The 116637-nt window shown below is 50.4% G+C and overlaps 7 protein-coding genes across 21 annotated transcripts; 3 read left to right on the top strand and 4 right to left on the bottom strand.

Annotated features, from left to right (window-relative positions):
* Positions 1 to 4522: 4522 nt before the first annotated feature.
* Positions 4523 to 18377, bottom strand: Slc29a1 (solute carrier family 29 member 1 (Augustine blood group)). Of its 7 annotated transcripts, none has more exons than XM_038341460.1 (15): positions 18266 to 18376; positions 12954 to 13042; positions 12464 to 12579; positions 11348 to 11430; positions 9425 to 9506; positions 9093 to 9295; positions 8768 to 8907; positions 8491 to 8625; positions 8298 to 8395; positions 8093 to 8171; positions 7377 to 7474; positions 6890 to 6998; positions 6647 to 6732; positions 5402 to 5601; positions 4523 to 5114 (listed from the first exon to the last, which is right to left on the bottom strand). In XM_038341460.1, exons 4-15 carry the CDS (start codon positions 11374 to 11376, stop codon positions 5003 to 5005), a joined length of 1371 nt encoding a protein of 456 aa, XP_038197388.1. In that variant the 5' UTR covers positions 11377 to 11430; positions 12464 to 12579; positions 12954 to 13042; positions 18266 to 18376; the 3' UTR covers positions 4523 to 5002. The 7 variants fall into 7 exon arrangements, with proteins under 7 accessions (XP_038197388.1, XP_038197389.1, XP_038197393.1 ...); XM_038341461.1 differs by lacking the exon at positions 18266 to 18376 and adding an exon at positions 16168 to 16292; XM_038341465.1 differs by lacking the exon at positions 18266 to 18376 and adding an exon at positions 14613 to 14720 and having other exon boundaries at positions 8099 to 8171.
* Positions 16471 to 22044, top strand: LOC119822338. 4 transcript variants are annotated; one of them, XR_005286777.1, is made up of 3 exons: positions 16471 to 16672; positions 17957 to 18129; positions 18485 to 19190. XR_005286777.1 is itself a non-coding variant. In XM_038341466.1 (2 exons), exons 1-2 carry the CDS (start codon positions 16621 to 16623, stop codon positions 18821 to 18823), a joined length of 828 nt encoding a protein of 275 aa, XP_038197394.1. In that variant the 5' UTR covers positions 16471 to 16620; the 3' UTR covers positions 18824 to 19190. The 4 variants fall into 4 exon arrangements, 1 of the variants encoding a protein (XP_038197394.1); XR_005286778.1 differs by lacking the exons at positions 17957 to 18129; positions 18485 to 19190 and adding an exon at positions 19846 to 22044; XR_005286776.1 differs by having other exon boundaries at positions 17957 to 19190.
* Positions 19653 to 20813, bottom strand: Mymx (myomixer, myoblast fusion factor). The gene is made up of 2 exons (XM_038341467.1): positions 20753 to 20813; positions 19653 to 20355 (listed from the first exon to the last, which is right to left on the bottom strand). Exon 2 carries the CDS (start codon positions 20339 to 20341, stop codon positions 20087 to 20089), a length of 255 nt encoding a protein of 84 aa, XP_038197395.1. The 5' UTR covers positions 20342 to 20355; positions 20753 to 20813; the 3' UTR covers positions 19653 to 20086.
* A 24868-nt stretch (positions 22045 to 46912) lies between the features above and the next one.
* On the top strand, positions 46913 to 49965 carry LOC119823727 (60S ribosomal protein L3-like). Its single transcript, XM_042055756.1, is given in 3 exon segments — positions 46913 to 47031; positions 49328 to 49568; positions 49570 to 49965. Coding segments are annotated over 3 exon segments (756 nt in total).
* On the bottom strand, positions 49098 to 66433 carry Capn11 (calpain 11). Its single transcript, XM_038343798.1, has 21 exons — positions 66206 to 66433; positions 65890 to 65959; positions 62651 to 62769; positions 61021 to 61154; positions 60674 to 60842; positions 58767 to 58850; positions 58591 to 58676; positions 58335 to 58409; positions 58033 to 58196; positions 57683 to 57861; positions 54255 to 54266; positions 53734 to 53945; positions 53389 to 53428; positions 53238 to 53303; positions 53097 to 53154; positions 52925 to 52989; positions 52595 to 52663; positions 52065 to 52143; positions 51855 to 51971; positions 50820 to 50878; positions 49098 to 50727 (listed from the first exon to the last, which is right to left on the bottom strand). The coding sequence occupies exons 1-21, from the start codon at positions 66431 to 66433 to the stop codon at positions 50701 to 50703; spliced, it is 2112 nt and encodes a 703-aa protein (XP_038199726.1). The 3' UTR covers positions 49098 to 50700.
* Positions 66434 to 75107: 8674 nt separating this feature from the next.
* Tmem63b (transmembrane protein 63B) lies at positions 75108 to 101786 on the bottom strand. Of its 2 annotated transcripts, none has more exons than XM_038341149.2 (24): positions 101660 to 101786; positions 95441 to 95723; positions 95154 to 95233; positions 94922 to 94960; positions 93896 to 93986; positions 91629 to 91666; positions 90524 to 90666; positions 90375 to 90426; positions 90132 to 90240; positions 89516 to 89586; positions 85809 to 85889; positions 83054 to 83177; positions 81679 to 81812; positions 81401 to 81538; positions 81127 to 81280; positions 80131 to 80237; positions 79847 to 79933; positions 79662 to 79727; positions 78419 to 78581; positions 77791 to 77896; positions 76730 to 76897; positions 76406 to 76521; positions 76164 to 76244; positions 75108 to 75886 (listed from the first exon to the last, which is right to left on the bottom strand). In XM_038341149.2, the coding sequence occupies exons 2-24, from the start codon at positions 95597 to 95599 to the stop codon at positions 75701 to 75703; spliced, it is 2493 nt and encodes an 830-aa protein (XP_038197077.1). In that variant the 5' UTR covers positions 95600 to 95723; positions 101660 to 101786; the 3' UTR covers positions 75108 to 75700. The 2 variants fall into 2 exon arrangements, with proteins under 2 accessions (XP_038197077.1, XP_038197079.1); XM_038341151.2 differs by lacking the exon at positions 101660 to 101786 and adding an exon at positions 97712 to 97786.
* Mrpl14 (mitochondrial ribosomal protein L14) lies at positions 101226 to 113576 on the top strand. 5 transcript variants are annotated; one of them, XM_038341154.1, is made up of 4 exons: positions 101885 to 101968; positions 103044 to 103216; positions 110646 to 110736; positions 113122 to 113576. In XM_038341154.1, exons 3-4 carry the CDS (start codon positions 110666 to 110668, stop codon positions 113486 to 113488), a joined length of 438 nt encoding a protein of 145 aa, XP_038197082.1. In that variant the 5' UTR covers positions 101885 to 101968; positions 103044 to 103216; positions 110646 to 110665; the 3' UTR covers positions 113489 to 113576. The 5 variants fall into 5 exon arrangements, with proteins under 5 accessions (XP_038197084.1, XP_038197081.1, XP_038197082.1 ...); XM_038341156.1 differs by lacking the exons at positions 101885 to 101968; positions 103044 to 103216 and adding an exon at positions 101226 to 101335; XM_038341153.1 differs by lacking the exon at positions 103044 to 103216 and having other exon boundaries at positions 101862 to 101968.
* Positions 113577 to 116637: the final 3061 nt, after the last annotated feature.

Below are 116637 nucleotides of genomic sequence, written 5' to 3'. Positions count from 1 at the left end.
GAGAGTTCAGTGTGCCAGGCCTCAGGTCCCTGGGCGTGTGGATGGACAGTCTAGTGTCCAGAGGGTGGAAGATCAGCAATGCCTTGTCTTTTTGTCCCTTTTCCTGATAACTTTCCTGCCTGTGTGTGGGGATGAGTAGGAGATTAAAGGATTTAGTACCTTGCAGTTTAAGGAATCTTTTTTTTCACCTTTTGACCTTTCTGATATCATTTTCTAGAATAAAACAGGCATAACAGGAAATAGTCCCAATCTGTAGCTATTGGGGGGTTGTGAGACAGTGTAGCTAAGTGCTGGGCAGAGGGACAAAGCCTTGCTTTCGTCCCGAGTTATCAGTGGCTTTCCAGATGTTACCCTCCCTGCTTTACACAGGCTCTAAGATGTTAAGTACCTGGTTCAAGGTGACCTGGACACAAGGCACAGTGGGGCAGGTCTCACAGTCGTGACTTCCCACATGCCTGAGTTCACAAGAAGTGGGGAAAATGCTCCCACCATGGGACCTGTGATATCATCTACCCTTCTCAGCTCTGGCAGTCCCTCCCCAACCCTAGCATGCATCCTGCCCCCCACAGTCTTGATTCCTAGGGGCTGCAGCAAGGAGTAATAAAACGCTGGTGTAGTTAATAAATCCTGGGATTAACTAGGCCAGTAATGATTGGTTCTCAGGCTTCCAGAGCCTAGAGGTGCAGGGGAGGGGAGCAAGTAAGTAGATCACTCCAGGATACGCAGACTCATCCTGGTTACTAAGGCTCTTATCTTACCCTGTACCATCTCTGGACAGCTGGCTGTAATTCCCTTAGCAAGTCCTTACTGATATTGCCATGCCCTGGTGAGGAGCCAGAGCCACAGAATGAAAAGCTCGTCCAGGTTTGAACAGCTGGGGCCCAGGACAGATACTCTATGGATCTGAATTCATGCCAAGTGGCCCACCCTCAGAAAAAGCCAAGGAAGAGGTGGCCGCTGTCTTGGGCAGAGGCCTTCAAGGGCCCTGCCGACCCACACTTAATACTACCCCATAGCTTGGAGCCAGAATGCATCTGGGTATTTGGAGACTTTTCAGGACCGCCTGAGAAACTGCAGAGGGATGAATGGTCACACTGTGGATACACGCAGGGAGCCCTAACGGACTGTTATGTTCTTAGATCTGGCTAGGACAGAGCTAATGATGGGTTAAGGGGACCAGACTCTGCCCACACCCACCCTAGGAACCAGATTGTCCCCAGGGCAGACTCTGCCAGCCTGACCTTGGCACCAGATCTTCTGGCCAGCCTCCTGAAGTCACCCTTCCTGTGTTCCTACCGGCCAACGGCCCAGCTCCCTAGTGACTCTGCACTGCTGGGCTAACACCCATTCTGGGCGGCTATCAGCTGAATTCTTAGAATAATTCAGTTTTTGTGAGACCCATCACTCCACCTCTCCTTTATCCCTGTTTCAATTTCCTTTCTGAACCTAAGCCAGTTTTGTGTTATTTTGGAGGCAGGGTTTCTCTGTGTAACTCTGGCTGTCTGCAAACTCTGTAGACCAGGCTGGCCTCAAACCTGGAGATGGCCTGCCTCTGCCTCCCAAGTGTTGGGATTAAAAGCATGCATCACCATCACCAGCTAAATTACTTTTTTCTTTCTTTCTTTTTTTTTTTTTTTTTCAGGTAGAATTTAGTAGACTTCTCATCTGATAAACAGCAAAAACCAAACGGATCCTTGCAGCCGCCTGCTTGCTCCACTGCAGTAGACTATGACCACAAGGGGGCGCACTGAAGTCAGCACCACTTTGGCCTGCACAGGGAAAATCACTTGGCAGCCACCCAGAAGACAGAAGCTGAACAGACTGCTTTGAACAGAAATGTCAGGAAGTGATGTCTAGCACTAGGGCAGGAAGGATACCTGGCAATCCCTTGCTTAACTCTTCCCTCCCTCATAGGAAGCAGAAGTGACCAGCGGTCTTAACCCCCCCTTCCTCCCTCTCCAGCCTGCATGTGATCAGAAGACTTTGGGGGAAAAGATTATATATATTCCAGCTATTTTCTTCCACGTTGATTCAGGTACAGGAAGCAATAAAGTGACTGAATCGTAAATGTCTCCCCGGACCCCTTCAGGTTAGTGTAGGGGGCAAGAACATGGGCAATGAATGCCATATCTCGGGGGTGGGGCATGAGATGGTGCAAAGGGGCAGGTGTCACATGGTCGTGAGCTAATGAAGTGGCACAGCACTCTCAGCTCAAAAAGCCAAAACCCGAGTGAAATGCAAACCCTAGCCTCGGCACCAGGACAGCCCATGGCTGGTAAGGGCCTGAAAGGAGATAAGTCACACTGCAAACATCCTAGGATATGAAAGGGGAAGAAAATTACATAAGTGGACGGTGGCTGGTCAAACACCAGGAAACTTTGGGGAAGCGGGTGTATATTCCAGGGAGAAGCCCATTGTAACTGCTGCACAGAAGTCTCCTTGTGATGATGCCATGCCTACAACCCTAGCCCTCGGAAGGCTAGAGCAGGATTGCCAAGAGTTTGAGGCTAGCCACGGAAACAAACCAGGCCAGCTGGGAATGCGTAGCAGGAACCATCTTGGTGAATCCCAAACACTCTTCAGGTCCTGAGTTCAATTCCTAGCAACCACATGGTGGCTCAAAACCATCATTTGGTGCCCTTGTCTGAAATGCAGGTAGAAGAACACTGTATACATAATAAATAAATAAATCTTAAAGAAAGAAAGAAGAAAGACAGAAAGAAAACAAACAAGGTGCTAGAGAGATGGCTCAGCAGTTAAGAGTAGTGGCTGCTCTTTCAGTTTAATTCCCAGCAACCACAGGGTGGCTCCCAATACTCTCAAGTTAAGATCTGATGCCCTCTTCTGACATTAAGGTACACATGCAGGTAGTCATACATAAATAAACAAGTCTTAAAAAAAATTGAAAACAAAGCCTGGTGTGGTGGTGCACGCCTTTAATCCCAGCACTTGGGAGGCAGAGGCAAGTGGATCTCAATGAGTTCAAGGTCTACCGAGTGAGTTCCAAGACAGCCAGGGCTGCTACACAGGGAAACCCTGTGTGTGTGTGTGTGTGTATGGGGAGGTGGGGCAGGGGACTGAAAACAAGCCAAGCCTAAATGGTGGTGGCACATGCCTTCAATACCAGCAGAGGCCTGTGGGCATCTATACTCGAGGTCCACCTGGTCTAAAAAGTTCCAGGAGAGTCAGTTATACAAAAAAGCCCTGTCAAAAAAAAAAAAAAAAAAAAAAAAGAGAAGAAAAAAAATGCCACTACTACTCATGAAATGAAAGCCTGAAACCTTTGTTCAAAGCCATGGTTTCCAACCTGTGGGTTATGACTCCTTTAGAGATCAAATAACCCTTTCAGAGGGGTTACTTAAGACCATTGGAAATCACAAATATTTATGTTATGATTCATATCAGTAACAAAATTATAGTTATGAAGTAGCAACAAAAATAAATTTAAGGTTGGGGGGGTCAGCACAACATGAGGAACAGTATCAAAGGGTCAAAGCATTAGGAAGGTTGAGAACCACTAGTTTAAATGAAATTTCCGTATAAAAAGGGAAGTCCTAAAAGTAGGGTCAGCTCTGTAGTCATCAGTCAGGGACCAGCAAGTAAACAGCCTGGGCCAGGAGGCAAAAGCTCATGCATTTCTGGGAAAAGCCAAAGACACCTCTCAGGGCTGGGGCTGAGGTGTGCTTATGGCCAGAGGTCGGTTGTCTCTTGGCTCCACTCACAGAGTCCTGGGGGGAGTAGATCTCACACCCCATCCCAACCCATCCTTCCTTAGACCACGATGTGGTTAGAGAGAGGGAAGGTCCAGCTCCAGCATGAGGACACATAGGTCCCTTGTTCTCCAGGAAGCCTGGCAGCCTGGGCTTCGGTGTCAGGCCTGGAGCCAAGGGTAAGGGAGAACTCGGGCCTCAGCCTTTTCCTGCCCAGGGATGTGGGAGGATGGCCAGGAGCTGGGGGTGGTGCTGGCCAGTTTGGCAGAGTTCATTTCAGGCCCCAGGAAAGCATCTGTGGGGGAGGGGCGGATAACACTGAGGACAGGAAAGACATAGAGCTGCCTCCGTTTCCAGTCCTTTGGAATAAGAAAATGGGGCTGGGGTGTAGTTCAGTTAGCAGAGTGCTTGCCTAGCATGCGCAAAGTCCTTGATTCAGTCCCTAGATCCAGGACGTAGTGCTATACGCCAGCACTTAAGAAGTGAAGGCAGGAAGAATGGTTCAAGGTCATCCTCCGGGACATACAGAATTTGAGGTCAGCTTGAGCTGTATCTTGTCTCAAATAAAAAGTGAGCAGAAAAGAAAACCTTAGTCTTTCTAGATCTGGGCCACAGGCTGGGTATCTTGGCTCCAGGCCTGTCCCTTGTCTGTGGCCCAGCAGGGGGCACTGCAGCTTCTAAGGCTAAAGGGCTCCTACCCTCTTATACCCAGGCCCTATCTTGGGTCACACTCAAGCCCTAGACTCAGGCTGCCAGCCTTCCTCTCCAAGGGGTTAAACCTTGGGAAGACACAGGGAGCTGTGGAGAAGAAAAAAGAACCCAAAAAAACAAAGTTTATTTAATCAGAGAGCCTCTGAAGGCTCCTGGTTTCTGTCAGTATAAAAAGCAGTAAAATGACAGGGAACGGGGAGGAGAACAGCACAAGAAAGGAGGGAGAAGGAACAGCAACAAATCACATGACACACCAGTCAGCCTTCCACCTCCACCCCTCTCTTGTGACAGGCAGGCAGAAGACCTCTCTCAGCCCAGGAGCCTCGAGTGCTTGGTTTAAGCAGAGACAGGCAGAGTTCTCCGTAAGAGATTGTGCTCCCTTGTCATTCTGAGTCCTCAATCCCAAATCCATCTGAGAAGACTCCCTCCCGGGGGCCTGAGCATCTGGGCCCAACACAGGCCAGAAGAAAGCCAAGGTCAGCCAGAACAGCAAACCCCTGGACCCCTGCTCATCCCAGGCAGGGAAGAAACTGAGCAGGAAGCAGGCAGGCAGTGTAGTCCATCTGTCCCCGTATGGTTGGTCACACAAGTGCCTTTAACAAAAAGGACAATACAGCTCCCAGAGCCAGGCCCAGACAAAGGAAGAAGGACATGATGCTTCCTGCCGTCTCCGCTTCAGCTGGTTTGACTTTCCTGAAAGGAAGGCAGGGTGATTTTAGGAGAGCTAAACCAGCCCTGCCCAATCCCCCTCGCATACCACCCGAAATTCCCAATCCCAGACTCCTTGGGGCCGTCCTCCACCCTCTCCCACAGCTCAGCATGAGCACACTTGGAAGCCCTTGCCTCCACTGTCCCCCACAACCCCCAAGCTGGGCATTTTGTCACAACCAGCTCCTCGCAGCTTTGAGATGAAGGACTCTCTCTCCTATTGCCATCCCCCTCCTGCCTGATGTCACCAAGTTCTCTCCTGCACCACTCACTTGGGCCCGAAGCACATGCAGAGGCTGGCAAGGTAGCCATTGGAGAAGGCAAAGGCAGCCATGAAGATGATGAACCAGGCATCGTGCTTAAAGATGGAAGGCAGATAGTAGCGCTGTTTCACATTGCAGAGCAACAGCAGGGGAATAAACACGATCCTGGCGACCACCAAACCCGGCAACCAGTAGCTGTCCTTATCAGGCTGCAGGAACAGGGAATGCTTCAGTCTGTGTCAGCGCTCACTGTGAACTCAGGGGACCTGGGGGCTTGGGTAAAACCTCTAGGCCTGGTTACCTTTGGGGGATGCTGACTGCCAGAGGAACAGTGGAGTGCATGGGATTCTGATGTTTCCCCCTCTCTTTTTTTAAAGACAAGTTCTCACTTATCCCAGCTCACTGCATACAGTCAAGAATATCCTCGAACTTCTGATCCTCATGTGTCCAGCTCCCAAGTGTTAGGGTTTCAGGTATGCACCTACCATACTTGACTTATGAGGTATTCTAGGTCAAACTCGGGGCTAACTCATGAAGAGACTTATCAACTTATCAAGGCAAGCAGTTATCAACTGAGCAATACCCCCAGTCCTAAACACTGGAATGTAGATACGTGTGTAAGCACATACACGACCCTGCCAGGTTCCATACCTAAGAACCGTAATGCGGGCTGGAGAGACGGCTCAGCAGTTAAGAACAGGTTCAGTTCCCAGCACCCACACCAAGTAGCTCACAACCTCTGTAACTTCAGCTCCAGGGGCTCTGACACCCTCTTCTGGCCTCTGTGGGCACTTGCACTCACATGCATACACCCCCGCATACACTCTTAGCTGGACTGTGTGTGGTGGTACGTGCACTCGGAGGCAGAGGCAGATGGAAATTTGTGGCCAACCTGAACTACAATAGCAAATTCAAGGACAACCAGGGCTACCTGGCGAGACCCTGTCTCAAATAGATAGATAGATAGAAAGATAGATAGATAGAGTAATTTAAAAATCTAAAAATAGAAAGGAATTATGTACAAAGTTACACATAAGTTACATGTAGACTTGAAAGACAGTTCCCTTCCCATTGTATTTTTTTCCCACTCTTACAGGGGTTACAGACAGAAGCCCCAGGGGTCATGCACGGTAGGCAAGCCCTCTAGTACACAGCCACACTCCTAGCCCCACCAATTTACTTTCTTGGGGCCTCTCTCTTAGCCTCAGTTGGACACTTTGATCCTACAGGTCCCAGGGCCCATATTCTACTTACCCACATGCAAACAGCTGTGAGGCTCCGGCCTAACCAGTCAAAGACATTGAAGTTCAAGAAACAAGCCACAGAGATGAAATAATTTTCTGGAAGAGAAAAGAAAGACTTAGAGACAACACCTGGCTCTCTCCGAGGCTTGTTTCCAGCCGATGGCAGGGTGAACAGGCCCTGGAGATCCAGCTGGGCAGATGGGTCCCACTCTAGCCTCCTGCTGCATCTGTCCCAGGAAGCCAGAGCCCTTACTCCAGGCACTGGTGCCCGCAATGCTGGATTCGACCTCGGCAGTAACAGCAGGGAACAAGCCAATGGTGACCGTGAAGATGAAGCAGACAGACAGAGCCAGGACCGAGATCTGGAGAGAGAAAAGAGAGTCGTTATGGTTCCTGGTTGACTTGCTGGCTGTGTACCAATGATCAAAGAGACGAGTGGTGGCCTTTAATCCCAGCACCTGGGAGGAAGAGCTCTGAGTTTGAGGCCAGCCTCGTCTACAGAGCACCAAGTTCTAGGACAGCCAGGGCTACGGCAGCAAAACCCTATCTCAACCCCATCTCAAAGAACTCCCAACACACACACACACACACACACACACACACACAAACACACACACTCACAGGAAGGAAGACAGGAAAAGCTCATCTTAGGTCAGTAGGAGGAGTGGTGTAAGGACGGACACAGCAAAAGGAGAGAAGGGGGTGAGGAAGGAAGGGCAGGACACCCCAGCCCCACATACATTCTTAAGTATGGCCTTGATAGAGTGGTTTTTGCTGGTGGGCAGAGAGCTGGGAGCTGGAACCCCAGACTCCTCTCTTCCTCCTCTTGGTTCCTCTCCTGTTGGGTGAGAGGTTAGAGAAGGATCATTATATTTGGGGAGGACAGAGCAATTGGAAGATTGAGCTGGAGGTGGACACCTCCTTAACTGCTTGGTTCCTAACAGCTAATACCCTAACACCCATAGACCTAAATGCCCTGACTCAAGTCCCTGCGGGCTCCCCTTCCCCCAGAAGTTCATGCTTCTCTGTTCCCTCTGAAACTGCCACCTCAGTACAATAGCCTGAGACATTCAGGGTAATCCAAGTTCTTCTATTTTCCTTATTGAGACAAGGTTTTGTGTAGCTCTGACTGGCCTTGAACTCACTAGATAGCCAAGGATGACCTTGAATTTCTGATCCTCCGGCCTCTACTTCCCAAATGTCCTGTGGGATTACCAGCACTTTGCCCAGTGCAGGAATCAATTCAGGGCTTTGTGCAAACAGTCTACCAACTCAGCAAAGCTCCAAGTCCCCTAAGGTCACCATGTTATCTTCCCCAACTTAGTCCCACATTAGCCTCAGCTTACTGCTCATGGTCACTTTGCCTCCTTTTGGCTCATCTGCCAGTTGACACCACATACCAACACCTGACCCTGCCTCCTGCCACCCCATCAAGACTTCCTTTAGTAATTAAGACCTTTACTGATAAGATCCAATTTGGTCTCCTGCTCAGAGGGCCCCTCGAGGTTGAGCTGCACGTAATAGCGGTAGAATTCCTGTTAAGCAAGGGAGATGGGGAAGTAGGGTCAGAGGCAGCTCCAGAACCCCAACTTGCCATGTTTCAATCTCAGGACACCCCTTGCTTCAAAACCCTGGGCTGCCCCCACTCCCCATGTGCTCACCAGCCGAGGCAGAGCCAGGTAACAGACGATGGCCAAAAGAACAACTACGCAGGCTGTGATGAAATAGCCAAAGGCACTTTCTGACCGTTCGGAGCCACCTGTGGCAGCCAGTGGACAGGATCAGACACACCCCATCACTCCACGTCAACCTCCCCTGCCTCCCCACACCCGCACGTGGGGTAGCAGGACTTACTGGCAATGGCACAGATCATGGCCACTGAGGCGAAGAAGCCAGCCAGGCCTTGGCCACTCATGATGGGGGCTGTGTAGTTGGCTGGCAGGACGCCAGCCAGACCAAAAAGGCTGGCTTGCAAAACGGCACCAAATGCTGAGGAACAGTGTAGACAGCGTGTCAGCAAGGATAAGGGGCTGGCAGTTGGGACTCCCAGGGAGCCTTAACCCGGACTCCTTATCTCTGCCCCAACTCCCAACCCAGGCCTAGAACTGCCCACACTCTGTCCCTTGATTACAATTAATGAGCACGATCTTGATCATGGTGATGACGAAGAAAGGCAATGGTTCCATCTCCACCTTCACCAAGATGGCAGTAATCAGGAACACCATCAGGATAGCCACCAGGCCACCCAGGATCCGAACAGACTGAGAGATCCTAGAGAAGAGGCGGGGTGGGGTGGGTGTTAGGAAGGGACTGAAGGGAGTGCAGCCTGGGTACCCAGGATGCAGAGGTTGGGACACCTGGGATGGGGGGGAGCTGGGGCACCTGGGATGGGGAGGAAGGGCAGACTAGGGCACCCGGGATGAGGAGGCTGGGGCACCTGGGATGGGGAGGCTCACCTCTGGTGCAGAAAGGAGTTGAGGCAGGCAAAGAGCAGCAGGGGCAACATGGCACACAAGGTCATGACATTGTTGAAGATGGTACTGAGAGAGCTCCGCTCTGGTGCGGACACTGTGGGAGCAGACAAGGTCTCTGTGTCCTGGCTTGATTTGTCAGTGACTGTGGACGTATTCTGGGACAGGTCCAGACGCTTTGTGAAATACTGTGGAATTTTCAAAGGTTGAGCGCTGGGACCTCTGTTTCGCTCTGTGCCCAGAAGCACAGAAACAGGCCTTAAAAGCCTGGGAGACACATCCTCTGGAACCCAGTGCCTCCCTGCCCCCAGCCTCACCTGAGTTGCTGTCATGAAAAAATTCCAGGGGAGCAAGGTCCCCAGGCCCAGCACGAAGAAGATAAGCCATACCGCCTTATACCTGAATAGAAAGAAGGTAAAGTAGCCCACCAGCCCTCCTGTCCTCCCTCCCCGTCTTCCCAGCTATGTGAGTCCATGTGCACGTGTCCTTCCATGGACGTGCGCGACTGGGGATAGGTGGGTCCTCAGGTAGTACAGAGCTGGGGTAGATGGGCAAGGGAGAAGGGCCATTAGCACAGTGCTAAGTGACACGGGTGACGGAACCTCTCTGTTCTCAAGGACCGGAAGGCCTTCAGGCTGGGAAGCAGAGTGACCCACACATCCAGCAATGGCTCTGGAACTTTGCTAAAGGACTGGATGGGTAGACAGAAGAGTGAACACGTCTTCCCCATATCCCACCACACAGGCTAGAAGTAATTCGGCTGTCTAAGTGGGAACTCAGTAGTTTCCTGAAGGACTCTGAGGTCAAGAAACACCCAGACCATTCTGGACCCAGTGGCACAGATGGGCTGGGTGCCTGAGGGAGCTGGGAAGTAGGAAGCTATAGATCTTTTCTTCCCTTAACCAGACAGAACCAGTTTTGTAGGTCCAACTAACTACCTAGGGCAGTGCAGGTAGACTAAGGTCTATGGATGTCACTTGGTCCTGAGCATGAGGACAGAACCAGACTCTGGATAGTCCTTCCCCTTGGCCAGCTTCAGAGATAGTGGTGAGGAGGCCCAACACGGACCGGTCTGGCCAGGGCAACAGGAGCTTAGCTCTTTGCAAGCCTTAAATGGGACTGCCAGAGTGAGTAACCGAAGTGGGCAGGTCTGACCCATGACCACTGCAGCCCTTAAACTTTCCCCTTGAGGTCAAGATGCTCAAGGCATGGTTCAGAGGAAGGCAAAATCCCAAGGGAGAGTTCTACAGGACAGGAGAAACAACGGAGCCAGGCAGCAATGCAATAGAGTGGGTAGAATGTTAAGGGACTGGGCTGGGGCACCCGGCAGCTTGGGAAAGAAAGGAGGCAGAAACTGGGACCTACACCTACAATCCCTACCTGCAGCCAGGCAGTGGTGGCGCATGCCTTTAATTCCAGCACTGGGAAGGCAGAAGCAGGTGGATTTCTGTGAGTTGGAGGCTAGCCTGGTCTACAAGAGCTAGGACTGTTACACAAAGAAATCCCCACCTGCCCCTTGGAAAACAGTCACAGAAGGCTGACACCCTCACCAGATTTTGCAGGTGAGAAAAAGGTCCCAGAAAAGATGAAGCTAACCTTCCAGTCAGAATGGGCCTAGTTACAGTTACATGGTGAGCAGAGGAGCTGGGAGGGGTTCAGAGACGCCAGGGACAAAGCGGGCATCTGGAAGGAGGCTTCCTCGACTCTCACAAGCCTCCTCTGGAGAACTTGGCTCAAGTGCCTCTTTCTTCTATCCTAACACACATTCCCGACCTTCACTAACTTAAGGAAGTTCACAGACTCCAGAGACAGCAAGCTAGAAGGGTCAGGCCAAAGGGCAGGGTGGGCTGAGGTCATACAAGGCAGAGGCCCCAGGGCAACCCCCAGGAACAGGGCAGTCCTGCCAGATGCGTTCTGGAATGAGGGAGGCAGCCAAGAGTCTCCCCACAGTGGTGGTGGGAGGGGCCAGAACTGCCATTTGGCTGCAGAGCGACAGTGGAAATCCTGAAACAATCCAGTAGGGGACTGCTGCCCACCTAGCCCCGCAGGCACACCACACGCCAGCTCCCACACCAGCCAGCTTCCAGCCGGCAGAGGGAGGTATGCAAGCTCCCTACCCCACCCCCATGGAGACTTGACGCAACTCAGACCACCCATTTGGGAGCAGTCAGATAACCTCAAGTACTGCACCTACTCCAACCCCTACCCGTGAGACCCACTTCCGTGTCCCGCCCCAGTACCTGTCCTGAGGCTGGTGACTGGTTGTCATGGTTCCAGGGCTATCGGCTGGGCCTGCTTGGCAGCTCCCTTTCTCTGGCTCTTGCTGGGGATAAAGCAATATTGAGGCCCTGTTTCGGTCTGCTTCCACACTGCCCTGGGGCCTTCTCAGACTCTTGGGGGTAGGGCTGGGCGCATGGAGCAGGCAAGGGAAGGCCCCTTAGGAGCCACTGTAGGCTCAGGACCACTCAACCCGGCCCCATCTGGCCTTTGGCCCCAGTAAGCCAGTGCTGTCGTCTCTCTGCCTGATTGGGCTGCACCTGGCTGCCGGCCTGGCCGCTGCCACCGCTATTTTTATCCAGCAGCAGAAGCAGTTTTTAAGCTTGGAAACCGAAGGGTGGAGTTCAGGAGAGGAGGATGCATGGTTGAGAGACAGGGAAAGACAGTTCAAGAAGACAGAGACGAGATGACAGAGGTCAGGGACAGTGATGGAGGACAGAGGAGGCAAAGGGGAGGATGCAGAGCAGAGGGGAAAGGGTGAAAGCACAGACAAAATTCCCAGATTTGCAGGGCCTCGGGTCTCCCAGGGCCTGCTGTAAGTCCGCCTCCTCACCGTACAGCCCCACCCCCATCAAGGCTGTGGTGGGGAGGCCTTCCCACTCCGTCTCCTAGAGTAACCAGGATGCCAAACTCTCTGGTAGGGTAGCATCTGAGCTTTCTTTCCAACTACTGCCCAGGGGCTTCCTGAGTTCTCAACCAGTTTTCCAAGAATCTATTTCATAATGAAGGGAGGCCATATAGCCTTTTCCACAGCCTAGCATGTTCCTTTTTTGACCCTAAGTCTTAGCCCCAGGGTCATCCCATCAGTCCCTTTCTCAGTCCCAGGCCACTATCTTTTCTGACAGTGGCCTTGACAGGAAAATTGGAAAAGTGGCACACAGGCCTTAACAGGATGCTCCCAAGCTCCTAGCCACCCACCCACTCAGCATCCCTCTCTGGCCCTGCTCACATAGGGAAGACACCCAGCATCAGAGGGCTAAACAGGCCTTCTGCTGCAAGGAAACGGGACCAGAATATACCGCGCATAGACCCAGCTCAGATTGCTAGTTCTCGGCGGTCTCATCACTCACCGGATTCACCGGATTGATAGACTCGACGTTGATGTCGAGGACGCTGGCAGGAGAGGTGGAGCCAAAGGAACCTGGGTAGTCGCCAGGAGGGGGTCCTGGCTCAGGCTCAGGCAGAAGGCTGGGTCCTGGGTGAGGGTCCAGAGTGAAAAGGTGTAAAGGCTTATCAGAAGAGAATCCCTTGGGCCTCAGGGGGCCCCGTTTGTGGACTCCCACAAGCTAAGTAGCTGCAGAAGCTGGAAGCACCAGCGAGCTGGGAGAGATAGATAAAGGGCCACCCTGTAGCTGGGAGATAAAAGAGCAGAAGCCGAAGACTCAGCAGGGGAGTTAAGCGTGTGGCGGCCAGGGCAGCTCTCAGGTGCAGCCAGAACTCCATGCCCCACCCACTCAGACAAAGAGTCACAGCTGGTCACACTGTGGCCCTGCAATAGTTCTATCCTTCAGTTGGTAAACCCCAGATTGTCCAAAGGTCTTCCCAGTCCTGGGCAGCAAACCCACATACCTCCTGATGGTGGCAGAAGGCTCCTTACAATGGTTTCGAGAAGTATTTCCTGAGGGTCTTTGTGTGTCGGCCAGGCACCTTCCTAGGCACTGGGGACAGAGTGATGAACAGTAGTATTGGAATTTGTTTTCTAGGCCCAGAGGGCTCTGCTGGGGCTGGAGAGAGCCTAAGGACTCTATTAGATAGTAAGGAGCAGACCCCCATCACATACAGCCGTCCTCAGCACAGCCCTCCACGGCCTCCATCCGCCAGCAGAGTGAGTGTGTAGCCCCAAGCCGGACAGGGGAGGGGCAGGCAATGCTCTTCCTTCAGAAAACCAGCCTAGGCTTGAAGAGTATTTATTTCTGCTGCGCACATGCACACACGTGCACACACACACTGCCCTCCTTTGCAGCAAACCCCATCCCACTCCTGGGCACCAGTTAAAGCCGTGGGTCCTGCTCACATCCTAACACTTATTCACTGTCTAGGTGCTTTGTTTTGGTCTGTCCAGCGATCTGAGAGCAGGTCAGGGGTTCTGGTGTCCTTTTCAGTCACACCTTGACCTTCGGAGAAGGAGCCCCGAAGGCAACCACCAGTCTGAGCCTTTCCGTGTCCTAGGGTCCCAACATTTCTCATATGTCTGTTTCTCAACGAAGCTTGTGCTACATCAGAGTCTTTGGCTGCAATATGCAGGGGTCCCCTCTTTCAGCTGCCCAGAAGCTAGTAGTAGTAGACAGTTTCTACTAAACAGGTAGGGCCAACCGCGGTACAGAGAGGCTGCTTCGCTGAACAAAAGCTGCAGAGCTAGTGAGTACTTAATGTACAGATTATTCTAGATTTCTTCTGTAGGGAAGGAGAAGTTAAAGCGGCTCCCCAGTTAGCCCTGTAGACTTTGAGGAGGGGGGAACTCTGCTCCAATTAAAAGGTTAAAACAAGTTGGGCGATTCAGGTCATTCTCACATAACATTAGTTTGGGTTCAAGGCACTTCACTGCAAACCCATGACACATACGTTATTGCATGCAAAGGTCACACAGTTAAGACAAGACGAACAGAATAGGGGTTAATAAGGAAGAGGGGCCTGACTGTCCGCACCAGTTTGCAAAGAGAGCCTGAGTGGGCTGGGGTGCAGGGTTGCAATAAGCCTTCATCCACCGGGAAGCCTATGTGTGCGAGTCCTCGTCTTGTCTCTCACTCTCCGTGCTGAGCAAATGAGGACGCACCCAGGAAAGGGAGGCCAAGGACAGGAGTTTAGCCGGTAAAGAAGCAGCACCCCCGCCTTCGTTTGAATACCGGAATCACCATCCTCCTGCCTCAGGGCAGAAGGCAAAGCGGCCCTTCTCGTGTTCGTACAGGAGCGGTCACATTAAACCGCTCACTTGCCGACCCTCTGAGGAAGGAGGTCAGCATAGCGACGGTGGCTTTCAGGCCCAGAAGCCAGGCTGCCCTGGGCCCCGCTCCACCGGGGCCCCACAGAAGGAACACCCCCAACCCAGAGCCAGGCCCATGCGCGCCACGTGCTGCGCTGCTCCGCACGCGCCGCGTGGGGGCCGCACCCCAAGTCTCTGTCGCGGCCGAGGAGCTGGCGGGCCAGGCCTCCCTTCCCCTGGTGACAGGCCGGACACGCCACTCTCTGCCCCAGAGCCCCCGGAACGCCCCGCCCGGACCCTACGAGCACCTGCTGGAGAACGACACCTCCCGCGCCGAAATCTGCGCGCTCGACCCGCGCTTCCCGCGCCCGCCCGAGCGCTTTCAAACCCGCCCTCTGCTGGGCCCGCCCCGGGCCCGTGCGGGCCACCTCCTCCGGCGACAGCCGCCGCCCTGGCCCCGCCCCCGCTTCCCCGCGGCCCCCCTCAGCAGTTGTGGGCTCCCAGCCCCAGAGACCCTGCGCCTAGGGCCGCCTGGGCGGTTTGCTTCGGTGGCAGGCACGTCTTCGGACCCTTCCCAACCGTCACTCGGACACACTAACCGGAGGGGGCCCAGTCCCACACTGGGTACTCCTAGGTTACGCGAGCCAGGGAGGGGGCTCGATCCCACACTGGGTGCCCCTAATTTCCGCTCTGAGCCTGTGCTCCTAACTCCTACGCATTCCACGGCGGGACTCTTGCACAGACAAGCCCTCTGCTCACACAGGCCCGGACGCCCCCACAGCCACACTCCACCCCAGGTGTTCCGTTATCCCTCTCCGAACCCCGCCCACGCCATCATTCACACTCCACCGTTTAACTTTGAGCACCCCCCCACACACACCGCGCACTTCTAATACAGCCTTCTTCCTTTCCACCCCTCCTTTTCCCTTCAAGAAGACTTTCTGCCACCTACCTGGTGGGATACCTCAGACTTAATTGTTCTGGAACCCGGGTACTTGTTTTCTCTCCACCCTTCACAGACAGGCACACACACCACAAACAACGTTCCTCCCTATCCCCCCCCCACCTCCACACACACTTTCCAACTTTGCCTTGAAGGCCATTTGCTTAAGGAACAGTCCCGAGGCCTTTAGGAAAAACTGAAACACAGCTGGAGACCGGAGAGGGAGATCCCAAAGAAGACTCCCATCCTGAACATCCCATTGTTCTAGCCAGCATCTCACTGTCCCAACCCAAAATGATAACCATTAGGGTTAGAAGCCTTGCTGAGTCCATATCCTCTGCTGGCTGGGGGAGCTGGGGGGAGCAGCCATCACGTGCCTCTAGGGGCTGGCCAGGATTCATTCCTTCTTTTATGCTGGCAGCAAAAAGGGAAGGGTTTATTCGCAGTCCCTACTGTAGGGTAACCCAGAGGCTGGGGAGGGTCCTGAGGAGAGTTAATTCCATCCAGGCTACCTGCCTCACCCTGCCTTCCCAAGGAGTGGGTCCCCCAGAGAAGCCATTGGAACTAATTAACAATTACCACTACTACACCTCACAGCGGGAAAGGTGCAGCTATTCTCCCTAGAGAAAGACTGGGCCCTGAGGAGGTGGCTGACTCTCTTAAGGACAGTGGGCTCTCCCAAGCTGCTCTGGTGGGGTGTATCCAGCCTCCCAGCTCTCAGAAATGACACATCTCCCCACTAGTACTGAGTAAACAGGGCAGGAAGTCGTGTTTGGGTGGTATTTTTCTGGGCACTAGCCCACGGCGGCTGGAGAGCTGTCTCATATCTATCCACAACCCTAGATTCCTGCCCTCTGTTTTGACAGTCTGTGTCTCCCGTCTTTGCCTCCCTTCTTCCTTGGCCCCTGCCTCTCACCCACCTTCCTTTCCTAGCTCTGACTCACAGCTGTCAGGTCTGCTAGCAAGGCCAGGCTGCGGGCCAGGGGCTTGTCCTTGTGTACAAAGGAGGCTGGAAGCTGGAGAAAGGAGGGAAGTGGTGAGGGTCCTGGCCAGACTGAGGAAGCCTGGTTCCTTTCCTCACGCCCACTGGGACCTGACCATCTATGCAGATGGCCACAGCCAGGCCTGTTATTATTGGAGAATAGCCCATCTGGCAAGCTCCCTGCCTGGGTTCCAGCCAGCACCCACACCCCAGGCAACCTCAGCCAGTTACTCGTGCCAGGGCCCTCTGCTGGACAGCCCTGGGGACCCAGCTCACACAGGCCTGGGCCTGGACAGGTTCTTAGGCAGGTCTACCAGGCCTTTCCACCTTGCTCATTCCATGCTTCTCTCTGTCCCTAAGGTTGGGCTGTGAGGGCTGGTCCACCTGGCAGATGTTCTTCGCCCCGGCTGGGACTAGCTCATCTCCACCTCCCCCATTAGAAGGTAGGTTTACCTCACATTATGCTCACAGCCCTAGATCTCCCCCACCCAGGCCTGTGTTAGCAACAGCCATCTGTGTTTGCAGCAACAACGTTTGTGCCTGCCTGGGGGGTTGTCACAAGCTACAGCTCAAGTTTTCTGTTGTTTGTGATTAAATCTCTGTGGCCTTGTGGCAGAAAAGGACTTAGGGGAAGCCCAGCAAAACACTTGCCCAGCCTGCTAAATTTAGGGGATACCGAAAGATTTAAGAATGCAGAGGGAATTTAAGGAAATGTGGGTTTTGTTGTTTTGTGATGCTGGGGGTCAAGTTCAGGACCTGAAACATGCTAGGGACAGGCTCGGCCACGGAGCCAGCTCCTCGGTCCTAATGCCACTGTTAACAAATGAAACAAAACTAAGTTAGTGGAAAGACTCCATAAAGAATGTGATGTCAGAATGCGCAGTGTGTGGAGGCCGGAGATCAGTTCTGGCTGCTGCTCCTCAGGGACCATCCGCATTGCTCTGTTTTTCATGCATTTGCATGTACACCACACATGGGTGCACGCGCATGCGGAGGGAGGTGTGAAGGCTTTGGATCTCTGGGGACTGGAGTCACAGGCAGTGTGAGCTACCTGATATGGGTGCTGGGAACCAAACCCAGGTCCTCTACAAGAACAATAGTCACTGAGCTGTTTCTCCAGCCACTGTGTGTGTGTGTGTGTGTTTGTGTGTGTGTGTGTGTGTGTGTGTTTATACAGGCTCTCACTAAGGAGCTCTCGGTGGCCTGGAACTCAGAGATCTGCCTGCCTCTACTTTACAAGTGCTGGGGTTAAAGGCCTGTGCTGCCAGGCAGGCCCACCTTGTATTTTGACATAGGATTTCGAAACATCAGTCCTCAGTGCTGGGGTTACAAGTGGGCATCACAGCTTTGAAAAACACAGCTGGGTGGTGGTGGCAGCGCACCATTTAATCCCAGCACTCCAGAGGTGGAGGCAGGCGGATCTCTGTGAATTCAAGGCCAGCCTGATTTACAAGAGCTAGTTCCAGGACAGGCTTCAAAACCTGTCCTGTCTCGAAAAACCAAAAAATAAAAAAAAATACATTTTTTTCTTTTAACGTAAGTTTTGAGGATTGAGCCAATTGAGCAAGTTTACCCATGACCAATATCGACTTTTCAAATGAAGACAGAGGTGTGTGCACTAGGTGAATGCTAGGTCAGGGTTGAAGAAGTGACTTTGCTCCTTTGCTCTGAGCCTGGGCTTCTAGCCAGATTTCTCAGATGTGTCTCCTAACCCTCTACTTTGGCAGGTAGGCAGGGGACAATTTTAAGTGGTCTGAACCTTAAACAATCATCCAATTGTGGGCCTACAAATTCCCCAAAAAAATATCCTTCCTCAAGAGGCGGCAGATTTGGATTCTGCTGAACTACATCCTCCTCAAAGGGCCTGCTGGCCACGACACCGGCAAACCCTGCAGTCCCGGTCAGTGCCCCTCCTCCTGCGCCCCGCCCCCCTGCACCTGCTGGAGACTAGGGCACCGTCCTCCGGATCTGGCGGGGAGAGGGAGAACGAAAATTCCCCAGCCGTGGGGACCCCAGCCTCCTCCCGACCTCCTCACCTCGGGGTGGTGGCCGCGGCCAAGGCCGGAACTAGCCTCTCTGGCGCCAGAGGAGCCGTCACCGAGATAGCCGGACAACCTCGAGCTCCGCCTGCCCCGCCCCGGGCAGGTCGGGGTGTGGAGATCCTCGGACACCAGGTGGCAGTGGGAGGGGCCGTGGGGCTGAGAAGGGACGTTTTAGGGAAGCTGGGACTACCTTTAATCCGCTTGTCCCCACAGGTCTCATGTGCTCCAGTTTATGCAGACTTTTGTAGGAAGTATCTGGAGGAGAGAAAAGTTCTGCAGGGTCTGCAGGTGGGGTGGGAGCAGGAAGTTGAGCTCAGCTCGATTGTCATCCCTTTCCTAGCCTCAGGTTTCTATAGGATCAAGTTGGGGATTATGACAGAGGCCTGCATTCCTCACTATATACATCTTAATCTACAGCCCAAGCCATTCCTGAAAGGATTATTGTGTGGGAATCATAATCAAATTATCCAGAGGATCTTACTACAAATGCCCACCCATGCATGCACACACACACAGAGGTTCCCAGGGCCTCTACTGGGGAGTGGGAAATAAAGTCAGTTTTTAAAAATTATTATTTTACTTTGTGTATGGCTGTTTTGCCTGAGTGTGTGTCCATGTGTCCATGCACCAGGTCCGGGCCTGTTGCCCTTAGAGGCCAGAAGAAGAATGTGGAATTGGGGGTTGTGGGTGCTGGAAATCGAACTCAGGTCCTCTGGAAGAACTGCCAGTGCTCTGAACTGCTGAGTCATCTCTCCAGCCTGCTGAAGTGAAACATTTAGGTGGTTTCCTATTTCTTCCGGTGTGGTGTCGCCTCCATCATGGGCAGGCATGTCCCTACTCCCCTCCCCACCGCCTGGCTGGTCAGTCCTCCTTTCCCCACTACCTCTAGCTGAGATGTCTTCAGAGGTTGCCAGGGATCAATTTTAGCCTTCCTGTAACACAGACCTAAGAATCCTGCGCCACAGTGGGACATTCTGAACGAAGTTACACAGCTCCGAACAACTTGTGGCTCGTGAGGACTGGGAGAAACAGATGGAACAAGTTATCCAAAGGAAGTTCTGCCAACGTCTTCTCCCACCCCTTCTCCAGCTTCCCGCAGACAGCCGTCCTCACTAGGCAAGAGCAGGGATGGCGCGGCTTCCAGAAGCACCCCAGTCATCCAGCACAGGGATGGGGTGTGGCTCACTGGTAGAGTGCTTGTTAGCATGCAAAGCTCTGGGCTCCATCCCCAGTGCCACTCGGTGGGCTTGGGTGTGGGCGTGTGCCTGTAATGCCAGCACTTGTGAGGTAAAGGCAGGAGGCTCGGAAAAGTTGGTTCAAGATCATCCTCAGGAGTCTGAGGCCAGCCTGGTATACATAAGATCCAGTCTCACAAACAAACAAACAACACAATGCACCGCTGTTTATTGACGACTTGCTGCATGCTGAACTTGGAGGGTACATTTATCTCAAAGGGCAACCAAGGTCCTAATATTTTAAGTCTGTGAGACTGGACAGTTTGGGTTTAATATCATCTCTTAGCTGAATCGTCTTGAACATTGTCTCTTAACTGACCTTGCTGCCCCCATTTGCAGGTCTACCCTGAAGGCCAGAGGTCATTGGCAGAGGGGATTGCCGGGAGAAGGGAAGAACGGCACATCTGTCATCTGCTAGATCCTAGGAGAGTGGGAGCTCGGGTCAGAATCCTTTCGCGCTCAGCCCCCACTCCGTCTTCTCCCAGTGGGCATTCTACAGTCAGTGCAGATACTTGGGCTAAACCGCTCCAAAAGACGGTACTTCAATGGCCGGACGCTGCTGCTTCCACGACCCGTGGCCTCACTTCTGGGGGCCCAATCTCTGCTTCCTCTGGGAGTGGTCCACTCTGGAGGTCTCTCCAGCATCCGGTGGCTGTTGCTGGCTGAGGACAAACAGCAGACAGCCCAACAAAGCCTCTCTCATGTCTTGGGAGCTCAGTCGGCGGGCCAGTCGGCGCAGCAGGGGCAGGAGGTGCTGGCGGGCCAGGCGGGCAACAGGCAGCAGGAGGCGGGAGAGCAGCGATCGAAGCAGCAACGGGAGAAGCGGAGAGGGCATGGCAGAGCCTGGACCTGCAAAGGGAACCCAGGTTCTAGACTACACTGCGGGCGGACCGGAGTCCTTCCTTCAGCTCATACCTCTGTGCTTCCTAGCCGTCACCTCATGGATTAGTTTTGCTTTGGTGCAATCCTTTCTCGCACCAAGACAGCTGGCTCAGGGGGTTCACTCACTGTTGGCCCAGATGGAAACTGAGCCTCAGGGTGCGGGGGAGCTGGGGCTACAGCTTGTTGTTCTGGCCTTCCCTGGCACTGTTACTGTCCAGTACCCACTTCCTTTAATCAACCCTCACACACACACACACACACACACACACACACACACACACACACACCCCTTATATTCTAACTCAAGGCCTCTACTCCTTGCCCTCCCATCCACCACCTCTAACCGGTCAGTGGTGGCTCTCACCAGTCAGAACTGCTGCTCCGAATCAATTTCAGGATGCATTTGCCTATTGTGGACACAGCATTACCGGCTAGCACGACGTAGCCCCACCTCCCTTTCCCTTCCCCCACCCCTGCTCAGCTCACTTGGGTATGGAGGGCTACAATGAGGGAACAGCTGTGTTCTGGCACCTGGCATACTGAGTACAGCTGGTCCTTCTTCCAGTCTGGGAAGGAAGGAGGGGACACATGGAAAGATGGAGCTCAGAGTCCACTCTGTGACCTGAAGCATGTGGACTCTTCTGGGCTCTGGTCACTTTATGTGTTACCTCTGGAAGTGGAGAAAGAACAGGAGAAAGCACAGAAGAGGACAACAGTGGTTGATACCTCAGATGCAGTAACGCTGTGTGCAGACACACTTCCTAACCCCTTCCATGCTACTCCAGGGGCCAAGCCAGTGAGGGCCTTCACGTTCTCTGTAGACCATCTTCAGAGGCAGAGGGTGGGACACACAGCTCCTGTCATAGCCAAATGGCATGGCCACTCCTGAACAGGAGGAGGGACATGCAGTTCAAGACCTTCTCCAGTCATCCCACTGCCTTAGACTAAACGAGGTTACACACACACACACACACACACACACACACAGAGAGAGAGAGAGAGAGAGAGAGAGAGAGAGAGAGATCCAGCTATGTCTGGTTGGGTGTATGACCTGAATTTTATTTGGTTTTGTATTTTTTTTTTATTTTAAGAATTTTGTTCTCAGGGCTGGAGAGATGGCTCAGTTGACTGCTCTCCAGAGGTCCTGAGTTCAATTCCCACTAACCACATGGTGGCTCAAAACCCTCTGGGATGGGATCAAATTCCTTTTTCTGGTGTGCATGAAGACTCATATACATGAAATACATAAATAAGTCTTCAGAAGAATGTCATTCTCCTTCAGAAAGGAGCTGTAATTCAAGGCTGGATTCAGGAGAGAGAGTGGCTGTTAGGGTTGGCTTTAATGTCAACTTACCACAAATTAAAGTCACTTAAGTAGGGAGCCTCTCCTGAAGGACATCCTGATTGCCTTAATTGATGCAGGAAGAGCCACCCTGGTGGTGGGCAGCAGCTTCTGGAAGCCGTCCAGATCGAAGGGACACGGCAGAAGGAAAATGATACGACTTTTGTTGGATTGGAGTCCCTCTTGTCTTTGATTTAATTAAATTCTTTAATTTGGGGGCTGAAGAGACAGCTCAGGGGTTAAGAACATTGACTGCTCTTCCAAAGGATACAGGTTCAGCTGGGCGGTGGTGGCACACGCCTTTAATCCTAGAACTCAAGAGGCAGAGGCAGGTTGATATCTGTAAGTTCGAGACCAGCCTGGTCTACAAGAACTAGTTCCAGGACAGGCTCCAAAGCCACAGAGAAACCCTGTCTCAAAAAACTAAAAAAAAAAAAAAAAAAAAAAAAAAAAAAAAAAAAAAAAAAAAAAAAAAGAAAAAAAAAAAAAAGAAAAAGAAAAAGAAAAGAATATCCAAGGATCCAGGTTTAATTCCCAGCACCCATGTGGCAGCTCCCAACTGTAATTCCAGTTCCAGAGAATCTGATACCTTTCACACAGACACACATGCAGGCAACACACCACTCAATACTCATTAAAAAAAATATTTTTAAAAATCTCAGAAAAAAAGCTTTTTGGAACAGCAAAATTTTTTTCTGTTTTTAATTGTTTTAAATTTTTTAATTGATTTTTATTGTGTTCTACATTTTTCTCTGCTCCCCTCCCTGCCTCTCTCCTCCCCTTCAACCCTCCCACAAGGTCCCCATGATCTCAATTTACTCAAGAGATCTTGTCTTTTTCTACTTCCCATGTAGATTAGATCTATGTATGTCTCTAAAATTTTTTTTTATCTTTAGTTTTGATATAGTCATCCGATTGGTTCTGTTCACCATGAAATGTTTTTGCAAACTTCAAAGCTGTGGGAATATGGTTGCTTGTCATTAACTGTACCCATCAGCTTCAAAGACCCTGGAGGAGATCATGTTAAAGAATAAGAAGGGAAACATGGACAGAGGCGAGAATGCAGATCTCCAGGCATCCAGTTGCTCTCTTCCTTCTGCGCACAGGTTCAGTAGTCACAAGTTTGCCCCACCCGGCCCAACCCCCACCCCTCAAACCACCCTTGTCAGCCTGCTGCTGATCCTGCTCAATCTCTCCTCCACCTTGGAGGAAGCATCAGTTAGAGCTGTCTCAAAAGTTAAGCCAACTTTCAAAATGGATTTTGGGAGGATGTAGGGACGGCTCAGCAGTTAAAAGCACATACTGTTTCTCAGGAGGACCTGAGTTCTGTTCCCAGCACCCATGTCAGGTGTCTCACAACCACTCCAGCTTCAGGGAATCCAACATCTTCTGGCCTCCGCTGGTATTTCATTCACAATCAGACACAGATATACACACAATTTATTAAAAACAAAACAAAAAATTCTACATAGCCCTAGCTGTCCTGGAACTCAGTGTGTAGACCAAGCTAACTCTTGAAGATCTGCCTGCCTCTGCCTTTCTGGGATTAAAAGCAAGTGCCACTGTACATTCACCTTTTTAAAAAAATCCCTATAATCCTAGCACTTGGGAGGCAGAGGCAGGTAGGAGGCAGAGGCAGGTGGATCTCTAAGTATGAGGTCAGTCTGGTCTACAGATTAGATTCCAGGACTGCCAGGGCCACACAGAGAAACCCTGTCTCAAGAAAAAGAAATATATAAATAAATAAAATAAGATAATTTTTAATGTGAGTGATGGGAATTGAACCCAGGTCTTCTGGAAGAGCAGCCACTGCTCTTAACCACTGAACCATCTCTCCAGCCTCCCAAAATCAGATCTTTTAAAAAATGGAACCTGTGAGCAAGGCATGGTGGCTTATACTTAAAATCCCAACATTTGGAAGGTGGAGACAGGAGGATGAACAGTTCAAGACTTTCCTGGGCTCCATAGAGTTTGAGGCCAGTCTGGACCAAAAAGAAATCTGGGGCTGAGGGTGTAGCTCAGTGGCAGAGAGCTCAAGCTGGGATAAAATAGGAGAATTATGGGAGCATGAGAATAGAAAGGAACCTCTCCATCTAGAGTCTAGTTTAAGCCTCTCGCTGCTGAAAAGCAGGAATTGCAGCACAATTAACAACGCTTGCTGTGAAAGCTGCCTGCACAGGGACAATATTTCTTTCATATATCTATGTTTTCAAATTAAAATGTTGAAATGGCAATAAACCAAACTTAATGCCTCGATTCATATGATCTCGGTTAGGGCCTCACTCTTGTGACTTTGAACTTCTTATCCTCCTGTCTCTATCTCCAATGTGCTAGGATTACAGGGTTGTACCAGCATCCTTGGTTTATGTGGTGCTAGGGATCAAACCCAGGGATTCACTCTACCAAGTAACCAATATCGCTAATCCTGACCTAGGGTTTCGTCTGGTCTGATCTGATCTTCCCTGCATATTTCAGGAACTGTCCTGTGATCTCATTTGAATGATTAGGATTTAAATATAATAGCTTTAAAACCCACCAAAACTGTGTGTGTGTGCGCGCGCGCGTGTGCATGCATTGCGTGCATGTGTATGTGTGTGTGTGCGTGCGTGTGTGTGTATGTGTGTGTATGTGTGTATGTGTATGTGTGTGTGCACACGTGCGTGCGTGTGCGTGCGTGTGCATGCATTGCGTGCGTGCGTGTGTGTGTGTGTGTGCGTGCGTGCGTGCGTGTGTGTATGTGCGCGTGTGTCGCGCGCGTGTCCTCCTTTGGGAAAATCATACCCATACTATGTTCCACTTTTTCCATGAGTTCCTCTCTATTAATCCCTGTTCTTCAATCTGCTAAAAATGTCCTTTAATAAACTTCAACTCTGCTTCATGCTGATTTTTATGAAACTCTTTTCTGTGTCAAAGGCTTTTCCTGAGTGGAAGTCTCTAGATTCTGGGGCCCAGAAGATTAAGGGAACTAACTCCTCAAGTGCCTGCAGACAAGGAACAGTGAGTGTCTCCACCCCTTTAGCCTGCGGCTGCACAGTCTCTGAAGCTATTGTAACTACTCTCCTGAGAACTCTCTCTAGGATTACAGCAATAGCCATTAGGCTATGTTCCTACTTGTCTTTTATGGCCAAACGGTCTTTAGAAAGCATGAATTGAATCTGCCCTCCTTTCTTCCAATGGCTCCTGGTTCCCACCTCATCTTTAAGTCAGTTAAGGCCATGGTTTCAGGACGTATAGCTCAGTAATGGACCTCTCACCGACAAAATTTGGGGACCCGGGTTTTACTCCCAGCTCTGAACCAGGCAAACCAAGTCAAAACATAAACAAAAACAAACACTACAAAAACCCCCAAAGGGTCCTCCTATCACCGGCAGGGGCCATGGATAATGTGACCTCCCTTCCTGATTGGTTTCCTCCTGATTTCGTTTCTAATTCCTCTAAAATATGTTTTATGGCTTTGTAAGGATATTCATAATTTCTTTTCCTTTAAAGAGGTATGATGAGCCAGGTGGAGGTGGCACATGCCTTTAATCCCAGAACTCGGGAGGCAGAGGCAGGCGGATCTCTGTGAGTTCGAGGCCAGCCTGGTCTACAAGAGCTAGTTCCAGAGGTACAGAGAAATGCTGTCTCAAAAAAAAAAAAACAAAACAAAACAAAAATTATTATGATTATTTTAGGTCTATTTATGTTTTGTTTTTGTTTGTCTGTGAGGATGTCTATAAACTACAGAATTGCCCATGGAGGCCAGAAAAAGGCATCAAATCCCCTGGGACTGGAATTTTACAGACAGTTGTGAGCCACCACGTATGTAGGTGCTGGGAACCAAATCCCAGATTCTCTGGAAGAGCAGTTAGTACTCTTAACTACTGAGCCTTCTCTCCAGCCCCTACTTATTTATTTTTAATTCATGCATATGAGGGTTTTGCCTACAGGTATATTTATAAACCGCATGCATGCATGCAGTGCCTGCTGAGGCCAGAAGAGGGCATCAGATCTTCTGGAGCTGGAGTTACATGGTTGTGAACCACCATGTGGATGCTGGGAACTGAACCTGGTTCCTCTACAAGGGCAGCTAACTGCTTTGAACCACGGAGCCATCTCTCCAGTCCCCAGCCTCTGATTCTTGCCTCTCTTACTGTCTACTCCAGGCAGGCCTGGCCTCCTTGCTGTTCCTTAATTATGCCTCAGTGAACAGTAAATTCTACCTAAGGCTTTGCTATGTCCCTTGACTTTCCAAAAATCTTTGACTAGTGTATAAATTAAACTGATCTGAAAACAGATTGATGGGGGAAATCAGTTTTAATTATGTATGGACTAATGGGAGTTCTATGGGAAAAAAAAAGTAAGATTCCAAGCATTGTGGCCGGTGTGCCATCCTGAGCTACAGAAAGGAACAGCATCACGAGGCTTCCTGGAGGGACAGGAACAAAGGAGGGGAGGCAGATACACAGGACAGCAAGAGAATAAGTAGATTGTCTTGTTGTGTAGATAAAAGTCTCAGGAGTAGGGCTCAGTGAGAGACTGCTGACCTTGCTGAGGACTTCTCTCACTGCGGAAACGGGAAGCAAGAAACCTCTGTGGTAAAAGTTGTCTTAGAGCTGCCGTCTTCCTGGTATGGACGACTTCATGAAAGGGCAGCTTTTCAGAGAGAGCTCTGTGTCTTCCGTTCCTCAAAATAGCCAGCTGAAATAATCAACATGCCAAAGAGGTAAGGTTTTGGGTAGCATAGGCAGGTGTCCTGAGCCCCAGCTAAACCCTCCAACCTCTTCCCTGCTGGCTAGCTCATACAACAGCGAAAGCCAAGGCAGGCTGCTGAGGAAGGAAGGCCATCAGCAGTCTTATTCAGAGGTGGGCCCTGATCTGCCAGCCCAGTGGTACTGTAAGGGCATAAACGTTACAGGAATAGCCAACCACTTCCTCACTGGATTTGAGGATTGTTTCGCAAGAAGAAATTCCTGCTTGGTACTGCAAACTTGGTCAAAAGCCCAGAGTTCTGGGGGTTGTAGACCCTAGTGGGAAACCTTACTATTGTTATTTTACTAAATGGACATGCTCTCAAAACACCTTATAAATACTTGCATTTATACCCGTAGGTGAGTACAGCCCTCAGTCCTAGTCAAAGAAGCTTCCCCTCCATAGTGGGCAACAGTTAATGCAGAGACTCAACTCATCGACATGTTGAGAACAGTGGCAGCTCAGGGCTCAGCCTGAAAAGGGACTTTCCTGTTTACCCCTTCAAAACTCAGGGAATGTCACAGAATAGGGGGCAGAGAAAACGTCAGAGCTGGAGCATGCAGAAGAGCACTGTGAAATACTGTCTTCTGGATACACCTAGCAAGGTGCTCATGAACTCGCACATTGGGAAAGACCCGTGCAAATCCACCAATGAGATCAGTCAGCACTGCAGCAGACAGCACTACTCAGACTCCATACGCTACCAAAATATGGGGTAACATGAGGGTGGATGAGGGGTGTCTGGGAGAGTGGGAGCTTTTGGAGACATATATGGGCAAGACACATGGTACACATGTATGAATTTATAAAATAATAATTGTTTTTAAAGTTTCACATTCCTGAAACTGGGTCTGGAGATTGTCATAACCCACAGACAAAGCATTTCTATGGAAAGAAAAACCTAGGACCAGACGTGGCAATGCAAACCTGTAATTTCAGGATTCCAGAGGTGAAGGCAGGAGTGTAATGGTCTGTCCTGTTCCTTTAAGAGACAAGTCCTGCCCACTTCTTCCCCCATGATCAGAGGCAAGCCACGCTCCCTTCCTTGGCTCTTTGCTTCCAGCCTGAGTTCTCTTTTTTTTTTCTTTCTCTCCTCTCCTCTCCTCTCCTCTCCTTTCCTCTCCTCTCCTCTCCTCCCTTCCTCCCTTCCCCCACCTCTCTCTCTTTCTCTCTCTCTCTCTCTCTCTCTGCCTCTCTTTTCTCTTTTCCCTTCTCCTCTCCATAACACACTGAATAAACTATACCAAACCCTACTATACCAAACCCTCTCTGCATGGCGAGCCTATCCATCTCTGTCTTTCACCCCCTGCACTCTTCGTGGGATGGGTCTCTCACCCACTGTCTCCCTCCTGCCTGGGACCCACAGAGGCCTCAGGTGGTGGGACTGGCTGCCCCTCATGGCCCGCTGCTGCCCCTCGGGGAACTGTAGTGCTTTATCATTACAAGGAGGATCAGAGTTTGAGGCCTTCTGAGGCTAAGTAGTGAGTTCATGAGTTCAAGACTAGCCTGGGTAATAAGACAAAATAAAATTCAAATTAAAATTTAGAAAGGTCCCCAAACAATAACACACCAACGCCATCAAAACCAACAAACCAGAGTATACTTTGAGTTGGTTTATAAGTTTAGGAGGTTGAGAAGATTCTGGTTGTTGGGCTCAAAGCGCTTTTCCAAAACTGTCGATGGTGAGAGCTTTGTGAACCACGTAGTACCGGTCTCAATGGTGTGCTTTCTTATTTCTCAAGAGCTGCTCTTAAGTCCACGAGCTTCCTCTTGCGGGACTTCCAGGAGAGAAGATCCTGACTTGGGTGATGTGAGTCAGAAAGGCAGGAAAGCTGGGCGATGGTGGCACACATCTTTAGTCCAAGTACTCAAGAGGAAGATACAGGTGGATCTCTGTGAGTTCCAGGCCAGCCTGATCTACAGAGCGAGTTCCAGGACAGGCACTAGAGCTAAAGAGAAACATTTTCTCAAAAAACAAAAGACAAAAGAAAGAAAGAAAGAAAGAAAGAAAGAAAGAAAGAAAGAAAGAAGAAAGGAAGGAAGGAAAGTTAGTTAGAAAGCTCCAAACCGGATATGGGGGCTCAGATTCCGGGGGTGGGGTGGATTTTCATTTCTTCAGTAGTCTGATAAACTGAGAGACACAAGTGTCTCTTTAGAATATCTTCATTTCTACCTGGTCAGCTAATAACTTGGATGGCTCCCTCTGGGAGCCCCCAAACTGCGAAGAGCCCTGAAGGCCCTACCAAGAACCTTCTTCACATCTCTGATTGTTGTGATACCACCTCATGCCCACACCCACCCGCAACCGCACATTAGGTCACACTGCACTGTTCCAGTGGCTTCAGGTCTATCCCTTCCCCACTCCCGTCTCAAGCAGGCTGGGAGCAGCTCAAGAACCTAGAGTAGAGTAGAGAGACCCAGAGAGGAAGCAAGCTATTGTTTCAGTATCAATGAGAAATCAAGCAGTGGGGAGGGAAAGGCAGCCAGCGGCTCCAAGGAATGCCTATAATCTTCATCCTCTGTCCCCCTCCACCCCATCCTGCCATTAATCCTCTGTCCAGCTCCTTCCCCTGCTGTCCTGGAATAACCCACCCTAATGGGCCCTTTAGCCTGCCTCGAGCATTGTCCCTGCTGGCAACAATGCTGCCAGAGAGCAGTTTCTTCCAGCTCCTGGCTGGTCTTTGGGCAATGGTGTAATCTTCCTGGCAGAAGAGAAGATATTCTAAAGAGACCCACCCTTTGGCTATCAGACTACTGAGCCGATGGGCCCCGAGCAATTGGAACTTCCCCAGGAATCACTGATGCTATCTAAAAGAGGGGCTTGTCAGCCCGGCCAGAACTTTCACCCAGTTCTGACAGTTCATTAGATCCCCCGGAGCAACAGATTGGAGCACCTTCATCAGGGCTGCCTTCTTAGGCAAACCTCTTGCTCTTCTATGTGGACTAGTTCTTGATAATAACACAAATATCTGGGTAAAGGGAACCTTGATTAAGAAAATTCCTCCATAACATTGACCTGTGGGCAAGTCTGTGGGGCGTTTTCTTGATTGATGGTTGTTGGGAGGACCCAGCTCACTGTGGGCGATACCACTCCTGGCAGGAAAGGTGGCTGGTGTTAAACCTGAAGAACGAGCCAGCAAGCAGCTTTCCTCCATGGCCTTCAGTTTCTGCCTCCAGGTCCTGCCCTGACTTCCCTTCAGGGTGGACAAGAAGCTGAAGGATGAAATGTACTCCCCTGCAGGATCCTTTGGGTCACAGTGTTGTCACAGCAGTAGAAGGTAAACTAGGACACCTTCTATTTAGACCTAGTTCGTGCCAAGGCCATGACTGTGGACTTGGGAACTAACTGGACCTCTGTGTTCCTCTCTCCTCCTTCAATATGCGGCCACATTGAACACATTCCTTCTTTACTCAGTCTTTCATTGTTAATCAATCACGTCGTGGAGACTGGTGACTGAGGCTAGCTTGTTGGGGTTCCCAGGACACAGGCTCTCTCTCACGCTAATGACACTAACAGTGGGTCTAGCCTGTACTTCTGACCTGTGTTTCTCGTAATCGTAATCACGAGGGGGTGGAGGGCAGGGAGAGCAGGCTACTTTGAGTAGATCAATCTGACCTAATGTTTCCTCAAGGTCAATTAAAAACCACAGCAGTGTCTCAGCAGGCTGGAAATCCTTACAGCCTTCCAAATGTATAGCATTAAGCTAATCGGGCCATTGTGTTGCAAACAAGCATGTATGTGCTTATTGCATACCAGTTACATGCAAGATGCTGCAACAGATGGTAAAGAGGCTGGACACATTAAGGGTCAAACAGGGCCATGGCCACTGTGCAGGCAAAGTGAAGCTGCCTTGGTGAGAGTGTGATAGAGCTGACGTGTCCTGGCCAGGCTCAGGAGCACTGAGTTCCTCCTTATCACATGCTTGTCTGTATCTCTCCACCCAGGGACTCCAAAGCATGCCATAGCATGGCCACCGCATCTACCGGGACCTGCAATTAAAAATAAATCTAGGGGCTGGATTGTAGCTCTGGAGGAAGAATGCATGCTCAAAGCCCCTGGCAGTTTGAGCCCCTAGCACAGTGGTCTCAACCTTACTAATGCTGTGACCTTCAGTAAAGCTCCTCATGTTACGTTGACCCCCAACCATAAAATTGTTTTCATTGCTACTTCATAACTCTAATTTTGCTACTGTTATGAATGTAAATATCTGATATGCAGCCCCTGTGAAAGGCTGTTCAACCCCCAATGGGTTATAACTTGCCCTTTAATCCCAGCACTCAGGAGGCAGAGATGTTGGTGGAGACTCCTCGTTCATTTCCCCGCCACCCAGACCTGAAATAATCACACAGAAACTGTATTACTACAACATTGCTTGGCCTATTAGCTCATGCTTCTTATTGGCTAGCTCTTATATCTTAAATCAATCCATTTTTATTAATCTGTGTATTGCCACGTGGTTGTGGCCTACCGATAAGGTTCTGTCCGGTGTCTGTCTCCTGCTGCAGCTACATGGCTTCTCCTTGACTCTGCCTTCTCTCTCCTCCTCTATCTGCTTGGAATTCCCTCCTCGCCCTATTCTGCACTGCAGTAGGCCCAAAAGCAGCTTCTTTATTAATCAATGGTATTCACAGCATCTTGAGGAGAATCTCACATCACAGAGGCAGGCGGATCACTGTGAGCTCAAGGCCAGCCTGATCTACAGAGTGAGTTCCAGGACAACCAGGGCTACATAGCGAAACCCTGTCTGGAAAAAACAAAATACATAAATAAAAATAAAGACTGCCAATACGTGATGCTTACCTATAATGTTTCTGATTTCAGTGTTGCTGTCTTAGCACCCCATCTCGCCCTTAAACTTAGACAAATGCTCCATAAAAGGCACCTTACAGTTTTATGTGCAAAGAAGGGAATTCTCTTAAGAGACGAAAAATAAGCAGGGGCTAGTGCTGGGACCTAGCTAAACCTGGCTTTTTGACCATGCATGAGATTCTGGGTTTGTTCCCTAGCACTGTATAAACTCGGTGTGGAACATGCCCATAATCCCAGCATTCATGAGGTAAAAGCAGGATGATCAAATTGGAGGCTAGCCTGAGCTACATGAAACTTGTCTGACGAGAGAGGGAGAGGATATATTAAACTTAGTCCTCAATCATTAGTTAATCTTGCTGGCAGTGGTGGCACTGCAAAGGCAGGCAGATCTCTGTGAGTCTGAGGCCAGCCTGGCCTACAGAGTGACGTCCAGGATAGTCAGGGCTACACCAGGAAACCCTGTTTCAGAAAATTAAATAAATAAATAAATAGATAAATAAACAAACCTGCCTCAATCAATCTTTAAACCTGTTGTAAATTACATCCACTGAGCAATGTCCCACAGAAAGATCGAGAACCATGGATGACATCTAAGTATGACTCTCTCTCTTGAGACACCTCTTTTTCTGTGTCTTTTTCTTTGGATGTCTGTCCCCAAATCTCTACATAATAAACTCATATGCTGCTGGGTGTGGTGACATATGCTATTTGTTCCAGCATTCAGGAGGAAGAGGCAGGAGGATTTCTATGAGTTCAAGGCCAGCCTGTAGTGTTCTAGGATAGCCCGGACTATGTAGAGAAGTCCTATATCAGAGAACAAAAATAATGAAAAAAACAAACTTGTGTGCTTTGCTTCTCTCTGACCTCTGATGTATTCCTACCATGCAGTCAGGGATCGGACTGCACTTGAACAGAGGGTCCATGTCCAGTTTCAATTTCATTTTTGAGACAGGGTCTCATGTCGCCTCAAACTCAGTATGTAGATGAATGACGGCCTTGAATTTCCAATCCTCCTCCTTCTGCTTCCTGGGTGCTAAATGACAAGCACGAGCCGCCACACTTGGTTTATATCATCCTGGGAATCAAACACAGGGTTTTGCTGCGTGGGAGGCAAATGCTGTATTCACTGAGAAGTATCTCCAACCTTCACAGAAAAAGCTCTGAACAATAGCCAGGGCAGCCTTATCAAGGACTCGGGTGTCAAATGTTACTATGACCAAGAAGAAGGGATGGCAACTCTAGGCAGTCTAGGCAGTGTGGGCAGACACAAGGCAGTACTAGTACACTCCTAACACAACAGTTTTCTGCTTGGATTGACAGATCTGCAACCAGCTACCTAAATGGAGCCTGTGTCTGAACAGAGCAACTGGGTAGATGCTCAGTGAATGGCGGTTCCTCCAAGGTGGAGGTGTCTCCCACCGGGTAACCTCAGACAATCCCCAAGCCCACAGCGTGCAGCTGGGCAGGATGGGCTGAAGCGCTATAAGACATGCATAGATAGGACCAAAGGAGGCAGAGGTTGCTGGAAGGGATGACTAGAGCCGACAGGTGGGGCAAGGCTGTCACTGGGAACAGTTGCTCGGGTCAGAAGGAGGAGGCCCAGGGCGGCGTGTACTGAGTGCAACCATTGTGCCCACAGAGCCAGCTGTCAGCCACTCAAGCTTAGCCAACAGCCTAAGGATCAGGCCGACACCCTACGTCAGCTGCTGGGTCTAGACAGCTGCTTCTAGGACAGTGGGAGGGGAAGGTGGGAGGTCAGAGTCTGTGAGAGGAGCCAAGGGAAGACACGCTGAACATATTCCATGAGGGGAGAGAAAACAGCATAAACCACAAGCCCTAGGGGAAAACATATAAGGATGATTGGGCAAGACTCTAATGGGGAATGCAAATACATTACTACAGAGCCCAAAAGAGGGTACTTAAAAACCTGGAGTGTGTGCCCGGGAATGGTCAGGAGAGTGCCACTTTACAAGTGATACAAAGAGATTTGCTCTCCTCCAGATTCATCTAGAGAGTCAAGGCATTTTTTTTTTCCAGATTAAAATCACAAGAGGAAAAAATCACCGCCACATTAAAGCGACAGGAAAATAAATGACGCAATTCCAGCCAAGAACCAGACAGGGGCTTGTGTTTTCTTTACTTTCTGGGTCTGAGTAAGCTGGTCATAAAAATGTGTTATGAAGATCTGGTTATGGCGGTATAATGTTTATAACCCCAGAATTTGGGGGGTAGAGGCAGGAGAATCAAGAGTTCAAGGTCACCCTCACTTAAAGTTCATTGCCACCAAGCCTGATGAACTGAGCAGGAGGACCAAGCCTCAAGCTGTCCTCGGCCCTCCTGTCTTTCCTAGGTTTTTATTGTTGGATAAACACCAAAAGCAACGTGGGGAGGAGAAGGCGTACTCTAGCTTACCGTTCTACATCACAGTCCACCACTGAAGGAAATCGGGGTAAGAACTCAAGGCCAGAACCTGGAGGCATGGGTTCAAGCAGGCCACAGAGGAGTGCTGTTTACTGGCTTGTTCACATGGCTTGCTCGACCTGCTTTCTTATACTACGGAGGCCCACCTGACCAGAAATGGCACTAACCCTGCCTGCCATGGGCTGGGCCCTCCCAAGTCAATCATCAATCAAGAATATGCACCAGCCGGGCAGTGGTGGCACACGCCTTTAATCCCAGCATTCGGGAGGCAGAGGCAGCTGGATCTCTGAGTTCGAGGCCAGCCTGGTTTAAAAGGGAAAAAGAAAACCTAACAGTGTAACCCACCAGTAAATAGGAATTTGTGCGTGTGTATGGACGTGTGTGTGGTTTTTCAAGACAGGGCTTCTCTGTGTAGCTTTGGATGTCCTGAAACTCACTTTGTAGACCAGTGGGCTTTAAAATCACAGAGATCTGCCTGCCTCTGCCTCCCAAGTGTTGGTATTAAAGGCATTTGCTACCTTGCCCAGCTAGGAACATTTTTCTTATAATGGACCTAATAGGTGTGGTGGCACAACACAAGCACTATAGCACATTCCTGATGCCCCATAAGAACAAAATTAAGGGGGCTGGAAAGATGGCTCAGTGGTTATGAGCACTGGCTGCTCTTCCAAAGGACCTGGGTTCAATTCCCAGCACCCACTTGACAGTTTACAACTGTCTGTAACTCCAGTTCCAAGGAAATCTAAAATCCTCACACAGGCATATATGCAAGCAGAACACCAATAACCATAAAATAAAATCATTTTTTTAAAAAAAGTATTCAAATATGCATTGTCCTGATGATGGTGGCCCATGCCTTTAATCCCAGCACTTGGGTGGCAGAGGCGGGCAGATCTCTGTGAGTTCAAGGCTAGCCTGGTCTACAGAGCGAGTTCCAGGTCAGCCAGAGCTACATAAAGAAACCCTCTCTCAAAAAACAAACAAAACAAAAAGATAGTCCCTCAAGATTGTTTATGTCATTACTGTTCGCAGGTACCCAGTGGCCTTTAGCATTTTCCCCTCAGTGACGTATTTTCTTCGACCGATTAAGATGATGAGGCTCACTGAGGTTCAGAGAGCACCTTGGTGACAGAAACTGTTGGGAGCAAGACAGATGTGGTACAGAGGTTTGTACATCAACCTGGGAGGACCCTAGGGGCCCAGCTGGGACATGCAGAACTATGATGCCATTCAATCCTCTAGGCTCCAGACTCATTCCGTATTCACGGGCACAGGCTTTAAATGCCAGCGAAGCACAAATGTCCATAAAATGCCTGCTCTCAACACACAGTCAGGATGGGGGACTCACAGGGAACAGGAAGTTACTGTAAGGAGAGAGCAGAAGGAGCTGGTATGTGCAGAAGGTCAGAGAAGGGAGGGCTGAGCACAGAAACTGGGGTGGAAAGGAGGCGTGGTCAGAGGAGGAGGCGGGCCTCAGAGAGGGTCTCCAGGAGGAAGTGTGGAAAGGCCTTGGGAACAGAGAGTGGGTGGCCAGGATGTAAACAAAAGGTTTGCTCCCTTGTCTGAGGGGGGAGTTCAGGGACGAAAGAATCTGAACAAAGACGGGAAGCCAAGTAATGAACAGACTGAATCCAAGAAGTACCTAATAGATTCAAAGCCTGGGTCAGAAGCAAAGCTGGAGGGAGTCTGGGACATAACTCCGGCGAGGTGGCATTAACAAAAAGAAGTACCCAGGGGCCCTTGGTGGAGGTGGCAGGTGGACTCAGATACTGAAAAGAGACTCGGAGGTCCCCGGAGACCCAGAGTCTGAAGGCCAGGCTGAGAGAGGTGTCAATGAGAGGCGAAGAAGCTGCTGTGGGATGAGCCAGGCGGGAAACTCCCATGTTGTGGCCTTCCCTGGGAGGCAGAGTCAGCACACTGAGAGAGGAGAGAGAGCTGCATACCCTCCAGAGGCCTGAGAAGTAAATACATGCACAGACGCACAGAAGCACCCGGAAGATCGGAACAGGAAGTGGATTCCGTGGGAGGCAGATTTAAAGGCAGCTTTCTGTGTTACTGAAAATTGCTGGTTTGTTTTTTTGTTTCGTGTAGGATTGGGGAATCGGAACCCTGTGTAAATCAGACAAGCACTCCATCCTCTGTTTATAGTGTGCGGCTCCTGAAATCACAAGGGCACAAGACACCAACAGGCCAAATGTCACGAGGAAGAGAAAGGAGCTGGGAAGGCTTTGAGGTGGGTCCCTGGGAGAGAACAGGAGGGAGCGAAGTCGATGCTGCAGACAAAAACAACCTAGCGGAAAGACAGTGTCAAAAGGAAAGACATGCAACCCTTGTGGCTAACAAGCATCTAATTTTCCTAAAACGGAAATAGTTCATAAGGGCTAGGGCTCAGCCGGTCGGTCAGATGTTGAAGTGTTTGCTGCCAAGCACAGAGACAGGGCTTGAGCCTAGCTCTCAAATAAAACAGTCAGGGGCCTGGAGACGTGTCTGGCCTGAAGAGATGGCTCAGAGGTTAAGAGCACTAGCTGTTCTTCCAGAGGTCCTGGGTTCAATTTCCAGCAACCACATGGTGGCTCACAACCATCTGTAATGAGATCTGGTGCCCTCTCCTGGTGTGCAGGCAGAACACTGTATACATAGCAAATAAATACATTCTACATGGTATGAATACATCTCACCCATAAAGAGTTGTTTTATAAACATCTGGGGAGATGGAGACACTGTGTGTTGTTTGTTGAGTATTTCCTAAACTCGTTCATACTGGGTTCCTGGGTTAGATGGGGTAACACATTGTTGTATGATGTTTTACTCTTCTTATTCTTTTGGGGGCCCACGACCCAGCTCCCAAATAAATAACACAGAGAGGTTTATTCTTAGTTAGGAATGTCTGGCCTTAGCTTGGCTTGTTTCTTGCCAACTTTTCTTTTTTTTTAAAATATTTATTTATTTATTTATTTATTATGTATACAATATTCTGTCTGTGTGTATGCCTGCAGACCAGAAGAGGGCACCAGACCCCATCACAGATGGTTGTGAGCCACCATGTGGTTGCTGGGAATTGAACTCTGGACCTTTGGAGGAGCAGGCAATGCTCTTAACCTCTGAGCCATCTCTCCAGCCCTTGCCAACTTTTCTTACATTATCCCGACTACCTTTTGCCTCTGGGCTTTTATCTTTCTCTATTTCTGGATCTCTTTCTTTGCTTCTTTCTCCGTGGCTTGCTGTGTAGCTGGGTGGCTGGCCCTGTGCCCTCCTCTCCTTGTCCTCTTGTTCTTTGCATGTTCTCCTCCCAGAGGTCTTTTATTTATTCTCTGTCTGCCAGCCCCGCCTATCCTTGCTCCTGCCTCGCTATTGGCCGTTCATCTCTTTATTAGGACCATCCAGGTGTTTGAGACTGGCACAGTAACACAGCTTCACAGAGTTAAACAAATGCAGCGTAAACAAAAGTCACACACCTGAACACAATATTCCCCAACAGCACATGGCTTTTTCAGGAGAGGAGGCACCATCCTAAAAGCTGATCCCCAGATGGCCAAAGTCAGTCTCTTGCCTGCAGGTGAGCAGCCTGACACAGGGAGAACTACAACTTCTCCAAACAGGTCATTAGCACAACCAACTCTGCACTCTCTAACCCCAGCCTTTTGTTTCGTTTTTGATTTTGATTTTCAAGACAGGGTTTCTCTTTGTAGCTCTGGCTGTCCTGAAATTAACTTTGTAGACCAGGCTAGCCTCAAATTCAGAGATCTACCTGTCTGCCTCCGAGTGCTGGGATTAAAGACCTGTGACACCACATCTGGCTAGAAGATACACTCTTGAGAAGCAGTAATATTCACAATCTTGGCTTTTTAAAACAGCAACTCTTTATGGGTGAGATGTATGCACACCATGTAGAATGTCCTTTTTTTTTGTCATTCACTCTGTGCCATATTGACTTGTAAGTGCTCACGTAAACTAAAGTTGTAAAATTGTCCCACCTCCCCTTGGTGCATAGCAAAACTAAAATTTTAGGGGGAAAGTCCCAACTACAATGGCCTCTATAGGCTAAGGTTGGCTTTATGCCAGCCATAGGGACAAAATAACGACAAAGGACAAAAAGGAGTATTTAATTATTGTGACAACTTTGGTAAAACAGATGGCAACATTGTAGCTCTTTAGGGATTACCACAAATTTAATACAAGTTTCTAAATATCTCTCTCTTTTCTTCTAAAATTATGAGGTGTCTGTCTAATTTTACAGTTCTGGCCAAGATGTTGTCTTCTTGATCCTTGCCTCAGTTCTGGTTCGGTCACCATTCCTACTGCTTGAGGATGTGAAGTAACTTTGAGAGTCTACTCCTGCTCGGGCTCAAATTTTTTTCCTTCTCTGAGACGCTAAACTTTTCCTTTCAAGGCTTAAGAAAATTACTTAACTCTGGGTGGTGGTGGCCACACCTTTGAAACCAGCACTCAGGAGGCAGAGGCAGGCTGATCTCTAAATTCAAGTCCAGCCTGGTCTACAGAGTGAGTTTTAGGACAGCCAAGACTGTTACATAGAAAAACCCAAGAACGAGAGAGGGGGGAGGGGGAGGGGGAGAGAGAGAGAGAGAGAGAGAGAGAGAGAGAGAGAGAGAGAGAGAGAGAGAGAGAGAGAGAGCAAACTGGACATTGGCGGCGTACGCCTTTAATCCCAGCACTCGGGACGCATAGGCAGGCGGATCTCTGTGAGTTCGAGGCCAGCCTGGTCTACAGACCTAGTTCCAGGACAGGCTCCAAAGCTACAGAGAAACCCTGTCTCGAAACCATCCCCCCACAAAAAAAGGAAACAAGCTAGGGTTGCTGGGTGAAGAGCTGGCTCAGAGGTGAAGAGCTCATGTCACTCTTGAAAAGGGTCCATGTCAGGCAGTTCATAGCCAGCTGTGACTTGCACTCCAGAGGATCCAATGGCCTCTTCTGGCCTCCACTCTCATGGAGATGGTATGCTCAAGCCTACACAGAAATACAACTTAGAATCTCAAACAGATAGGCTGGAGAGTTGGCTCAGTGGTTGAGAGCCTTGGCAACTCTTCCAGAGGGCCCAGGTTTAGCTCATAGCAGCCACAGTGCTCAAAACCATCAGTCCCCAGAGAGCTGACATGACCTCCAAAGGCAAAGACTTGCATACGGTACACACACATGCATACAGGTAAAACACCCAGATGCATAAAATACAAATGATAAAAAATTAAACTAATTAAACAATATTTGTATTTTGCTAATAAGAAGGAAATAGATGAGTCGGGCTTTGGTGGCACTCGCCTTTAATCTCAGCAGCACTTGGGGGGCAGAGGCAAGAGGATCTCTGAATTTGAGGCCATCCTGGTCTATAGTTTGAGTTCTAGGACAGCCAAGGCTACACAGAGAAACCCTGTTTTGAAAAAACAGAGAGAGAGAGAGAGAGAGAGAGAGAGAGAGAGAGAGAGAGAGAGAGGAAAAAATAAATAGATGATACTATACCTGCTTTTAAAATCTCATTTCCATTACTTTGAAGTCTTTTAAAAATTATTATTTTAGGGCAGGGTGGTGGTGGTGGTAGTGCATGTCTTTAATCCCAGTGCTCTGGAAGCAGAGGCAGGTGGATCTCTGTGAGTTTGAGGCCAACTTGGTCTACAAGAGTTAGTTCCAGGACAGGCTCCAAAAAAAAAAAATTACAGAGAAACCCTGTCTCACCCCCTCCCCCAAAATTATTATTTTAACCTGCTGTGGTAGGCCTCTGTGTGTTTATTTGGGACTAAATGGATATGGGACCTGGTGGGACAGAAATCTCTGTCAACATTAACTGGGCAGTGGTGGCGCACGCCTTTAATCCCAGCAGCACTCTGGAGGCAGAGGCAGGTGGATCACTGTGAATTTGAGGTCAGCCTGGTCTACAGAGTGAGTTCCAGGACAGCCAGGGCTAAAGAAACTCTGTCTCAAACAACAACAAAATTTATTTTATTTTCTGTGTGTGCCTGCGTGTATGTGCATCTGTGTAAAGGGATACAAGCCCACTCCAGCAGGTGGCTCTGGTTGGCCTTGCCCTTCTCCCCCATTCCCTCTGCCTTACTGAAAAGCATTAGGTTCCATTCCTAAAGCTAGCCCCCAAGGTCTATTCCCTGAAGTGACCACTTCCTCCTCCTCCCGAGGCTGTCTACCAGGGTCCAGCTGTCAGTATTAAAGTCCAGCAATCAGAAGCTCCCTTTGGCCCACCTAATTAACATGCCCAATTAAAACTAAACACCTCATCCGAACACAGGCTTTCTCATTTTGCCTTAATAAGCTGCCATCTGCCCGTATGCTGCATCTGTCTCCCCTCTATCCACAAGCTGTCCTTCGTCCTTTCCCTAGTCCCCTTCCCCCCCTCATCCTCTGTCTCCTCTACCACTGTATCCTAGCCTATTCTAACACAGACCTCCCCTCTTTCTCTTCTTAAAATGAAACCTGCAAGGTCGTTTGCTACTGGTTTTTTTTTTTCCCAGAGTCAAAAAGCAGTCACTTTAACTTTCTGCTCTGCCTAATCTCTCCGTGAAAACCAGTCTTAGGGTGTGGTTTGTGCCTAATCCAGGGTCTGGTAGGGAGCTCACCCAGGTGGGAGTCCCCTTCATGTGTATGCCCAATGGGACTGGAGTTAAAGACAGTTCTAAGCAACCATGTGGGTGCTAGGAATAGAAGCCTGGTCCTGTGGAATAGCAGCCTGTGCTCCTAACCACTGAGCCACTGCTTTACCCTACCTTTTCATTTCTCCTTCCTTCCTTCCTTCCTTCCTTCCTTCCTTCCTTCCTTCCTTCCTTCCTTCCTCCTTCCTTCTTTCCTTTCTTTGAGCCACCTTTTAATTTCTAATCATTAAAATAAAAAATAAGGAGCTGGAGCTATGGCTCAGTGTGTACGAGCACTCACTGCTCTTGCAGAGGACTCAAGCTTTATAGTGGTATAGCATTTGTATTATTTGTGTTTTAATAAACAAAGCTTGCCTGAAGATCAGAGGGCAAAACAGCCCCACTGGCCAGCCTTCCAGACCAGGCTGTGGTGGCACACGCCTTTAATCCCAGCAGCCACACTAGTTATGCATAGAGGCCAGGTGGTGGTGGTGCACCCCTTTAATCCCAACACTAGAGAGGAATATAAAATGGGAGGAGACAGCTCTCAGGCTCAGTCTTCAGTCTGAGGATTTGTGGAGACAGGCCTTGTTCATTTTGGCTGAGGTAGAGGTAAGAGCCAGTGGCTGGCTGCTTTGCTTGTCTGATCTTCAGGTTGAACCCCAATGTCTGTCTCTGGGCTTTTATTATTTGTGCTACAAAGGTTGGTGCCTAGAACCCACATGGTGGTTTATAACCATGCATGACTCCTCTTCTGACCTCTCCAGGCAGCAGGTGCAGACACACATGCAGGCTTCCTGCTTAATGCTTCCACCAACATATTGACACATTGCCTTGGCTTAGGATTTTCTTTGTCCTGTTCACTATAAAAACCCAATCAAAGCCGGGCGGTGGTGGCGCACGCCTTTAATCCCAGCACTCGGGAGGCAGAGGCAGGCGGATCTCTGTGAGTTCGAGACCAGCCTGGTCTACAAGAGCTAGTTCCAGGACAGGCTCCAAAGCTACAGAGAAACCCTGTCTCGAAAAACCAAAAAAAAAAAAAACAAAAAAAAAACCAATCAAACTGTTGCCTTGTTGGAACATGGAATTTGGAATGACCTGTGTTCCCAGGTCATGGTCACTCATATTTGGCTCCAGAATAAGCTCTTTTATCCCCTTTGAGGTCATAATTGTGTTTTTCATCAACACAAGGACAGAAGGAGGGGAGAGGAGAGGGGAGGGAGGTTGGATGTACTTGTTAGTATTGGAGAGGACGCAGGTTTGGTTTCTAGGACCCTCAAGGCAGTTTACAGCCATCTGTAACTCCAGTTCCAGGTGAGCTCATTTCCCCCTCTGGCATCTGTGGGTGCTGCATCCACACGAGCACAGACATACATTGAGACACATAAAATATAAATATATTAATGTTTTTGTTTTGTTTTTAAAGAAAGAGCCAGGCAGTGGCAGGGCACGCCTATGATCCCAACACTTAGGATTATTCCAGAGGCAGGTGCATCTTGGAGGCCGAGGTCAGCCTGGTCTAGGGAGTGAGTTCTAGGACAGCCAGAGCTGTGACCCAGAGACACCCTGGCTCGAAAACAAACAGCAACAACAACAAAGAGCAAAGAAAGTGCTCCTAGAATTTCAAAAAGGAAACCAAAGGAAGTCAAGGACGAAGATCAGCTAAAAATAGAGACCGCTCATAGAAAATGAAACAAGAGCCACAGCTAAGTTTCTTCTGTCTGAGTTACCATTATTCCTTTAGCAGACTGAAGATAAGCAAAATGTCCACCACACGCTCTGCTCTGTGGCAGCTCCGGGCATTCAGTCGTCTCTCGTAGCAGTTGACGCTACCCTGGGAAGGGAATTTAATGCTTGCATACAGATGTGTATTCTCTCTGGCATATCAGTCTCACTCTTAGAAATTCACCTATCAAAACATTGGCACTGGGCGGTCATCTTCAGTTCTTTGTCGTGTCGTGCAGCTTGTCTGAGTCCTGACTCCCAAGAGCTGCGCGTTTGCTTTTCTTCTGTGTCTTTGCAGTACTGGCCTGGGCACTTTGTGTTTCCTCACCCATCGCTGAAGCTGCCCCACCCTTGCCATACGGCTGCTTCCAAAGGTGTGGGTCTCTCTCTCTCTCTCTCTCTCTCTCTCTCTCTCTCTCTCTCTCTCTCTCTCTCTCTCTCTCTCTCTCTCTCTCTCCTTCAGCTTCATTCTACAAGTAGCGCCCGGAGGCTTCCCCTTAGCGGTCAGTACAATTGTCCTCCACTTTCCTTCTCATTTGGTTCTTGAATTCATGTATGGCTCAGACTAAGAACTCCCGAGAACAGATCCAGATTCCTTTGATAACAAGTAGCACCCCAGAGGAGACGCTCCAAAGTTTCTGGTGGTATGTGGTGACCACAAAGGGACCCTAACGAAGTTGCTCCAGAGGCAAAATGGGTGACTGAACTCTAGGACCTTAGAGGCCCCCTGGGAAGGACCTTACCCAGTGAGTCCAGCTGCTCCAACAGCTATCACAGTGGCTGAAAGCAGATCCTAGATTCATGGCTCAAGCATAACCTTGGAGGCCAAAGGAAGGACCCCGAGGAGAAGCCAAATAAACCTGATATTGGCTGGGGCTCCTGAGAGTCTACTCAGGGACTCTAATGTCCTTTTCTATGGCTTCTTTCGGTGCTCTGCCTAGGGCTGGCAATGCTGAGATGGTGTATAAACTCATGGCTGCTCCCAGCTGGATGAAATCTTTAAAAGAAAAAAAAAAGAGAGAGAGCCGGGCGGTGGTGGCGCACGCCTTTAATCCCAGCACTCGGGAGGCAGAGGCAGACGGATCTCTGTGAGTTCGAGGCCAGCCTGGTCTACAAGAGCTAGTTCCAGGACAGGCTCTAAAAAAGCTGCAGAGAAACCCTGTCTCGAAAAACCAAAAAAAAAAAAAAAAAAAAAAAAAAAAAAAAAAAAAAAAAAAGAGAGAGAGAGAGAGAGACAGGAGAAAGCTAAATATTTGAACTGGAATGAAATAACACGGGTACAGTGCTGTGTGTTTTGTATCATTCTTTGGAATATCAAAAGATTGGAAACACCTGTAGTAAAGACCCCCTAAATGGCTGGGCATGGTTGCTCATGCCTGTAACGCCAGCACCCAGGGAGCAAGGCATGGGAACTGACAGGAGTTTGAGGCAATGAGTAAATACAGGGAGCTGGAGAGGTGGCACAGAGGTTCAGATCAAGTCCTGCTCCTAACTGCTTCTGCTGATGACCAGAGTTCAGTTCCCAGCACCCACACCAACTGCCGGTTACCACCACAACTGCCTGTAACTCCAACTCCAGGGGACCCGACATGCCTCTGGACTCTAAGGGCACCTGTAACACACCTGGCGTACTCACACAGTGGCACATGCACATAGATAAAAGTCTTCTTATTTTAAATTTTTAATTCATTTTACATACACCACAGTTTCCCCTCTCTCCCCTCCTCCTGCTACCCCCACCTCTACCCACTCCACCCCCCATAAATACAAGTTTTTTGAAAAATATAACAAAGTATATAGAGAAGCTCACAGAAGCACCAAGAAAGCACACGTCAGGAAGTCGCTACCCCGAGAAGTAGACTCAAAAGTAAGCCTGGGGGCTGGAGAGATGGTTGAGAGGGTAAGAGCACTGGCTGCTCTTCCAGAGGTCCTGAATTCAATTCCCAGTGACCACATGGTGACTCACAATCATCTGTAATGAGATCTGGTGCCCTGATGTCTGTGAGTTCGAGACCAGCCTGGTCTACAAAGCAAGTTCCAGGACATCCAGGGCTACACAGGGAAACCTTGTCTAGAAAAACAAAACAACAACAACAACAACAAAAATCAGTTGCTGATGGGGCTGGAGAGATGGCTCAGAGATTAAAAGCATTGCCTGCTCTTCCAAAGGTTCTGAGTTCAATTCCCAGCAACCACATGGTGGCTCACAACCATCTGTAATGGGGTCTGGTGCCCTCTTCTGGCCTGCAGACAGAATATTGCATACATAATAAATAAATAAATATTTTTAAAAAATCAGTTGCTGATTATGAGCTAAGATGCTCGTTATTGGTGTACCAGAGGTCACTGGAGAATAAAGAAGTAGGTGTGAATATTGTCTTGTATGTATGCACAGGCCTCTAACTATTCTGCAATCACTTGTGTTTGTACTAAGCTAGATAAGGGCTCATACAGAGATTGCCAATATCACCTATTAACATAGTTCCTTCGAGCCTCCTCCCCTTGCTTATAACACATAAACACACATACACACACACAAGAGAAAGAGAGAGAGAGAGAGAGAGAGAGAGAGAGAGAGAGAGAGAGAGAGAGGGAGAGGGAGAAAGAAGGGAGGAAGAAAAAGAAATGAAGTAAGGAACTTGGTGATTGTGAGTTTTAGGCCAGCAGTGCTTCGAGAACAAATTGTTCAAGAAAAACAAAAAGGAGTTCTGCCTGGACCTCCCTGCTACATGATGGACCGAAACCCTTGAAGTCAATCTCTATATGTAGCCCAGGCTGGCTCCAAACCCTGGCTCCTTCTGTGTGCACCCAATACGTCCTGCCTCCCAAGCAGAAACAGCTTTAGAATCAATCTCACCAGCTGTGATTCCCCAGGTCCTTGGGCACAGCCTAGCAGCATCCCCAGGCCAGGGTAGGATGAAGCTGCCCAGGAAATGGAGATGCTGGGACTGAGTCCCCACCACGCTGCAGTGCCCAGTGACTTACAGGAAAGGAACTGGGATGGAACCCACCACATGGGTGCATGCTTGCATGAGTGCATGCTTGCCGCTGCTGGGCAAGCCTCAGTCTGAGGATTCTGTTACACATTGTCCAACACTTAGGAAGTATAAAAATTTAAATGGCCTACTGAGAAGATGGCTCAGGGGTAAAAGCATTTGCTGCCAAGCCTGATGACCTGGAACTCATATGCAGATCATATACAGAACTGACCCTTGGAAGTTGTACTCTCATGTATACACACACACACACACACACACACAGAGGGAGAGAGAGAGAGAGAGAGAGAGAGAGAGAGAGAGAGAGAGGTAGCCAGAAAGATTTGAAGCTAAGATGGGCAACTTTTTATAAGATGGCAATCAAAAATTTTTAGATTGTATTTCTTTTTTTCTTTCTGTTTTATGGGCACTGGTGTTTCGCCTGTATGTGTGTCTGTGTGAGGTGTCAGAAGCCCTGGAACTGGAGCTACAGACAGCTGTGAGCCGCCATATGTGTTCATGACTGATGAGCCAACTCTCCTGCCCCTAGGCTGCATTTCTTTATTTGTGTATTTTTGTGTGTGTGCACCCAATACCTGGTGCACATCAGAGGACAACCTTTGGGATTCAATTGTCTCCTTCCATCATAAGACTTCTAGGGATCAAATTTAGGGTTTCAGGCATGGCAGCAACTGCCTTCAACCTGCTGCTGAGCCCATCTTGCTGGCTGATAAAACAATAAACTTTGTCGTCTGTGTATTTTACCACATTACAAAAAAAAAAAATCCAATTTAATGAGCCCATTCTCTTTGTTTCTTTACACTGAGCATGTTTCTATGTTGGATGGCATTTTAGGTCATTGCTTCTAAGTATTGCATAGTATTATGAAGTTTTCCAGAACATTCCAGACCTCACCTTCTCAGAGACCAAAGGATCTGAGCAATGGGGATACTCTGAATGAGGTGAGAGGTAGGGTGGAGCTGTTTCTCCGACATCAAAGGCTTTGCAGTCAGGGAAAGAGCGTGGGGGAGGGGCAGCATCAGTGGAAAATGGCAGTTGGTTATCAAAAGATGAAATCCAGATTGCCAGCGACCTAGTCGGAGCCAGCTCACAGACATTTTGGTGCCCAGGACTAAGGGGGAAGAGCAGAAATGCAGGCTGCTTCTCTAGGGACACATGGTTGGGAGGGCACACTGGGAACAGCCTCCCAGGGCTGTGAGGTGTGTAGGGAGCATGGGAAAGCCATGGGATGGGGCCAGAGGGACTGGAAGAACAGGATGTGTCTTCTGTACGTTAGCACATGTTGTGTCGAGCAATAGCTCGACAGTAAATATTTGCTCATGCCGGGGCCGTATTCTAACGTTATAAGCATCTTGTTAATTTTATACTATAGAACTCACGTTGTCCACGATGTTGAGTCCAAGGACATAGTATTTTTTCCATGTTTATAATCTAATGTTGTTTTTGTTTTCCTTTTTAAAAAGTTTTATTTTAGCTGGGCTGTGGTGGCACACACCATTAATCCTAGCACTGGGGAGGCAGAGGCAGGAGGATCTCTGGGTTCAAGGCCAGGTCTACAGAGTGAATTCCAGGACAGTCAGGGCTACACAGAGACATCCTGTCTGGTAAAACAAAAAAAAAAAAACAAACAAAAAAAACCCCAAGGTATTTTAAAAATTATTTGTATATGTCTGTGTGGCCTTTTTTTTTCTTTTTATATTTTTGAGATAGGGTCTCACTATGTAGCTCTGGTTGTCCTGGAACTCACTATATAGACCAAGTTGGTCTCGAACTCACAAGGATCTGCCTGTCTCTGCCTCCTGAGTGCTGGGATTTAAGGCGTGAGCCTCTACACCCAGTTTATGTGTAGTTTTGTTCAGATCCCCTGAAACTGGTTACAGCTGCTGTGGGAGCAGGGTGCTGGTTACAGATGCTGTGGGAGCAGGGTGCTGGTTACAGATGCTGTGGGAGCAGGGTGCTGGTTACAGATGCTGTGGGAGCCGCCCAGGATGGATGCTGGGACTCAGACTCAGGCCCTTTCAGAGAGTGGTACACTTTGTAACTGCTGAGCCATCTCTCAGTCCCAGTGTTCTTCTTTGTAAAAGATTTTAATTGTGTGTGTGTGTGTGTGTGTGTGTGTGTGTGTGTGTGACAGCAAGAGCCCTCAGATCAGAGAAGGGTGTTGGAGCTGGAGTTACAAGTGGTTGTGACCATCCCAAAGTGGATACTAGGAACTGAATTTGGGTCCTCTGCAAGAGCGATGTGGCTCTTAAATACAGACTCATCTCTCCAGCCAGCCCTGCCCCTTTTTTCTACTGTTACATATAAATAAATAATATTTAAGTGAGGAAACAGTCACAAGGGATTTTTTTTAAAAGAGGGTCTCATGTAGCCCAAGCTGGCCTCCAACTTACTGTGTTACCTAGGCTGGCCTTGATCCTCCTGCCTCTCCCTCCATACTACTGGGATCACAGGTGTACAGCCCCACCCCACACCTGGTTCAAGAGCTTTGCTTTCTTTCTTTCTTTCTTTCTTTCTTTCTTTCTTTCTTCCTTCCTTCCTTCCTTCCTTCCTTCCTTCCTTCCTTCCTTTCTTCCTTTCTTTCTTTCTTTTGGTTTTTTGAGACAGGGTTTCTCTGTAGCTTTGGAGCCTGTCCTGGAACTAGCTCTTGTAGACCAGGCTGGCCCTGAACTCACAGAGATCTACAGAGATCTGCCTGCCTCTGCCTCCCAAGTGCTGGTATTAAAGGCGTGCGCCACCACCGCACTTTTATTTATTTATGTATTTATTTAGCATACAGTGTTCTGTCTACATGTGTGCCTGCAGGCCAGAAAAGGGCACCAGATCTCATTATCAAGAGGTGAGTTGTGAGCCATCATGTGATTGTGAGCCATCAAGTGGTTGCTAGGAATTGAACTCAGGACCTCTGGAAAAGAAGTCAATGCTCTTAACCGCTGAGCCCCCAAGAGCTTTGTTTTCATACCTTCAACTATCAAACGTTCTTTTTTTTTTTTTTTTTTTTTTTTTTTTTTTGAGACAGGGTTTCTCTGCAGCTTTAGAGCCTGTCCTGGAGCTAGCTCTTGTAGACCAGGCTGGTCTCGAACTCACAGAGATCCGCCTGCCTCTGCCTCCCGAGTGCTGGGATTAAAGGCGTGCGCCACCACCACCCGGCTCAAACGTTCTTTTAAGAGAGACACTGTGACTCCTAATTGTAAGGAGACAGTGAGAGAGGTGGCCATCCAGAGAGCACCAGAGACTCTGCTACTTTCCCATTGCTCTGAGAGAACTCCAGACAAAACCAGTGTCGGGCAGGTCACAGCTGGAGGGTGAATGGCTGAGTCCTAAGGGTGAGAACAAGAGGATGGGGCGGCTGAACAGTGTCCACAGTCAAGGAGCAGCGGGGTGGATGCTGGGCTCAGTGCTTCTCAGTCTAGGATCCTGAGCGGTGGGGATGGTGCCGCCCACATTTGGGGTGCATCTTCCCACCTCAGCTATCCCAATCTAGGAATTCACAGACACTCAAAAGTCTGTTTCCACGGAGACTCAAAGGTCCCATCAGTTCAATATTCATGATTAACCGTCTCAGTGCCTTTATTTGAAGTATATTTATGAGTCATTTTAGTTTTGTTACAAGTCAGAAGTGATAGTCCCAGCTGACAACATTTAATAGAATATTTCAAAACAGCTAGCAGAGAGGTTGAAGTGTTTCCCCGCACAGAGGTGATAAATGTCTCAAACATCACATACACCAGTTATCCTAATTTAATGTTGTACACATACATCGACATGCCACACTTGTACCCCAGAAACACAGATGATTACTGTGTTAATAAAAATACATTTAAATGCCTTTAATCCCAGCACTCGGGAGGCAGAGGCAGGCGGATCTCTGTGAGTTCGAGGCAAGCCTGGTCTACAAGAGCTAGATTCAGGACAGGCTCCAAAGCTACAGAGAAACCCTGTCTCGAAAAACCAAAAAAAAAAAAAAAAAAAAAATTTAGGACCATTGAGATGGCTCAGCAGATATTTGCTGCCAAGCCTAATGACCTTGGCTCAGGGGCTCGAACCCACATGGTGGGAGGAAAGAACTACCCCCACAAATTGTCCTCTGTCCTTCACACTTGCACCACTGCACAAGCATACCTATGCATGTTTACACACCAACACATGTGTACACCTCAACACACGCATACACCCCTCCCCACAAGTGCAAGTTGGCTTCTTTATTTATTTTTAAGACAGGGTCCCAGGTAGCCCAGATTGGAGTCAGACTAGCTCTGTTCAAGAAAGACCTCTAACGTCTGTTCTCCCTGCCTCTGCTTCCCGAATGCTGGACTTGTGGAAGTGCCCACCATACCTGGGCCTGGGAGAGGCTGGAGCAGCAGGTTCCTGTGAACCAGGTGTTTGGGCAGGATGAGATGGTTGATGTCATCGGAGTGACAAAAGGCAAAGGCTACAAAGGGGTGACTAGTCACTGGTGTAGAAAGAAACAGCCCCGCAAGACCCATTGGGGGTTGCTCAAGGTTGCCTGTATTGGCGCTTGGCACCCTGCCCGAGTGGCCTTCTCTGTGGTTTGGGCTGAGCAGAAAGGGCTACCATCATTGGACAGAGATCAACAAGATTTGCAAGATTGGTCAGGGGTAACTTATCAAAGATGGCAAGCTGATCAAGAACATTGCATCTACTGACTATGACCTTTCTGACAAGAGCATCAACCCACTGGGTGGCTTTGTCCATTATGGTGAGGTAGCCAATGACTTCATCATGCTCAAAGGCTGTGTGGTGGGAACCAAGAAGCGAGTGCTCATTCTCCTCAAGTCCTTGCTGGTGCAGACCAAACGACGGGCTCTGGAGAAGACTGACCTCAAATTCATTGACACCACCTCCAAGCTTGGCCACGGTCATTTCCAGACCATGGAGGACAAGAAAGCATTCTCGGGACTACTCAAGAAAGAACGCACTGCCAAGGAGGAAGGTGCTTGATGCCAGAATTTGCTTAACTGGTGTGGTCTCAATGAAAACTTTTCCAGTGTTGGGGGGAAGGCCGGATAAAGTGATGCACATCTGCACGCCAAGTCCTCCTTGGTGGTGAGGCCGGGATGGAGACAACAGAAACTCCACCTGGAGTAGCCTGTGCCGCGCCAGGAAGAGAGACCTTCAGTCCCACACCAGCTGGACCCCTCCGTGTGTGGCTGCTAGTGAATGGCTCTTGCCCTGGGTGCGCTCTAGCATCCCATACGTTGCAGCGCCCCCTAGTAATTATGTCACACATTCGTAGGCGCTTCCCGGAGACACAGTGGATACCCCTCTTTGGTGTTAAGGAAGTGGCAAACCATGTCCTGTCCTGTTTATTAGAATAATGTCCACGGCGTGGGGAGGGGGAACAAAGGCATTCCTGGCTAGAGGGCTGGCTAGCAGGCAGCTGTGACTTGACAGCATGCGGGGACACTAAGCTGGCTGCAAGGCTGCCTTACCCAGACAAACTGGGGAAGAGTCCACCTAATTTTTAGTCCGAACACTCAGAGCCTGAGAGTGCTCAGAGGTGGGTGGGGTGGGGTTGGGGGTTAGAGCTCTGGGGAGCCCGGAGCCAGAGAAGCCAGAGCCCAGGCTTTGAGTAAACACTGAGCCTGGGGCGCTGGAGAGAAAGGGTGACAAGGAGCACCCACCATCCTGGCTGGAGCCCTGCCGGCGGAGGGAGGGGCCAGGCTCTGCATCTCCCTACCCCCACATGGTTATCTGCAGCCACTGCAAAGAGAGCAGAGAACAGAAGACATTCTGCAGAGGAGGGGAGGGGACCATTTACAGCCCGACCGACGTCCCCACCCCTTCCCGCGTACCTGCTCCATATTCAGGCAGATAGAACCAGTTTTCTTGGGGTCCATGGACAGGAAGAATGCTGTTTTAAGCAAAAGGCGGGGTGGGGAGTTAGCACTGAGATGACCTACTCCCCCAAAAAGGTGAAACTCCGGAAGGTAGGAAGTTATTCCTTGATCATTAGGAATAAAACATCACAACTGGTTAGGAGCCTGGCCCGGGTCTGAGCGCTTGCCCCAGAGTCGGTTACTCCAGGCTAGAGCGCTGGGCAGGTGGGGGCAGGTACTAAACTGTTGTTGTGATTGTTATGATTGCATTTATTTATTTATTGTGGGCGTGAGAGAGGTATGCATGCTTGTCACAGATTGCACCTGTGGAGGTCAGAGGACAGCTTGTGGTCCTTGGTTCTTTCCTTCCACCATGTGGGCGGGCCCTGGGAGATGAACTCAAGTCTTCAGGCTTGGTAGCAAGTACTTCTACATGTTGGCTGTCTTGCTCTTCCTATTGTTTGTTTAAACAAAGTCTCACTTGGTTGCTAAGCTTGCCTCAAACTTGTGATCCTCCTGTCTCAGCTTCCCAAATGTCAAGTACTATGAATATGGACCCCCCAGATCCATGCTTGGAACAATAGTTTTATTTTTGATTTATTTATTTTTTGAGACAGGGTCTTTTGACTGACCTAGGCTGGCCTCAACTTTACTGTTTAGCCGAGGATGACCTTAAACTCCCGATTTTCTGCCCCCATCTCCGGAGTGTTTGGATTAAAGGTGTGCATCACCACACCAGACTTGGCGCATGCTAAGCAAGCACGCTATCAACTGAGCTACTCCCCAGCTCAGGGCAGAAGTGAAGTGTTACCTTATCATCTGTATCATATCTGCTAGAGAGAGGAATAGGGATACGGACAATAGGCACAGCCTCAGCGAGTAGTGAATTTGAACTTGGGTCAGGTGTGTTTTCTGTAATGGAGTGGTTCTACAGAAAGGCCTCAGGGTGAGTGGGTGTGGGAACAAGCCAGCCTTCCTGGTCTAAGCTGCAGGGGGAGATACCTCACTCACCAAACATGGCCTTTAGCCTTAGGAAACAGTTGATGAAGTTGTCAAAATCCACGATCATGTTATCGTCTGCGTACCTAGCCACCACCACTTCAGTTACCTTATTGTTCATCTTGATGCCTAGGAGACAGATGGGGCATGGGGCAGCATTTAGGCCTCCAGACTTGACTGCCCAGCTCCCTGCCTCTGGACAACCTCATGCTCCCTGGCCACCTGCTTTTTCTAAGGCCAAGCGCATCTCGTAGGAGTTCAAGGTCCCGGAGCGGTCCTCGTCACACTCTTTGAAGATGTCCTGAAGACAGACAGATGTCATCAGGCTGTGTGTGCAGCATAGTGGTGGGAATAACAGAACAATGCAGTGTGACTGACTTACAACAGCTGTCTGCGACCCTGGGGCCCCACTCCTCTGACCAACCACTTGAATCTCTAATATTCTATTGCTAGTGGTCGGGGTTAACTCCAGGCATAGCAGGGGCTGTTGGTACCCTGCCCAGGGCTTTCTTGGGGCACCCTTCAGGACTATACCAGGCTATCCAATTACTAACCAGTGTGTGTGTGTGTGTGTATGTGTGTGTGTGTGTGTGTGTTTGTGTGTGTATGTGTATGTGTGTGTGTGTGTATGTGTGTGTGTGTGTGTGTGTGTGTGTGTGTGTGTGTGTGCTGTCTGTCTCTGTGTGTTTTCAGTTCTAATGGCTTCTTCACTAGTTTCCACCCTTCTTGGCTGTCTCTTTAGGGTTCTTTACCGTCCATTTCTTGATCTTTTTCCACAGGATCTGGAACTCCAGAAAACCCAGCTTGCCAGTGCCATCTTTCTGGGGGGGTTAGTCAAGGATAAGAGTGAAGAGGGCATCCTAAGAATGAGGGAACAGAAAGCCTTGACACAGGCTTGGGGTGGCTCCCAGGTGCTAACCACCAGAACTGGGATCTTTAGCTACCCCCAAATCTAACCCCTATCACAAAGGAGGGTGCTGAGGCTGGCTGGAGAGATGGCCGCTTCTGAGTCAGCCTTGGAGGTCAGGGAAGACGATGGGAAAACACTGGTTAGGATTGCCATAGGCAGGGCAGAAAGATACATCCATGAGGTTGATCATACGGCGGCAGACATCCAAACTAAAACCCCTCGTCTTGAAGCTCTTGACTGTGAGGGAGGCAAGGCGTAGGAAGAAGGGAAGAATGAATTCTGTGTGGGACACGCTAGGGTAGCCTTCATCGGGGCGAGCTGTGGGGGTGGGGTAGACCACTCACATTTACTCGCCATCTTGTTGAGCAGTTTCTGCAGCTCATACGCGTCTACTTCCTTGTCCTGGGAGGAGAGACTGTAACCATCTGCTCTGCCCCTGGGGCCCAGCGCCCCCTCCCTTCAAACTCCGCCCCTGGACTTCTTACTCCATTTGCTACTATCTCAAACAACTGGATGGAGTCCTGGTCCAAATCCTTCTCAGAGATGGTTTCCTGGGGAAAAGCAGTCGGGAGGGAGGGAACCAGTCTTAAAAGCATCCTTAATATCCCCAGCCCCAATCCCAAGGCTTTCTATTACCTCTTGAAGGTGCTCAGCACAGTTAACTTCATCCAGCAACCTAGGCATAAGAGAGCAAAGGTTTAGGGGTGACTGGGGACAAGAGAGATGAGGTGACTCGGGACAAGAGAGATGAGGTTCTCGATGGGGTGACCCAGGAAGGCCCTGTCATTGTATATGGAGTGGTACTGAATAGTCATCAAATCTGGGCTCTAGTTTAACTGCTTCTATTACTGATTTAGATCTCACATCCTTGTAGCTCAGTTTCTAGGAGTGTAAAATAGGATTGACGTGGAGGAAGCCCAGAACCTGACATCCTGCAGCCCTTGGGCAGGGAACCTGGCCACAGTGAGGTTAGCCCCTCACCAGGTCTCATTGTGCTTCTCCGTGAAGACCCGAAGCAGGAAGTCAGCATCTTTATGGGGCTCAAAGGTGGAGGGGATAATGATGTATTCCCCTGGAGGCAGCCGAAGGTGACTGTTGACCTCTCGTGAGTTCATGAAGATCTCTGAAAAGCCATGGTCCCGATATTTCACAAAGAACTCTTTCTTCAGATGGATGTTCTGGAGGTTCTGAAACTGTATGTACCCTGGAGGTGGGTACAGGACTAGCACAGGAGAGCCAGCAGAGTGGATCTCCCAAGGTGAGCCATCTTTGGGGCAGGATTGGTGGTGGGTACCAGTAACCCTGCTTTATGGGCTGGACTCCGCCCATGCGGTCAAAAACTCCAGCATGGTCTCACCCTTCCCTGACTCCCACTGTTGGATCATAGGGGTTGGACTCCTAACTTGGGGCTCCCCAGAACTCTTCACCAGATCCCTTCCCTTGACAACCCATATGCAGCCAGGGGTGGACTGGATGCCTGCCCAGGATTAAGCCTTTTGTACCTCCTTTGGGACCTAAAAAGAAAAGAGAGAAGAGGGTCAGATCTTCGGGGCAGTAGAGAGTATCTTCACTTCAACTAGGTGAGTGTGCGCTGTGCATGTGTATGTACATGTGAGCACGAGTGTGAGCCTGGGTTGCTAGGGCACTGGGGCAATGTTGGTGGGTGGGGTGTAGGCTGTTGGCATTAATAATTTGTCCGTTTTGTATTTCAAAGTCCAGTGTGCACAAAGTTGACAAAGGCAGATTTTTATCACTCCGGGTTAAGGACAGGAGAAAGACTCCCAGAGAGGCAGGGCTGACTTGCTGCAAGGGCTAGGATGTGGGTGTGCCGAGGTTGCTACTCCACCCACCGAGCGCCATCTACAGGAACAGAGGAGGCGACTCCCGGAACTGAGGCTGGAGAGCAAATACACCAGCCCTTTTCCCTCCCTTCTAGCTCAGGCTTTGACTATGCCATGTAGTTGAGGATGACTTTGACCTTTGACCTTTCCTGCTTCCACCTCCCAAATGCTGGGATAGCAGTCATGTGTCACCGTGCCCAGTTTTATCCATTGCTGGGGGCAGAACCCAGGGCTTCATGCACATGAGTTACATGACTAGTGTTTTGATTTTCGGACAAAGGGTATCATGTATCCCAGGCTGGTCTCTAACTATGGAGCTGAGGTTGGTCTTGAACTGCTGATCCTTCTGGCTTCTGCAGGCACCTTCATCTGTGTGCACATACCCACACAGACACACATAAACATAATTGAAAATTAGAAATCTGCTGGGCGTGGAAGCAAGAGAAGCGACTCATACATGCATGAATGAATGAGAGAGGAGGGGTGGAGGAGAGAGGGGCTAGGTGCGGTGTGCTTGCTTATAACCCCAATACTTAGCAGAAGCCAGAGGATCGGGGGGGTCAACCTAACCTACGTGAGGTCCTGTCCCAAAAAACTAAAATAAAGTGCTGGCTTTTCTAGCCACGCCCTTTAGAATGTCCCAACCCAGCAGGAAAACCCCATTGAAAGCAAGCAGATGCAGTTAGCTAGTTCTCGGACTGACGGAAGAGTTGGCTAAGTGGATCTCTTCTTTATAAACTAGCTTGCCCATGGTATTCAGTTATACCAACAGAAACAGATCAGGGATGTGGCCCCATTGCAGGGTTTATCAGTATCTTTTTGTTTGTTCGTTTGGTTTTCTGAGACAGGGTTTCTCTGTAGCTTTGGAGCCTGTCCTGGAACTAGCTCTTGTAGATCAGGCTGGCCTCGAACTCACAAACATCCACCTGCCTCTCCCTCCCTAGTGCTGGGATTAAAGGCATGCGCCACCACTGCCTGGCTTTATCTGCACCTTCTTTTATCTTATTTTGAGACAGGGTCTCACTGCATAGACCACACTGGACTGCAACTCATGACAATCCTCCAGCCTCTGCCTCTCAAGTGCTGAAATTACAGACAGGCCAGCACACAGCTCATTGGCTCTAACAGGTGTGCCGGGACACTCAGGCTGGGCTTAGCCTCCCTCCACCTTATTTAAGGTTGGACTTTTTTTTTTTTTTTTGAATGAGCCTTGATTTTCTTTCCTTAGAAAGCTCCATTTTTATTTAGCTTTCTAAGGTCATGCCTTCAACTCTTACACAGCAACTTTCTGTTCCTCAGCGTGGATGAAGAAGGAAAGCTTCAAGAATTTGCTCCTGGAGCTTGTGCAGCGGCCATGCCAAGCTTCTTAGTGTCACTGTGCGCTGCTGGGGTGAGCACTGACCTTGGACTTATAAAATTCTTTTTAGAGCCTGATGGTGGTGGCACCCACTTTTAATCCCAATGCTTGGGGAGACAGAGGTAGGTGGATCTCTGTGAGTTCAAGGCCAGCCTAGTACACAAAGCCAGTTCCTGGACAGCCAGGGCTGTTATACAGAGAAGCCCTGCCTCAAAAAAAATTAGATTTATTTATTTTATCTGTATGAGTGTGTTGCCTGCACATTTGTGTGAGCATTCATGACGTTGTGAACCATCCTGTGGATGCTGGGAACTGAACTCAGGTCCCCTGGAAGAGCAACAAGTGCTCCAGATCCCTAACCTCAACTTTTTTCTTTACATTTTATTTATTCTGTGAGTGTGTGCCTGCTGTGACATGTGTGGAGGTTGGAGGGCAGCCGGAGTGAGGAGACTCCCCTTCCACCATGTGAGGCTGGGAGATTGAGGTCAGGGTGCCAGGCTTAGAAACAAATGCCATTACTCATCAAGCCTTCTTGCTGGGCCCACAGCTTAGCCTTCCCCTTGCCCCACCCCCTCTTTATTCCCCTCTTGCCATGGAGCCTAGGCTGTTACACAAGCAGGGCAAGGGCTAGTGCTAGTTCTGTTCATTACTGAGAGCCCAGACTAGTCAGGGATTCGGCGTACGGTAGGAGATGCTACGGTATTCCATACCTGTTGGCTATATAAGGGAGTGGCTAAATGGGCTTTTCTGGGACCTTGCAAACCATGGCTGCAAGATCCCACAGTCGGTGGGAAACACAGACGGTGATGCTTTTTGGCTTCTGCAGTGAACAGTTTTGGAGGAGTGGCCGGGGCCACATTTGTGTGGAGGTGTCGCTGAAGTCTCCGTCGCTCAGGGACCAGGACACAGTCTCTATCTCTGCCCCTTCAGTGTGTGAGCTTGTGTGGTTACCTCATCTCTCCTGCCTTCAAGATCCTTTCTGTTCCCTAAGGGTAGCCGTAAGTGTGGTGTACGGGTGTTTGGGGTGATGCCTGCCACGAAGGAAATGGTAGTTAAAAAAAAAAAACAAAAACAAAAAACTAGCCAGGTGGTGGTGGCACATGCCTTCGGTCCCCAGCACGCGGGAGGCAGAGGCAGATGGATCTCTGTGAGTTTGAGGCCAGCGTGGTCTGTACAGCTAGTTTTAGGACAGCCAAGGCTACATAGGGAACCCCTGTCTCGAAAAACAAACAAATCTGTGGAAAGGGAACGGAGCCAGAGGCTGGACTGATGAGATGGCTCAGTGGTTAAGAGCACTTGCTGCTCTTGCAGAAGGCTTGGGTTTGGTTCCCAGCACCCACATCGTGACTCAAACTATCTGTAACTTCAGCTCCAGTGGACCCCACACCGTTTTCTGATCTCTGCAAGTATCAGGCTTACATGTGGTAAACAAACATACATGCAGGCAAAAATTAGAGAAAGAGAGAGAGAGAGAGAGAGAGAGAGAGAGAGAGAGTGCTCACACCACACAGAGGCTCAGGAAAAGCAGCAGCAGGGCTGTGGGACCTTAGGGCCCGACTCTCACAGAGGTCCTGGGGAAGAAGGATCTTAAGAGGCCATGCGAGGCACGCATTTAATCCTAGCATTGGGGAGGCCGAGGCAGATGGATCTCTGGGTTTGAGGCTAGCCTGGTCTACATGGCAAAAAAAAGAAGAGGAGAGGCCAGAGGGGACTGGGGACAGCAGAGGCTCACCGAGAAGATAACAAAGCCTATTGTGAGCAGCTGGGCTCCCTCCCGCCTAGCGTGTCTCCAGTTCTTCTGCATCAGGGCCACCAGGCAGGTGCAGACCACCTCGCTTTTGTCTGAGTCATTCTCAGGGTCGTCCTTCTCCAGGAGGGAGATCTTAAACTGGGGGTTGCTCCAGAACGTCTCTGTGGACGACGCAGGGCAGGCTGATTATGCCAGGCCGGGGGCCTTCGGTCCTTGATGCGGGTCCGCGGAGAGATTCCAGCCATGTGTCTGCCTCATTTCCTGAGGACCGTGACATCCGACTGACTCTGCCCTCGTCCACCCTGACTCTGTGACCTTGTGCCCGCACCTACCGGGGTTGTTCCTGCAGCCGCCTGCAGTGCTCCCTTTCCGCCAGCTGCCCTCATAAAAGGTTGTATGCCAGCAGCTCTTGTGCTCCCAGGGGGACAGTGCGTCCGGTGTGAGGTTGCAGATCTCCAGGAGTGTGAAGTTGCTCATGAAGTCTTCGTAGGACATCCTGGGGTGGGGAGTGTAGATGGCACCTTCAGTGCACTCCAGTGCACATCCCTAGGCCCCCCAGCGGCCGTGGTGGGGAGGATGGGTGGGGATGGGGGATGTGCATGTGGAGTCCAAAGCTCCCGGAAGCCACACTGACCAGAACTCCCCATCTTCCTTCTTTCGTAGCAGCTGTATCTGCACGTCCACACTCACCTCTTCCCACTCCCTGGCCCTGCAGACAGAAAACAGCAGAGCGGAGGGGCAGCCGCCCTTCCTCCCTAAGGGACTTTCTGAAGGCCACCTCCAAGGTTAAACAGGGCAGCACTGGGGCAAGGGTTGGCCCCACTGTGACACTGGCTTCCATATGGATCCTGCTATGTCTCTGTTCCCCTCCCTCGGCTCAGGGCATCTACCTGTCACTCCAGGCTCCATTCCACTCAATCTGGCCCCAGGGATTCTGGATCCGAATCAGGGTTTCCATCTTGCCTCTGTAGGAGACCTGGGGGAGAGGTGAGGAAGTTCAGGAAGTGGGCTGTGGCGGCTCTCACATACCCCTGGTTCTCAAGGGGTCCCATTTGCCTCCACTCACATCCTCCAGGCCAGTTACTGAGTAAGCGTGTCCTCTGACCAGCATATTATGGGTCATCGTTTCAAAGTCACTGTTGTTGGTGACCTATAGGAAAAAGGGAAGGGAAGGCATTTGAGGTCTGGCCTGGGAATCCCAAGAAAGCCACTGTTTATGTGGCTCATAACACACATTATACGTACATATGGGGGAGTTTAATACAGTATCGAGGGTCTCAAATTCCTTATGCAGCCATGACTATTCAACTACTCTTAAACTCCTGATCCTCCTGCCTCAGCCTCTGGAGGGATTATAGACATAATCACCACACTTGGCTTATACTTTACACACACACATACACACACACACACACACACACACACATGCATGACTGTAGCAGTCACCTAGTTGTGTGTGTGGTGTATGTGCACACATGGGATGGCCAGAGATAGACATTGAGTATGTTCCTCTATTGTTTTTAAAATCAGTATTTATTTAAAATAGATATTTATATATTTATATATCTATGATATGTATGAGTGTTTTATTTTGATGTTTGTCTGTGTATTACATATTTGCCTGGTGCTCTAGGAAGCCAGAAGAAGGCACTGTATTTCCGGATCTGGAGTTACAGGTGTTTGTGAGCTACCCAGGAGGGTACTGGGAACTGAGCCCAAGTCCTTGGCAAGAGCAGCCAGTGCTCCTCTGTCTCACACTTTGAGACATAATCTCTCACCTAACCTGAAGCTCACTGCATTGGGATCCTGGCCAGCGAGTTCCCAGGATCCACCTGAATTTACCACCAGCACTGGAGCTATAGGCACATATGACACCTGTTTTGTTTTTACATGAATTTGGGGGAATTGAACTCAGGTCTTCGAACTCAGGTCTTCGAACTCAGGTCTTCTGACTTTGCGAGCAAACACTCTTATCTACTGAGCCATTTCCCCAGCTCCTGTACTTTCAATTTTGAGGCAATTGTAGATTCACATGCAACGGAACAGGGAGAGCTTACGCTCCCCTAATACAGATAGATTCCCTCTGGACATTTTGCAAAACTATACTATAAACTGAGTGTGGTGGGGCAGCCTACAATCTCAGCACTTGGGAAGCAGAGGCAGGTGGATCTCTGGGAGTTTGAGGACAGCCAGTGTTACATAGTGAGATCCTATCCCAAAACAAAACAAACCCCGTAATCTCACATCCAAACTAAAACAACAGCAAACTAAATACACTGAAAAGAGAACAAAACAAAACTGTAAACAAAGTCAGAGCCACTTCAAAAGTTCTTGCAGGGGGAGCAGGGGTGGAGGTGGCCAGGAGCTGGGGCGAGGGTGGTGCCATCTGAAGGTCATATAGAGGCAGATCACAGTTTATTGGGGCCGCTGTTGCTGTTTGTATTCTGCGGTGTGCAACCAGACAATTACTGTGATCGACGTGCAGGAAGACGACTGGGTTTCTGTTTTCACTATTGTGAGGAGAGTTGCCACCACAAGCGTTTGTGTGCAGGCTTCGTGGGGGCTCAGTTTGTCTTCCTCTCCTCCTTCTTGTTTGCACTACCCGCCCCCACCATATAACTGCTGTTATATGGCAGTATACTGGGTACATTGATTTGAATAAATATTTGTTGAGTGCTTATTGCGTGCTGGGTATCGTCCAAAGTCCCAGGGTCTGTGGGGAATGAACCAAGTAAAGGTCACTGCCCTCCTGGAATCTCTGCCCTTCTCTCTGGGTCAGAAAATACTAAGGAGAAAGTAACAACAAAGCAGAGGGTATGCCAGGTGGGAACAGACACTCTGGACCAGAGGCAGACAGAATTTGTTCAGGAAATGGGGAGTGAGTGAGAAAATGTTTGGGGAAAGAGTCTTGGGGTAGGGTGGGGGAGCAGTAACAGGTACAGAAGTCCTGGGGCAAGACCCAGTTTGGTTTACTTCGATGGAACAGCCCATCAGGGAAGACATCTCCAACGCTTTTCTGAGGAGCCTTAGCATGTTGTGAGGGGGCTTCTGGAGCTTAATGCTCTGGGCCACGCCGCCTGTGAGGTCTTCAAAACCCTCCATAGTGCTGCCCCCTGCCAGCGCCTCGTAGGATCCATTTAGCCTGCAAGCAGACAGTGCACTGTTAAGCTCCTGGCTGGAGATGTGAACCTGAGGGAACAGTCACGTAGAATGGTGAGCGAAGTGAGACAGGCCTGTCTCCTCCCCTGGTTCAGCCAGTGGCCTGTCACACTCGGCCAGGCTCCTGGAGGCCAGTCTGCTTCCTAGTCTGGGTAACTTACTTGGCATAGGCCTTCTCCAGCAGGGCGCTCCAGAATTCCTGGCGCTGGGCACCGTGCACGAACAACAGCTTGTTATTCTTAGTGGGCAGTCGGTCGTCCACCACCACATTCATCCACTGCCCAAACTGCCAAAGCTGTGGGTGGCAAGGGGACATTTGTCTGCATACAGGTGAACTTTATCCTCCGAGCGCCACCTGGTGGCCATGCCGAGAACATACCAGCAATAGTCACTCACATTAGGATTTTTGTAAAAAACTGGTGTGTGGGGGGGGTATGTCATTTCTTTCCTTCCACCTTATGAGTTTCAGAGATCAAACTCAGGTCATCAGGTTTGGGATAAATGCACTGAGCCACCTGGACCAAGGCCCTTAGAATACGTGAAGGAAAGACAACAAAAGCCCTAAAATTCCTCGACATTCCCAAACCTGGGTCTTGCACCAGCGTCAAGAAAACCCTACCCATGGGGCTGGAGATTTGGCTCAGTGGTTAAGAGTACTGACTGTTTTTCCAAAGGACCAAGGTTCAATTCCCAGCTAATAAATATAAGATAAAAATAAATCAATCACTGAACAAGAAAGAAAGAAAGAAGACCCCATCCGCCTTTAGACTGAGGCCCTGTCTTGATAAAAGGCAGATGGGGGTTGAGGTTTCAGATCTTAAAATTCTCTCCCTATTCTATGACATTCAGAATTGTTCCTAGATCAGCTAAAGGGCCAGGTCATACAAAATACATGGTGGATATTTTCAGTGTCGTGATAACCATGTGTGTTCCTGGGAATGGGCACACATGTGCGTTCACATGTGTGTGTACACGTGCACACACACAAATGAGAATGGAGAGAGAACCACAAACAACTAATTATTTTCTTTAGCACTTTAAAAAACTTAGCTGATGAGTTCGAGACCAGCCTGGTCTACAAGAGCTAGTTCCAGGACAGGCTCCAAAGCCACAGAGAAACCCTGTCTCGAAAAAAAAAAAGAAAAAAAAAAAGAAAAAAACAACAACAACAAAAAACTTAGCTGACATGATTTCTTTCATGAGCTGGTATTTCTCTGAATATTGTTGAAAAGCCATCCCAATTAATATATATTTGAGAAACCAAGTAAAGGTATACATGATCTCTCTCTCTCTCTCTCTCTCTCTCTCTCTCTCTCTCTCTCTCTCTCTCCTATCTTTCTCTGGTGGGTTGAATGAGAATGACCCCCATAGGCTCACATATTTGCATGTTCATCACCAGGGAGTGCAACTATTTGAAAAGACTGGAAGGACAGGGAGGTGTGGCCTTGCTGGAGGAAGTGTGTCACTGGGGGTGGGCTCTGAGGTTTCAAAAGCCCAAGCCAGGCCCAGTAGTTCTCTCTTCCTACTGCCTGTGGGTCAGGATTGTAGCTCTCAGCTCTAGCTTCAGTGGCATGCTTGCCTGTGTGCTGCCAACGCTCCCTGATATGGTGGCAATGGACTAACCTCTGAAGCTGTAAGCCAGCCCCCAGTTAAAGGCTTTCTTTTATAAGAGTTACTGTGGTCATGGTGTCTCTTCACAGCAATAGAACAGTGACTCAGTCTCCCTTCCTCTCTCCCTCCCTCCCTCCCTCCCTCCCTCCTCCCCCTTCCTCCTCCCCCTCTTCCCTTCACCTGAAAATGGAAGATGCCAGCGTAGTTTTTCTTGAAATTCTGGCCCCTGGGCACCACACGGTACAGCAGTTTGGGACAGGTAGTAAGGGCGCCAATGGCAGCCAGCAGCCAGCAGTCTCCTTGAAGGCAGACAGGAGGGGTTGATCCTTGAATAGCCCCACGTGTGTGGAGGCCCCAGATCCCAGTCAGGGGAGGAGTCCCCAGATCTCCCCAGCAGAGATGGCTCTGCCTTTTACTGAGGTGTGTTGGGAAAGGGGCCAAATGGGAAAACCGAGGCACAGCTTGCCTTCTGGGACAGTGAGAACATCTATTAGTTCAGTCCAGGGAGCCACAAATCAGGGTGACATTTGTGGTTTGGGGGAACTTGGGGAGGCTGTATAGCACCCTGCTTTCCTATCTGTTGAACATATCCAGTAACCTTTCTTTATGATTCCTTGTGACCAGGCTGGAGTAGCGGCCAAAGGCCCAAGAGGTCTCCCTAGAAAACTTCTGTCATTTCATCTCAGTATTTAGGTGGCAAAGGATAAATGTTTTCTAAGTTCATTTGTCACCAACCTGGTCTACAAAGTGAGACCTTGTCTCAGAAAACCAGCCAAGAGTTGGAGAGATGGCTCAGCAGCTAGGAGTACTTCCTGCTCTTTCAAAAAACTTGGGTGCACATCAGATCCTTTGCGACCACCTGTAACTCTAGCTGCAGGGGACCTGACAGCGCCCTCTCCTGGCCTCTGCAGGCACTGCACCCACATGCACAAACCCATGCACAGAGACACCTACACAAAATTAAAAAGAAAAATTGCAACCCCCCCCAAAAAAAAACCAATCACCCAACCAATAAAAGATGCCTTGCAACTGGAGAGAAGTCTCGGGAGTTAAGAGCACTTGCTGCTCTACCGTGAGAATCAGAGTGCCGGTCCCAGCCTCGGCATCAGCTATCTTAACTGTAATTCCAACTCCAGTGGATTGTAATACCCTTTTCTGGACGCTGGGGGCATCAGACACACATCTGTGCATACTCTGACACACCACACACACACATCAATAATTAAAATAAAATTTTAAATCTAAAAATTGTCTATCCCATCACCCACACTCTCCTGGAAAAGCTGGGCTCTGTCCATACGCCACTGTGAGCCCTGGAGCTAGCTGAGGATGGAGCACAGTGTCCCTGTGTAAGCATGGGAGCATGGTGCCATGCATCAGTCGCCCACTGCCATTTGTCCCCTGGGGTCAGCCCTCAGTGACAGGCCAGGTGATAGGTGGTGCTGTGTGGGCTCCAGGCTCTGGGAAGTTTCTGTGATGGTTGGTAGCCTCTGGGCTTTGGAGGGAGGCTGCAGGCTGGAGGGAACAGTAAAGACTCTACAGTCATCAACACAAGGGAGCTACAAAGGAAACACTGGCCTCCTCCTCTTGTACCCAGCGTCCCTCGGGCCCATTGAGCCACAGAGACATTGTCGTCCTAGGGCTCTTTGGTCTCTTGCTATGCTTATTTCTGCCATTTTCCCTGCCATAAATAGGAAATAGAGTGGCCGTGGTGCCTGCCCTGGGCCTGAAGGGGTGGGAGGAGATTGTGAGGCCTGGGGTAGTGTCATGTGACTCTACTGCCCCATTACTGATAGCCCAGACCAAAGAAGTCCTACCACCCATGCAGGTGATAAACTTTTGAGTTTTGTTTCCTCAAAAGATAGAACCCAACCCCTGTGCAAAAAAAAAAAAAAAAAAAAAAAAAGAAAGAAAGAAAGAAAGAAAGAAAAGAAAAGAAAAGATGGGGTCTTCTCTAGCCCAGGTTAGCCCTGAACTCATTGCATTGATGGAAGTGACCTTAAATTTTTCACCCCCCCCCTTTTTTTTTCAAGGTCCCTAGGCTTTTGGCTGGCCTAAAACTCACTTTGTAGACCAGGCTGACCTTGAATTCATGAGTAATCTCTTGCCTCTCCTAGATTTTGGGATTATAAGCACATGCCACCATACCCATTTTTTTTTAGTAAAATAAGTTATTTATTTTTATTTTATATACATTGGTGCTTTCTTTGCCTGCATGTATGTCTGTGTGAGGGTGTCATATCCTGGAGTTATAGGCAGTTGTGAACTGCCACGTGGGTGCTGGGAATTGAACCTGAGTCCTCTGGAAGAGCAGTCAGTGCTCTTTTTAAATTTTTTAAAATTATTTATTTATTTACAATCAGTTTTGTTTGTTAGTTTTGTTTTTCAAGACAGGGTTTCTCTGTGGAACAGCTCTAGCTGTCCTGGAACTAGCTTTGTAGACCAGGCCGGCCTTGTTTGTGGCTGACTAGTGAGACCTTGTCTCAATAAATAAATTTTAAAAACCTTGAACAAAACAAATAAACGAAAAGTCCCTGTGTTTTCTCTTGGGCTACCATGGAGCCCCGCAGAGCTTTTGAGAAGGGGCTCAGGCTGCACTGAGATCTCATCCACAGACAGCAGAACCTCAACAGTGGAACGCTGGACCCAGCCACGCCTTCAGACGAAAGCCACGCCTTCAGACGAAAGCCACGCCTTCAGACGAAAGCCACGCCTTCAGACGAACAGGGTCCCACAGTGCAGCTGACCTCAGCTGCAACCTCCTGAGACACTGGGTTAGCCCTGCCGCTCCACTTCTGAGGCTCTCCCACAGAACCTGGGAGGTGAGAATTGCTTGCTGGTTGTTTGGGACAGTCTCGCGTGGCCTCAGGTTGGCCTTGAACTCTTGCTCCTTTTGCCCCTTTTACCCTAGTGCTAAAATTGTAGCTATGCACCACCATGCCTAGTTTGACGATTAAAAAAAAAATTGTCTGTCTGAGAATGTGTGCACCTGTGGGGGCCTGGGAGCGGGGGCTGTGGGGTGGGGACTGTGGGGTGGGGTGCATTCCTGTGCACATGGCGGCCAGCAGGGGGCGCTGAATTCCTTGGAGCTGGAGCTGAGAACTTGGCTGCGGGGTCTGAACTCTGGACTTCACTATTTTGTAGCAAGTGCTCTTAACTGCTGGGCTGTCTCTCTCCACCTGCCTCCAGTTGCTAAGCCTTGGGTAATACATTATACAGCAACAAATATCTACTATATCATCATCCCAATTCACTCCCAAACCAGACCGCAGTAGGTACAGAAGGGCCATAGAGGACACACGCGACTCAGACTTCCAGGCTTAAGAGCCATTCCACAGCCCCCTCCCCCACCCCAATCTTTTTTTTTTTTTTTTTGCCCCAGTTTCCCTATGGAGGCCAGCCCCTTGTTCTCCACTCACCGAGGACCCCTTGGCAGATGTCTGTGGGAGAGAGCTCATTAGTGATGAATTGGGGGTTATTCGTGATATCCTGTGGTGAAGGAATAAGAATGTTAAGGGGTGAAGGGCCCCCCTCCCTACCTCCCGTGCACCTCTGAGTCCTAGGTGAGCAGTAAGGGGTGCTGAGCTATCTGACCACAGCCTGGCTATGAGAGACAGGCTTGGGTGCCAGCCCAGGATTAAACTAGGAGGCTTGGCAGAAGCACGTTCAGAACTGTCCTAGCTCTGACGGCATTGGGGCCTAGTACCAGGGCCCTCCCCGCTTCCCAGTGCCCACCTTGGGCCGCTGCCAGGAGATGTTCTGCGTCTTTTTGGAGTTGGGACCCAGATCTTTGAAGCCTATAGACTTGGATTCAGCAGGGAAAAAGGGGTCCTCAAACAGTTCCCTCTTCCTTAGACATGCCGCTTGGAGCTCCTCAAAGTTCTGATTCTTGTAGTTTTGGGCATTTTGGTGTTGGCCCACGCCCTTGGCCTTGAGCCGGCTACTGTTTATAGAAGCCACCATTCCCTTTTCAATATAAATGTGTTCTGTTAGATTAAAAAAAAAAAGACAAATAACCCAATTTAAAGCAATACTGAAACTGGGTGGGTGGGAATAGCAGCTGTTTGGGAGATGGGAACAGGAGAGTCAGAAGATGTCCATCTTTGGTTACAGAGGTTTTATCATTTTAATACTGTTCTGGGTGGTTTTGTGTGTCAACCTGACACACACTAGAGTCATTAGAGAGGAAGGAACTGTAGGAGTTTTCTCAATTAGTGATCAACGGAGGAGAGCCCAGTTCACAGTGAGTGGTGCCATCCCTAGGCTGGTGGCCCTGGGTTCTATAAGAAAGCAGATGGAGGGGCTGGAGAGATGGCTCAGAGGTTAAGAGCATTGCCTGCTCTTCTAAAGGTCCTGAGTTCAATTCCTGGCAACCACATGGTGGCTCACAACCATCTGTAATGAGGTCTGGTGCCCTCTTCTGGCATACAGGCATACGTGCAGAAAGAATATTGTATACTAAATAAATAAAAATAAATATTTTTTTAAAAAGAAAGCAGATGGAGCAAGCCATGGGAAGCAAGCCAGTAAGCAGCTCCCCTCCTCAGTCTCTGCGTCAGCTCCTGCCTTCAGGACCCTGCTGTCTGAGTTCCTGTCTGAACTTCCTTCAGGGATGAACAGCCAAATAAACCCTTTCCTCCCTAGCTTGCTTTTTGGCCATGGTGTTTTGCTGCAGCAATAGAAACCCTCACTAAGACAATACTTATTTTACTTTTATATGCATTTGCACATGTGCCTGAGTGTCTATCTGTGCACCACGTGCTCACAGAGGTCGAAAGAGGCATCAGATCCCCTGGAACTGAAGTTGGCTGTGAGCTGCCACATGAGTGATGCAATTCAAGCCGAGTTTTATGCAAGAGCAGTAGGTGCTCTTAACCGCCGAGCCCCTCCACCTGCCTCTGCCTCCCAAGTGCTGGGATTAAAGGTGTGCACCACCACGTCCAACCTTATTTAGTTAAAAAATGTGTAGGCAGTCTTGCCTGCCTATATGTCTGGGCAGGTGTCTGCAGTGTCCATGGATGCCAAAAAAGGACATCAGATCCCCTGGGGCTGGAGTTAGTGGCGTTTGTGAGCTGCCTAATGTGGGTGCCGGGAACTGAACCAGTGTCCTCTGGAAGTTCAGTCAGTGCCCTTAAATCTAAAAGATGTGTTTTATTTACATGTGTACATGTCTGTGTTTGTGTGAGTGTATGCGCATGTGTGTGTTGGAGCGGGGGGCGGAAGGGGTCAGATTCCTGGGAGCTAGAGTTACAGACATCGCAGACTCTCAGGCTTCTCGGATGGTGCTGGGATCCAATTCGGGGCCTCATTGTTGTGCAGCGAGTGCTCTTGACTGTGGAGTCATCGCTCCAGCACCAAACGAAGAGCAAGCATCATGTCTGCAGAGAGCTTTGGTTGATGACACCCCGCCTCCAAGAAATGAAAACAGTGTGGCTGCTTTACAGAAGAGAAGATCAAGGCTTCAAGGGCTTCAAGAAGAGATGCCCTTCCTGTTCGCAGATGGGAGGAATGATGGGGCATTCATAAGGCACAGCGAGGAAGTGAAGACATCGGAGCCCTTGAGCTCGGCCAGGGAGAGCGGAGATGATGGGGTCCCTTTGGAGGGCATCCTTTGACAGCACTGACTCAGATAACGAAGCACAAGGACTGGAGAGATGGCTCAGAGGTCAAGAGTGCTTGCTGTTCTTCCAAGGATGCAGGCTTGGTTCCCAGCTCCCACATGGGAGCTTCGTGGGTACCTGCACCCATGTGCACATACCCACACATAGACACATAATTTAAAACAAAAAACCAGGGGCTGGAGCTATTCCTCCATGATTAAGAGCACTGGCTGCTCTTCCAGGGAATTCTGGTTCCATTCCCAGCATCCCCATGACAGCTCAGAAGCATCTGCAACTTTAGTTCCAGGGAAGCTGATTCTCTCTTCTGGCCTCTGAGGGCACCAGGAACTCATATGATGCACAGATGTACATGCATGCAAAACACCTGTGCATATTTAATAACAAAATATAGCACTTGGGAGGCAGAGGCAGGTGGATCTCTGTGAGTTCCAATCTGGTCTACATAGCAAATTCCAGGCCCGGGCTACATAGTGTAATCCTGTCTCAAAGAAAGGAAGAAAGGAAGAGAGAAAGGGAGGGAAGGGAGAGAAAGAGAGATAAAGAAAGGAAGAAAGGAAGAAAGAAAGGAAGGAAGAGAAAAAAGAAAGAAAGAAAGAAAGAAAGAAAGAAAGAAAGAAAGGGTGAGGAACGGAGGGAAAGAGGGAGGGAGGAAGGAAGGAAGGGAGGGAGGGAGGGAGGGAGGGAGGGAGGAAGGAAGGAGGGAAGGAAGGAAGTTCTTAGCAAGGGGGACTGCTTTACCCAGCCTAAGGGTTCTTGGCTATGTCTAGAGACGCTGTTGGCTGCCACAACTGGAGGGTGGTTGCTATTGGCATCTAGCAGACAGCGCCCACAGATGAGCTAACTACTTTACAATGCTTGAGACAGCATTGCCTCCATGTGGACCAAAGGTCACTCAGTCTGAGATGTCAGCAGCTCTGCAGAGGCTAGAAAATCTGGAGCAGGTCTCAGGCCATCCACACAGGGAAGTGAGTGACTTGGGTGCCTTCCACTCTGGGCTTTCCTGGGAGGCCTCTGTCATGGCTGCACTAGGACTGAGGGGCTCAGCCTCTGCTGGAGGTCTCAGAGGATCACAGAAGGTGCTGACACCCAAGAGAACTGGACATCACCACGGACAGCCCAGCCCAGTGAAGGGGCAGCCTTACCTCCTCATTTCCCTGGAAGTTCCGTCCAGGATCATCGTCCAGCTAAGAGTCATGTCTCACCGTACTGACTGTAAACGCTGGTTAGAACCCCCATTCAGGTTGCCATTGTCTGAGCCTGTTACTTAGTGCTGACAGCAGGGAGTCATACACCCTACTTTGCCCCCCACTGACATTGCTATAGAAAACATCTCTAAAGAAGACAGCTGCCCCAAGTCCTGTCGCATGGTGCTGTGGGGCCTTGTGCTACAAGTATAGCAACCACTGTCATCTTCATCAGAGTAGCTGGGATTACTAGCAATGGACTCTCAAGATGGAAGCCACTGGATCCTCACCTAGGTCCCAGCCACTTCCTCTTGCACCTCCTAGCCAGCTGATGGTAACTCTGTGCTAACTACATGTGATCTTGGGGGGCACTAGAGTGTGTATAGCATGGAAGGTTAAGAGGGAAGTCGTCATCCACATTAGGGTGAGACTTTTGAGTGATGCATATGTGTTGGGGTCACCCATGCTCTTATGAGTAACTCCTCACCAACACTCTGTAAACAAGCCCAATAAACTCATGGGCTCACCAAGTTAGACTTTGGTCTCTCAGGGTCTTTCTTATCTGGGGTGAAGTAGGCATTTGTTGACATCATGAATTTGAAAAGTTCATGCAACACGTGGGTTGGTGAAGGGGGGCAAGCTGGAACAAACAGAAGAGGTAGGAGAAGCTCAGGCAGACGGCTGTGGGAGAATATTGAGAGACGTGAGAACGCTAGATGGTGACACACACTTTCAATCCCAGCCCTCGGGAGGCAGAGGCGGGTGGAGCTCTGACTTCAAGGCTAGTACAGTCTACAGAGTGAGTTCCAGGACAGCCAGGGCTACACAGAGAAACCCTGTCTTCAACAACAACAACAACAACAACAACAACAAAAAAGGAGACATGACTACACATGAAACTGCCTCCTCCATCAGACTAAAAGTCAAGATGGGGAGCAACCTCATCAGACTAGGGATCCTGCTGATTGCACCTGTTTACGTGTTCGTATGTTTTATAGGCACATACATGTGCCAGAGCATATCTATCTGGAGGTCAGAGAACAACCTGTAGGTTCTTGGGGATTGAACACACAGGTCTTCAGGGTTCGGGGCAAGTGCCTTTATCTGCTAAGCCATCTTGCTGGCAAGGATCCTGCTTTTGAGACCTAAGCCACAGAGTGAATGAAATCCAGTCTCTGAAACAAAAAACCAAGAATACTGCCTCCCAATGCCCTAAATCTATTTATTTGGATTGCTTCAGTTGAGCTAATTATAATTAATATGTGATGCCCAACCTCACACATTTTTTGTTGTGGTAAGAACACTGACTATGACTATACTGACTATTGTTTTGTTTTGAAGACAGGGTCTCAGAGAGACCAGGATGGCTTCATGCTCTCCAAGTAGTGTAGCAGAGGAGACCTTGAACTGCAGACCCTCCCACTCTACCTCCTGCGTGCTCAGATGACAGGTCTGGGTCTTAGCATTCAGTTTATCATTTTACAGGTCTGGAACTGAGGGTTTCATGCATTCGATCATTTTACTGCCTCAGTTACATCCCAATTGCTATTGTCAGTGATATAAGATTTATTTTTAATTGTGCATATGAGTGCAAATGCCCACAGACAGTAGAGGTGTTGGGTCTCCTGCGAGCTGGAGTTACAGGTGGTTGTGAGCCACCCAACATGGGCGCTGGAAACCAATCTTGGGTCCTCTGCAAGAGCATTATAGGCTCTAACGAGCCACCCCTCCAGTCCCATTCCTGGTAACTTTTAAACCTATCCCATCGTAATCAGGGAACTGGTGGTTTTATGGATAGTTTGCTCTCCAGCACGTGGAGGAAACTGAGATTCTGCTTCGGAAAACTCTAAGGGTTTAGGGCCTCCTTAAAACATACACATCCAGGGGTCAGGTCCCTAGCCTGTCACAGAAGCCTGGAGACAGGGTCTAGAGGCCTTTCTTCCCTCCCTCTTACAGGCTTGAGGGGGAGGGCCAGAGCTGAGCCCTGTTCCTCTGCTGCTGAAGCTGGATTCCCCAAAGGAACAGCTTCTCAGCCTCTCTTACCTGCCCTGCTACCAGCCCAGACCACCCTGGATCCGAGAGGAGGGCTCAAGCTCCTTCGAAGTAGCTTGCTTCTGCTGTCTCTTCGGACCTTAGGTTTTGGGACTAAGAAGGCCACTTTTCTAAGCTTGGGAGATAGTCTCTGTTCCCTAGGGTTTGCCATATTTCTAATGGCTGATGGGGGCCCCTTACACAAACCTGTCTGCGGACAGCCATGACTGAAGGGTACAGGGCATTGCTCTACCCATCAATGTGTCGGTGAAATGTCAGAGGAAGGCTACCTGCCTAGTCTTTCCCTGCGTCTGAGGAAGAAGCCCAGCTTTTATCCCCAGAGCATCCAGCGTGAGGAAGGACCGTATCTTCCCTGTCAGAGGTCTCAGAGAACACAGCTCCATTTCCGCAGGAAGTGCTAGTATACAGAAGGCCCCATTAGTGCCTACCTGGGGAGTACAGCATACTGAAGGCAATCAGGTGAGCACCTAGCACAGTGCTTGACAGTTGAAGGTTCTTGGGGGGGGGGAGCACAGACACCCCTCCCCCCGCCCAGAACTCTCTAATGTAGGGGGAGCCTTAAGCCAGGGGCAGTGGAATAACTGTTGCCTTTCTGTCCTTCCCACTTGGCCCTTCTGATCTGCCAGGTCCAAGGCCTATCCCTACTGGGATGGGAACAAGCACCTAACTGGGGAGCCACCCTAGGGCAAGTCCCTCCCTGTCAGTCTGAGATTTCTGGAAGTGGTTGTTCCTATCCCTTCAGCCTGCATTTTTTATCATGAAAAGCTTCTCGTTTACAAAAAAGCCATGATCTCACAAGTCTGTGTCATGTCTTTGTGTCTTACTACCTCATCATTTTTTTGGAAGATATGTAGCCCAGGCTAGCTTCAAACTTGCTTTATAGCTAAGGCCTTGAACCCAGGGTCCTCCTTGTCGCTACCTCCCAAGTGCTGAGACTGTGGGCATGTGCTACCAGCCCCTCCTCCTTCCTTCATATACCATGTGCTCGAGAATACCAGAGGACAACTCTGACATCTTGTTCTCTTCCACTGTGGGTTCCAGTTCCAGGCTTGAACTCGGGTCATTATGGCAAATGCTTCATCCTACTAAGCCATCTCCTGGGCCCCTGACCTTCTGACCCTGAGTACCTCTGCTTCCCGAGCGCTGGGGTCACAGGTGTGCACCCCCACACAGTTCACGCCTTGCTAGGGATCAAATCCATCCTTGTGCATGCTAGGCAAGCACCCCAGCTCCTATTCCCCATTTGTAGGTGAGGTCCAGGGGTGTGATGTTATTTGCTCAGGGTCACTCAGCAGGTAAGAGGCTGAGCCAGGATTTGAACCTAAAGCCTCAACCCTTACTTATTATCCCATACAAGGATACCCGGGAGGCTCCCTGAAGCCACTTCCCTTGCTCTTCCTCTACCTGCAGCCAGGAGAAAGCCAATAGGTCGTGGAGACTGTTAGGTTTCTTGAAGAACCCAGACCAGAGCTAAGTACTGTTGCTGAATACTACTACTGCTGGTTCCCAGTTGACCTGAGTTCTGTTTGATGCCAGGAGCCAGGAATAGGTAGGCTTGGGCCTTCTCCATTGCAGCCTTTCACCCTGGGGAGCGGCTCTCCTCAGTACCCCTGCTATGAGCTGTTTGAATCTTACCTCATTTCTTATCCCTAAGCATTTCAGTTTGGCTTAGAACTTGAGGCCCACCAGGAGACTCCCCATGGTAGAACCACGAGGACCCCATTTCCACCTCCAACCTCAGGGCTGGGAGGCCCACTATACAGGTGAGTGAGGTCAGGGTTATGGTTGTCCAGGATACACTGGGCAGGCAATAGGACTTTCCAGGTAGGGTGTGGTGTGACTGCTCAGCCATACAGACGATGCTTAGGAGTCTTTCTGCAGCCAAGATGCTTGCTTCAGACTCCTCAGTTTCTGCCACCGGTAGCTGGTACTCTGCCTCCAGCCCTTGGCCTGGCAGCTGGTCCCCTTCCAGCACTTAAGTGACTCTGCCCGGGAGCTCATACTGAAGACTGCAGCTCCGAGTTTACGTGAGACTAGGACCAAGGCCATGCCTGTCATCATGGTAACTGGCTTGGCCCTAAACCCATGGTCAGTTGCCGTGAGCACTGTGTGTGTGTATGTGTGGGGGGGTTTTATGATGCTTTCATCATGGTAACTGGCTTGGTCCTATGCCCATGGTCAGTTGCCATGAGCACTGGCTCTGTGTGTTGTGTATGTTGGGGGTTTTTTATGGCACAGACGGTATCACTACTTCTAAGGAGAGGCCTAACTCCTGTTCCTCATGCCATCATCAGGGTCTTTGTGTGATGTAGGAGTGTTTCTGTCTGCTGTCTCATTGGTTAATAAAGAAACTGCTTGGCCTGATAGGTTAGAACATAGGTGGGTGGAGTAGACAGAACAGGATGCTGGGAGTGAGGCAGATGCCTCGGGCAATTGCTCTGCCTCTCCTCTCTGGGACAGTTGCCGTGAAGCCAGCCACCAGGTCAGACATGCTGAGTCTTTCCAGGTAAGACACCACTTCGTAGTGCTACACAGATTATTAGAAATGGGTTAATCAAGATGTGAGAATTAGACAATAAGAGGCTGGAACTAGCTGGACGGTGGTGGTGCACGCCTTTAATCCCAGCACTCGGGAGGCAGAGGCAGGCGGATCTCTGAGTTCGAGGCCAGCCTGGTCTACAAGAGCTAGTTCCAGGACAGGCTCTAGAAACTACAGGGAAATCCTGTCTCGAAAAACAAAAAACAAACAAACAAAAAAAGAGGTTGGAACTAATGGGCCAGGCAGTGTTTAAAAGAATACAATTGGTGTGTTATTTCGGGGCATATGCTAGCCAGGCGGCCGGAAGCCGGGTGGGAATGCAGCCCGCAGCTCCTCACTGCATTTGTGGTCTTCTCTGCCTACCCTCTCGTCTCTACAGGCCTTTGGGTATGTTTTGTTTTCTTCCTATCCTGGACCTCTTCTCTCTGGGTAGACCTCAACTCACTTTCCCATCTTTTTGTTGAAGGATGTAAAATTCACTAGGCAGTAGTAGCACACGCCTTTAATCCCAGCACTCAGGAGGCAGAGACAGGAGGATCTCTGACTTCGAAGTCAGCCTGGTCTACAGAATGAGTTCCAGGACAGCCAAGGCTACACAGGAAACCCCTTCTCTGTAAAAACAAACAAGCAAACAAACAGGACATAAAACTCCAGTCAACAGAGGCCAAAAGACTGGAGAATGGCATGTGAGATTGGCTTTCGAGGTTACGTGGCCGTACATCTTGATTTGAATGAGAAAACAAGTCCAGAGAGGGCTGTAGGCTTTCTCAGAGACACACAGCCAGCTGGTGACATAGCCAGCCTGGGACAGAGGCTCTCCAGTCTTTGCTGCACATGACACACTGTGGGGATACACATGGCTGTGCCCTTACTGAAAGGCCTAGAGAGAGCCCTTAAAGAAGTTGAGTTTGGGGTCTTAAGAAAAAAATGGCTAGAGAATGGGGGGTCCTGGGGACATGTGGGGTTGAGGCACGCCACACTGAGGTGCTGGAGAGGCCCCACCCTCTTCCTGGGTCCACCTGGTACAAAACTTTTGCAGTTTTCTCTCATGACCTTTGTTTCTAGGGATTCTTGGGGTGCTCAGAGCACAGGGCTGGCATGAGGTGGCCTGAGCCCAGAGCTTCTTCCTAACGGATGGTCCCTCTTTAACAAAGCAGGGAGCTCATTCCAGGACTGTAATCAGGACCTCTCGGGAGGGCAGGGCATGAGGTTCCAGGGCTGTGCTCCCAATCAGACACAAGTTTGGAGCTTTTGTTTTTATTTTAAAGGAAAACAAAAACAAAAAACAAACCCAGTGCAAAATCCCATTTTCCAGTGTCAGCCACAGCCCCCCAGGTCACCCCCTGGCTCAGGCCTGGCTCTTCCTCCCACTCTGCACCCCTCCTTTCTCCTGCATCCCAGAGGGCTGCAGGCTCCATGTCCCTGGAGGCCCAGATCCAGGGGCAGGGAAGAGGAGAGCTGGGAGCAGCCAGAGATGTGCTTGTTCTCCCCAGGCCTCCAGCCATGGCACCAGGTACCCACCTTGGCTCTCATTAACCCTTTCCTGGCCACGTTACTGGGTGGTGAGGCTGATCTGGGGGACTCCCTCCACACCCCTCTTTGCCCCGGGGCCTGCTCGGGGCTGTCCTCACTGAGGTTGGGGGGCTCCCTTCCTCCCTCCACGACGGGGGAAGAGTAGTGAAATCCCCAGGTTTAAATACCTTAATGAAAGCAGGGGACAGGCGAGGAGGAGGGGGCTTTAGTTCTAATAAATTATTAGCGTTTTGTTTTTTAGTGTCCGTGGAGGGGGTAGGGTTGAGGGGCAGGGTGTGGCCTCCAGGGCCCCTCCCTCCCCTTACTGGTGAATCTCATTCTCTATGAGGCTGTCCTCGCATGACTGGAAGTCCGTGTCCGTGAGGCCATCAGGCGGCATCAGCAACTCCTCATCTTGGGAGGAGGATGATGGGGGCTCGTCGCCTGAGCTCCCAGGAGCCCCATCCCCATCCCCCTCTGAGTCCTGCAGCACCTGAGCGATGTATTTCTGAAGGGAAAAGGAATAGGGGTAAGGTGGACAGCTGCCCCTTCTGGGTGGGTAGGTGGGGGCAGGTATCTTAGGGCCTGTGGGCAGCACAGTGGGCAGCGCCCTAGGGGGATGGAGTGGAGAGGGTGAAGCCAGTTCTCTCCCATGATGGTGTCCACCGCCATGAGGTCTGGTTCAGGCTGACTTCTGTAGAGGACTAACGGTCCATCCAGATTTGGGACCGAGTCTCCGCAAAGGCCTCCCAGAGTACCCATGGCTGTGGAGTAGGGGCACTCACCGCAGATTTGGGGACAGCGGCAGCAGTGGGGGGCCGTCCATTACTTCTGGAGCTGACGGCATCTGTCTCTGTGTGTTCAATCTTAAGGGGGCCAAGGAAACATCTTTGTCTTCAGCCCCAATCATACCCCATCACCCACTCAGCACCTTTTGACCCTGTATGCCACCCCACACCCCGTGTGTCACCCTCCCAGGAAACTTTTGCCCTCAGCCAGTTCCACCACCTCTTTTCCCGCCCCACACCTTGTAGTTGTGGGCACTGAGGTATTTGAAGTGTCCGAAGCAGACGTGGCAGAGACAGATGACAATGGTGATGACCAGAACGACGAAGGTGAACATGGATGTGGGGGCTAGGAATCCTGGGATTGGGGAGCACAAAAAAAGGGGCTACCACCTGGCCTGTCATTTGGGCTCTCTTCAAGGGGCTCACTACCACTGCTTCTGATTCCTTCACTTCCATCTGTACAACCTCGCGACTCTACCACGTGGCCCTCATGTCGCAAGTTCTAGCTTCGAGAATCCCTTCTGTCCTCTCCACCCCACCCCCGAACGGGACGGCGGCCTCACCTGTGCGCATGGTGGAGAAGAAGAGCAGCCAGAAGAGGCAGAGGATGGGTGCAGCCACCACCTGGTTCACAGCCCCTGAGTGGATCTTCTTGTCCAGCTTGGCCGGCAGGTAGGCATAGTAGAGATTGTACCTGTCTACCAGGTGCTTCAACAGCATGTACATGAGCCCTGAGGAAAGCCAACGGCCCTGACCTCGGAACCAGCGCCCACGGACCCTGTGTGTCGGCCACAGGCTGTCCTGGCCTTCTGAGGTGGCTGCTCCAGGCCAGGGCAGTGCTCCCTGTCCTGCCACAGATGGAAGCTGCAGCTTCTCCCACGCCCCGTCCTCCCCCCACAACAATCATCAGAGAGCCATTCGTTTAGATGATCAAGAAGCCTTTGGAACCCCTCTTACGCCTTCCTACCCATCCCTAAACAGTTGGATTTAAAGTAAGGGAAGGGTCTACTTCCTGAAGCATAGGGAACTTTAAACAGGGCTAGGAGGTTAATTTGAGAATCTGGAACCTTGAGGAGGGAGTTAGGATGCTATGGGGGAAGGTGAGTCTATTGGTGGGATCACGGTCAATGAGAAACTTAGCTAAACACCTTCAAAGAGGAAGAGAGACCTGTCCAGCTTACATGGCTTGCCTGTATCAGGACATGTCCCTAACTTACAAGGACCTAGTCCATGCTGGAATCCAAGGGGTTTTCTTGAATCTTGAGGTCTGTGTATAAGTGTAGACGCTGGTAATAGGAATGTGTGTATGTGTGTGTAACAACTCGGAGGGAAGTATGTCCACGCATACCCAGAGGAAGGCTTCAGTGCCAGTAAATATTGCTGAGGTGGATGGCTTGACCCAGGGACTGGGCGTGCCAGGTGGGCCATGCCTCAACAGAGCTGCTCTCCCCTTATTCCCCAAGGCCGGACCCCAGACTGAGCCAGGAACCAGGCGGGAGGCCAGAGGGGCCGGTCTCCCAGCCGGGGCCCTGTCCAATCGGGGTGGCCTGCCTTACTAGAGTGGAGCGGGTAAGGCCCTGGGTTCCCCCGAGCAGGGCCCAGGTCCCGGCGCGGCGGTGCCTACCGAAGGGCACGATGATGGGGCAGGTGATACTGTAGGTCATGACCACCGTGAAGACGCACATCATCCAAGCGTAGGCTGCGCCAAACTGGAACTCGTAGGCCTGATGCTGGGGGGGACATGGGCAGGAGGGTGGCTCAGGGTGGAGGGGACAGGCTGCAAGGGGGCGAGGCAGGTAGGAGGCGGCCAGGAACTCTGGGGCTGGGAATAAAGCCGTGGGGAGTGAGGGACCTAATGTGGGGGTGGTGCAGGGGAGAGCAAAGCAGGTGGGAGGCAGGGGTTGTGGCTGATAGGGAGGCCAGGCAGGGGCAGTGACCGGGCATGGGCAGGTAAGAGCAAAAGTTGAGGTCTGGGGACAGCTATCCAGCGCCCTCTTGTGGAATGAAGGCAGAGGGACCCTAAACCAAGGGAGCTAGACCTCTCCCAACTCCAAGCACATACAGTATGCTCTCAGAACTCAGGGACCTCCTGGGATAATCTGTCCACCCATAACTAAGGCTTCAGATGGGAACTAAAATCGCTAAGGCCCAGTATTCTTGTGCCCCCCTCCCCCAAGCCTGACCGCTGCTGTTTCTGGCTGGGCCACCAGAGAGGGCGCTGTGCATGTCGCCGCTGCCCCAGGCGGCCATACCCGCTTCACGTTGCGTCTTTCAGCGGCGGAGCGCGCCAGGCAGAGCCGGATCATGTACATGAGTAGGCCTGGGATGCGCAGCAGGTCCATGGCGTTACCGATAAAGGCTGAGGCAATGACGTAGTTCACGAAGAAAGCGCCGTTGTCCGGCAGGAACACACACCTGCAGGCAGCAGGTGCTCCAGCACGGCTCCCTTGGGGTGACCTGATGGCTGTTTACCCACGGCTAGCATGACAGACCACCATGCCCTCACCCAGTTGCTTCCTCTACATGTACACCCCCATCCTAGACCCATCCTACCTGTGCTCCAGTCTTTCCACAGTGTGAACCCCAGAATGCTAAAACACCAAAGCCCAGATGTATACCTTGAAAACCAGCCCAGAGACCTACCCAGATGGTGTACCCCATAAACATCCGAGGAGAGGAGAGTTCAAGACCACATAAGGCCACTAGTAAGTGTAGTAAGTAACTATTGAGACCTCCACAGAAAACCTCAATAGTGCAGAAAACCCAGGAAGTTTTCTGACTCTGGTATTCCTACAACAGAGCCTTGGACTCTGTCACTAAAAAGCTTCAGAAACCTTCCCTCAGATGTCTTTGGTGTGGGAGGAGTGACAAGAACCAGAAAGTCCTTAAATCCAAGGTGGTCAGAGAAGACTCCAGAAACTTCCTGGAGTCTGAGCCTACGAGAGACACAGTCTGCAACGGAGAAAGGTGCTGGGAGGGATAGGTGGGGAGGATGCTCCACGGTCACACCTGAGTGAGTGTGACACACTTGAGAGACACAACTTGTGCCGTATAAGCACCCTGAGCTTTGTGCCCCAGAGCGGGCCACTCTGAGTTGTGAATCTAAGAGACCTCAGCATTCTAGGGACCCTCAGGGATACTGAGTCCCCAAGTCACCCCCAGATTATGACGAAGTTCCTACTATAGACATCTCCCCGACTTCCTTGCTGAAATAAGAACCTGAGTCCCCACAGAAGCCCTCTGAAGCGCTCTGAAGACTTCGATCCCCCCTGGAGCACACGCTCAGCTCAATTCAGGTGCATTCCTGAGCATGAGCCCAACACACTCCATCCAAGGACATAACCTGTGGGTGCCTTCTTTTGGATAACCCAGTAGATGTTGGGTGTTAATCCCACCCCTCACAGCTGGAAGCTTGGTGACACCCTCCTATAAAGGATAGAAGTCTCAGCCACATCCACCCGTTCACCTCTCTCCCCAAGAGTTCTGATAACTCACTCAAACCGAATAGCTGCCTCGGCCAGGAATTTCTTGTCAAAGAGCCAGCGGAAGAAGAGGTCTAGGCTGCAGGGAAGACAGAAGGAGGAGAGCTAGAACCGGCAGAGCGTCCGCAAGTTTGGGGAAGGTAAACCTCCCCCTATTGTGCACTCCACCCCGGCTCCCCTCGGTTTGATGACACTCACCTGCTCAGCCCCAGCGAGGGCAGAAGCAGTACCATGAAGATGAGGAAGGTGTAGCACTTGTGCATCGTGGTCCTGTTCTCCCCGGAGCTATGAGGGTGGGTAGGCAGCAGAGCACAGGCCGAGATCAGGGCAGGGAAGCCCATCCTGGGACAATGTCCCAGGAGGCTCCCTTGGATGGAGGGGGCTCCCCTAGGTGAAGGTACAGGGCCCAGGGCAGGGACCCTTCAGGACAAAGGGCTGGCTGCCCAGAGACAGGCTTGGTGGGTGCAGTGCGGGCAGCTTACCGTGTCCAGTGTGCTTCGAAGAAGGCAGAGTAGTAGACGATGGTGGGGAGCAGGGCGGAGAAACACCACAGCAATAGTGTAGGGAAGAACTGAGTGATGATGGGGTTCTGTGGGGGGACAGGGGGCGTCAGCAGGGGCAGCTGGGTGAGCCTAAAAGTCCAGAACACTCAGATGGCTAGGGGGTGGAGGCCAGGGCCGTGAAAAGACTCCAGGGTGATGCTGACGGTGAGCATCTGCTGAACACCTACTATGTGCTGAGCGCTTGTGCACGCTCGACATATTAAACCACACGACCATGAAATGGGCTCATTTTCCCAATGAGCCAACCTAGGCTACAAGAGTCGCAGTGGGATGGGGTTTGCACTGGGGCCCGCATCTTGTTTACTGAGCTTCTGAGTGCTGAAGTTTGAAGGAAGCATATTCTGTCCATGGCAGGAGGGGTAGAGAAGGCCAGGCAGCCATGTGTGTACCCTACTGTCATATGAGCAGCCTTGAGCTTCAAACTGACAAGAGGCTCTGAATGTATGCATGAATGCCAAGGGGCCAATCTAAACCTCCCATTTTTCAGAGAGGGGAGAAAAGGGGCCTTATTCAAGGTCATGCGCCCTCCTGGGGGGTTTCTCCAGGAGGTGTAAACCCAAGAGTGGCCTCTCCTGAGGGCAGGATGTAGTGGAACCCAAGGGCAGGCATGGTGGGGAGGTGTGCTGCATGGTCCTTGGGAGGCATCCTGGATGGGCTAGGCTGGGACCACTGGAGCCAGAACTACACTAGGATGAGGGATGCTGCCTGGTCCTTGGGAAGCATCCTGGATGGGCTAGGCTGGGACCACTGGAGCCAGAACTACACTAGGATGAGGGATGCTGCCTGGTCCTTGGGAAGCATCCTGGATGGGCTAGGCTGGGACCACTGGAGCCAGAACTACACTAGGATGAGGGGTGCTGCCTGGCGTTGATGCTCACACCACATCATGGAGGGCTGGGTGGGCATGGGCCTCACATTGAGGTATTCCACAGGCTTGGTGACGTTGAACTTGTCCATGGTGGTGATGATGATGGCCGGGGTGGTGAGGAAGAAGAGCAGGATGAAGAGGACCACATTGATAACCAGGCAGCGCAGCCACCAGATGAAGCCTCGGATGGACAGGTGCTCCCTGGGAAGGTGAGGGAGGGTCACTTTGAGGATTCCGGACTGATTGGTCTCTGGCAACATCTACCTCCCTCTCCACCATCTTTCTGCTGTAGGAAGCCCCATTCCACCTGCTGTGGCTCACCAGTAGATGTTCTGGGGGTCAGGAGCGTAGGTCACGGTCCAGTTGGAGATGTGCAAGGCCTCGCTGCAGGAAGAGGCACGCGGCTCCCCACGGCAGGCACAGCCCTGGCATTTGCACACGTTGAAGTCCTTTAGGATGCTGTTGTGGGGGGGTGGATACTTGTTACTGCAGCAGAGACTGGGGACCACAGTGTCAGAGAGAGGGCCAGGGCAAGAGGCGGAGACAGTGGAGGACTGGTGGGGGGAGGGGAGGGTCATGTGATGAAGACAGCGACTCACATGGCTGTGATGGTCTCATTGTGGAAGGTGACAAAAGCCATGCCAAGAGGCTTCTCATTCACCTTCTCCTTCTCTCGCCTGTAGTCTTCCTTCAGCCTCTGCTCCAGCTTTGTGTAGTACTCGATGGCCTCCACCTATAGGCAGGAGGGCCAGGGGCTATGGTCAGAGCTGGGAGGCACCCGCAGCATCAGCCAGCAACTCCTCAGGCTTTCTGGTATGTCTGGAGTCATTCTGTCCTTGCCTTAGCCTTACAAGGTGGGCACAACGAACTCAGTCTCAAGTGGGAAACCAAGGAATGGGGTAATTATGAAACTTGTTAAAAATAATTCACATTTTCCTCCTTCCCTTCCATCGCTCCTTTTCTTTCCGGAAGCTGCTATGCAGTCAAGATTCGCCTTAAACTTGAGCTCCTCCTGCCTCAGCATCCCAAACAATGGGATTACAGGTCTGTCTGGACTATTTCACTAGCTTCTCAGCTGACTATTTCTTAAAAATATTCACCATTTATTTATTTATTTATTTATTTATTTATTTATTTATTTATTTATTTATTTATTTATATGCAATATTCTGTCTGTGTTTATGTCTGCAGGCCAGAAGAGGGCACCAGACCTCATTACAGATGGTTGTGAGCCACCATGTGGTTGCTGGGAATTGAACTCAGGACCTTTGGACAAGCAGGCAATGCTCTTAACCTCTGAGCCATCTCTCCAGCCCCCTCAGCTGACTATTTTTAAAGAACAGGGTCTCATGTCTCCCAGGCTGGCCTCAAACTCTCTTATACAGTGGGTATGACCCTGAGCTGCTGCCTACACCTCCTGAACGTTGAGATCACAGGCAAGTGGCACACCTGATTTATGTGGAGCAAACCCATGACCTCTGTATGCTAGACCGGCACTGAACAACACCCCCAGACCCTCGCTATGCTTGCCTAATCTATGATTTTAAAAGTTATCACAGACCAGACAAACCCAACAGTGAGAACGGGGGCTGCAAGGGCCTGCAAGATGGCTCAGTGAGTAAAAGGAGCTTGCCGCTAAGCCTGAGAACCAGAGTCTGAGCCACAGAACCCATATGGTGTAGAGAACTGGATCATAAACTGTTCTCTGACCTCCACACATGCACCATGGTATACCCTCCCCTAGATAAATAAGTAAATATTTAAAGAAAGAATCAGGGGTTCCATGGACTCCAGAGGAGGCGGAGGCTTGTCTGGGGTAGGGCCCCGGGCACTCTTCCTCTGGGAGTCTGTTTACCTTTGGGTCTTATTGTCCACACCTGTTTGCCTTCGGATGGTGGACTGGGTCTACAATGTCCACTGAGACCTGTCCAGCCCTCCCCAGCCTCGCCAGGGACCCTGGGCACCTAAAGGTACCTGCTCGCAGCCTCGAACCACACAGCAGCAGAGGTGGCCACACGGTTTGGGGTTGATCATGGTAGGTACATTTTCCTTGCTCTGCAGGTTCGTGAAGTAGAGTTTTCCCCGCTCAGCCTTCTTCCTGTAGGACCCGGGGGCCAGTCACCCACCACTTAGTGTGTGAGGATGGCTGGGAGGTGGGGTGGGGAGCTGAGTTGAGCAAGAAACCCAGTTTGTTTTTTTTTTTTTTTTGGTTTTTTTTTTTTTTTTTTGGTTGTTGTTTTTTAGAGACAGGGTTTCTCTGTGTAGCCCTGGCTGTCCTCGAACTCCGTCTGTAGAGCAGGCTGGCCTCAAACTCACAGAGATCTGCCTGTCTCTGTCTCCCGAGTGCTGGAATTAAGGGTATGCACTACCACCACCTGGCAAAACCCAAAGCTTTTTTTTTTTTTTTTTTTTTTTTTGGCTTTTCGAGATAGGGTTTCCCTGTAGTTTCTAGAGCCTGTCCTGGAGCTAGCTCTTGTAGACCAGGCTGGCCTCGAACTCAGAGATCCACCTGCCTCTGCCTCCCGAGTGCTGGGATTAAAGGCGTGCGCCACCACCGCCCGGCCAACCCAAAGCTTTTTAACTGTGGGCCGTGATGTGGAGTCGCATAACTGAACTTGGGGGTTATAAATTTCAGACACTGGCCAAAGGCAACAGCCGATCACATCCTGCACCTGATGTGTTTCTGCCTGTACTGGAGCCTGCAACTCCACTGTAGCCTTGGTTCTGGACACAGCTTGCAGTTTGTGTGGCCTTTGCCGCTGGGCCAGCGACATTGCAAACATTCTGACTCAGACTGTGCCAATGAGTTGCTGTGACTTCACTGTGCATACAAAGCCTTCTGCTCTCATAGAAGAATAATGGTTTAATTTCAGAAATCAAAGAGTTAACGTTTTCCTATGTTATTGCCTGTATCTTTGGTACCATGTCAGACACAGTACATTCATCTTAGGAGCATGCTTCCATCTTGTTTGTGCTGTGTGTGTGCACTGGTGCATGCATGTTCACATGTGTGTATGCATGTTCACATGTGTGTACACACAGAAACAAGGTGAAGACATTGGGTGCATTCCTCGATTGTTTTACAACAGTTTTTTTTTTTGAGAGGTCTCTCTATTATATCGTGTTGGTTGTTCTGGAACTCACTATGTAGTAAACCAGGCTGGCCTTGAATTCAGAGCCACCTGCCTCTGCTTCCTGAGTGTGCCAACCACGCTGCCAGGCTTGTATCTTAGTTTCTGAGGCAGGGTCTCTTACTGAATCTGGAGCTCATAAATTTGGTCAGGCTGGAAGGCCTATGAATCTCAGGGATTGCCTGTCTCTGCCCTCGCAGTACCAGGGTTATAGATGTGCTTGGGGCTTCGTTTTTACATGAGTGGTGGGGACCCTGACACTGGTCCTACTCTTGTATGACAAACCCTTTGCCCACTGACCCATCTTCCCAGCCTGGTCTCTTCACTAGATGATAAATAGAAAGATTATATAAGGACCAAGGAATTTTATTTTAATGAGTGGTGGCCAGAGGATGACTCAGGCACCGTCCTTGCTCTAACCATCCACCTTTGAGGCGGGGTCTCTCGGCTTTGCCTCACCAACACTGGGGTTACAGGTGTGTGCTGTGACAAATGACATCTTTATGTGGGTTCTAGGTATTGAACTTCTTGCAAGGCACGTTCTTTGCTGACTGAGCTAGCCGTCTAGCCTTCTAGCCCCATGAATTGTCTTAAAATAAATTTGTTTGTTTGTTTTTCGAGGCAGGGTTTTTTTGTAGCCCTGGCTGTCCTGAAACTCACTCTGTAAACCAGGATGGCCTTAAACTCAAGAGATCTGCCTGCTTCTGCTTCCCAAGCACTGGGGTTAAAGATGTGCACCATGATCACCTGGCTCTTTCTTTCTTTTTCTTCCTTTTTTGTTTTAAAATAGGGTTTCTTTTTGTGTAGCCATGGATATCCTGGAATTTTGCTCTGTAGACCTGGCTGGCCTCAAACTCAGAGATCCACTGCCTCTGCCTCTCAAGTGCTGGGATTAATTGTGAACACAACAACCACCCAGCTAAAATAAACATATTTCTTTCTATTTTTTTCCATTTTTTTTTCAAGACAGAGTTTCTGTATGTAGTCCCTGGCTGTCCTAGAACTCTTTCTATAGACCAGGCTGGCCTTAAACTCACAGAGATCCACCTGCCTCTGCCTCCTGAGTGCTGGGATTAAAGACATGCTCCACTACTGCCCGACTAAAATAAATTTCTTTATGATTTATTCTCAGTAAATGTTTGGCTTGTATTCCTATTTATATCCCTATAAACCTGAGGTCTTGTAAAATTTTCTCAAATGCAAAGGGGTTGGGAGTGAACAAAACTTAGGTCCCCAGTGACAGAGGCTGTCTTATTATCAGGTTTGTTTAGCGCAAATGGCTCAGCAGTAGTCCCATCCAAGGACCTCCCTGCCCATTTCTAGAGGGCCACTTCTTCTACTAGTCTGCCATAAATTTCTCGTACTGTAGATGAAGAGGGTTAAGTCCTCAGATGTGAAGACTGTAGACCCCTTCCCTCTTGCAATACACTCTAAGACCCCAGGCCTTGGAAGTAACAGAGACTCCCAAGGTTGAGCTATATTCAAAACGCACAAGGAAACAACTGAAAGGGGAGCCAGGTTCCCACAAGGTAGCCAAGATTCCCTCCACAGCGAGCAGAGGGCCCTTGGTGTTATCCTCCCCGATCCCAACCCAGTACCTCTCAGCGTCAAGGAACATAAGACGAGCCACGTTGTAACAGGGCCGGGCTTCCAGAACGGTGCAGTTGGGGTAGGCCTCCCTGAAACACAGTTCAGCTGTCACGCTCTGCAGGCCCCACCCACTGCTTATCCTTGCTATCATCCAGGGCGCCAGCATATCAACACATGCCCAGTGTACCCCCATCTCAGTCTACAACGCTCCTCAAGAACAGAACTTTGAAACAAACAAACTGCCTGGCGGTGGTGGCTCACACCTTTAATCTCAGCACTCAGGAGGGCAGAGGCAGGCAGATCCCTGTGAGTTTAAGGCCAGCCTGGTCTACAAAGACAGTTACAGAACAGACAGGGCCACACAGAGAAACCCTGTCTCGAAAAACAAACAAACAAACACAAAGAACAGAACTTTTTAAAAGTCCTTCCTCATGTTATGAGTGGGGCCTGGGGTTCAGGTATGCATTCAGACTGTGTAAAGGCAGCAGGTGACAGTAACCCAGGCTATGTAAGGAGACTACTGTGTGGAGCTGAAAGGCTAAGCCTGTGGTCTGACTCTTGCCCAGGGCTGGGAACTGAGGTTCAGAGAAACTGTCTCTAGTTACAGGCTGTTCTCTAAGCCCTGTTCCCAGAAGCCCTGGTCCTGATCCAACACTTGGCCTTGACTTTGGATTTACTCCAACCAATCTTGGCCTAAGACCAACAAGACACTGATCCTGAATCTGATCTCTAACCCTGGCCATGACCCAGGCCCAGGGCTGACCCTGACCCCTCTCCCCAACCCAAGATACGGCGAGCTGCCCTGACTTTCCGGCATGTGGCTCTGGAGAACGTTCACAAAATGCTCGCTGATCTACCAAGCGGTGTCCTTCCCACGTGACTGCAAAATGATCCAGTCCTTGAGCGTGACTCTTTCATCTTTTTTGATGTTTTATTAAAATGAAATGAAGGGGCGCCAAGTGTTCGAGATATGTGTGATAAAGTTCCACAGTAACAAGACGAACGTCACAAACTCACGACAATTTAGAGACTCACACCTGGCCTGGTGTCCTTGGAAATGAACTTGCTGGGTGGCCACAGCTCTTTCCTTCATGGCTCTGAGCTGCTGTAGGCTTCCTCTTTGGGAGGGCAAGTGCTCACCCTGGCCAAACTAGTGGCAAATCCCTTAAAGCTAACCACACAGGCACAGTGATTCTACACAAAGGGTGTTCTCTACTTCTTCTGAGGCAATCCACCTGGACCACGAGTCTCAGTGAGCACTGATGACCACTCAGTGTGGACAAAGGCCATCCCCTGGTCATCAGCACATACAGAGTTCTGTCCGACAGCCTCCCTACCGTAAGTGTTCACCAAAGCACGCTGAATGGACAGGTGGGTGAAAGGTGTATTTCATTATGCTCAACCCCACTGCAAGCCCCAGAGTCCAATAAAGACTAGATTCTCTTCACTCCTCCTTTGAGTGAGGAGAAACTTTAACCACAGACTGTTTCCTAAACAAAGTTAGAGACCGACCCCGAAAGTAGCCCAGCCAGGACACGTCAATCTAGTCTGGCTTTCTGCCTCCCACAGCACACAGTAGGGTAGCAGAGACTTGGCTAGGAGGGCAAACTCCTTCGCTGTACTCAGGTCTCTGATCAAAAATGCCTGTCGGTGAGGGTGACTTTCACATGTCCTCCTTCCCTCTCAGGATGGCACCTCAGCACCGCCACAACATGACCCTGTCTAGACTCATTCGTTTCCACTGACTCAGAGGACCAATGAAAGGAAAACGTCTGGGATTGTTTACTGCTGTATACTGAGCTCTCTCACCCAGGGCAGATGATGCAGGCCCATGGGCCACTAGTGTCTACATCAGGACATGTCAATGCAAGCTGACAATTGTCCAAGTGGACAAAATGTCACTTGATCCTGAGCACACACTAGCCCCCACCTCAAACCAGAGAACCTCTATGACGATAAAAGACTGAACACCAAATGATTCTCCCACCCTGTTTTATAGGCTGTAGGAGGGCAGGGCTTACTTCCAATATCTCTGAGCCTGCAATAGATGTGCAATGGACGCACGTTACATGCATTAGGTCTAGCTCCGGATCCCTGTGCATAGGCTCTGCAATGTGACCTGACCAGATCCTGCCTCCACCCCTGCTCAGACAGTACTGCCGATGAGATGATGTACTGATTGAACTCTGATGTGAGCCAATGACATCAGACCTCAAGGATAAACCTGGTACTTAAGGGATGGCTGGGGTTTAAGAGTACCGGTGCTCTCCCAGAGGACCAGTGTTGACCCCAGCATCCACACAGCTACTCAAAACCATCTGTGACTCCAGTCCCAGGGCATCCGTCTCCCTCTCTGGCTTCCATAGGCACTGTGCCCACACGGTACACAAACATCCACAGTCAAAACACCCATACATATAAAATAAAAATAAGTAAAGTTTAAAAAAGAAAAAAGTAAGTCCTGGGCTGGAGAGATGGCTCAGCGGTTAAGAGCATTGCCTGCTCTTCCAAAGGTCCTGAGTTCAATTCCCAGCAACCACATGGTGGCTCACAACCATCTGTAATGAGATCTGGTGCCTTCTTCTGGCCTGCAGACATACACACAGAATATTGTATACATAATAAATAAATACATATTTTTTTTTAAAAAAAGAGTAAGTCCTGAATCTGCCTGAATCCTGAGCTTGAACCCAGATTAATGACTAATGACTAATGTCATTTGTCACAGACACTTGCCGGCTCCTAATCTGGGTCATAGATTGACTCGTCCCTTGTCACGGCCACTGGCTAGTTCCTAATTTGGGTCACAGATTGATTTGGACCAATCTCAGTTCGGATCCTTGACTAACTCCTGCAGCTGATCTCCATGGTGTGACCCTTGAGCTAGATGACCTTTCATTCATCTTTCGCCATGGTAACTGAAGGAAGCTTGGCCATAAATGAATAGAAGTGTGACCCTACCTCGAATCCTGTTTGCTGACTGTCCCTCATACTATATCCCTGCAGCTGGGCTCTTAACTTTTTGTTTGTTTTTTGAGAAGGGTTTCTCAGTGTAGCCCTGGCTGTCCTGGAACTCTCTTGTAGATCAGGCTGGCCTCATACTCACAGAGATCCACCTGCCTCTCCCTCCTGAGTGCTGGGATTAAAGGTGTGTGCCACCACAACTGGTAGCCCTTGACCCTCTACACCGTGGGCTCAGCACCAAGGTGCCTGTCAGGCGCCTGAACTGAAGAGCCAGAGAAGCTGAGGGAACACAGGCCAACTTCCTCAGACTCCTTCAGAAGCTCCCATAGCCCATGAGCTGCCCCACAATGTCTGCATATGCACCAAGTGCTGATAATAATTCTTAGGAAGCTGCCGCCTCAGGACCCAGTCCAAGGCGGGAGGAGGGAGGGGAGGAACAAATGTCACTGGCTTTTCTTCACAATTCCATCTTATTCCTCTCATTTACTAGTTTTCTTTGAAGGGCTAGGGGTCAAACCTAAGGCCATGGGTGACCCTGAGCGATCCCTTAGCCCTGCCTAGTTCTGCAGGGGCTGTCAGTCAGGAAAGTGAGAAACCAGCCCAGCTTGGGATGTGAGGCCTTCCTCCGATCTGCTCCCCTCAGCCTGGGCTGCAGACCACTGAGTATGAATCCAAAGGTGCAAAGATGTTCTTGGGGCTGAGGGGTAGGCAAGGGTCTGCATGCCTGAGGTGGGGTGGGCTGCTTACTCACTCAAAATGCTTCTTGATTTTTTCTGACTCTGCATACTTGGAGATTCCATTGATGAAGAGAGTCCGCTTGACCTGTGGAAGAGGACAGCAGGCATGTCTTCCTGCAGGTGGGCTCCAGGAGAGCCAGAGGGGCAGGGGGGTGGGAGCAGGCCTCAGAAACCTGTTAGGTCTCAGTGGAGTGTCAGTAACAGAAGCCTAAAGGAAGAGCCATGTTCTGTGAGGGGTTCAGGGGTCAGCAGATAGGTGGACACTTAGATCCCTGGGGACCTGGCATAGTGGCTGGCGAAGAACAAACATTTGGTCCAGGCTGGGTGAATGGCTGCAGAAGGTAAAGGAACTGTTCCACCATCCACCTCAAGCAAGATGACAATACAACCATCTGATGGCAGTACCAGCCACGGCCATTTCCCACGGTCAGGAATACAACCATTGACAGCAGTACCAGCCATGGCTATTTCGCAAGGGCTGGGCTCAGCATGGAGAGGCCCAGGCATGGCCTTCCTAGGATCCCTGGAGAAGTGCCTTGATCCTAGAGTAGGAGGGAGCCCAGGCAGCTCAACTCCACAGAGGCCACCCCAGGGTTGCCTGGAAAGCCAAGACAGGCTGCACTTCCTCACCAGGTCGTCCTCCTTGTAGCGCATCTTTGAGGTATGTCTCCGCATGCTGTAGACCGTGAGCAGCAGGTACAGGAAAGCAAAGGAGGTGTGCAGCCAGAGGAGATTATTCCTGTGGAGGGCAGAGGGTCACGTGGGGTTATGGGGTCAGCACGGTCTACCTCTGCTGTGGCCATCCATCTCTGAAGCTTCAAATCTCTCGCTTCCACTCTAGATTCCACACAATGGAGAGGTCCCAAGCCTCACCCTGATTTCAAGTTGGCAATGGTGGTTCTCCCGAAGCTGTAGGCATTGTTCTCTGGAAGGTGAGAAGGAGAAGGAGAAGGGGAGGGTGGTAGGGTCGACACAGATACCCCTTTGTCCCCTTCCAGTCCGGCCACCTGGCCCTCACTGACCTAGCAGGTCCCCTGAGAAGTTGACAGGCAACACGATGCCTACAGAGAGGACACCCACGACAACCAGCAAGCCAATGATGTGCCTCTGGAAGGACAGGTAGTGCACAGCATCGCCCCCACACTTGTCCCGGATCTCATCATCCCTGTGGACCACAGGAGGCAGACAGAAGATGCGGGTGAGGAGCAGCAACCGGAAAGCTGGAACCTATCCACCCCACCCCTACCCTAACACACACCCCCCACCCTGCTGGTGGGGCAGCAATGGGATAGATGGAACTTCTCATCCCCATTTCCTGGGAGGGGAAGAACGGGAGAAGGAGGAATGCACAGAGCCTGGAAGTGGTTAGGAAAAGAGAAGTAAAGAGAGAGGGAGGTCAGGAGTAGAGAGGGAGGTCGGGAGTAGAGAGGGAGGTCGGGGATAGAGTGGGAGGTCGGGAGTAGAGAGGGAGGTCGGGAGTAGAGAGGGAGGTCGGGAGTAGAGAGGCAAAGATAAGAAGAGGGAAGGGAGGAGGACAAGAAGGAAGGATGGTTGGGGAGGGATGTTGGGAAGAAGCAGCAGCTCCTTCTAGGGCCTTAAGGGTACCAGGGCTGAGCTCCTATGGCCAAGGGCCACACTAGGGGAGGGGCCCAGAGCATGGTGAGGGGCCCAGTGCTAACCTGTCTTAGCTTCCTGCCTTTCTCAGCGCTCACTGCCTGCCTGTGGACTCTGGCTGGATCTCCTGAGTTCTGCCTGCTGGCTGCTGGCTGCTGGCTCCTGCCTGTGGCTGGCTGGCTGCTTCCAACCTGCCTGCTGCCCCCACCCTCTGGCTGCAGAGAGGATGAGGAAGGGGCTCCAGGACCTGCTCTCAAAGCTGTGACCATAGCTGGTAGACCAGGGATGGCTGACCTCGTGCAGGGCATCACAGAGACATGGTGGGTCAGAATAAACATCAGGGGTCAGCACAGGCTGGGCCCCATTGCCTGGCCTCCTGGAGTAGGGGGCAGGGTACTGTGAGGACTAGGAGCACGAAGGCCCTCAAAGCTGTTGGCCTTGGTTTTGGAGGGAGATGACGGGTTCTGAGGTTTCTCTCTGTTTCTCTTTAGAGTGCGCAGACCGTTCACTTACTTTATCCTGAAGATGGCTGTCAGCCAGGAACAGAAGCCCTGGGGGAACAAAGGGGACACACTGGAGATCCCAGTCTGCCAGACCGACCCCCCTTCCCTGAAGCTCCACCCAGAGAACACTTCCTACACCCTCCCCTACACCTGAAGAACACCCCCATCAACACAAAGGACGTCAGTCTGGTAGAGTTTGCCTCGTATGAGTGAGGCCCTGGTCTCTATCTCTAGTACTAAAAAAAATGAAAGTATTTAAGTGGGGTGAGGGAGATGGGCCAGTCAGTAAAGTGCTTGCCTTGCAAGCAAAAGGACCTGAGTTCAATCCCCAGATCCTCCAGAAAAAAAGCAGGGCATGGTAGTAGACACTCCCAGCACTGGGGAGGCACAGACGGACGGATCTTTGGGGTTCACTGGCCAGAGGGGTTAACCTGATAGGGAGACCTAGGTCTCAGAGAAGACAAGGTGGGCCTGGCAAGGTGGCTTGTTTGATCTCTGGAACCTCACAGGGTGGAAGGAGAGAACTGACTTCTCCAAGCTCTGTTCTGACCTCCATACACACAGCTTAGTATATGCATGTGTGTGTGTGTGTGTGTGTGCACGCGCGCGCACACGCATAATGAATAAAAGCGAAAACAAAAATAACCCCTCCCCCAAAACAAAAAATAAACCAAAATTGACAGTATCCAAGGAACAATATCAAGGTGGGCTGCTTCCCCATGTAACTGTATACATGTGCAAGCACACCTGTACACTCACAAATACCACACACACACACACACACACACACAGAGTATACAAGAAAAACCTCACAAAGAACTAGGAAGGTCAGCCCTTAAGGCAGAAAAGGCCCAACCCCTTATTGTTGGACCCCAGGTCTAGAAGTATAGACAACTGCAAATCCTTAAGGTTCTATGGGCCAGATGGGGATGGGTGGACTTTGGGGTTCAAGAAAGGTAGTGGGATCCCCTGATCTCTAGCTAATAAGAAGTTTGCAGGTTGGCAAAATGGCTCAGAAGGTAATGGTGCTTGCCACCAAACCCGATGACCTGAGTTTAATCCTAAGGACCTACCTACATGGTGGAAAGAGAGAGCCAATTTCCAAAAGTCGCCCTCTGACCTCCGTACATACAGTGTACACAGTGGTAAACATACCCACAAACTCATACAAATGAATTAACTGAACTAAGAAAAACTCGGGGCAACAAGATGGATCACTGAGCAAAGGTAAGGGCATTTGCTACCGAGGCTGACGACTGGTCCCATATGGTGGAGGACATATGCTGTCCTTTGGTCTCACACATGCTATGCCATCCTCCCCATGTCTCTTTTACACACACACACACACACACACACACAATGTAAACATCTATGTAAAAAACAAACAAACAAGGCTACAAAAGCAGAGGGATGTGCCATGCTTCCTGCCTCCATCCCCTAGTCTACCTTGAAGGGACCAAAAGTCTAGGGTTAGCAAGGCTGCTTCATCACCGTCTCTTTCTTTCAGTCCTGTCTTCAGGCAGAGAGCAGACACTTAGAAAGACAGGGTCCCCCACCTTCTACCAAGAAAAGTCCGTGTCTAGCACAGGATGAGAGTGTGCTGTCTGGCCAAGATGCCAGGTCTCATTACCTGAGCTCCATTCAAGTCTGGGGACCATCTAGACACCTTTGGCTAGCAGGGGTTACCCCAACAGCTTGCCACTTACCCTGTGAGTCTTAGGAAGGTGATAGCTCTGACAGGTTGCTGCAGAAGCTCCAAGAGCAAATGACCAGGGCCACCCCAGAGAGTCTGTCTGGGAACTTCACCATCAAAATGGCAAGAGGGCCAGGCAGGGAATGGCTGTGTACCTGATCTGATGTGAAAGAGGTCTGGAGACTGTTGTGACCTGTCAGGTCTGGAGGGGCTGCTCAGTCAGCACTAACACCCAGTAAGACAGTCAGTCCCTATGGCCAGGGCCACCAGCCCACAACTGCTATGTAACGCGATGGGGTTTAAGTTTTACTGCATAGACCCTCAAGGCTCATTATGGTTTCCAAAACCATGTTCAAAGAAAAAAAGAGTTTTCATTGATAGTAGAGGTGGGCATCAGATTCTACTGCAGCAAGCAAAGTTTTGACAAATGTTAGGGGTGCCACTCAGAGGACCAGTCCTGTGTCACATCCTCTGGGCCTGCTGTTGTCCTCTGATGTTAGCATGTTACTTCCCTGAGAGAAGGCCACAATAGTGTCCCTGACCTAACAGCAGTACACTCAGGAAACTGGGAGAAGGACACTCACGTTGTCCCTTTGGTCAAAGTCGACGGAGCTGGAGACGGAGGTGAGACGCTCATACCGATCATGACTGTCCCCATGCATAGCTGATGCCACACTGGGGTGGGGAGATAGAGCAGAGGAAGGTGAGAGGGGTAAGCATGAGACTCAGAGGGGCAGATGTGAGCACCCAGAGAGACTAAAGAAGGTACAGAAAGTGCAGAGGCTGAAGCAAGAGTGACCTCCCCCTACCCTGCCTCCCTCGGGGGTCAATGGTGATGGACAGTGAGTGGGCCGTGGGCCGTACAGGAGAGGGTGTCTTCATTACTGCCCAGAATGGAGGTTGAAGTAAGAAATGTTAGATGTTCCAAATGTTGCAGTTCCAAAGGTAACCAGTAGGGGGAGTGAGAGGTAGGCAACAATTTAATATTACCCCAAAAGCAAAGGGGAGGTGAATGAAAGCAGGGATCAGAAGAACCCAAAGGGATGGCAAGAATGGAAGATGTCTTTTGGGCAGGGCCTGACCCTCCCTTTTCCCTGAGCCATCAGATGCCACAGCTCCAATTCAGTCCTATGGACAGAGACCATGAGGAGACATAAAGGCCACAAAGGGGGCTGCTTGGGCAGGGCCTGTCCTAGGCCTTCAGAAGGAGCAGGGAACCCTGGAATATGAAGAACTAGCTGTTAGGGGAGAGGAACTGTGGGTAACGCCCAATCTTGTCTCTGCATGAATGTGCTAGGGATTTTCTGGGGAGTTCCCAGGATGGTCCATTGTCCCAGCCAGTTAAGGCTAACAATGCAGGGGTACGCACAGAGGGGATTTTTTAAGGCTGGGAGTCTAAGAGGAGGAACAAATCCAGGAAGGGCAGAGACAAGTTGAGGAGCCCCCTGTTCTGCGAAGCACACCGCCTGCGTTAATCTGAAACATGAGCCTGCAGAGGAGAAAGCTGCAAAAAAGAAGAGAACCAGCAACTGGCGCGGGGAGAAGCGTGAAAGAAGGAAGAAAAAGGAAAGCTGGCTGAGTGTGGATGAGGGGGCTGCTGCCCCACATACTATTCCTGCTCCACTCGCTCCCTCTCCCGTCGGCGAAGCCTGGGGACAGAGAACACACAGGTTAGCAGGGGCAGAGCAGAGTCCCTGGGGGCCTCAGACCGCAGTGCTGGCCAGGGGCTGTCCTTTTCCATCCCCCAACAGAGGGATGAGAGAAGCTGGCCCTTCCCTATTCCCAAGCAACATGGACCACGATGTTTGTGTGCAGTCGAGGGACGGTCCCAGGCTTTCTTACCTGTCTGCATCTGTCACCAAGGCCAGCCGCCCATAGTCCCAAGCCACCTTCCGGAGGATAGAGAATAAGAACAACAGGGCCTGAGGGCAGAGGGGAGGCAAGTGAATAGCTGTTGACAGCCGGGGTCAGAACCCTAACTTAAAAGGGGGGACCCTGGCTTGGGTGCACGGACAGAAGTTGGAAAGTGGGAACCTCTTTTTCTTGGTTAGGTATGGGAAGGTGGGACATGGGTCAGAGACGGAGGACATTTGCATGTCAAGGGTGGGGGACAGTAGGAGAACACTCACCAGGAAGCACATGAAGTCCAGGGCCAGCACAGTGGGGACGCCCCCAAAGGGCAAGCCCTGCAGCACAGTGCTGCGGATGCGGGCACTGTAGCAGTAGTCCTTGGAGGAGCTGCTGTTGAGGGCCGCAGTGCCCAGCGTGGCCAGCAGGAAGGGCAGCATGGCTGCTACTGCCTCATGGTCCTTCCGGGCAGAGGGCGAGTCGGTCGGCTGGGTTCACCCCCTACCCACCCCGGACTTTCAAGGTGAGTACCGGAGGGTTGGTCAGCTGCCTCAGTGGGTGCACCTAGGGAAGAGAGGTGTGTATCACATGGGTTTATTTCATGGCCCTCTGGCTGTGACCGCGCTCTGGGTCTAGCCAGCACACCCTGATCCAGTGCCCACATGGAAGCTCGAGACCGTCATAACTTTAGTTTTAGGGGATAAGATGCCCTTTTCTGACATCTGCAGGCACCAGGAATGTGTGTGGTGCGCACGCACACACACACAGACACACACACCACTCATACATACAAAGCAATATAAATAAAAAATTCTAAAGATGGGTGGAGGCCTGTTTCTGTGCCAGAGTAAGAATCCAGAGTTAACTCCTTCATTCTGATCTCAGGACCTCAAAGTTCAGTCTTTAGGACCACAATAAGTAAGTGAAGAATTAAAAGAAAAAGGACTTCTCAGTCTTTTGGCTAAGATTAAGTGAAAAGAAAACCAGAATGATCAAATGTGTTTAGCGATTTTAATTCTGTTAACCTCCTCCATACAACCACCTTCAAAACAGATGTTCAGCCCTGTGTCCTCAAAGCGGGGCACTGAGCTGGAAGGCAGGTAGGTATGAGCACCAGACTTCAGAGTTAGTGTCACCTCGCTGGTCCCAGCCACCCCTGCTTTTCTCCACCCCAGCTTCCCTTCCTTCCCCTCCCTCCAACTAGCAGCACAGGGCAAATAGAGGGGTGTGAGGACTACAACTCCCACAATGCTGTGCTTCTGCCTCCAGAGCAGAGCAGTCTGGGAATGCTGTGCCCTCCAGCCAGCTTTTCCATTGGCAAAAGAGGGGAAGAGTGGGCGGACGGAGGCCTCTAAAGGCCCCCAGCAACCCACTGTACTAGTGTTTTGCCTGGTGCCTGCCTGGTGCCCTGGCACAGCCCTTTGTGCTCTAAGTGGATGAGGGGCAGAAGAGGAGGGAAGGGGAAGCCAATTGGACTCCTGGGCTCTTGTGCTTGGGGACAAAGCTGAGCAGGGCTCTGGGGAGGTTCCCAGGCTGGAGAAGTGTGGCTGCTGCAGAGGCAGCTACCACAGCAGCACAGCCCCACCCGGGGCCCCTAGGGGCCCCTTCTGCTGACAACATGGAAGATCTGCCTAGAGGAGGGTCCCCAGGGAAGAAGGGCAACCAGACAAAGAGAGAATAACAAATCGAGAAGAACTGTCTGTCCCTTAGCCCCCCCTGGGGTGACCTAGCAGTCCTGGGGTCTCCCCTTTCCCACTCAAACATCCAACCAAACAGAGCAGGAACCAGAAGCTTTCTAAGGATGAGAACATGAGCATTGTTTATATGTTTCTCTTGGTTCAAGGGAATCTTTGCAAAGCCTGGGTCAGGACAGAACAGGGAACAACTGCCTTGCATATGCTATACAGGCTCCTTTTCTGGCCCAAGCTGCCTTTAAAAACACATGGGTTTAATCATTGTAGCAAGTACTATTTATCTAGTGTCCACTGTTTCAAGAATAACAATATATGGGGCTCCAGAGATGGAGCAGCAGATGAGAACACTGGTTGCTCTTGCAGACAAGGATACAATACCCAACACCAGCAAGATCGCTGTCTGTAATTCCAGTTCCACGAAATCTGACACCCTCTTCTGGCCTCTGCTGGTACTACACCCACATGGTACACATACCACAGGCAAAACACCCCACATATAAATAATAAATCTTTTTAAAACAAAAGAATAACATATATAACTGCATTTAATCCTCGAACATCCTAGTTGTTATCACTGTCATTTGAAGATGTGAGTAGAGGGCTCAGGAAAGTTAAGTACTTTCCCACTAGGTCTCACCGCAATAAAATGACAGAAGCTAAATTCAAACCTAAGTAAATTTCTACCAAAGCAGGGACCCTTCTCAGAACACAGGTGCTTTGCTAATAGGCCAAGGACAGGTGAAGGTGGACCTGGGCCCATTCTTCCAATCAGTAACAGAGATACTGCAAGGCTCCCACAGGGAGGTAGAAATGTATTCACAGCCAGGGGTGGGGGTGGCCTCTGTCTTCAGCTCTTACCAAGGTCTCTATGCAGCCTAGGCTGATCTCCAGCTTAAGATCCTCTGCATATATGGCAGCTTCGTCAATGCAATGATAATTATTTGTTCCTGGGCCAGAGAATTAAAGGGCAGTTGAGACATGTGCTCAGATGTGTAAATGTGCTCATACGTGTGTCTGTCTGAATAGCGAGCTAGGTGACTACATGACAATGTGCAGAATAAAGGAACTCATGGCCTCTGAGCGGAGAAACGCGCGTGGGTGCACCTGGGAGCCTGGGTGTGTAAATATAAGCCGTATAGACGCTGAGGCCCCAGGACAGGCTAAAGGTGGGTATAGGTATTTTGGGGAGGGAGGCTCCTATTAGCTCCCCCTTTTTCTTGGAAACAAGGGCTCGGATATTCTAGATTGGCTTCGTTCTTGTTATGAAGCTGAAGATTCCCTTAAATTCCTGATCATTTTGCCTCTACTTCCTAAGTGCTGGGAATCGATCCTAGGACTTCATTCGGTCTCATCCCTCTCCCAACCACGCGACATGCCCAGTCCTGACCTCTCTGAACTCGAGAAACCTCAGTGCCTCTCCCCACCCCCTTGTTTCTAAACAAACTGTTCAAACCCTTTCAGTGCCCTCCTTCCGCTGTGATCTTCTCTACTCTGAACGAAGATGGGGCAGTCTAGAAGCTTCTGCATGTGGCTCCACTAGGGTGGGTGAGTTTCCCAGGATGCTTGGTAACTGGTTACCAGATCTTCTCATTGCCAATCTTTTTACTGCCACTGAGCACCCCCTGCTTCCCAACACCCAAGGCAAGCAGGGCACACCCAGATCACCCATCCATAGGGAGGAAACAGGGGCCAGGGAAGGGAATGGAACCAGGCAAGGTCACAGGGTAGGTAAGGGGTGGAGCTGGGTTGGTGGCTTTGCCAGTTGACAGCAGACTTCGAGGGCTTTAACTGTAGGGTGGGGCTGTTGGGCTGTGTCCTTTGGAGCAATTGCTCAAAATCCAGCCTAGGGGAGAGAAGCTGAAGACAGAACACTGCTTGGGGACAGTAGTAGGGATCGAAGGTTCTCCCAGTCCAGAGGTGCCCAGCCAGCTGTGAGCCCATTTCTCTAGCTGGATATTGAAGCTGGTTTTGTAGCAGGATGGGGATTTTAGACTAAGTCAAGATGGTCATTTCACTACTAGAAACTGTGCGTCACAAGGGTAGAAGTTACTTTTTTGTTTGTTTTTTCCTCATAGAATCACTGGGAAAGATTTAACTTAGGACTTGAGATTCCTATACAGTCAGTGAGAAGAGATTAACTCTTAATATGAAATGGGTCTCACTCTTCCAATCTGTTACAAAATAGTATTAAGGACTTTGCCTGGCGTGAGTGGAACTCAGAGAAAGGTAAAAGTGTATCTATCCATAGGTGAGCCTCTGCACTCCACATCTCTCTCCAGAGTGTAGCTATGCAGTTTAGGCTTTGCTCCAAGTCAAGGTCTTCCTGAATGCTGGGGATACAAGTTACCACACTGGTTTACTCTACTTTCTTCTGTACAAGGCGTTACTACTCTAAGCACTTTGTAAATGTTATTATTTGCTACCCCTCAAAACCCTAACAAGCCACTGAGGCACACAGACAGCAAATAACATGGGGAAGTCACACAGCCGGTCTGTGATGGATCCAGAGATGGGCCCAGGCATTTTGCTGCGAGGCCCCTAGCAGGGCTCTGAGGTGGAGGGCTGCTAGCACCAGCACTGGAATGCCACACCCTGATCTACAGGCTTGTCTTTCTTCTTGCTGGGAGCTCCTGATCCTTGACTCAGGGGTTTGTGGGTTCAAGTTCTGAGGCAGGGATAGAGGGCAAGGGCTCTGGGATGAAATGCACTTGACTTCTAGTCTGGAAAAAATGCTCAACCAGCGTGGGTCTTGGGTCCTTCACCCGTGAAATGGGGACAATAACTCAGCCCTTCGGCTGCTTGAAAGGTGAAATAAGATTAAAAACAAAACAACAAAACTCGAGTTTAAGGCTCTTAAAAAAAATCCAACCAAACAAAAGAAACCACCACAAGAAAAGACTAGCTGCTGAAGGCAAGCACACCTGGGAGGTGGAGGCAGGAAGATCAGGAGTTCAAGGCTAGCCTGAGCTAAATGACTTCACATCTCAATCAAATCAAAACACAAACAGTTGTTATTAATAAGATATAGACTCCAGGAGGTTGCTTTAATGGAGGAAGGTTGGTTAAGACCAAATAAAACATATAATTTCATGATAGGAATAGAACTACTCACGGTGGGTGGGGGGGTGTGCTTTTGCTACATTAGGGACACTGTCACCAAGTCCCAGAATGGACTCCATCCACCTGAATTAGGCAAGGTGGGGCACCAGAGGTGACTGGTAGGTCAGGAAGTTCAGAGAAGTGAACCCATTACTATTGATCACCTGTCAGGCAGGATGCCCGGCTCTTTACCTGCATTACACTATTGGATCCCAAAGATACACCTGGGAAGGAGTAGTGGTAGCTAATCACGCTTTTAAATAGAAACAGAGGTTCAGATGGTTAAGTAGCTTGTCAAGGTCACACGGCTCAAGAACAGCAGAGCTAGGATTTGAACCCAGGTTTCTGTTACTCTGTTGTACTTGGAAGGAACTTATATGATATCCAAAAAGGGGTTCTTAGTTACTTATCGTCCATCTTCTGCCTCAAAACATCCCCACCCACCTACTCACTCACTCATTGGCCAAGACTGCACTAGATGAACTAATAGCAGGCCCCAGCATGTGCCACCTGGGACATGCCAGGGCGTAGACCCTCTGGTACCCCGGAGGACAAAGGTGCTGCCAGTATACACCCACCTGAGCCTGGCAGCCACTCCCCTTCCCTCCTTTCAGGAATCTGGAAGGCAGAGAACTGTGGGCCCCTCTTCACGAGGTGTTGGGCACAGTCTCATTCACCCCGGACTACTGCAGACCCGGGAGGAGGCTACAGGGTCAAGAAGTGGTACTAGGTAGGGAGAGGAGCCCCAAGCCCCCTTGGGCAATGGGCCGCCAGACCTCTGATCATGGGGCTAAGACTGGTGGCGGCACAAAGCCCCAAGGGCAGCCAGCCCCTCTGACCTTTCTTCCCCACTTCCCAGGCGCCCTTCTTTTTTCTGGGTAACACAACGACAAGCTTCGGGACAGCTCGCACCAGGCAGTCAAGACAGCCGGGAGGGACAAAGCGCGCCCCCTCCCCCTCAACAGGGCCTTTGCCTACTTCGGATTCGCGTCTGAATCTTCTCCCCACCGCACCCTCCAACGCAGGCCCGGGCGGCTCATGAATGAACTGCTCTGTGTGGGGCGCAGGAGAGGACATGCTCCCGGGGCCAGCCGCTTCTTCCAGCCGGCAGACCAGTCCCCACCAGGGCCAGGGCCAGCCACCCGTCTGATGCCAGCACCCTCGAGCCCTGCCTTTTGCCCAAGCATAGACCCCTTGTTCGAGGCCAGCTCCTTTCCCAGCAACAAGAGAAAGAATAAAGAAACCGAGGGCATTGGACTTGGCGACCCTAGAATGCAAAACTCGGGGGCGGAGGCGGGTGGATCCCTTCAGCGGCGCCGGCGGCTGGGGAGCAGCTGGGACCCGAGGAGGGCCGTGCAGGGGCCGCGCACCTGGACGGGGCAGGTGGGACGAGAGTAGCACTCAAGGGCCGGGACAGAGGGGGTCCCACCCCTTGGGATATCCCAGCGGGGCGGGGGCAGAGGACGGCGCACATCTGGAGCCCCGATAGGAGTGGAAGGACTCACATCTGGCCAGGGACGGTGGGGGTTTGGGGACAAAGCGTGCCTCCGTTGGGTCCTGCGGGGCCCGGGCACCTCTGGGTCCCGCAAGAGGTGGAAGGGAGGGAACGCGCAGCTAAGTCCGGGTGTTTTTTTTTTCCTTCCTTGGGGTGGTAGTGGGATCCTGTGATCCAAGTAAGGGGTGCTGGGGAGGGGTCCGCGTACTCACCCCCAGGCGCAGACTCGGCTCCGACTCGGGAGCCCCGGCTCCGGGCGGGGCGGGGCTGGGGAGGGGGAGGGGGAGTCTCCGGGCGGCTTGAGCTCTGGGCTCCTGCGGCGGCCGCGGCAGCGCGTGGGGGAGGGGGAGCAGGAGGAGGGAGGGGAGCCAGGGGAGGGACTCTCGCAGGACCCGCCCCCACGCCGTACACGTAGAAAGTGCGCGCGTACTCAGGGAGCACCGTCGGCGCGCAGGCGCAGGGTGCGGGGCGGGGCCTGGGCAGCGGGGTTCGTGGCGGGAGATTGCCTGGGAGCCAACGCGGTATGAAGGGGGCTCAGGGGCGACCTTGCTCCCCTCGCGCTGCTTCTTCTCCTCCTTTCTTCTCTGCAGTAGGGGAGGCTCTCTGGGGGAGGGGTAAGGATAGGCCATACTGGGCCCAGAGTCAAGAGAGAAAGGTCCCCACCCTTTGCGAGGCCTCAGATCTGGACCCTCTGGCTGCATGGTCCACGCCGCTCCCGCGCTTCCCACGCCCCCTCGATTGCGCTCACCTGCTTACCCCGGTTCGGGAAGTGGAGTCTTAGGGAATAGGGGCTGCGGTCTAGACTGGGCCAAGTCACTTAGGCCGGTTGCTTTGGCGCGTCTCCTGCAGTTTATCTGCTCCTCTTTCTCCCAGTGGGTCTGGAGATGAGTTTGTAAGAACCTTCTTCCATGTAAAGAGGGAGTCCTTTCGCTTCTCTCAGGCTGAATGACTACTCTGGTCCAGGGAATTCCCTGCTTTCTCAGTTCACCAAAGACCTCACCTAACAGGGGTTAAGACTAGGACGATAAAGAGGCGGACCGCCTCTTTTCTGTATGTCATCGCACAAAGACAGGACAGACATCACCTGTTTAATTTCGGGTTTTTAAAGGAGACAGAGGAAATAATTGCTTTCCACTGTGCGCAGTGAGCTTTGCCACGCTGAGACGTTAAGGGACTGATTGTGTAGCGGTCACAAGACTTGAGACGAGTCACCTTGGGTTGTTTGGGAAATGATGGCACCCAGGGCCTTGCAGTCACGGCTGGACACTTCCTATCCTGGTCAGTGTGTGTGCTGTATTTGGATATTCAGCTGCCCAATGTAGCTGGAAGGTTACAACTATAAGGTTTGGTTTATTGAAGTTTCTTTCAAACATTCCCAAGAATTACTTGAAAATCAGCTTAGTACATCATGGCCATCTCGTGTGTGTGTGTGTGTGTGTGTGTGTTTGTGTTTGGGACCCAAGGGCATGGGAGTGTATTAGGTGTCTTACACTGTTTCTGTGTGTCAGAAAAGTTTGGAAAGGCATTGATCTCTTGTATGCCTCTCGATTTCCTCGACTTGAGTTTTCAGTCAGTTTAAACCTTCTGAAATTGCAGTTGGCGAGTGGACCAGCAGTGGGGCTTCCTGTAACCCTAGACTTGGCAGGAGTTCACGGCCATCCTCAGCTGCTTTGGGAGTTTAAGGCCAGCTTGAGATTGCCCGAGACCTGTCTCAACAACACCAAGCCCACATACAAAAACCCAAACCACCTGTGAGGGTTTTGTTGGAGGTAAGGGAAAGAAGATGGAGGTGAGGGTATTGGATTGATCTGGGTTTGTGTGTAAAACTAGCCTGACCCACTCCCTGGAAGAATACAACTCGCCTTGAGGCCAGACAGCACTGATTGGGTAGTTAGGAGAAGGAGGCCATGGTAACCTGGTTTGGGGACTTCTGGAGATCACTGGAGGATTTGTTTCTGAAATTTTACTATTTTTTTAAAAAGTAATACAAGTATGACTCTGAACCTCTTGACTTCCTGAGTCCATTTTTCAAGTGGCTGTTATCTGAACACAGTGCCTAGAATCTTAGATACAAATCCAGTCTGTGCCCCCGCCCCCCAAGACAGGGTTTCTTTGTGTAGCCCTGGCTGTCCTGGAACTCCTGTAGATCAGGCTGGCCTTGAACTCAGAGATCCGCCTGCCTCTGCCTCTCTTGTGCTGGGATTAAAGCACAAGTCCTTTAAAGATTATCTTCATGTGCTCTTGTGGTGTCTGGCTGTCACACATGGATCTGCCTGAGCATGTTTTCTCATTATTCATGTTATGTGGCTCTGTGGGAGCTTGGGGAGGCCTCAAGAAGTCAGGTTATAGTTTAACCTGCATTTGTTTGTCTGTTTATGTGAGAGCTTAGGTCATCAGCTCAGACTGGCTTCAGAATCACGATCATTCTGCCTGTGCCTCCATAGTACTGGGATTAAATGGGTGCACCACCACACCCAACTCAGTCTCCGTTTTAGAGGTCGAAGGTTATCTGGTATAATTTTACAGGTATGTTAACATGATAGTCAGGGTTCAAGAAAGGACTGTGATTCAGAGCTCACAGTGTTGTTCTGGGTCACGAATGTGCTGCCTCAGAAGGAGAGGTCAGTAGCTTATTAGTCACTAGGGAATCAGGGTGGGAGGTCCCTATCCAAAAACTCTTAAAAATCACATCTGTCCTTGAAAAGTCAGGAAGCGCTTTGCTGCGACTCTGAACTGAGAAGCACTTTGAGGACTGTGATTCGAGGTGGCAGAGTCGGTGCCGCCTTGTGATGAAGGAGTCTGTAGACCAGAAGGATGCAGAGTCATAGTGGTCCCTCGCCTAACTGAAGCTGAAGCACTTTCAGATCCATGTGGCTCTGCTCTGCCCAGTGCCCCCAAGTGTCCACAGTTCACTGAGACCTGGAGCAGGGACTTAAAGGTCACAGACATCAGAGAGATGAGTTCTGCCAGTAGCATTTCCTCTTTGGGTCTAACCTTGCTAGCCCACATTCCTCCGACTGTCTGACTTCTCATCCCTGGCTCCTTGCCACTGCCTCAATTAAGTCCTCATAGAAAGTTAAACCTGAGATAAAAACTGTGGACCAAGTTGAGAAATGGGTTGCTCAGTGGAGCTGTAGTAGAAATAGATCTTCATATTGTTGAGTGGAGCTGTGCTCCTTGGGACTGGTGCTGTGAAAACACACCTGGGCAGGAGGGTTAGCTTGGCTTCTGCTTGGGCTGTACTGACTGTGGTGTGTTACCATTATTGTTACTGTTATCATTTAGTATTGACAGGATGTTACTATGTAGCCCTGGCTAGCTCAGAATTCAGTACGTAGACCACCTGTCTCTGCCTCCCAAGTGCTGGGATTACAGGTGTGCACCACTATTCTTGGCCTTGGTTATTTGTTATTTTGTTTGTTTTCTTTGAGATAGTCTAATAATTCGGGCTGGCCTTGAACTTGTGTCTAGCAGATCTTGAGCTTGAACTCTTGGTTTTCTTGCCCTGCCTTCTCAGTATTGGGATCACAGGTGTGTACCACCGCATCAATGGGAGCTTTTTATTTTTTGAGTTTTTAAAAGCATGTGCCAGTTTTCACACCCACACATGCATGCGCGCACGTGCGCGAGCACACACACACACACACACACAGTGTGTTATGTTTGTTTTCGGTCAAGTTTTTTAGTGGGTAGAGCTGCATCTGAGCCATACCCCTGTCCTGTAGGGTGTATTGGGTAGGGACAAGTTTGAGCTCTGGTCTGGACTTGGTTGCCATATAACCTGGGAGGAGTGGCAAGCAGTAAGTACCATTTCTGACTTCATTCCTCCACCTGCAAAATGATGCAAGTCCTCAGCCGGTCCAGCCTCTTACAGGTGCCTGTTCTTATTTGTTTTTCTGTTTCCATTGGGTGCTTAGGGATGAAATCATCAAAGAAAGTGCTCTTTTGTGGATACTTTGAGAATTACAACATACTAGATTTGTGTGAGGTTAAACCCCATACACAGACTTCTGAAAGAGAATGAGAATGGGCCAGTAGGGAAACAGTAGCAAGTGTTTAAGCAACAAATGCAAGTATTTGTTGGTCCAAATGCAAAGGATCTTTCTGTGATTCTTCAAAGTGTCTAGGCCTTTGCTTTTTCCTACTTAACATTTGATTTATTTTATTTTTGGAGATGGTTTCTGTAGGTGAAGCTGGCCAGGAATTCCTAGACCAGCCTTGAACTAAAGGTACTCTTATGTCTGGATTCTCTTGCCCCTGATACTAGAGACAGCCCAGGATGTGTAGGCAAGACAGGTGCCTCTGCCTCCAGAGTGCTGGGACTGAAGGTGTGTGCTGCCAGGCTTGGCTTGGAAACAATGTATAGATCTGCCATAGCAGTGTACTGCATACTTGTATGGAGAGCTGTTCTGATGGTTACTTTGCATTGAAATTCAACACCCAAGGAATACCTGGGGAAAGATGGCCCAGCGAGACACCAACACACTTGTGCACAAGTCTGAGAAACTGTAAATTGCTACCCAGAACCCATGTAAAGGTGGAAGGAGAGATCTGACCCCATAGTTGCTCCCTGACCTGTCACACACACACCGTAGTAGATAAATATCCTCAAATAATTAATTGGTGTGCTTTTTTCCTCACAGAGCACACCAAGCATAGATGCTTTGTTTTTGTTTTTTGGTTTTGCTTTTGTTTTTTTGAGACAGAGTTTCTGTGTAGCTTTGGGGCCTGTCCTAGAACTCGCTCTATAGACCAGGCTGGCTTCAAATTCCTAGATCCGCCTCTGTCTCCCGAGTGCTGGGATTGAAGGCCTGCCCACTACCACCCGACTGTGCAGATGCTGCCTTAATTGCTCTTCTAGTCCTTAGTTTGAAAACTAGCTGACTTCCCCCCAAAAGAAAAGAAAGCTAGCTAAAAATGAATCCTCTAAATCCGTGATTCTTAACATTCCTAATACTACAGCCCTTTAATACAGTGAAACCCCCAACCATAAAATTATTTTTGTTGCTACTTTGTAACTGTAATTTTGCTACTGTTATGAATCATAAATATCTGTGTTTTTCCAGTGGTCTTAGGTGACCCCTGTGAAAAGGTCATTCCACCCTCCCCCCAGAATTGAGACCCATAGGTTGAGAACCATTGCTCTTAAACATCAGGCATCTCAGTGCATGAAAATCAAAACACAAAAGCTCACAGAACATGGAAACTCTGGGCTCCACATTGAACTGCAATACTGAGCTGTAGCCATGTGTGTCAGTAGCTACTCTACCCTAGAGTACTAAGCAGGGCAGATACTGTACCCTGCCTCCATGAAGCATGCATTCCAGTGGGATCTGCATGTGGAAAGGCTAATGGACACCTCACCATTTCTGAAGTCCCCCTCTGTGCCTCTGCAGCATGGTTGAGACTTTAGCCGAGATGGGAAGGGGCATGCCTCTCAGACGTATGAAATCATCTCCACCTTGCCCTGTGAAGGAGAGGTGGTGATTCACACTCTGAAGTGGGAGGTTAGTGCTTGTGAGTGGACCAGAAAATCACATGAAAGATCACCTCTGGCACTGAACTCTACTAAGTAACCTGGCTCTGTCTAAATGAGAGTGTCATAAAGAAAGAAATACTGAGGACTGTCTGGGCAAACACAAGGCTTAGAAAGAAACAGAACATTCTGTGTGCCCAGGTCTACCAAGCCTCTAGTCCTGTGTCTGCAGGCTGGACTCGGTGTAGCAGAGAATGTGAAGGCCTGTCCATTGCGGTTAGTGATGTGCACATTGTCCATACTAGACTGGGAGGTGCTTCCAGAGCTCTGCAGACAAAGCATGGGCTCTCACCACCACTAGCACCACCTTGGCACCAGGGAACTCCTAGAGGGGTTGCCTATGGGGTCCCAGTGTCACATGGGGGAACGGGAATGACACCTAATTTATTTATTGCACGCCTTAAGTTTTTTGGGACCTGAGATTGTTGTTTCCTAGTATGGGAGAAGCCGTTGTCTTTGGAAGAATAGGGCACATGGGTGAGGTCTGTGACTGTGCCTTGGGGCCACAGGAAACTGCTAAGTTAACTGGGGTTGAGGTCAGAGGTCACAGTCACTGCCAGATCCATTAGAAACAGCGAGAGTAACCATGGGCCTTTTCTTAAGAAAGTGGCAGTCTTTCCTGGACGGGGACCCCTGTGCTTGAGGGTCAGGTGCAGAGTCGCTGCCCTCCTAGTTCCTGAGGCCATTTGAGACTTCCTTCTAAGTTTCTGAATTTGGGGTAGTAAGTAACAAGGAGCAGAGTGTGAAGGGATATCCAGAATTACCCAGAAACCGCAGGCCTCTGATCCCAGTGACCTGGGAAGCTGAGGCTGAAGGATGCCAAGTTCAAGGCATGGCTGGGCAATTGAGTGAGGCGGTATCTCTGTGGTAGAGGCCTTGCCTAGCACTTTTGAGGCCCTAGGTTCAATTTCTCTCTTGTCAGAATCAATCTAGAGCTGAGATGTGGCTTGGTGGTAGATTGCTGTCCTAGGATATGCGAGGTTTGATCCCCTCAGCATACTGAACGTTTCCATCAGTACAGGATAAAGGGGTGCCCTGGTGTAGAGGAGCTGCAGATCACGTGGACTAGGTCAGACTCAGTAGGCAGAGAGGGCATGGCCACAGAGCCAGCCGAAAGCAGGTGCTGAGTGGAGGCCTGGGCCTGTTCTGTAGTAGTCAGGAGGTTCCTTGAACACTGGGATCTGTGGTGGAACCCATCAGGAGCTTCTGGGGACTCCTTACTTGTGCAGGCCTCAGGCTAGCATTCTAAGAGCCCGGTGCAGAGGTGAGGTCCCTGTGACCTCAGGACTGACCATGTGGGCTGCACTCGACTCATTTTGAATATCCAAGGATTCCCTTTCCTCTGGGAGCCAGCTTGAAAGTCTGCTGGCATCAGATGGCCCAGCGTGGCTGGGGTTGAGGGTGCAGGCTGGTGCCCTTCAGAGCTGTGGTGGTGCTCTACCCATTTTTGGTTATACTTAGAGCGTGAGCCCTTCTTGCTACCTACACTACAGATTGTCTCCAGAACTCAGATGGGGACTGGGCTGTCACTCAGCTGTGGAGTGCTCGGCAGACAGCCTGAAGGTGCCGGGTGCAATCCCAGCCCCACAGAACACAACCGAAACCTTGGGTTGGATTGAAGAGAATCCCCTCGCCTGGGATTTCAAGCCATTCAGCAGGCACCGAGGTGCCTACAGATAAAGTGAGCGTGTAATGTCAGTTGGTTTTTTTTTTTTGCTTTTGTTTTTTGTTTACATTTTTGAGATGGAGGTCTATGTGTATTGCCTGGCTATCCTGGAACTTGCTACTTGCCAGGCTGGTCTCAAACCCTGCCTCTGTCTCCTGAGTGCTGGGACTGAGGCACGCACCACCACACCTGGCAAGTGTCAGTCTTCTTGATGGAACTAGAGCGTGTTAACAGCTGGGGAAGTACTTCGGGTTGTCGTAAGCGGACCGCTGTGGCTCTAGCTCACCTGCCCGGGATCTTTGTCTTAGTAAAGATGGACTTTCCCATCGGCCTCTGTGTCTCAAGTGCACAGGGCCGCCTAGGTTAGCTGCCACTTGCTGCACGTTTTCTGATCATAGGTGTCCCAAGGAGAACACTGGGTGATGGGATTTGAGGCGAGGCACTAAGTGACAGGCATTTGTGGAATGCCCATGCATTTCTTCAGAGGTGACTGGTGAATTCTCTCCCACCTTTATTAAATAGTCTTATCTGAGGCAGGCATGTTGAAACCTCACTAGGCAGAGCTGTGTGTAAATTACTTGAGTGCACAGGCCTAGCTCTGGGGCTCCCCAGTGGTGTCCTCTGCAGCCAGCTGTCTGGGTGGAAGAGCTGGCCTGCTTACAGCTGGGATCCCCAGCTGGTTGGTGGCAGACTTTTCCTTGCCATGCCGAAGCAGTGTTTGTGCCCTACGGGACCTTTCTGGATTCCTGACGCCTGGGTGCCTTAGCTGTCTCCTGTCTGTGGAAGTTTTTCCATGCTGCAGTGCTGTGGGGGGAAACTCACCCAAAAATAGACTGTGGTCAGTGCCTGGCAAGGATGGCTTTGGCTCTGCTTTGCCGACCTTGTGCTCCACAGGTGTTCTGGCATTCACATTTGGGGAAGGGTGATGTTTGACAGGTGACTTTGGAAGCTGCTCAGATCCACACTTGCAGCCCCCTTTCGGACTGGACCCAGGGTGTTTGCAAGCACACTACCACTGAGGTATTCTCAACCTTTTAAAAATTTATTTTTGAAAAAAATTATTTTTATTTTGTGTGTACCAGTGTTTCCCTACATATATCTTGGTGCACAACACGTGTGCCTGGTGCCCAAGGAGGCTAGAAGAGATACCTGATCCCTGGACTAGAGTTACAGATAGCTGTGAGCCACCGTGTGGGTGCTGGAAACTGAACCCAGGTCCTCTGCAAGAGCACCTAGTGCTCTTAACCACTGAGCCATCTCTCCAACTCCATGTTTTGTCTGTTTTTGTTCTTGTTTTTCTAAACAGGGTCTCACTATGTAGTTGACCTTCTTGGAATTCACTCTGTAGCCCAGGCTGACCTCAAACTCAGAGACCACCTGCCTCTGTCTGCCATTGGGATTAAAGGTGTGCACCTCCACCCCCGACATGTTTTGTCTTTTAATAATTTCTTTGAGACGGGGTCTCATGTAGCCCAGACTGGCCTAGAGCTCACTAGGTAGCACAGGTATTGAACTTTCGTTCTCCAGTTTGAGCCTTCAGCGTGCTGGGATTAATAGATGTTGTAAATTACCCAGGGCAACCCAGTGCTCACTCTGTAGTCCGGCCAGGTGCAGAATGTGGTCCTCCTGCCAGGCCTGTGCTGCCAGAGCTGGCTAATGCTAATCTACCTTCTTCCAGGGTGCTGAAGTGGGTTCAGAAGGCACACCGGTGTCAAGAAGGTGTACAGCTTTGTGTCCCTCTTGGGAAGTTGTGACTAGCTCAGGTGTGCCAAAGGACTCCGGTGTTGGTTCCCTGGGGAAACTGTGGAGCTGCTGAGGGCCAACCTGGCTGCCAGGGTGGGACTGTGACCCAGCACAGTTGGGAGTTAGAGTTCTGTCTGATCATCGTGTATCATCCGAGCACTACCATTCTTGTTCAGTGACTAACGAGCTTGTGCTCCGGTGTCCTCTCCCACACACATCCCGTATAAAACATGCTCTGTCCCCTTTCCTGCAGGTTTGCCATCTTGAGATCCCATGGCTGTCCTTCCTGGGCTCTGGGGCTCTTTTGCCCATGTCAGCAGAACATTTGGCCTGCGCTGCTTCAGGTAATGCTTGATACCTTGTTCTTAAGAAGTTACCTGGGTAAGCCTGCACCCTGACTGGATCCTGTGATGACAGAGTGGGCAGAACTGGGCGGTGTCGTGGCCAGTGGGGAGGGAGAGGACAGACATGCAAATTCTGTCTTGCATGCAGGAAAGCGTGGTCTGTGGTGGAAGATGTTCTTCAGTCCCTGCCAGTCCCTTAGAGCACAGCTCTTGATCCTGTCATTGCCAGGGCTTTAAAACTCCTTATGTTAAAAAAAAAAAAGATTGCTCTGTATGTGTGTGAGAAAGAGACAGAGAGAGAGAGAGAGAGAGAGAGAGAGAGAGAGAGAGAGAGAGAGATTTGGACATGTGGGTGTCAGGGACACGTTTAGACGTCAGACGGCAGCTTAGGAGTTGCTTCTCTCCACAGTGTACGTCTCAGGGATAAACTCGGGTTGTTGGCTTGGTGGCAGGCACCTGTATCTGCTGAGCCATCTTTGATTTTTTTTTTTTTTTTTTTTTTGAGACAGTTTCTCTGTAAAATAGCCCTCGCTATCCTGGAACTAGCTCTGTAGACCAAGCTGGCCTCAAACTCAAAGATCTGCCTGCCGCTGCCTCTCAATTGCTGGAATTAAAGGTGTGTACCACCACCACCTAGCCCACCCCAAACTTTTTTAAGAATGAGGTTTTTTTTTTCCAGGACTGTGGATTGAGTCTGGGGTTTCCAACTAACCCTCTTTTTACATTTATTTTGATTTTTGTTGTTTTGTTTGCTTTATACAATAGAGTTTCACTGTAGAGCTGCAGCAAGCCTGGATATTTCCCTGTAGACTAGGCTGGCTGTCTTCCACTTCTGCCTCCTGAGCTCTAAGGTTATAAGTGTGTGCTACCAGCCTTCTGCTTTACCTTTTATTTAGAGACGAGATCTCACTAAGTTTCCCAACTCACCTTGAACTCTGGAGCCCACATTGACTTTGAACTTGCCGTCTTCCTGCCTAATCTCCTGTGTAGCCAGGATTGTATTCTTGCAACACAAACTCCGGCACAATTGTTCTTTAATTACAAAATTGTACATTCTTGTCAGTACATGCTTCCTTACCTAACCTAGGTGGCCCCACCCCAGCCACAGTGTCTTCCCCTTTGAGATCCCGTGCTGTCTGTCTCTACTAGTCCTGCACAGATGAACGGGAATCGCTTCTAGTGCAGAACGAGAGTGGGGGAAGCGGCTCGGCAATAGCCTGGTGACCTGAGTGAGTTCCATCCCTAGGTCCTGTATGGTAGAAGGAAGGCACCACCTCAAAACATGGTTTTTAAAAAGAACATGATGTGTATAATAGTAGAACAGAGAGAGGTCTGGTGAGTGCTTGTCAGGTCTGAGGAGAGCTATCAGGAGGGAGGTGAGGGCATCTAGAAGAGAGGAAGCCCTCACAGAAGCAGCCGTGAGATGGGAGGGTACAGCAAACTCGGGACTCCTGAGTGGGCAGTGTGTGCAGCACACATTGGAGGGAGCTGTGCAGTGGAAAAGTCCAGGCTAAACAGGAGCAAGAGGCCCAGAGGTGGAGTCGCTAGCTGGCAGCCATGGGGATAGGCGAGGAGAGAAAAGGTTCTAGGGGACCCTGGGGTTGTGCTAGAGAAAACCACACTTGGGGTGAACAACGGGAGATGGAAATCCCATGGTAGGAAGACTGGATCTGCTAGTGATAGCATTCTGTTTCTGAAAAGGAGCGGTCTGGGGTACTGTGCTGCAAGCTGTAGTTCCATGTTCCTGCCTTGGGAGGCTAGGTAGGGGATCTTGCTCTCAGGAGTTTGGGCGATCTAGAAGACCCATCTCCAAAAGCAAGGCAAAGCCCCTTGCCAGCATTAAGAAGTTGTTGCCTGGACAGTGTCTGGTTTCTGTCGTGTTGTGTCAGGACTCCCTCAGAATAGAGTCTCCAGGTTCCCAGATTCCAGGAGAGCAGGGAAGGGCTGCACCTGGGGAAGCAGGTTCTGCAGGATTGGCAGGGGTGAGGCTGCCTATAGAGACTCCTTTAGTCCTCCTTAACTTTCAGAAGCCAAAGGCTGGAGATGAAGTCTGTCACAGAAAGACCCAAATCCTGACACCCAGGAGAGGGTCTCACTGAGGAACACAGGCTGGCCTCAAGCCTGTGATCCTCCTGCCTCAGTTTCTCAAGTGCTGGGATTACAGGTATATGCCATCACACAATCTTAAAAGCTCTCAGTTATAAGGAATTGGGTAGTAAGAGCTTCACAAACCCCTGACTTTTTGTTTTGGTTCCTGGGTCATACTCTGCTTAGCATGTATATATATGTATATGCCTGTGACTGACATGTACCTTCCAACTCTCTGAGACCTGTACCTTGTGGCCCAGAGAGATCTATATCACAGGCTTTTTTGTCTCCCACTAGCACCTCCGGGAGCCTCCGTGCAATCCAGAAAATGACTCGGGTGCGTGTAGTGGACAATAGTGCCCTGGGGAACACCCCGTACCATCGGCCTCCGCGATGCATCCATGTCTACAACAAGAGTGGGGTGGGCAAGGTAGGCGACCAGATTCTGCTGGCCATCAAGGGACAGAAGAAGAAAGCACTCATTGTGGGACATTGCATGCCTGGCTCCCGAATGACCCCAAGGTTTGACTCCAACAACGTGGTCCTCATTGAGGACAATGGGAACCCTGTGGGGACTCGAATTAAAACACCTATCCCAACCAGCCTTCGCAAGAGGGAAGGGGAGTATTCCAAAGTGTTGGCCATAGCTCAGAACTTTGTGTGAGCGGCGAGCCTCGGAGCCCTGCAGCCATTCCCTTCACACTGGCGACAGTTGGAACAGAATAAATGTTTTAATGTGTGCTTCCTCCCGATGCTGTCTGAGCTGTGGTGGTGAAGTGGGTAGCACTTCACCTATGCAGTGGTTCAGCAGCTGTTTCTCTTCTTCACTTGTTGATCTCTGTGGGGAATAAGGACTCCTCAGTCTCTTTAATAGAATCTTATCAATTATAAAGTATTGGCTGCTCTTCTAGAGGGCCAGGTTTTATTCCTAGCACCCATATGGAGGCTCAAAACCTTCTGTAACTCCAGTTCCGAAAGATCTGATGCCCCTCCTCTGGCCTCGGTTGGGACTGCATGCATGCGATACACAAACATGCTTGCTGGTAGAACATTCTTACACATAAAATTGAAAAAGAAAATAAATTAAAAGATACTATAGCCACTTATTAAAGTGCCATCTTGGCCTCTGAGAGACCGGTGATGGGGGTCCCAGACCCTCGGCTCAGACTGCCTGGATTTGAGTCACACCTTCACCCTTTGCCACCTCACAACGTTGGCAAGTTGTTTTATTTTTCTGAGCCTCAGTGCCCCTACACGATGCACGATAACGGTGCCCACTCAATGCCGTTGCTATGGAGATTAAAAGAGCCAGTGCCCGTGAATGCTCAGAGCAGCCCCTGGCAGCAGGAGGCACTCGACATGTCCATTTCCTGTATCGTGACTGCATGTGCCAGTTCCAGAGCAAAGGTGAGAGCAGGTGTGGCTCTTGTCCTCCTGGCACTCAGAACTGCAAAGGGAGTCCACAGGAACCCAGTAATTCCTCTGCAGACTCCATGCCCAAGTGTAACAAGGGCTCATCACGAAGAGTTAGACCTCCAGTAATGTTAGTGCTGTCCTCAGCTACATCTAAGTCAGCATTGTGATAGAAGCCCAAATAAGTGTTCCTTGAGAGGCTGGGTGTGGCGTGGACTGGGAAGGGGCTGGAGGGAGCCTCTGGGCATTGGGAATGTGTTAGACCTAGCGGTTGGTGAGTGTTTATATCTGTGAATAATTAATGAGCCGTGCTCTCGTGTCCTTTTCAAGGAGTGGGAATTTGCTAGGGAAAAAAGAGCAGGTGCACAGGGCCTTTAACATGTCAGCCTTCGGGGCCACTTCAGTCAGGAGAGGAGTGGACCTCCATTTCCTCAGGTCTCCTTGGCTGGGGGAAGGAGGCCTTTCTTATCCAAATACATTAAGATGCATGTGATGAGTATTTAGGAAAGAGGAGGGGAGGTGGGTTTGAAGAGGACAGGCTGCAGTAATTCTGTAAGATGAGCTGGGACGCAGTCAGAAGCAGATGCCTTGAATAGGGCTGATATGGTGGAGAAGGCCAAAGATGAATCTGGGGTTTCTGGATTCCACTCATGGAGAACACTGAGCTAGGGTGCTACATGGGGAGGCTTGAGGGACTAAGGGAAGAGGTGGTAGGTAGGTAAGTGGCTGTGCCCCTGAGGTGCCAGGCAGGTAGCTGGGTTCAGTCTTAAGTTACAGCCGTGGTGCACTGTGCAAATATCCCGGTTTGCACATATTCTTAGTGCTTCTCTCAGCCTTGGGTTTGCAGGCATTGGACCCTTGCAGGTGCGTACAGTTTCAGGGGCCATGTGGGAAAACTGGGTCTTATCCAGACCTATGACTTCCCATTCATTCTTCCCCTAGCATCCCGACTCTTACTTTACTGTTGCTGAGGTCTCTGTCGTGACTCCTACCAGCTGTGATCCTACAGGCTACCATTTTGGTTTTCCTGCATACCCCAAGGCAGGCCTTGGTGGTAGTGGGGGGTGGGCACTACCTGCCTGGCTATGGAGGAGGTTAAAAGCTCAGCTTGTGTCTTCCAACCCAAGTGTGTCCTGCTTACAGGCTTCCTCTGGCTAAGTTTGCTTCAAGGGATCCTGGGCATTTTGGGAGAATGTCCGTCTGTCCTAATCTGTCTTTTTGCACAGACTGGTGCAGTGTGACTTCCATAGTGAACTGTAGGGTGGACCAGTGTGGTGGAGCGCTCGCTCAGCAACACCTTGCCGCGTGCAGTGCAGCCAGCAGCTGGGACTTAGTAGCTCTTAATTCCCTGCTGTCTCTGCAGCTTGGAAGGGGTGGGGGTGGGGTAGACGAGGCCTCTGTCTTGGGCAAAGGGAAGCAGTGATTGTCCTCAACCTGACACAGCCTACTTCCGTCTGGACCTTTGCTCTTGACAGGACAGCTTGCCCTGTGCTACCTTACAGCTGCTCTGGCCATTTGCTGGCTTAGCTGGAGTTGGGCCCTCCCCTCCCTCTGCCCTGTCGTGTGTTTTCAAGGTGCTGGCTCTTCAGCTGCGCCCCCTCACCTGCTTCCTGGCTGTTGAGGCTCACGGTGTCCTCTGAGAGGATCTGTCCCTGCTGTCCCCTCTGTTCTCTCATGGACTTAGCACTCCCCAAGGTGCTCTGTGCTGACCACTGGAAGCCTGTGGTTTCCACACAGCCGAGTGGCCGGGCCTGTGACGCAGGCCCTCGTAGCACCTGCCCAGAATAGCCAGCCTTGTTGCCCTCCAGCTGCCCTGTCACTTTGCAAAGGGAGATCTAATTTGTTACCTCTCCCCACCCCCAGTGCCCACAGCCAGTACTTTCTTTGCCCATGAAATATTTATAATCACAGATTATGTTTCCTCCGGAGTATAAGCTTGCTTTTGTTTATTCCCCTTCTGTGCCCCTAAGAAGCCGCCCCTGTCGGGTTGCAGCTTCTCTCATCCTTCAGAGTCACCGTGGACTTCACTGCAGTGTCTTTCCCGGGGTCCTGCCCACCCACAGTACCTGTCACCAGCTAGCTGCGCATCTCTGGGCGAGCCACGGGCTCAGACCGGGGGAGATGCGGCTTAGGCTTTGATGGTTGCTGCCCAGGAGGCCTGGATGATTGCTTCACTTCCCAGATCCAGCCTGACACCCCAGCCACCGCGAGGACTGTGCCCATGGCTACTGTACCTTAACATTCCTGACGTCATCTTTCTCTGGCAGGAGTGTCAGGCGGTCTTTCCTGACACCCCCAATGCCACCGAGCCTGCCTCCTGTGTGGTCTCAGCTTACCACTTAGTCTTTCTTGGCTTTCTTCTCCTCTTATGTCCCTCATGGTCCTTGGTTAGAGTCCTTT

Source organism: Arvicola amphibius, chromosome 9 (genome assembly GCF_903992535.2).
Source record: "Arvicola amphibius chromosome 9, mArvAmp1.2, whole genome shotgun sequence".
NCBI lineage: Eukaryota > Metazoa > Chordata > Mammalia > Rodentia > Cricetidae > Arvicola > Arvicola amphibius.
The sequence above is the reverse complement of the archived record's forward strand: the minus strand, read 5'-3'. Positions and strand labels throughout refer to the sequence as shown.

Excerpts from the sequence above, each read along its gene's own strand:
- Mymx (XM_038341467.1), bottom strand. The coding sequence starts at position 20,341 with ATGCCCTCTCCGCTTCTCCCGTTGCTGCTTCGATCGCTGCTCTCCCGC.
- Capn11 (XM_038343798.1), bottom strand. The coding sequence starts at position 66,433 with ATGGTGGCTTCTATAAACAGTAGCCGGCTCAAGGCCAAGGGCGTGGGC. Across the intron at positions 57,862-58,032 it reads CGGCTGCAGGAACAACCCCG|AGACGTTCTGGAGCAACCCC; the intron begins GTAGGTGCGGGC and ends CGTCGTCCACAG. Across the intron at positions 53,429-53,733 it reads GAGAAGCACAATGAGACCTG|GTTGCTGGATGAAGTTAACT; the intron begins GTGAGGGGCTAA and ends TCTTATGCCTAG.
- Slc29a1 (XM_038341464.1), bottom strand. The coding sequence starts at position 11,376 with ATGACAACCAGTCACCAGCCTCAGGACAG. Across the intron at positions 9,507-11,347 it reads AGTCACCAGCCTCAGGACAG|GTATAAGGCGGTATGGCTTA; the intron begins GTACTGGGGCGG and ends CTTTCTATTCAG. Across the intron at positions 8,908-9,092 it reads AACTCCTTTCTGCACCAGAG|GATCTCTCAGTCTGTTCGGA; the intron begins GTGAGCCTCCCC and ends CCTCTTCTCTAG.
- Tmem63b (XM_038341149.2), bottom strand. The coding sequence starts at position 95,599 with ATGCTGCCCTTCCTGCTGGCCACGCTGGGCACTGCGGCCCTCAACAGC. Across the intron at positions 81,813-83,053 it reads TGGTTCGAGGCTGCGAGCAG|GTGGAGGCCATCGAGTACTA; the intron begins GTACCTTTAGGT and ends TCCTGCCTATAG. Across the intron at positions 80,238-81,126 it reads AGCCTGTGGAATACCTCAAT|AACCCCATCATCACTCAGTT; the intron begins GTGAGGCCCATG and ends GTCCCCCCACAG.
- LOC119822338 (XM_038341466.1), top strand. The coding sequence starts at position 16,621 with ATGTTCTTCGCCCCGGCTGGGACTAGCTCATCTCCACCTCCCCCATTA. Across the intron at positions 16,673-18,047 it reads TCCACCTCCCCCATTAGAAG|AGGCGGCAGATTTGGATTCT; the intron begins GTAGGTTTACCT and ends TCCTTCCTCAAG.
- Mrpl14 (XM_038341156.1), top strand. The coding sequence starts at position 110,666 with ATGGCTGTCCTTCCTGGGCTCTGGGGCTCTTTTGCCCATGTCAGCAGA. Across the intron at positions 110,737-113,121 it reads TTTGGCCTGCGCTGCTTCAG|CACCTCCGGGAGCCTCCGTG; the intron begins GTAATGCTTGAT and ends GTCTCCCACTAG.